Source organism: Rhea pennata, chromosome 7 (genome assembly GCF_028389875.1).
Source record: "Rhea pennata isolate bPtePen1 chromosome 7, bPtePen1.pri, whole genome shotgun sequence".
In the NCBI taxonomy this organism is placed as follows: domain Eukaryota; kingdom Metazoa; phylum Chordata; class Aves; order Rheiformes; family Rheidae; genus Rhea; species Rhea pennata.
Window position 1 is genome coordinate 17607489 of NC_084669.1, and position 144179 is coordinate 17751667.

A 144179-nucleotide genomic window follows, 5' to 3' on the forward strand; every position below is an offset into this window, starting at 1 on the left:
AAGTTTGGCCCTGTCCCCTTGTCACCCTCCCTTCAGGTACTTAGACACATTGATAAGATCCCCCCTCAGTCTTCTCTTCCCCAGGCTGAAGAGGCCCAGCTCTCGCAGCCGTTCCTCATAGGGCAGGTGCTGCAGCCCTCTGATCATCCTTGTAGCCCTACAATGGACTCTCTCCAGTAGCTCCATGTCTCTCTTGTACTGGGCAGCCCAGAACTGGACACAGTACTCGAGATGAGGGCTCATGAGGCAGGATCACTTCCCTCGACCTGCTGGCAGCAGTCTTCCCTAGATTGTGAGCAGTTAGATTGCATTTGGCTGAAAAACAAAATAGCTTTATTGATACCTACATATTTCAGCACCCAAAGCACAGGCAGTAAAGGATCCTCTTCTCTCCCCCATCTCCCCTGCCAGGATGCTGAGTGATGATTACTTACATAAGCTAGCTGTCAAGTACCTTGAGGGAAAGGAGGTGACAGTGTGGTAATACTTAGGCTGTTAGAAAAACAACAGATCAAAGTAGGATGTACTTTGAAGAACTGTATAAATCTTCCATCCCCTCCTTTATTTTAGTTTATATTGTTTTTATCAAAATAGCACTTGAAAGCTCCAGTCAGCATAGAGAAGAGCAAGGCAACACACAAACCCTGCACAAAAAGACAGTTTTTCCCCAGTGAGCAGATAGTCTAAAGGGTGCAGTGAGAGTGACTGCTGAAGTAAGTTAAGAGGTGCCTGATCTGACTACCTCTTAAAAGCATTTTCTCTCCGTCAGTTCCTGTCACCTCAGTTCTACTAGTTGATCTACTCTTTTTAATCTTTTTTTTAAAACAGACTTTTTTTTAGAGTTGGACTGCATTCTATACTAATTAGATGAAGAGCTGAGCTGACAGACCTGAGACGGGTGGAACTGTGACAGAAGGGTAGGATTAAGTATCAAGAGAGCAGAAACCTCTTAGCCAGGGCCAGCAGCAAGCAGAGCCACAAAGCAGAAGATGATATAAGACAGCCCTGATCTCATGGGCCTGGAGGAGGGAAGCTTAATGCAGTCAGAAATTATTTCTCAGTGGTGTAAGTGCCAAGCTGTGATGCAGAGCACCTGCAAAGACAGTCACTGGTGGAATTACTTTGGTCTTTAATTTCTTTGGTTTAAACACAAAAGGAACCCCCACCAAAATGGATTTAATTGACAGTGTGACTGGTAATAATGGAAAGGCTCATTTAAATACAGCACATAAAGTTTGTTTCACCCCACTTCTGGGTACAAGGAGCTTTTAACATAGGAAGTGTCCCTAATTCGTCTATAGATGGAACACTAAAGTTGTAGTGTGTATGTTTTCACTCAGGTTTGTGGCTGCCAAAATATACTCTGTAATCATTATAGTAAATATTTATATCATGGGAGTGGCCCAGATTTAGATAGTCTGTTGGTACCATGGTTAGTATGGATGGTTTTAATTACTCTTCTAGTTCACTAACATGCATTCCTAGTAATTGAAATTATTTGAGGAAAAATTACCAGGTCATTAGAGCTCCTAATCCTTAAGGATTGTTCGTTATTCACTTGCCTACAGTGCGTATAGATAGAGGCAAGACCTAATAAATCCATTAAGTTAGGAGCATCTATATTAAGTTGTTAGATATGTGGTGCCAGCTGGAGAACTTGGAACCTGCACAGTGTCAAGGACAGTTCATACTTGGCAGTGTGACTTTGCTAGAACTAGCCAACAGGAAGTGCTGTAGACAGCAGTGCATCTGAGATCGTGCCCTTCTTTAGCATGTGAGAATGTCACTTGGAATTCATGCTTCTGGGACCCTTTAGTCATCTACTTTCTTCTTTTTTTTTTTTTTTTTGCCTATGTCTTTCTTCCTAAACAAGTTGATAGAACTAAAACTTTTTGATATATTATGAAGTGGAGGGTGAAGCTTCTGGCTTGGTGCTATGAAGCAGAAGTATGCAGTGCAAGCCTACAAGAGCACTTGCTGTCTGGATTTTGTGCTGTATACTGACCTGCTCAGCTTTGCCAAGACAGGGGCCATTCTGGGCCACTGCAGAGGTAGGGAACTTAAGTCAGCTGCACAGTTCAGACAGCTTCAAGGTTATGCAGCAGCTGAGCTGCAGTTTTCAGGAAGAGTTGGACTTCAATATTTAGTTCCATTCTTTTTTATTTTTTTAATCTGGCTCTACAGTGAAATATGATTAACATAGTACTAAAGGTTTTCCACACCAATAGTTTTGCCTTCAAAAGTTTGCAGCAGTGACCTCAGAGACTGTCTGTTTCTCTTATTTCTCTCATTTCTCTCATATTGACAGAAGGAGGAATTCACATTCACTGTTCATAAAAATGATCATGTCAGACAAACTTCTGACTCTGTCTGCAGACTCTCTGCCACTAACCTTGAATTTTACCTACCCACTTGATTTGAAGAAGGGCAAATACTAGATTTTTTTCACTGCAGTGAACTGCTGAAGTAATGACTCTCTCTTCTAAGGGCCACAAATGGAAGTGAAGGGCTAATTCCCTGTGCCTTGCTGCACAGCCCTGAATTATGTAGCAGACACTCTGATTCATGAGGTATTCTTAGAAACCATTTGAATGGGGTGTCACTACATCAGCCAGGAACAAATCCAGATGAAAGGATTTAGCTGTCTCAGCAGATAATAAGCCAGATGAAATCTCTTCTCTCTGAGGTTCGTATCCTCATTCCAGAGTTAGGTTTGCAATCTAGTTGTCCCAGGTCTCATGAGAGTGTGCTCTGGAAGCGTGGACGCAGTAACCTGAAAGGAATAGTGGCCAGCTCCTTTTTCTACAGGATATGTCTGGTTCAGATACACTGCAAAGACAGGATACCTGCAGGCTCTGTGTTCACTGCCAAGACAAGTAGGCAATTGTCTAGTTTAATGGCTGCCACTAGCTCCTTCACAGACTTTTGGTGAAGGCTTCAGTTACCCATTAACAGTGCAGACACTTGTTCAGGTTCAACAGCAGAAACGTTGCTACGTACTAGGTTAGGGAGTATTTCAGCTCAGCTATGTCAGACTTGTTGGCCCAAATTTGGCAGTTACTTCAGTGTGTATATAATTTTAAGCACCTAAGTAGTTCCAGACAATCAGGCTTATGTTTAAATGCATTGCTGACTGGGGGATTTCTGGCTCCTATAACTGTTCACAGTTTGGGTCCCAGGGGTCTTCCTCCAGATTTAACCACATTTTCTACTTTATTTTCTTATGGTAGAAAGATGGTAGCCTGCTTTGTTCTCCCTTACCTCAGCTGTACAGTCCTGCAGTTAAGGACTAAGTTAAGTCTTGTTCACCCTTAGCAGTCAAGGTCACCTGAAGAGGGAAGTATGTAAGAGTCTAGAGCATGGATAGGGCTGTGCTCATCGGGAGAGGTGGAACTTGCAGGTGATATCAGTCACCTTCTGATGCCTCAGAAGATACATTAATCTCTTCAGATCCAGAGAGAAGCAACGTCTTCACAGATTGCCTTGTCCCGCTGACAGGAAGTGAATGGCTTGGTAATAGGAGGAGTTGTAAAAGGGCCTCAGGAGTCTAAGCAGGTGGTACAGCTGGTGATGACAGCCTCAGACTTCAGGAACAGTATGTGTGCTGGGGATAGCCTGGGAGAACTCGTTTTAGTAAGAGCTGGGCAGATTCACAGTCACATGTGCTCAGGCTCAGATATACAGCCTGAGTGCTGGGAAGCAAGGGAACAAACTTTCCAGAACTTGCAGATTGCAGCTGATTCTACAGCTCACTGACTGCCTTTCATGGGGCCAGCTAGGTTCGCACAACCTTGTTTCTGTAAGAATCGCCAAACCAGTGACAAAAAAACAAAACAATTTCTAATTTGGCAGTGTGTTTGGGATTGGCTCAGCAACTGGGCAGAGATTCAGTTTAAACATGTGATACGAAGTGCTCATTTCTAGCTAATGCTATTTCTGTTGCATCCCTGCCTCTGAGCATGATTTAAGAGGACTCAGTGATAGAAAGGCACTGCCATTTGCTGACTCTGCATTAGCTCTTGCAACATTATGAGTGCTGCTTAATTCTCCTGTGAAAAGAACTGACACAACCAATCCCTGTGAACTCTTCACACTTGACGGGAGCACAAGTGGAGAGGTTGATCCATAATAATTAGGAAACTGGGATCAAAAGCAGAGAGGCTTAGCCCAAACTGTTTTTGTTCAGAGACAGTAACTGCAGTGTATAATCCAGCTTAATTACTGGAGAATATAATTTCAGTAAGTGAAGGCAGTTCCCAAAGTGGAAAAGCTTGTGTAAATGAACTTATAAATTCTACTTAAATTCGGTTAGGAGAGCATGGGTTTGAATAGCATTTAGAAGAACAAAAGGAGACTACAATATATTGTTTTTCTATTTATGGTATCACTCTTGTTCTCAGTGGAAAGGCCATTGTCACCAATCTGGCCTCATGTGCCATTCAGAAACAAGAAATCGAGAGCAAGACATAATGATCTTTCTTAAAATTCTCTTCTTAACAGGAATTACTGTCCTTTAGAGGAGGCAACTTCTTTTCAGGGTTATAGGTGCTCTGTCAAAAGCACACTACTGAATTATGTTTCCTATAAACTCCTTCTTGATGACTCAGGTAGTTAATGTCAACAAGCGGCTTAACTGCAGGAGAAATTCATCCTCCCTTCGACTTTACTACTTTCCCTCTTACTCTGTTCTGTACATTGGAGACCTGACTCATGGGATGAATGTGAATTTGATGGGTTTTTTTCCTATCCTATCTGAATAGTCTGACAAATGAAGAGGATTGTATTTGTTTTCCCTTTTCTTTCTTGTCTTATGTGACATTTAGCATCATCGGGGATTAGCTATCAAGAGCCATTATTAACACAACAATAAGTTAGAAACAGTTATTGAGTTACATAATGGTGTAAAATTGTGCAGATTCAGCAAGTCATATCTCCTCACAATTCCTTTTTGACCTTCTGGCTACAGAGACTATATTAAACTTTTTTCAGGGTGGTGAGTGAAGTAGTATCATTGAAGAATTTTTAGCACTGAATTTTCCTGGTGCCTTAGGGATTTTTCCAGATCAAAACATTTCCTCCTTTCTGGCTGGTCATTGAGAAAGTGTGTCCTAGAATCACAACTGTGGCCTTTTACTTTGTTTTAATTAAAAAGAGCCTATTAAAATTTTGTCATCTTTATATCCATGGTTGTGGGACAGTGCTTTCATTATGTAGCCATAAAGCAATGAAAATACTCTGCCTTTAACTCTCTTGACTGAAAAGTGCTTGAATGTTCTAGCTCTGGATTTGCTTTTTTGGGCTTCATAGGGGTGTATTTGTGTGTGTGTGGTTTGCAATCACTTGTTTCGTATTTTACCTCCTAGTATACAGTTTATTTACTTTGAGGCCTCGGTGTCGTTTTCCCTTGTGCAATAGCTCTTTATTGAGTGCTTATTGGAGTTTATTATTTTTGCTGTGGTCAGGTGTCAGTACTTACTTAGCATCTTTGAATAAAGCAACGTGAGGACTTGAATATAAGAGTTGTAACAGATAAGCAAATCCACTCAAATGAGAGGAGGAAAAAAGGGTCAGGGTCACAAAATCCACAAAGTTATGTAGGTCTTGTGAAGTGGAGCATCACTAGGTCTTGTTGCTTAGTGCATGACGGCCAAAGCTTAGGCCGTATCCTGAGTTAGGCACCCACACACTAAATGTGGTGCAGAGATACCCAAGGTGGTAGAGGCAAACTAGATGCTTTAGCATTAAGTTCTACATTGGCTAATTCAGTTGCTTCTTGTTGTAAATTACCACACACAGTTTCATGCTCTTGACTGTGGAGTTAGGTTGTGTGATGCTGCTTGAGGCTGGGGGAGAGTCTCACTGTTTCATGTTCCATGTAACTTAAAACAATTAAAGACTCACTACGCTAAGAGGGTGAGAGCAAGGAATGCGAGCAAAGAAATTATTTCCTAATAGAAAGGTTTGGACACTCACTTGGGATGGAGGGGCTCTTGGTTCTGGTTTCAACCCTAACACTGTCCTGAGATATACCTTATATCTGTTTATGTTACGACGTGTATCATCAAATACTCCTGCTTGTTCTGCCAGAGTGACTGAAATTGTTCTAGTTAAGATATTAATTAAAACGGAGGTAAAATGGACTATTCAACCTTTCTCCACCCCTCCCCTTCCCTTTGCTAGTGTACGCTTGCAAGTCTTCAGATGCAAATGAGTAAGTTTATCAGTGACTGGAAAGTAATGGTTTGAGCAGTTCCTAGAGCTGGACCATGTCATAAGTAACCAAAGTAATACTAACATTTTGAATAAAGCTAGTGTAGAAGGAAATTGGTGAAAGTTTGGACATTTCTTTTGTGAAACGGTGCCCCACTGAAGTCTGAGACTTCCATCTTTGAATTAATGAGAACAATATCCTATCTTTTCTCTCTTACGCACTGTTTTTGGCTTTGATATTGCATACTGTTTTGACTAGCACATAATTTCGTATCCATGTGTTCAGTATATAAGGAGGCTTTCATTGATCGGTGACGTGTTGGTTGGATACGGTCTAAAGTAATTTGCATTTTATAACATGCCTAGCAAGTTATTTTGGCGTAAGATACTTTTGCTTATGTTCATTCATGTTTGGGATTTCCTTTCTGTCATTGCAAGCAGCAAAATGAACAGGTGCAAATGTACGTGTTCAATCGTAAAAATGTCCAGCCCTGAGCTGTGACAAGTTGTAGAACAGGTAGTGATCATGGAAAAAAAAAGTTAAGAAATATATTCCATTTTAGCTGTGAGTTTTAAATAGAAATGGTTACCTTCAAGAGTGAGTTACATCTACACTGAATTTTCCCCTTAGAAATATTACGGTTTAGTTAGATTCTCCCACTATGCAACATTAACTGACATTCCAGTATTACTTTGGTGCTGCAGGACAGGTTAAACCTGGTGGAAATGGAACAAAGAAATGTTACCACTGCTTGTCATCCATTCATAAATTTGAGACCATTTATGAAGTTGGAGGAAAGCCCAAACTGTAACTGAGAGCACACACGGAAATAGAAAGGTGGAGGCAGAAAGCTTAGCAAGGTCTTTTTGGCACATGTGCATGCTGGGATTCTGTGGTGCGGCCTCTGATTGCAGCAATATGCAAGGCAGAGTTGGAGGAGTTAGTTACGTTCTGAACAAGCTTTTGCCCTTCCGTTAGAATTTCCTGTGTGTTTTTGGTTCAACTCAAGTCATGCATGTGTCGCACTTTAATCTGATAGGATCAGATTACAGCCTTTCTGTAACTCTGAAACACAAAGATCTTGGAGGAAAGATGAGATCATGAGTTGTAGCTATCTATCTAAGACATGATTTTCTGGGCAGCATTTGGCTGAGTTATTTTGCATGTGAAATTTTAAGTTCTATCTCTTTTTCAAATATTTATTTCAATGGGACTGCAGTAGATCTTGGAGCTGGCAGGCAAGTCAACAAAGTAGGCTAGAGGGTACGATCTTGTTAGACACAACTTTATGAACAACATTTTTTGATTATTTTGCATTTACCTTAGCAATCATCAGAGAGCATTTTTCTTCATTTGGCAGAGACAAAAGTATGTGTCACACAATAGTCAGAGCAGTTGCTATAACTGCAACCAGTAAGGGTTAGTCCTTGTGCCTAGTGCAGGGGATTTGAAAACAGCTCCCTCCCCCCCAATCGCACCCCAAATGTCTTAACCACTCAGACTGTTGGTTAGAGCAGGAAAAATACACCTGTGATCTTGTTTCTGTGAAGCTTGGTCCAATAACTATGTTTGCAAGTACTTTCTGTGTTTAGGCCTGTGGTAAAAAAAGACAGGGAGCGTTTCTAAATAGATCTTGAATTACTGAGCAACTCAGAAGCATTTAGACACAAGTAGTTTTACACTTTCCTGTTTGCAAAAACATAAGCACAAGTGGTGCTAGGTGGTAGCTCAGTGGGGATTTTAGGAAGTTAGTTAATAGAGGAAAAAAAGGGGTCATTCACAAGCATCTAAAAGTAGCAAATGGATACCTGTTTTTACTGATTTAGGGCTTGAGATTTTAAACCGAAGCCGTGTAGGTAATGGTGGGTAGGGCCATGCTGGTAAGCTGCCGTGCTGTCAGTCAGGCTGTGTCAGTTCTGCCCTTAGTATTGCCAAGGGCCTGCAGTATGACTTTGTGCTCACTGATACTGTATTTCTTCTTTGCAGACAGAAAAAGGAGGAGAGGGGGAGATTAATAGGCTCTTACCATACTTACTTACTTCTCAAATTGTTAAACATACAGTTTATCATCCAAATAAACTAAGTTTCATTAACTTGAAAATACTGTGGAAATAGCTATAAACAGTTTCTTTTAATGTCACTGCCATGAAGACATTCAGCATTTGGAATGTCATGTTCTCATGAGCACCTTTTCTTCCATTGGAGTTTACATTTATTTCTTTGATTTATGTCTTGGAAGAGTATGGCTTCACTAAAAAGTAACTACCAGTTCATTAAAGGATAGCTACAGCACTAGGAAAAGATAACTAGACAAAACAGTCCGGTTTTTTTGCTTGTTTGTTTGAGTTGGGATTTTCTTTCCTTTTTTTTTTTATTTTTTTTTATTTTTTTTTTTTTAACAGCTTAGCCAATCATAATGTTTGGAATTTGCAAAAGCCCCTTAGCACTCGGGAGAAAAAAGTGTTCCTACAAGTTGAGAGAATTTGTTTGAACAGCCATCTGGTATATGCAATTTTGTCTTGAATTCATAGTAGAATTGAATGGTATAAGTTTTATAAGGAGATGGTAACATTTACGTAAACAAGTTGGTTATTTACTGTAAACCACATTCTCCTGTGACTTCCACATCAGTTCTTCCTATGTAACAATGTTTAGCTTTTGCATTTAAATCATGAGGAAAGCAGATCATAGTTTTTAAAGATCTAAGCGTTGGCCTTTCTGCAGGTCTGTACAAAGGGTGACATGTTGCTTGGGCTTGACTACAAAAAGTTTTACTGGTTTAGCTTAGAGGTTTGCCTAAACAGGTTTAATGCACAACCTGCAGTAGTCATAAAGGTATTTATTTTGTGTTTGTTAAGTTTAAGCCTAGTGAAAATAACATACAAAGCAGAAGGGGTCATGCAGCCTTTTGTACTGGTTTAAGTGCGTTGATTTAAATTGCTGAAGTCAACTGCTACCAGCAGCTGAAGGAGGACACTTGCCAGCACTGTTACCCTGCAGGTGGTGTGGCTTGCTTCATCTGCTGCAGAAATGCAGGAGCTGGGGATTGGAAGCTGCAGAAAGGCTGCGCTTCCTCCCAGAATTGTTGTCGGTAATAGAAGACTGGGGTAAACCCAGTTGTGGCCAGCTGGACTTAGGATGCAGAGCTGATGCAGAAATATTGTAGGGTTAGAGGGTACAAGAAGCAGTTTAACAGTGTTAACTGGAAGAGATTTAGGAGGACTCCCTTCTCAGATTGCACTGTGTAGGACCCAGAAGCCTAAAAGTTCCCATACATTTATTTACTACTAGAATTTCTGTTACAAATCACACTGTCTCCTAAAACCACTTCTTCTGGTATTCCTGAGAGACCAGTCAGTAGACCATTCTCCTGAGAATCATCATGGTTATTTACTACCTGTTTCAAACAAGTTCTTATCTGAGTATTCTGTCTGTTTTCTGGCAGCCAAAAAAGAGCTTTTTCCTTTCTTGTTTAAAAACTATTGCATACAGCTATGTTAGGATAAAACGGCATAACCCAAGCCACAAGGCTCCAGTACAGTAAGGGAGCACGCACAGTAGTTGGTGCACATAGCATTGGGGTTTTTTTAACTGATAGTCCGATCCGTAACCTGCAGTCATTGTAAAACTGCCAACAAAAAAAAGTGCAGTATAAATTAGCCAGCAACTTTTAAATTCAAAGCAATTCAAAGTTCATTCTTTTTCAAGGCACTTGCTACTGTATTTGGTGGAAAAAAACTACATTTTCAGAAATATTTTCATAGTATACATTTTGGTATTTACCTTCAGTTTATATGTAAGAAACAAATTACCTTTCCACTTTAAAGAGAGCACGAATGGACTGTACGCTTATAAAATGACTAGCAAAGATAGTTTGTGTGCATGTGAGTAGGTGTATATTTGTTTAACCTTAATTCGTGCAAACAGTTTTCCTGTTACAAAATTTGGGCGGAGGGGGTTTGCAGCTAGTTTACATTCCTGCAGTGCATGTCCCAAGATTTCCTTAGCACGTGCAAAGGATGACAAATATCAGTACTTCATACAACTATATTTAATAAGTTATTACAGAAAAAAATAAAGTCCAAACTACAAAGTTTAAGCAGTTGTAAGCAATAGCAGCATTGAGCTCCATGTTTAGTCACAGTACTGCAGTTCCATACAAGCATTAGTCCAAGCCAAAAAGGAAGAAGCTTTGTTAGAATTACTAGCAAAAACAATCTAAGAGAACATGTAATAAAAGATACAGTACATTTAAAATTAGTTGAAAAACAAGTACAGAGATCTTAGCTGTGAATGCTCTAAAAGTTATGTCCATTATTTTGACAGTAAAATTACAAATATCTAATACTTTATACCCCAACAGAACTACATCCAGAAAAAAAATAGCCGAAATAACCTCTTATTAGCACCCTAGTTTTCTACTTACTGCTGAACTTTTTCTCATGTAAATTTGAGTGTGCCAGAATTATGTGACCAAAGTAATTTTCTGACCAGCTACCCATTTGGGGTATAGAGTAGTCACTAACATGAATATAAAATACTCTGTGGTATGATAGAACACTATAGCAGCAGAGATTAAGAAGAAAGTTTGTCTGGTTTAGAAAAAAAGAAAAGGAAAGGAAAAGAAAGAGGGATTTAGCTGACATCATACAAACCAGCATAAAAAGCAACTACATACAAGCCAGATTAAACAAAAGAGACATTTCTACAAATCTGTGACTAATCTTTCACTCATACCTTGCAAGTAGAGATGTCACAATACTGAAATATTAACATGGGAGCTTTTCCCAGTTAGGCGCCATTTTCTTTTTTTTCTTTTCTTTTTTTTTTTTTTTTAACTACTCTAACAGATAGTGAAATCAGCAAAGTTATTTGCTAACTGCGTATTTGCAATACAATTTGTTTTAGCCCATGCCTTGCTAGCAGGCTATAAAATACAAGCATGTAGGCAGAAATATAAGCATAAACTTTGTACCACTTAGCAGGAATTTTTTTATTCCCTCTTCATTCCTTAATCATCATCTCCTTTGTTTGCAATTTGTGTACATTCCAACCAGTAGTACCTAATTTGAGTCTAAATTGTACTTCACTATTTGATCTAGTCTATACATTACTTACAGAACTGAACACACAGAGGATACACAATAGGCCAACTCTGGACACATTTCTTTCTACAAGTTATAGATGAGCCACCCTACCACTCTAGCGTAAGTTCGTCTAAAAGGTCATCAATAACTTGCTGAAATAACTTTTATCTAGAGAAAGTCATTGTATGCCCTGTTTACGCAACACCAGTTTTAGTCTGGATTGTTTTAGGTGCCAGAGCAGAGGAGTCCCTGGCTTCAGGAAGGGGGTTCTGGCTGCATGGGGAAACCAAGTTGATGCAAGTGGAGGTGAAGTGAAAGATGTTTGATACTGGCAGTTGATATTAACAATAGAAAAGAAAAAAAAACAAAAGGATAAAGACACAAGAGAGGCAGAGAAGAAAGGAGAAAGACAAAGAAGCTGAACAAATGTTCAGACCTGGTGGCAATACGCATTACTGCATTGCTACCAGAAAATGGACGTACATTACTTTTGCATTAATTAGGCAGCTACCACCCTGTGTGGTAATTTCATTAGAAAATGACGTGGAAACCTATATAGTCTGGTCCATGCCGCCACTGAAAAATGTATGCAAGAAGGAAGTTGTGCAGGAAAGGGTCAGTTTAATTAATTTAATTAAATATACAACATGGTGGCAAAATACAATGAAAAAATATATTAAGAGGTTCAATCTAGGACTATTGAAAAGAGAGTTTATATAAGTTCATGACAAGAAAAAGTAATGGAGCATTATGCTGAATGGGCAGGGTCATAAACCCATTGTTTCAATAGATTTAGTTCATTATAAAGGCAATAGTAGTTAATCAACACTGGTGGTGTATAAATCTAGACAGCGAACTGGTACTGTGACATCCCTATTATCTCCCTAAATCTTTTTGATAAAGGAAAAGGCTTTTCAAAATATCACATTTTTTTCTGCTTCATTCTGTCATTTTATTGCCCAATTCTTTGTTACAATTTTCCAATCACTTTACATAACCAACCATTTTCATCATTGCCACACTATTGTAAACCACATCAGCAAGTTAATACATAAAGCTTTGCATTTCAAAAAACTAGACACTTTAGTAACAATATTACAAAGATTTTAGCTTCAAAAATAACTGAAAATGAAAAAAATAAACTTTTAAAGAATTAGCATCATAAAATTAATTTATTCCAAGTAAAAATACAAAATAATATTAATGACATTGACCAGATATGAAAGTCTCTCCCAGAAACAACTATATTAATGGTTGAGAAAGCACTCCTTAAAGAAAATACGAAATAAAAATGAAAAATATGTAAATATGTTTAATTTTTTTCTTAGCAAAAAATCTTTCTAAAAATAACAATGAAAATTTGTCTCAGTACAAAGGCTACATTACTATTGAAAAAATACCAGCATGAAGAAAAGGTACATATTTGACAGTAGAAAAATGATTTTAGTGAATCACAATGTCTAAAGTCTGCAATGAAAATAAATCTGCAATAAAGATTTATGCCTTTTTTCTTTTCATTTTTCTTTTTTTTTTTTTATACAAACAGTACAAACAGTATTGCACATAACAACAAATAGTCGAGGTTAGGTTAGCCTTCAAAAAAATCGACTAGTTCAAGTCTCACATCAGAAAAGGCCACAATAGGACCTGTTGTACCCAGGGGCTTCTTAAGTCAAGTTGCAGTTCAGAACTCCATATTTTAAAAAATAACATTTTTTGAAGGACCCTCTTTTAATATAACATATTAACAACTCAGGGGCACATTCATTTACAAAACAAAAGGGAGCATGTTATAATTTAATAAACTAAAAAAAGTTCTCTTTAAAAAAATACAAACAGAAGAACTCTCACAATTCTGGTCAGTCGTGCATAATCACACTGATTATAAATATACAAATTAAGGGAAAATATTTTTTCACCTTCTATTCACAACTTTCAGCACCAAATGGAGTTTATGTTTACAACTGTTCTTTATGATAACTTTGTTTTAGTTTTAATCCAACACTATGCTATATTGTACATTTTCCAGCTTCTCTCTCTCTCTCTTTCTCTCTTTTCTGTCTCTCTCGCTCGCTCGCTCTCTTTCTCTCTGGGGGTATGTTTCTACATGAAAGAGGGGGTTTTCTTCAAAAAGGTTTACTTCTTTCACATAATTAGGTAGGTTTCTGTAGGTTAGCTATGATCTTTAATATTACAGTTATAAAGCTCTAACTTCTTCATTTTCAAAAAAACTCAAATAAGCATGAAAAAAATAAAGTTACCCATCTGTTAAATCATTTTTCTTGCAGAATTAAATTAATATATATTTTTCTGAATAAACTTACTTAGAAAATATCATTTTCTTTCCTATATTTCAAAATTGAGGTATTGCAAAAGATCATGTCAGTCAGAAAGCATGCCTTTTTCTTTAAAAAAAATCATCAGCCGACTGTTGAAAACTGTCTAGATACAAAAAGTAGTGCATAACAAAATGTCTTGTACAGATGAAAAAAAAACAGAAAAGACACCTGGGCTGGGAAAAGCAATATCACAAAAATGCCCAGAAGTAACCTTGAAAGGGATAATTATAATAAGCATTTTAAACCAGTAAAAAACTATTTTTTCTTCTTTTTTTTTTCAAAAACAGAAAAGTTCCTTTCAAAGCCAATACTCGCAACTAAACACTGGGAAAAACAACTTACTAAATTAGACACAAACAAGGACATCACAACAAATAAAACCTAGACATTTAAATTTACTATGCGGTGTCATATCCAGTCAGATTGTCCCCAGAACTGCAAAAATCAAAGGAGGAAAAAGAAAAAAAAATAGTGTACACATTCTCACAATCATTAGTATATACCAAGTGTGTTTATAATTATAAGCTATTTGCAGCCCCATAGTTCATGCTAAAAAAATGTCCACTGTGTTAGCAGGTCTTAATTGTATTCAAGCTTCACAGGATACATCCAGGGATTAGAGAGATAACGCCACATCCACAGAGCAGACATCTCATGTTAACTTTTATATGCAGACATTTCTTTAGCACCCCTTTTTTCCTAACTTTCTTAAAATGTGCCTAGTTTCTTAGTTTGACAGACTATCTAATTGGTAGTGTATGTTCGCTAGTATGAGCTCTTTGGTTTTCTGGACAAGGTCTGCAGCTACGTAAAGGATGCAAGCATTAGGAGAGAGATTGTAACTAAGAGCTCATTCCTGTTTATGTACCTGTTATGAACTGTCAAAAATGTGTTAATGTTGGATATAGAGGCTTTAACAGTTAAGTTTGATCACAGTACTAGACATAATCACTTTACTATATAAAATAAATTGCACGATATATAACAGAGCACCGCAAAGTACTTCATCTACCATCCACAAATTTGTTTTAAGAATATCCTACAGCTAGTTTTTAATATTTGTTGTAATATAGGTCATTCTGTAATGGGCTGATCCTAATTTCAAAAGCATTACATTTACTGAGGCATGCCTTCCTCCAGTCAGTAATCATTTTTTTTTGTTACTGAATGTTTTTTAGCCTACATAGATTCATAATTTGTGCATTGTGGGCAGGTTTTATATTAGACATATATAAAATTTATTGCATGCAGCAACCTGATTAAGTAAACATGCAGTCAAAATATTGACCTTCCTTGGAAGCTTTTCTGTATGCTATACTGATCTCCCTTCAGCAGCCATCACTATTTTAATCACATATTCATTTTTTAATTGATACCCTAGCCTGAATAGAGTATTATGGTATTAGTAATACCATTTTAATAGCAGCAAAAGCTATTGCAGCATACATTTACATAACACTAAAAGACCTAACAAAAAAAAAAAAAAAAAAAAAAAAAACCTCAGCAAAACAAAAGAAAAAAGTCTGATCCAGCTTATGAGGTATCATCCTTACAAGTCAAAATGGAGAGCAACTAAAGGCTTATTTTCTTTAAGGGTTATTACTACTCTAAATGACCCAAACTAATGATTGCTGAATATCTGTTTAAGTAAGTTTTTGCTACATCTGCCACCTACTTGTGAATATTACCTTTGGTAAGTCATCTGCTAGGGGCAAGTCTAAATTTCTGAAAATAAGTGCATGCTCCAGTTTAAAAATAAAAATAATTATAATAAAAAATCTTCATCACATACACATCAACCCAGTGAAGGTTGATGAGAATGGCAGTCTACATAATGTCACTAGTGACAAGTCTTGTGTAGGAAATTAAGGTACCAAGCAGATGTTTGTGTGAATCAAAGTGCAAAATCAGTACAGTTACACTCTGCCGGTTTGTATTATACTGGACACTGAGTTCAGTAATGTGACTGTAAATAATAATAATAGTAATAAAAAGACCCATATCTTCATTAAAGTCGAGGACGAATGCACAGATTTCCAGAACACTAAGCCCTGAGGCAGCGCTCTCTTTTCCCTCGATTTTATCTACTCCAGTACGTGTTGCTGGGTTAGGCCTGGGGTTCAGCTCCAGCGGAACGGGACGTGGCGGGGCCGGTCGCCTCCCTCCTTTACCAGTGGTTTGTGGAACTCTCGCCCAGCACGAGAGTGTATGCTTGCCCAGCAGTATTCACAATAATACTGCAAACAGGTAACATTGGCACAAAAGAATGGAGCAAATTTTCCACCACAGCGAGTGCCCTGGCATTCATCACACATCTGATCATCCAGCACATATGGCTTCACTTCCACCTGCACCAGGAAGGAGAGAGAGAACTGTAAGAAGATGACAGATTTGCTAAGCGTGAGTAGAAGGAACAGTAAGGTAATTCACCACAGCAGCGAAGGTTTGCAGCTGATGCTGGAGTAACCCGAAGCGGTGGCAGCTAAAGGTGCACTTTGGTAACTAGCCAGGGTTTCTTGGAGAAATTAGGTGTGTGAAAGAACCAAGAGGGAAGTACTATAAAACTAGTGTCTCAAAGACACTATTTTTCTGCTCTCAAAGCACCTTCCAGAACTGTGAATATGGTTGTTACGGTGGTGGGGGGAGAGAGATTAGCTTTGACAGATAAAGAACAAACCTGTGTTTTTAAACCTCGGAGCTCTGGTTGGTTTCAGAGCCTGTTTTTTTGTTTTGTTTTTTGTTTTGTTTTTTGCGAACTGCAGAATGCATGACAAGACAAACAGTGAACAGAAGATTCAAATTAAACAGGATTAAATGCAGTTTGTGTTAAATACTCTGCATTATGTTGGCAAAAAACATTATCTAAAAATTTCTAACTCTAGAATTGGAGTAAGATGCTCCAGAAGCAACTATGGGGTTGCCATCAAATACAAATAGCCTGGAGAACAGCTTATTTATTCATTCTGGGGAAAACAGTAGTTTATACACATATCATTCTTATGTCTCTATGATGTCATGTATAAAGTGCCCTAGGTACAGCTAAAAAAGTTGAAATATATTGTTATGCACAAGTGTTAATATCTAGAAAAATAGTGCAAGGAAAACTTTACTCCAGCAAGTAGCTTAAACACATACAGTATTAAGGAAACACTGTATGAAATACTGTGTTGAAAAACAATGAAGGTATTTATTATACAAGAAACCTTCATGGTGAATTTTACTCCTGCCTATCCTGGTTGCATTTTAACAAATATTACTCATTTGAAATAAAGCTGATAGAGTGAATTATGTTTCTTGTCTATGAAACTGCTGGAACTGCTGAAATAAAAATTTTTTAAATTACACCGTACTAGTAGTATTATGTGGAACAAAGTCTGAATAACTGCCATTCTGCATATCAGATACCCTACCACTAGATTTAAAAACATCACGTAAATAAAATAGCACTGTCTCAAATGAAATTGGAAGAAAGCAGATCTAAAGTCTAGCACATCTCTAAATACCTGCCTACTCACATTTCCAAAGCATGAATTGTGAAGGTTTGACAGATTCCCCTTTTCTTGTTTGGATTACTATTGAAAATAATTTTAAGAATGTATGCTGTGCAATTCAGGAATTTTAATAACCACCATTAGGTTTAAAAGCTAAAGTTTAAGGGCAAAATTAGAATTTGTACTTCAAACTCACAGATAAAACTACCTTAAAAACCTTGAAAACAGACGAAAGATGACTAAGTAAGTTAGATTCTCAATCAGCCATCTGGGAAAAGCACTGGCTGATGGAAACAACTAACAGCTAGCATAATTTGGTGGTATATTTTAACACTTAAAAGAAAACAAGGTTTTAATCATGGATGATATTAGATAAATCTCAGAGGGTTCAACAGTCTGATTAAGAATCCAAAATTAGCATTGTTATTCTTACCAGAAGAGTTTCTCAGGAAAAATTTTCCGAATTCCTTAGACAAGAAGTATTTAGAACAGCCTCTCTTAGTTAAATCATAAGGTATACAGCACCACAGAAAAACTGTTTGAGGGCTAACTTCGTACCCTCATCTGATTTGAGAAAAAGTGCAGTTGAGACTTTCAACAGAAAAGGGAAAAAGCTTAGACTCTGCAGGTTTGTGTTTTTAAATATGTACTGCACATACAGACATTCCCAATACCTGTCAAGCTGCTTCTTCAATAAATAATCTATATAAGATTAAACAGAAGAGCAGCCATCCTTATTTTAATAATATGTAAGGACAGTGCACACACTGATTTCTTTTAAATAATTCTAAATGCTGAGTTCTCAAAAAACAAAGGTGTTACTTGCACATGCAATTAGAGGCAAAGTCAGAGGGTCCAAAGGAAAAAAAAAACTCTCGGAAAATAAATAATAGTTTCTTTTAATGGCTTCAGTTCAGATTTCATGAAATATATTAGTTTCACTCTGTGCTTGGGAAAACTGTTAGAACCCAGGATTTTGTATGGACTGAAAAACAACTTGTTCTTCTACGTTTTGGCCTGTGAAGCACCTGCCAGCATCTGTTCTGAGTTAATTTGCAAGACCTTCAAGGTCAGCATTACCTATTATAATGATGACCCCATGATTTAGGAACCTCAGCCTAGAGACGTATTGCAGAGGGAGAATGTTGCCTAATAACAGCATAAATGCCACAAGCTGTACAGCGGGCACTAAAAGCTGTTCATGCGCAATGACCAAACATCTAGAGGAGAAGGAAGCTGCAAAACTGTACAAGTGACCTTCAGAATTCAAAACAAAAACTACAGCTTACAGCCAACTTTTCTGGTTTTAGTGCTACACAATTATTTAAGATGTTTAAGGTCCATCTTTTCTCTGCTTTGGCCTCTTAAATAAGCTCTTAAATAATTAACAAATGTCATCTGAAGAACAGAGGTTACAGTGTCCTCTCACATGGCATTAATATAAGGATTTTTCTGCATAGCTGTACAGTTTTGTCGGTAGCTATCATCCCATTCCGTGCTCTTTTACTCACCCGTTTATCAATGTCATTGTGTTGGAGCTGGACAAAGCGAGCACTGATAGCAGCAATATAGCTCTGCTGATTGGAGAAAGCCACTCGGCCAGCACCTTTCGGATACTTCAGCTCCGGGTCTGTGTCAATGCCCGCATAGCAGACACCTCCATATAAACGGTCCATAATCATTGCCAATTCAACTGCAAGAATGCAATTGTTAAATATTATGTATTCCACATAAATAATACTTTTCTGTTTGTGTAGAACAAAGCTCTATTTGTTTTAGGGTACTTATCTTCAGAAGTCTAAGAGCAAAATAAAATAGCAAACCTAAATGTTGGTTTAAACAGCAGACAGAATCATTCCCCAGCAGAATTACAGAATTACACTAAAATCTAAAGGGGGAAAAAAAAAAAAAAAAAAAAAAAAGATCTGGTACAAGAAACTTTGATGGAAGTGTGAAAATACTAGATTGTTAATGTATATATGAGGTCAATATCAAGTGAAGAATTTATCATATTGGTGAGTAAAAACTGATATTCAGGATCAGGTATTCAGGGTCTCCCCAACCCCCCAAAAACTTGATAATTCCAGCTAACCTAGGCCACTTACAGGCATTCCTGCATTTAGTCTGATATTTTAGCCTACATACAAGGAGGCTGAAAACACAGTAGGGAAGTATTCTACATTTAAAACAAAACTTGGTGAAACTTTCATACTTCAGGAAGTCTAAATATGGGGCCCAGTATTTTTGTATATCATTAACTGGATTAAAATTTAATTAACTCTTAAAATGTCACACAAACAGCTTTTAAAGCAATTTTAAGTATTCATAAAATACAACAGGTTGAGTGGCTGAGGAAGAATACCGGAAGATTAAGAGAAAGAAGGAAAAGGAACAGTTTACATACTCTCTCTCTCTCTCTCTCTCTCTATATATATATATATGTATTCTTTTATAAACATATTTCGTATGTATGTAGAAATATATGCACACACACACTCGTGCGTGAATGCATAGAACATGTAAGTGGTGCAAGGATTTAGGGTCACTGAGCATTCAAATCTTAAGTTCTCTGTAGAGCTTGATAGACAAATTTGTTAGCTAGGTGAAGGACAAAACAAGACATGGAGACCTCGACAGGCCCTTGCCAAGTCAAGCATTTTTGTTCTGTTAATGTATCGAAACACTTTCAGTAGAGCAAGTCTAAATTCAGCTATCCAAGATGAAGTGGAAAAGTATATTGAATTTTTAAATCCTTGTAGTTATGATCAAATTACTTCATTATTCATAAAACATACTATTATTATAAAACTACGTATGCATGTGTATATAAATAAAATGTCTGTGTCACATTAGGGGAAGACCATATGGTAATTTGTCCATTTGTAATGAGCAAATAAAAGTCTGACTCATTCTACCAAGCTAGATATAATTCTTGCTCCAAACAGATAGTAAGGGAAATCGATCACTGTAGTGACTAGAAGATTTTCTTTCTAATGATTTATGATCATCACTTAGGTAGTGATCCCAGAAAGCCACAGTATAGGCTGAATATCAAGAACATTTAAAGTAGTAATTGCAATAAGATATTCACACCAAGGGACAAAGAACATACGTGGTTTGCACGGGCAAAACCGCACTGATCAAACTCTTAGACTAAACTCCCGTTTCATGTTTTGAAAGCTGCAAACAAGAAAAACTGGAAATTCCCCTTGTCTACCTGGAAAAAGTTCACTGTGTAAAGGCATCGATTTTCAAATATAAGGCATAAACAAGCTAAAAAAGACCAAATGACAAACTTCTTTTTTTTAATGCTGTATTTAGAGATGAGCTAATGTTTAATTGTAACTATTTACTTAATGGCCCTCTCTTACAGTTTTGCCTTATTTAAGATGGGAAGAAATAAAGGGCTGTCAAGAAACCTGGGCTGTGAAACATCTTTCCCTGAGCAATGGCTGGCCTTCTCTACAGCTCTCCAAGAAAATTAGGGTTAAGAGTAGGGTTGGAAAAAGGAGGAGGAAGCTGCAGAGCTGCAGCTGGAGGTAGCTGCAAGGGGGCTCGGAGAAGTCTGCACTCTGGACAAAAGGTAGGGGAACTCACCTAGAAAATCAGGGTTAGGGTTAAAATAGTATGAAAAAAAGAGACAAGTTGTAGGACATTACTCGAGCTTCAGGAAGACTGTTTCTAGTGAATATACCAATCAGTAATCCATTCAAAAGACTGAAAATTTATTACACATTCTGTATTTTGTAGACAGAGGAAGCAGGCCTCCTGGGAGAGGTAGGATATTTGGAAAAGCAAGATATATTTTCTGCTCTGTTTACATATATATTTTCTCACAATTTCTGCTTAACCCTGAACCCTGCATTTCACGTCCTGCATTTTTATTCTGCTCACCAGCTCGGAGGGGCCGCGGAACTCCTCCAACAAAGATAGTTTTTCTCGGGTCCAAAGGCTGAGAGCCATCCATCACAAAGTCACTGTCACTTAGGTTCCATGGTCGAATTTGCACCTAAAAAGAGCAATAAAATTTGTTTTTAATAGAGGAACTTAACAGTTCAATAAGAAGTAATAACTGCCTAATATTTCTATAATTGAAATTATATTAAAAGCAAAAGCAGTAAATTGATGGTACAACCACCAAAACAACTCAAGAACATAGCTTGTCTAAGTGTTTGAAAGAAGGTGGACAATTCATGTATCACCTCTAGAGGCCAGGCTTGAGTTAAATTTCATCATGGCAAACTCTCCTACCTTATTAATTGCCTCCCTCTAACTGCCACTATAATACGAAATCTGTGAAAGGACTTTGAGAACATTTTACCAGCTGTGTGCTATCACAGGTGCCGTTTGGGCTTCTGGCTTTCCTGTAATCACATACACTGATCCACAAATTTTAAAGCACTGATACAAATACGGAGAGAAGATACAATTAATTTCTGTGCTTGAATACAAAAGGAGTTTTTAAAAAGTGTGCCTGCGTGCTTCTGTTCAGCAGCAAGCAACACAGCTGAGAAGATACCTTCAGACTGTACAGAACAAAAATTGCTCAAGAGTACTTTTGGATAAAGCTGTTGGCCCTCCCATTTACTGATCCCAGAAAGTATGTAAGCATACTCTGTAATATTGTAATATATACAGCACATGCTGTAATATTGTGTGTTCCGTTATCTATGCCAGCTCTTTAATAGTGTGTTTTAAAAAGGCAGCACAGATTAATGTTTCTTTAAAAGGATCGTATATAAAGTAGGATGTAATCATTACAATTAGATAAATGAAAATCTAGGATATCTGAAGTTATCCAGGTCCATTAAACTTTGTTTTTTCATTTTTCATTTTTGTTATGTTTTAATTTGCGCATTTATTGTGTCAGATTTTCAGTTCCTTTAAATAATATAGAAGGAAAAATCTTAATACGATTTTCTTTTACAGCTGACATTGTAAAAGGACACATACTGTTACAAGATTACCAGAAATACCAAATATAAGAGTTAATTGAACATAGCAGTTATCAGAAAGAAGCAAATGTTAAAACTATGTTAAGCTGATACAAAAAGTCAGTGAAACAAAGTTCAGCAAGAGGAAATGGATGAGCCAATTAACTAAGTAATTTTATATTTATTCATTAACTGAAAAGAGTAACAGCACGTGGGTTAGTGGCCAGCATAAGTATCATGGCATAAGCTACTTACTGGTTTGTCCTTAATTGTGGGACTTGACACACACAGGTAGAGTTTCCCATCTTCTTCCAGACAGGCATCTATCAGGGCTTGCACAGAGCTTTCCTCCTGGAACAGCAAGAAGGCATAACCTTGGAAAGAACAAAAGCACAAAAAGAAAAAAGAATAATTAGTTTTTAAAACATTTTTTCAATAAAGATAACAACCTCAAAAGGTTAATAAAATCTGAAAAATTACAAAAAACTGTAAAGTTTTTGTTTTCGTAAAATAAATACGCCCAGTATATCATGCCATCACTTTTTAGTTAGTTAGTGCATGCGGTATTGATTTTGTAATGGAAAAGAGAATGCTTTCTGGGTGTGAATGTTTTTATCTCATTAACGATTTTAAGCACTGAGAATATAGGCTGGTAAATAAGGATTTCTTATTATCCAACAACTATATCTGAGCTATTTTTCTGCTGGTGTCAGTGACTACAATCTTACAGTGAGGCACTGATGTCCAAAAGAAGTGGACAGGTAGACAGACGAATAGATTGTTGACACAGGAGAAAAATAATAGTTATTTAGTCATTCTATATCCTTATTTTGTCAGTACATTTTATTTTTATACAAAATCTCAAGTACATATTACTAGGTTAAAATTTTAGATCAATCACATATAACAAGTTTTTACATTTTCATAGGTGGTTTTAAAATTCTGAAATCTTTTCCACCTAAGAATATTCACAGGATTACGCACATTCCCCCTTCTGCTGCAAACAAAGCAATTCCAAACAAAGGTTATCGTCCAGTGAGACACTAGTGATTTAGAAACCTATAACCTTACAAGTTACAACATGTTGTTAAGAAGACACTGTCATACATTATAAATCAATGCTTTTGCTGAGTACACCAAGGAATAAGACAAACTTTGTATGATTTAAAATAAACCTTAAAATAGCTATTAGCTTAAATTTACAAAAAAAGAGAATGTTTCCGTATTCATGTACTTATAATTTTTTTCTGTATGGAAAAAACGCTTACCTAAAATTAGTAAGTGTGAGCAAAAAAAAATGCTATTTGTTGTGTTTTATTATGAATCAAAAACCTTCTGTTATTTATATTTAAATGCAGCAGTTCAAAACAAATGATCCAATAAAAATTCCTCCAAGCAAGTCAGATTTCTAGAACTTTAATTTAGCCAGTAAAACTAAGTGTATGTAGGATCCAGGTGCTCTTCTGAATGCAGCTGACATTTTCTTCAGCTTTACTTAATATTGTTATGTTTGACTACAGATTTGACCTGAGAGATCCCTGCTTTTGCCACCTCAGAAGTGACCTAATGTAGCACATGCTCCATTAGGAAAACTCGCTGAAGACTGGTTGCTAGTCTAGAATGCAGCTGCCCATTTAGGAGGATTTTCTATAGAGCATGCATTACTCTCTTGCTCCATGATCAGTACAACTTACTTTTCTCACTGAATGTGAATCTACTGGGGCTTTGACCTTTATAGTTTCGCCCGTGCGTGTCTTACAGGTTACCTCTTTTCAGAGCATGCAGCAATTAGAGGCAGCTGGAGTTTAAACAGGGATGCTGGACTTCCTCTACCTAAAACTCGTAGCACATACCCGCTGCCTACTTATTCCATGGTATACCATACTCAAAGCGTGATAACCTTTGGGATAACTTTACACAGTGTGCCTGCTGTTAAAATAGTTAATCTGTCCCTTTTGAATATACTTGATAATACGAGCAAAAACTATTATTTTATTTATTTGTTTGGCTGTTTTTTTCAGTCTTATAAAATACCCCAATCAGACAACTAGATACTTGGAAAAGACCACCCTGATACTCCACCTCTAAAACCAGTTGATCACCTTTTGTAGTTCTGGCCAATCCTTATTATATATTTTATTATAAACATCTTGTGAGGCAAACTCACAGAAGATGCAATACAGACCTTTAAAGTATTACTGACCCCAAATAATAAGAATACATTTATATTTATGCATACTGTAAAAGAACAATTCTTGCAATGTATTTAAAGATTTAGGATTTATCTTCTGAACAGGCCCAGGATGTGAATTCTAGAATACAAAAGTTTGTCCACTTCAGACTTTTTTAATTTTAAAACAGCAATATATTTGAAATTCCTTTAGCATAAAATTGAAGTTGAGAGATCTTTATTGAGCCAAACTCTTTAGTAAAAATCAACAGCTTGTAATGCCTCTTTCTCCTATGAACCCAAGACAAGTCTTTTAGGTCACAGTAAAAGCGAACATCAGCGAACCTTTCTTATCCAACCATACAGTGTTAAATTTTGAGAGCTCAAAGGATGCCCTGTGATAAAGAGCCAACACATTTGAACCTCCAGAAGGGAAAAAGCAAGGTACATGATAATGCCTGGGCGTCCTGTGTACACAGAGAAAGGCTTCTTGGCACAGCAGAAGCAATCCAGCTCCTTCGGGCTGTTGATGTAACACAACACCCTGGTGCTTAACGTAAGCGCTGCACTTCACAATCCACTAGAAGACGACTACATTCTTTGCTGCAGAAAAAGTCGCTATAACTTTTAAAGGGCTACACTAGCAGGAGGAGGAAGAGACCACTCGTTTCCCTACGTTCTCAAGCACAGCCTAGCAGCTCTTCATCCATGAGTTCAAGGCTCATTGGTTATTTTATGGAAAGCAGTATAAGAGCTGAGCCCCTTTGTACGTATGCCATTCTGACATCTTAACAGCGGCACAGTTTCCATGTGAAAGGGTATTTTGTCCAGGTGGTCTAATCTCTCTTACCCTTGCCATGAACAAATGGGAAAATCTGGCACATAAACTTGTGTCCCACAAGCTTCAAACAAGGTTGTTACCTGGAAGGCAAGAGATGCTTGGATACCACCTGATGTTGCTACTGCCTGTAAGTCCTATTGGAGATGTATTTTTGCTGTGCTGGAAAGTCAGAATGATCTCTGTTTCACTTAACGTCATCCAAGGCATCTCGTCTCTAATGATGGGAACCTTTCCACATTACAGATAGCATGTTTTCTGATAAGACTCCGGTGAGCTCTTCAAAACAATATGCTAAACAGAACTGTTAAGTTTTTTCTCCTGCTTTCTCATAATGGCAGAATCTTAATATTTATACTTCTATGATAAAAAAGGTATGTTAGTACAAATTACAGGGCACCACATTAGAATTATAGCCCAAAAATGCATCATGTTCTGTCTGTACTTCCTCAATTTAATCAAAGTGAAAAGAACTTCTGTTGAACCTTTATTATGGTAAAATGTGTATTAAGTATATCAGCAAGGGAGAAAAAAAACTTACAGGCTTTTAGACACTGTTCAACTTGGCAAGCCTTAGTTGGCAGAGTTTTATCAGAGAAGACTATCACCTTGTCTGGACCAGAATATTTGTCAAAGTTAGAAGTGGTCCACTTCATGCCTTTCAGGCTCACAGGAAAAAGATTTTGACTGCATTTCAGAACATACAAGAACAAACAAGTTTAAAACATTAGCTTGTTTGTTTGCTTTTTTTCTTTTTTTTCTTTTGAACTTGCTAACACCTTCCCTGTAGGGCTGAATCATTAGGCACAGAGTTTGGTAGAGCAAAATGATATCATTGACTGTGTTTCATAACCCATGGGAGAAGGTAGAAAGGAAGCTTGGTGTAATAAAATTTGTATACGCCTTTAAGTCATTAATTGCTAAGGTTGTGTGAACAGACTCTAGTTATTAATGATAAAGGACTATTTCAGAAAGATATCAACAAAGAAGCTTTGCAGTCTCACGCTTAAATGATCTTAAGATTTAATTCAGTCAGAAAATTTTCAGAGATTTCAATTAATTGTGAATTAGTTCCATCTCTGTATTATCAGAAGTTCACCATTTTACGCTTAGCTTCTAGACACTGTAAGTAATTCATAAGTGCTTTAAATCTTTGCATTTGAGAGAATATATAGATTGCTTTTCAAATACGTCACCCATGTGCTGTGTCTTTTGATATAAAGCCAGCATTTTAGGATTCAATGTTATATAACCAACAAGGAAAGATTAACCTATTTCTGGCTTTTAGAATCAGGGTTACTTTTTAAATATAGAAAAAAAATGTAATGAAGAATTATATATAAAATCAAAGACCATATTTGAATATCCATGTCAGTGGTCTGTATATCATCTGTTGATTTCCTACATTGACCTCAGGTACATACTGTACCAAAATTTGGCCCACTTTACAAAATGAGATATAGAAATCATATTCCAAGGGGCCTGTGTGATAACTGTTACCAGTTCCATGACAGTGCTGTTGAGCTGCACAACTAAGGCACAGAAGATTAGGACTTTCTCGCTCAATCCCTTTGGAGAGTCTTTGAATAGTCATGTATATTTAATCTCATTTACAAAATGGAAAGACGACTTAAACTTGAAAATAGTTCAATTACCTTTGAAGAACTTTTTTTTTCATTTTGTCTTCTGAAAGTAGTTTAGACAGCATCTCTTCTAGTGTTTTATGAGCCCCGACTTAGTTCCCAGATTGTAATAACTCTGCCATCTACTTAAGACATGGTATATATAACATTTCAGTATATTTCTAAATTATATTATGTAAAAAATACAATGGAAGTTAACCTGACAAAGAAAATAAATGCTGTTGTCCCATGTGGGCCAATGGCTACCTCAGAAAGTAGATTTAAATGGATTCAATTTCTTGAATTATAAATAACACTTTCTTCACTCCATTTTTTCCTGGACTTTAAAAAATATTTAATAGAACTTTAGGAATAAATTTGTTTTAAGAGCCCAAAATAAAGAAACAGTTTGAACCAAATTTCTAAATCAGTTAATGTGATGACAAAGGGTCCTTGCTCAAAATCACCCTCAGTAATCTTATTAGAAAATGCTTTGAACGTGAATAAAACGCATTTCTAAATCCAAAGATGAAATGACTATTAAAAATGAAACTGATGTTTGAAAAATAAAAATCCAAGGTATTAAAAAAATGCAGACTTTCTTTTTAACATTGGAGTGACATGACTGGATTTTCAAGAGACATCAAAGGCTTTAAATGCTTAAGAAACCTCAAAATAGAAAGGACTGTAATCTCACTTAGCTACTGCAGAAGAAGAGTGAAATTATGTATTAGTCAGGGCATGCAAAGATGAATTTCTTTAGTCAGACTAATTTTAAATGGCAGTGTATGACACTGTTAGCTGGTTTCTTTCTCTAAAAAAAGGATGCATAAGAAATGTAAATAGTTTAACATTTTACAAATAGACTCCCGTTCATTTTACATGTTTTTCATGAGTACTAGACTTTAAGTCTGAGTAATCTGATACCTAAGAAATTCCCTGTATGCCACATTAAAACAGGTTTTAGGGTAGGTTTTGTTTGTTTGTTTTTAATTAATGGTATGTAGTTCGTATCCTCAGTTCCATAATTGTGAAAAATAATTATGATCCTGAATCCATATGGCAACTAAATGAAACTTAGTTAAATGAAAGACAAGGCATATCAAGAAAAGTCATTAAGCAAGTATATTGCATAGAAGAGCAGAATGAAAACTTGAGGTTCTGGCTCAGTAGCCTCTGTGAAATAAATTGCGTGGTTATATCATAGTCTCAGTTTTACTATTAAATAATCCACATCACTGAAATTGCAACAGAATGGAAACTGAGTTTTGTTTTGTTTTTTTAATGGGAAAAGGAAAGTAGCAGCTTGCTTTTTTTGTTATAAACGTTATCAAGATGATTTTTTTTCTTCTGCACCTCCAGTTTAAATAGACAGATAAAAACAAAGTCTGTGGCTCTACAACAAACATTATTTCTGACTGAGAGCTGCCCCAACATTTCCCTTCCTTTCAGTGCTGAAAGGAGAGGACAGCATTTCAGTAGTGCTGTAGTGAATATATAGAGCTAAAGATTTTACAAAGTCCTTTCAATTCTAAAACATGCCAAGGAATCAAAAGGATTAACTAGACATCACTACCTGAAGACTTTCACTGCTTATGGAAGAACAGTATACATATGCAATCTCAATTTGCTCAGTAGTAGAACTATTCTTCCTCAACTGTATTGAAGAAAATATTAAAATGCAGAGGTTTTTTATTTTCTTTTGCTTTTAATAAAAGGAGAAAATTCTGCAAAGGGAACTAAAGCCTGCCTTTTTAGTTATCTGACATTTTACTTCTACACTAGTTTAAAATACTGCAACAGCAAATTTATAGGGTTGTCTCTTCTTTCAAAGGTCACAGCCATTTTAAAACTTCAGACTGCAACATGATCCATAGCAGGTATAAATCAGAATTAAAGGGTATAAACAAATAAAAGAAAGGCTATAACATACAGTTTGGTTTATGATAGTTATAGAGTAGTTGCATGAATTAATCATATGACGAAGGTTAAATTTTTGATGAGGCAACAGCTATTTTTGTGAAGCTTACTGGGTCAGCAGCATGAAATAACATGCATTTACCTTCATAAGCAAAAGAAAAGCATAGTCAAATTCAACGCTGAATTTGATGATTTCAGTTATAAAGTGCAATATAAATGGCAACTGCTCTGGGCAAAGAGGTTCATTTTCCTCATATGTGGGTCAGGTCTGCTGCTACTGCTTTAACTCTGAGCAGATGGTTGATAAAAGATCATTTTCAGGTTTGAAGAAATTAAATATTTTTCTTCTTTGCTAAATAAGCCGATTTCTAATTCTGCTCCAAGCAAAATTAATATAGAAGAACTCTCGATAAATATTAATCAATAGTTTATTTGATTTCAGCTTCCCTAGTATCCCTGGGGAACCCCTATTTGAGTTCAGCTTCAGTGTCAAGCATGATTTAAAAGCCCCCCCCCCCCCCCAAAAAAAAAAAAAAAAAATCCAAAACCAAAATGGTGATCTTTAGAGGAGGAAGACAAAGATCAAAAGAAAGAAATCCAAGCTGCTTTTTAGCTGAAGATTTAAGAAAATCTGTCATTTGGTTTCATGATCTCTCCCCTCTTTAGTGATGTGTTGTTGTTTTCTTTTTTTTTTTTCTTTTTTTTTTTTTTTTTTTTTTTTAAGAGTTTTATTTTTTAAAGAACAAAGGAAACGGACCTTAATACAGGTAGGTAGGGGTACACGCAGCATGCAGAGGAGAGAGAGGCTTCATTTAAAAAAAAAAAAAAAAAAAAACTTACAAAGGAAAGAAGACACCTAACATCATCTACACCCAACATCATCAACTAAGAGATCTGTGGGACATTTCCTGATTTCCTGTGATTCTAACTCTTCTATGAGCAGATAATCTGTACTTCACAGGGAGTTTAAGACTGTTCCTAGAGAGGAACTGAGGTTGCAAAACATTTCAGGCAGAATGCAGATGCTTGGCATGATAATTCTGAGGGGAAAAAGAACAGGAAAAGCACATTTTGTTCCTGAAGTTGTTGAAACAGGCCATGTTCTACATCCTTTACCTTACAGGCTTATCTTCAAACAAGGGTGTTGCTTAGAAAGCCAAAACCTTAGAGAAGACTAGGACTTTGATTATAAGGTAACTCAGCATTACTCATTCTAATTCCTCCATAACAGCACCCTGAATTTTATCTATTGTTCATCTAGGGGCCAAAAACCTAGCAGAAACTAGTTTGTTTTATCTTTGCTAAGAACCTTCGTAAGCAACTTTCCAGCACTGGAAGCATCAATTTCCCATATCCACGAACAGTCCCTCCTGCATCTTTTTGCACAAACACAAGGCTGGCGCTATAGTTTATACACCAGGATAAATTACTAGGGAAATAAAAATACCTGCTAAATAGAGTTGTCTTAATAAAAAGAAATATTACGTTTGAGCATTTGATAGGTTAAAAGCTTCATGAATGGAAATTACTGCTTGAATTCTCCCCTAGTCTGATAATCATTCAGTTTTAGCTGTCGTTTACAAATACTCATAGACAGCTACAGATCCAGGGAAACAGCATATATCCACACAAATGAAACTATACCTACAATATGTCAAACACATTCAGAGCAAGTAATCTATGGAAAATATTCAAAGTTTGGGAAAGTTTAACTTCAGAGGTTGTTACAGAAAAAGATGTGATTTTCAATTTCGTATCTCTGCATTATATTTTACCTAAACTTAGTGTTAATTAAGGACACTGGGCAGATTAATTCAGGACTTGAAAAGAATGAAAAACAGCTAAAAGAAAATTTTTGTTCTTTTCTGTCACACTGATAACCAAAGAGGAATACGTCTAACTTGGGATTAGAGAAGACAGTGGAAATAATCCAGCACTTTAGGCTTAGAGTAAGGGACACTTGCATTTCTCTTGAAAGCATTCAGAACAGATTTTGTATGTTGGCATTTTCACCAATCTAATCTTATCATGTTGAAGAACTTTGAAATAAATGCCTGGGGAGGGTTTTTTGGTTTTGTTTTTACAATTTAGCTAAAGTAAAATAACTCTAAATTGCAATTACTTGTTTCTATAATAGATAAGCTGTCAGCAGTTTCTCTTAACAGAAAGTTCTGTTAACTGCTGACAACACAGCTTCAGTTCTGGGCTTTGACTTTGTCTTTTAATCAAATAGTCAATATGTCAGCTTCTGCTTCAGTGAGTTCCTGGCCAGCAGTAGGCTTGGAGGGTCACTCACATGTGAGTTGTTTTCATGTCCTAGTTGCTCAGGTCGCTTGTCTTTTCTAGCTAGATAGAAAAGATGCAGCTTGAAAACGTTAATGACAGAAGATTTTTCCAAAACTCACTCATTGCTGCATAACACGCATTTTTCTCTCGCAGGGAGAAAAAAAAAAAAAAAAAAAAAAAAAAAAAAAAAAGCTTCTTTTTACTAAGAGCATGCCTCTTTCCTGGGAGATCATAAGGGCATAAGGGTACATTTTACAAAAACCTGTTGGATTTATCAAGCTCTCTAGGACATTAGGATTTTCACATTATTAAATGGAAACTGCACAAGAATTCTCATCCTTCTCATCTCCCTCCCTGCCTCAATCTTTCCCTTCAACTTATTTCAGTAATTTGAAAGAAGAATTTGGTGCTACGTAAATCATTAGCAAAAACAAAACACTGCATAAACTATTAGCAAAGTGCAAAATATTATTATGAAGTCCTCACAAGACCACTATTCAAAGGATAATTTTTAATCTTGGGGCCCGAAATACTTAAAGATCAGCTCCTATATTCACATTTTAAAACAACAGAAAGGCAATATTTCATGAGAACAGAATTTAGACTTGATGGGGAAACAAAGCTTACAAAAAGAAAAGCAGACTGTCAGTAAAATTTACTCAGTTTTAGAAGCAGTTAATGAGAATCAGGCTGAACTATTCACTGCTTTTATATGGCAAAAGTGGTCAGGTTATTTCCTACAAGTACGTGACTGAAATTACCCTTTTCTGTACTTCGAACCTCTCTCCAAATTTCTATGTATTTCTGCAGCCTTAAACCTTTTTTAGTCTGCTGGTCATTAGTAGCTTTCAAATAATAACTAGAGACCCTGAATTACAAACAATCATTAGATTTTATTCTCCCATAATGAACTAAAAGTCTGTTGATCTAAAACAATTTCCATAAAACCTATTTTGGCAACAAGCATCTCTGAGCTAAAGTAGGATCAATAGTTATTTCTGGGAGACTTCAATTAAGAAGGGCTTTACTGACCTTTCCTGAAGATAAAAATAAAGATTGTGTGTCAATGTCAGATGTCTCTCCTTTCCCAACGTTCAGCTCTCTGTATCCCTTATTACATCACTAATACGCTAAGAGAGGCTGAGAGCTGGAGTTCGGCACATATATTGACATGCTATTGATAGAGCAACAACATTTACACGAGCAAATATTTGAAAAATAGTGATTTTACACACAGTGTTACAAGTGCACGTTTTCTGCTTTGAAAAATAAGCAAGAAAGGGAAATACTGTGGAGCTTTTGGAGGAATAAGGTAGCAAATTGCAGACTATGTTGGTAAGTTTTAAGTAGCTAGCAAAAAATTTAGCATAGTGCTGAGCAACCTCATGCTTATGCACTAAAGAATAAACATTTACATTACAAAAAAATTCCATACTTTTCTTTCTATTTTTCACAACCTATTTTCCACAATATATGGGAGTTTCAGTGATCTGTCTTCTTGAACAGTGATTCCCTTTGCAGTTGCATACTGAATATTTAGTATAAATACTTGAGTTTTGTCACTGTATTGTGAAAGCAATGTGCATCTAGAGTAGCTACACAATATAACAGAATCACTCTGATGCACTGTTTCTTTCTAAGCATTTGAAGGAGGAAATGTAAGTAATGTACATTGCTATTTAAATATTAGTAGGCCTTTTATATTGATTTTGTTTAATAAAGGTACCACAGGAAAAAGTTCAAGGTTCATAGCGACTAAAGAAAACACAGCTTTATCTCAAATATTTATCATTTTTGTCCATGCATGCATACATGTACATCACCAATGTATTCACTATTTCCTCACAACGGAGTTTACACAGCTTTAATCTCTTCTGCATTCTTCTTTCCAAATTACTTTTTTCACTCCAAGATACTTCATTAGTTTTCCTGCATAGTCCAAAGTTTTAGGTTGGGAACAATGTTATTTGACTACTGCTGCTGCCAGAACCTGCCACAGACTACCAAAAATGAAGAAACTCATTTGAAAGAGAATTTAGCTAGATATTATCAACAGGCAGTCATTACAATCAGAATCAGCAGGAATTTTTTTTTTCATTTGTGTACTATAAAGTGATTACAGTCAAAGAGAAATGTATTTTTCAGTCTAAAGGTCTTTCAGCCATTAGCCTAGGAAAAATTACAATACAAAAAGCTACATTGAATTATTTAATATATCTCATTTTAGCTACAATATCCATTCATTAGCTACAATATCCTTTCATTATTTTAATAGATTATCAATAAGAGACTTTCCCATCAGAATTCATACTTTCTTCCCTCTTCTTTTCCATTCCCCATACAGATACTATATAATAGTTAGAAATGCCATGAGATGTCCCCCACCTGACTGGGTGTTTACTGCCAGAGGAGGCCATGTGTGATGTGTAAGCTATTCAGTGACTCATTCTGATATAAACAGTGTAATTGGTACACTGTTGGTATATTATATTAAACATAGTATGCCATATAACCACCTAATATATTTATGTACCATTCACAAAATTAGAGAAGCATATCCCCCAAAAAAGCATTAGATTCAGTGCTCCTTTATAGGAAATGTGGTAGAGTTGGTCACCAAGTATATGTACTTCTGTTTCACTAAATACAAAGCTTTCTTCTAAAGATCTTCATCTGCCAGAGTAAGAGCAAAAACAGTTAAAATTCTGAACTTAAATTTGTCCCTGATTTTGGTAGCTGATTTGTAGATTCATCTTTGATTACTAGAAGTTAAATTCATAGGGTTTCTTCCTTTCTTTCGTATCATCTTTACGAACAGTAAGATTTAGAACCAGTGATTAGCTCTAAGTGTAGCTTTATCAACATGAATTGCTGAATAAATCAAAAAATTAAACTACTTAACTGGCATATTAGTCAGTGTCAGTTACTCACATACAACAGAATACTGAGCGCTCAAGATATACCGTGAAAAAATCTAAGGGTATATTAAATATTCATAACAAAAAACAAAAAGAACACATTTGTTAATACAGAATATCTTCAGGATTGAGGGATTTCCTATTTCTGTACAAGAGGGACATCAGTAAACTTCTCTGAAATATATTTTTTGGCCAATATCCGTTCTTCAGATTACTGTATCGCTTAAACACTTGTCTGTTTCCTATTTAAGTCTGCAATATGTTCAAATAAGACAGAACTTTAAGAAGTTTTACTGCAGGTAACAACTTCACAACAATAGAGTAAAATATATGGGAACTGTATATAGAGAAGTCTTGCTGAAAATTCCTAGTCAATTCTTACTTGATTCTCTTATTTGAACATCTGTCCAAACAAACTTACTGCAACAGTTAGTTTATCTTCCCAGCAAGTGGATGTTTGGAATCCCTATTTAAACAGAACCTCCTGATTCAAAGCTTATGATCACTAACAGTTATTAGCAAATGCATGAACCAAACTACAACCAGCTACTCTTTGGATTTTGGAAACAGCAGTCTCCTTGAGCCAAGTCTTATACTAAGAAACCCTATTGCAATCTTAACCTATCCAGGCAGTAAGTAAGAGAAAACAACTTAGATGCCTCTGAGGCATCTTAGGCATATGGCCAGCATAAAAGAGTCTAGATAATTTGTGCAAGATCTTGTTCTGGAAAAAGAAAGTGATTCAGCTGCAACACGTGACCTTTAGTTTTCCCCAAGGAGTCATAAGGCTTATGAAAAAAGCTATCAGTAGCTGCAGCTGTGATGCATATGAGCTTCAGTACCGGCTTTGCTAGAACCAATATCGGTGGCCTAAGTCTCTCTCCTCGTAAAGCATATTACATATCAGATCAGTCAAAGCAAAACTGAGATAAAACACATTTTAATAGAAAAGCAATACAGACTACAGCATGGGCTTCAAAAATGTGCCTCCTTTAATCACTACAAACACGTCAATTAGGTCTCTTAGAAACCTGAAGTTTTTCTGTGGGAAATTCAAGGCCTTTTGATGATACTGGCCAAAAGAATGCTGAGTTACCAGAATTACCTGTCATCTTTAATCAAATAGTCCAATAGAGGGAGCCTGGAATTAAGTGTGACTTTTAATACAGCAGAACAACCTTCCAAATTGACATCTATGTTTTACTAAAAGTATTTTTTTTCTATACCAAAAACTCTGAATGGCCTCTGAACAGTGATGACCATAAAACTTTTCTAGCAATTTATTGCCAATACTGTAAAATGTAGCTGTGTCATGGTTAAGTGCATGCAGCCCCTTGACCATATAAAGCACTTTCCAATAGGCTCAGATACGAAGGAGGCTGGTTGACAGATGCACACCCTAGGCTGGAATCACAGACATTGCACGGGATTTGCTTTGGCAGTTCTTTCTGGAAACTCTGGGGACTAACACAGCAGTGAAGAGTATAAAAACAAGTTGTTTCTTCACTGAATTAGAACTGCAGCCATGAGAAACTGTAGACTTCTATCACCTTCAGATACCAAGTACTAAAATTTTCATCGTCATGTGCATAGCAAAAAAGTTTACCAATTAAATATCATTTTAACAACACACACTGAAAAAGCTACTGAGCAGTATCACAGTCCTTGAACTCCCACTTACTATGGATATTAGAGAACTTTTCCTGCTTAAATATCTGCTTGAGCAATGAATAGGAACCTAGATGATGTAAAACTACCAAATGTATTTCCTATACGACTCACTAGCCCTAAATGCATATTTCTTTAGAAAACCAGAAAAGTTAATCCTTTATTTGTCTGTTTGCACAGTACACAGACAAATTATGATTTGACTGTTGATCCTAAAAAATTATTCATCTGAACAGATGAACTGCTGAAAATGCCAGGACACTGGTGAGTAACCAAGAATCTGTTCAGGACATATTCCAGCTTATCAGAGACATCTTAACACCCTTGAAAAAAATCAGTCTCCACAGTGTTCTGTCCTGTAGACTAAAAGTCAACCACAATTTCTTGAGAACCAGACAAGGAGGGAAGAAAAAAAGGACAAATTTATTGATAGACCAGAGATCTGAATTTGGACAACAGCCATCTTTTGGGTGGTAGTCAGAAAATAATGGGCTTTGGTCCCATTACCTAAAAATCTCACAGGAGTCATTTTCCTAAGTGGAGTAGTCAAGAGTCTTGTCAAGCATATGGGGTTACAAGATAATTTCTTATAGAAGAATGGACACTGCAGAAACCAGAGGAATGAAAAACCCTAAAGCACCATTTCTGAGAGCTACTATCAGTAATTACAGCCCCATCCTGCCTCTCCCACTTCGTCCCTCACCCCAGAAAAGTGCTGAAAAGGAATCAATGACGTAACTGCGGACATCAAATTTGTGATCTCTTGATTGGAAAAAGCTTTCTGATGCCACATAAAGAAAGAAGCAAAGCAAGCAGAAAGGGAAAATGTTTTTGGAAAAGTAAGATTTCTCTCTAGTAAGAATATTTGCTTTACACTAATGAAGATGGAAGTTGCTACAATTTGGATTTACTGTTTTGTGACTTGAGCCCAGAAATTGAATTTTCATTCCTGAATTCTACAGCACTCATTCCTTCTAAACTTGCACAATTCTGGTTCTCAAGACAGGGTTTTCGGTAGCAACGTGAACTACCTGAGGAACATTTAGCTACAGTCATGATGATGTTCTCATAATAAACAGTCTTAGTCACTTACTTGGTTACTACAGTCATAAGCAACCAGTAAAACTGAGAAAACTGTCTTTACTACAGACTCGTGTGGAGACTGAGTGCTAAAACCCGTCTGAAGAGATATGGTTATTCCTTCCTCAGGCATCAGAAGATGCTAACAAAAGAAGGCACAATAAATGCTTGCTGAAAAATTGTGGTTTCTTCGGGGTTAAAAAAAAAAAAGAGAGAGAGAGAAAGAGATTTTGCAATCTATCAGTTCTGAAAGAAACAGCATTTGTTGAAAGAAACATGAAAGCTGGGAAAGAGCAATTCTGGAAAGCTACCTCAGAATCAGATTTGTTCTGTCTAGGCTTGATTTCTCAGACATTTTAAAATCATCATTATCAGTTCACTATGAAGGCCTACTACTTCAATCATTTAACAAAAGACAGAAAACTGGAAGGTCTAAGGCAAAGGAAGGCTTAAAGAAAAACTGTGAAAGCCTAATAGAAAATTCTATACTTAAAAAAAAAAAAAAAAAGAAAAAAAAAGAAACCACTCAAATTACTCAGTTATGGGAAAGCAAATCAGTATGTACTGCTATTTTCTACCACACATTCTGTGAGTTGTGTTGCTTTGAGTTTATGCTGCCCTGCTGTGAGAAGACACAGGGCCTACAAATTAGGTACACAGCTTCAGACAGCAGTGGGTAAAAGACTGATCTCATACACCCGTGTGCAGTGGAACATATACAGGTAAGCAAAGTTTAAAGAAGATTTTGCATTGCTATTTACCATGCAATGTATTTCAGGATAAAGAATTTCAAGTTTCCGTTATAGCAGTGCAGTGGTTATTGCATCTGCTTTACATGCTGAAGGTATGGGGTTCAAGCCCCAGTGGAACCAGCACCAGGAAATCCTTGGGAGGTTGGACTAGATGATCTCCAGAGGTCCCTTCCAACCTTACTGATTCTGTGATTCTGTGAAATACTATAAACAGTGACTTCAGTTTTAAAAATATGAAAAAAAAATAGGCTAGGCATTTAGTGCTGCATTTTTATGGGATGTTATTTGATCATTTAGGCCAAAATAGTTAGCTTCAGTACAACAGTTTACTCTGTTAGGACAAATCACATATCATCTCTGAGTCCAACTGATAAAATTGTAACACTGTATTTTCTCCTTACAACTGTTCACTACTGCTCCTCTGGCAGAAGCCAGAAGCTACCACTCCACTAAGAAAACAGAATGACCTGAGCAAATGAGCCTCACCCATGAAATCAAGATCAGTTGGAAGACTACCAGCGACGGTGGTCTCATCTAACATTACCTTAGAGAATATCAGGAATGCTTATACTGTCTGTCCCATCATTTGTTCTAAATTAAAGCATGACAATAACTTCACAATGCTATTCTGTGTGATTTTACATATGATATTTTCTTCTTCGTGAGATTTTTATCATTGATTTTTCACCCTTAGTGTCCTCTTGGGAGCAGTATGGACAAATGTGTTTATTTTTGTCAAATAACAGAGTAACTAACTGAAGAACAGGGTAAATATGAGAGGATCAGACTATCTGTTGTACCTCACACCTAAATCAGCTGTAGTATCAAATCATTCCACCCTTTTCAAACCCACCATATCTCTAAGCTCCACTGTGCTTCATTTTCTCACTCTGCATCTCATTTTTATCCAAACATCAGTCCTTCTAAATGAAAAGGAGCAGAGGGAGACTCCTGTGTAGTTTTGTTGTTTTAAAATGAGTCATGCAGTTCTTAATAATTTCTGGAAAAATAATAGTTACTGCAAAGAAAAAAAAAAGTAAAGATAAAAACCAGACGTTCTTAAGCTTGCAATCTGTTTTTTAAAAAAGAATGTTTTTGAAACAGTTGGCAGCATCTTTTTATTAAAAAGAAAGAAAAAAATAACTGTAGCTAGCACAAATATTGCTCAGCACAGTAGATCAGTAAATGGTCAAAAACATCAATGTATATTTTAATTAAATAAGAATTATCTGGAAATAATGAGTGAAATGAATAATCAGTGAAATGAGATGTCTAAACTAAGACGACTGTTACGGTAATGTGTAACTGCATTTAATAATGCTCATTAGACCCTATTTCATTATTTCTTGACATTTCATAGGTACTCAGAAAAAAATACTTAACCACAAACCACATTTAATTCCCAAAACTCTGTGGTGAAAGCCAAGTAAACACATTATAAACTGGGCATCTGCTTGCCCAAGACCAGCACATGACATTTATAATTTTGCCAGTTCCGTTACTAACATATCCAAACAGATGTCAAAGTAAGTCATCTGAAGACTCTTCAAGGCAACCATAATAAATTGGCCTTATTCAGAAGCAAGCGTTAAAATCGCTTCATGGATTACACCAATATAAAAACATGATGCTAAGCTTTTCAGTGCATAAGCAGAGGGTAAAGTGAAATGATAAGGCAATAATACAGATGCCCAGAACTAGAAATAGCAACCTCTTATACACATTGTCAGCTGTTAACAACTTCTCTTGCCCAAGTGCATAATCTGCATGTTTAGTGACAAAACAGCTGGGAGTCACCAGTACCACCTTCTCTCAGCAATTCAAATAGTCAACTCACTGGCAGCCAGTTGCATCCCAGAAGGGCTGTTCCCTGCAGTGCAACTACAGGGAATTCATATATTGCACCACCATTGTAAACATTTCACAAATTCAGTAAGTTATGCCAATAAGGCACGACATTTTTTCTTGAAAAACCTATATAGATACTACAAGTCTCTATTAATACACTCAGGCCTGTAAAGGATGACATCACTTGGATGTAACTATGAAGACAGAAACCCAGTGCAAAACTCAACCGACTATGCTACCTTCTGGCATAAACTACTGATTCTATCCGCTCCAAACCTGGAGCTGAATGCTTATCAAAGCAAATAAAAATCAAATGTTGCTGTCCACTGGCTTGACCCCACAGAAATAAAGCAGTAATGAAAAAGGCTATCCATCAAATGGGCACTAAGTCTGGCTGGAGGTGAGAACAAATTTTCAGAAGACAGCATAGTTCAATTTTACTGCCAGTAGGGCAGGCTCAAATAAGTGGGAGAAACTTCAGAGATCAGACTTTATTAAAGGGTAAACAAAGATTAGCCTCCACATCCTCCCACTGCATTCCCACAATCCAGTTTTTTGTTTTCCTTTGGGATTGCTACAGCAGAAAAGATAACTCTTTCTTTCCTATATAATTTAATGCATGTCTTCTTTTCTGGACTGATTTTCAGATTTGCCATTTGAAAGAATCATATTCAAAACATCAGAGAATTTACACATTAGCGATGTGACATGGAAGAGAAGATACCAGAGAAAAAGAAGGAAGAGAACATTTTAGCTGAAAAGTATTTAACTTCTAAGTAAATTGTCTCACTGAATTTTGTGCCCACGGATAATTTCAAATATCCCCTTCATTTTACTGTATTTTAGAGAAATGACTGATAATAAATCAGAACAGCTTAAAATAAAAAAAGTTTTTTAAAAGTCTGTTTTAGTTCTAAAGGAGTTTCTAATCAAAGACAGAAATGGAGGTATTTTATTGTAGTGCTTCTGTCAGTAATTCCATAATAATTTTAGAAAAAAGTATTCTTCATATATATATATAACAGATCAAAGAGAAGAAAATATTTATAAGCTCAGACTTCACCCATTGACTCCAAGTAATAACATTTCTATCTTCTATGCAGATATTATCTACATGGGATCACAATCAAGCGTATTTGACCTACCATGCTGAACATGACTGTAAGCGAATCTCAAAGACAGGAATGCAGGATGTATGATGCTGAAGCCCTGATTGATAACTCAGAAGTCAGTTATAAATAAATCTGGAACAGTTGGGATTGACTGTTGTTTAGCACTTTCAAACAGACAGTCAGGGCAACTGGCAGGGGCTTTGAAAGCTGTTTCCTATATTAGAATCATGACAAAAATAGAAGAGAGACTGCATTCCCTTGTCTTCTGCTAAAATAGCTCTTACTCAAAAACATTTCTACAGGTTTGGCAAGGCTTAACTAGTCCACTGTCAGATGCAGAACAACTTCAGTTCTAAATAGAAGTCCCATGCTGATCTGCCATTAATATATAGTTACTTACTAAATTAACAAGAACAAAGAAATAAACTGGATAGGACTAGGAGATATTAGGGACATGAAGAAGCTGGTTTTATTGTGCAACCACAATTTCCTAGCCAGAAAGACCCTAAAGACTATAAAAACAAAAAAGGAAAACTCTATTTTACCAACTATGCTTAGAAATACATGTTAATGTTTTATTTATTCAAGAACAGATGTTGCATAGTAACTATGGACAGGAAGGCTGGGTTTTGAGAGAGGAACACAGAAAGAAGAGGCACGTACTTTCAAGTAAAGTGCCCTAAATAGTGTTTACTGGGGAAGCAGTTGTTACAAGGCTACCTTGCCTCAAGCACTTAGGCTTCCAGATAAATGCAGTGGGGGTTTGTTGTTGGTGTTTTTTTATGGTCAAAATACATCCATAAAAATGTTGTAAGATTTGCTAGTTCATTGGCTGAACACTCCATCGTTCTGCCAAATTAAACAGTGACCTTAAGGAGCAATTAAGAGTGAGAGTAGAAAAATATCAACATACAGATCAGAAATTCTGTGTCTAATTTTATGCTACTGTTTCAGATCATAAGTGAACTCTCAAACAATATACAAGATGCAATCTTGATTGAGAACAGAATGTGTATTGTACAGTATTTACAAATTCATAGAAGAGGCCAGGACATAACAAAATCAACTGGCATTAACCAAGCAACTCTCCCAAACACTTTCCCCAAACCTGTTTATTCCTCACCCAAAACACATCTGCATAGTATTTTGCTGACAGATATGCAATTGCTCCACCTGCACTTTAGGTCACCCTGAAACAAGTAACTCCAAACTAGAAACGCAGTCATCACAGAGCATAACACTAATCCTTGGTGATTCTGCTTTCTCTTAGCAGAACTCGTTGCTGTGGTTCAGCATCCAGTTAACCACTGATGCACAGATTTTGGTTCTGAGCAGGATCACAGCTTCTTAGATTAGCGGACTCATGTTTCCTGATGAAATACCAGGTACCCAATCCACTAGCATGCTTCAGGCCATGAAAAAATCTTGTTTACACTATTATTCCTATAGTTTCCACAAAAAACACACTAAACAGAGTCAGCATTAGGAAATGTTTGTAACTTTTCATCTAAAGCAAGCCTAGTATAAATTAAGGCCTGGTTCATAGATTCTAGGCTCAACTCTTCTCACTGCTGAAAAAGTACATACACAAGACTACATCTTGTTCATTGAATTGTGTTTCTCCCATCATGACAACACCTAAAAATACACTTATTGAAAGAGACAGAATTCCTCAAATCCTTTCTTTGTTATGGATCACCACATTGCAGGAGTAGTTTCCTTTTACCAGAACAGTCTGCATAAATTTATTTTAAGCTAATTACCTTTAGGTGGAAAATATGACTTGCTTTCAGCTTTGTGAGGCCAATCCACCACAAGAGGTCCAAACCTACGAAAGCTGGCAGTGATCTCATCTACAAAAAACAAATGAGGCACCTTAAGGAGAATCTGAAGACTGATAGTGGCAAAATAAACATTCTAACTTAAAAAAAAATTACAGATGGTTTTCCATATCTTTTAAGAACAGGGAAAACTGAAATAATATATATAAACATCTACATATTCTTTGACCCCCATGCTATACTTTGCTGCTTGAAAATGGTTTTGCCTTCCACTAATGAAGGTTTGCAGCAGGATTAAATGCAAACATGATCTATCAAAAGCAAATATACTTCAGCTGTGGTCTATTTCTAATAATAGCCACAAAGCTGAGTCAGATGTAGCCACATGGGACAGATGGAAGAGCTACATGTCAGCATGGCCACTCCTTGTTGCATGACCTAGAACGCAGGCTGTATCGCCTTCCTCAGTCCTCTCTGAGAATCTGCCTTGAAGTAAAATTATTTCTTTGCTTTTGAAATATCATTTTAAAATAACACCAAGAAAAACATCTCTCAAACTATTCTACAGGACAAATTTGGTTTACATGCAAATGTTTCAGGAAAAAGCATTATCAGTTCTGTTAAAATAATCTTTTTTCTAAATACATTTGTTGATGAATTTTAAAGAAAGAATCAGTTGAAAATTGTGTCTAATGTGATGTTAGATAAATCTGGGCAACAAATCATCAGGAAAAAAGTTTGAGGAGAAAGAAAGTGGTTTCCCAGCTTTTTGATTACAGTTTGAAATGTGGCCAATTTATCTGACCCCACAAGCTGCACATCAGATGGCTAGAGCCACAAAATGCCTACTGCATGACTCAGGAGCTGAAGGAAAAAGGTGTTACTGGAGAAGATCTCTCCTGGAAGCAGGTAATAACTTTCCAGTGGCCATGTTACTTCCTCGTAGGATAAAGCTGAGTGTGTATTTTGGTTTTGAGTGATCCAGCAATGTTCACATCAGTGGTACCTGTTGGCCTTTTTTTCCTACAGCTGGGGATTGAAATTACCAGCAGCAGTCCCTGTTTCAGCAGCCCTACAACTCATTACGTGACATGGGAACTGCATTCAAGCTGTTTGTGACCCACAGGCTGGCCAACCCATACTGCTTCTTTATTGAAATTGTGTATGGGTTTAGGTTTAGAAAGGCTAAATCATGTGTGTCATGGCTAGTAAGGCTATTTCTTTATTACAGCTGTACATGGTTTAAGCTTTTAGATTTAGCAGAAAATCAGATTCAGAGATGCCTTTAGATATGCTCATATTCCCTACATACATCAACTTAAGACAGACAGTAGTGGATTCCTGCTATAACATGAAAAAAATATAGCGGAATGATCATGATTTTAGTTTGAGGCTGGGGGGATGTTGGCACATACAAGTAAAGCAGATATGGATTGAAAAAAAACACCCAAAACCTGACTATCCTTGCTAAGCTAGTTACTATTTTGTAGCAATGTTCAATGGCCTGTATATATGCTGGATATGAGAGCTGATTAATTAAAGCCCAATTTATCATTATGGTGAGGACTGCATTAATGAGGTCCTTAGTGTACCCACAACTTTTTAAAAGAAAAGGGATAGACTGCAGAAGAATTACAGCACACACTAAGTTCCCTTCTTCAGTTTTCCCACTTCACATATACAGACACATATGCTACTTGTGCAGATTAGAAGACCTGCTATGCAGGCAGTTCTATCTTTGTCTCTTCTAATCTACAGTACAAAAGAATGTCAAGTAAATTTTCAGGGGCTTGGGGCTGGGGGGGGCGGGCGTCTTTTAAATAATGCTACAACCTCTATAAGTGACATATCTGGGAAAATACACTTGTTTTATAAAAATCTGACTTTTCCTGAGTAATTATATGCATTCCAATTCCCACCACCACCACAACTTATTCACAGTACCTTCATCAATGTCAGGAGGAAGACCTCCAACAAACACCTTTCTAGAATAGCGTTCCACTCTTTCACCATTCTGACAGCGTGTTGGAGAGCTGAGACCCGATGATAAAGACTGATCACCATGACTGTCGTCTAGGAAGCCATCTTCAAAAGGAAAGAGTGAAGACCGACCTGTAACAGATTTTGTAGTATCTATAGTTAAAGCTATTTTCTAGAGAAATAAATCTTTCTATAAAAGCTTAAGTGTTATAATTTCCTTTTCTAAAGTTTTGTTTTGCTTTAACAGAATTTTCATTAAAGGGTTTAATTAAGTGGCTCAGTTATCCAAATGATGTTCATTTGCTTACATTTTCTCAAGTATAACTGTATTATCCTTAGCAGACAACCTAATTTAACTTTAAAATAGAATTTCCTGTGAATGGCTAAAAATAAAAACCAGCAAGTTATGTGATTAGACTGTGTCACAGCCACAGAGAAAACTTTTGTGAGATTTTGTATTTCAAACCAATTCTGAAAGATTTAAATCTTCAATAACAGATCTTAAATGAATGATCTTAAAGAGCAGATCACTCAAGCAACTGCAGCACACAGCAGGACAGTCTCCTTCGGAGTGCTTTCTGGGTCCTAGCTACAAGGGTTGCCTCGTTTCCTCCTCCCAGGAGCAGAGAGGCTGACAGCAAAATAAGCTTTGTATAATTGATACTATGCACACAGGTGAAACAAGCAGCTTAGCTATAGGATACAATCTTTAAAAGACTTAATAAATAAACTACAAAAAGCTTACATTCTACCTGAAGAAAAAGGTTGTTAATCAGGACAACCTGTTAAGCTGCTACTCAGTGTTAAAATATACTTTCAATAAGGAACAAACACAAAGCAACATAAATGACTGCTATTCACTTGATTGATGAAAAGTAAATAATTCATTTGTTATCATCTGATGCAATTAACTTCTTGTTGTTATTGCCCAAGTATGCACACATTACCTTAAGAACAGACTCATTAATTCAGAAGACAGGAAGAGTAAAGAAGTATTCAAAGGCTTTATTTAAGGAGTACTGTAGAACATGCCAACTTTAGAATTTAACTCCCTATACCTGAGCTGAAAAATAGACCCTGTAATAGAGAGGCATACAAATTAAAATCCCATCTCAACTCTGAAAAGGCTAATTGTCCTCTCATATCATGGAGGATTGCTTCCAGGGATGGAATTATAATTGAACGATACAGATAGTTTATAGTGGATTTAATTCAAAATATAAATAGCAGGGTACATGATTAAATTCAAAGATAATAGATCACAGGAAAGCAAAAAGCGACTTCCAGCAAGAGCTAAGGAAGAGTTAAGCTATATATTGGTATTAATAACATACGGAAGTACAGGAAAGAAATAATGGGAGCAAGGAGGAAAAAAAAAACAAAAATCAAGAGATGCCGCGGCACACTATAGTTAAAAAGAATACATACATTCAGAGTATCAGTAGTAGAGTCTTAAATAGTAAAGGGCAGATTACAAAAAGCAGCAGCAATCCTATCTATGGAGAATGAATGAACAAACCAAAACCAGGAAAGATGTTCTGACGGACAATGAACACCAGCTGGAATTTTTAGGAAGATCAGGTACAAGAAAAGGATTAGAATATACTGAGTGCACAATGTTGACAAATATTACAGATGCAAGATCTACCAAAGCACTACATTACCGTGCTTTTAAGCAACCAAATAAAAAACAAGGCAAACAGCACAACTGAAAAAAGAATTTGAGATGCTACTTTGCAAAGTCTAGAACAACTAGTTGTCAGAAATGGTGGTTTTATCACATAAAACATGAAAGACTATTCTTGATGAATTATTCAGTTACACAGGTATATCATGCACATATATGCACATACACATTTCAGTGTAAGAGCACATGCATGAGAGAAGTAATTAGGAAGGCTAAAATTGGGTAAGAATATCAGCTCAGAAAACCACTTGAAAGTAGGTGATTTGAGATATCCATAAAAGAATGCCATTGTTAAGAAGCTAAATAACCTGTTCTAATTTATTTTCCTCACAAACTTACCTTCCAAAAAAAAAAAAAAAAAATCTATTAATGGAAGTTGACACAGCAAAAGAATACATATGAGAACAAGTCGTTCAACTAAAACACAGATCCACTGAGGAAGCTGAGTATGTGCTGAGTTCTGAACTCAAAAACCAAAACAAAACAAAACAAACATGTTAACAAAAACAGGATATCACCTCTTATGCAAGATGCTTGCCAGTTTGCAAGCACTATACTTCTCTTAACTAAATACAAGAGGTGACCTAAAACTTTATAATTAAATAAAGTATACAGGTATTTAAAGTAATAAAAGGCATACAGAAAAGGGAATAAGGAATGATTGTTCACTATCTCTTCCAATACGGGGAAACTAAAATACATCAAATCCGATCAGTAAATGACAAGGCTCAAAGCAAAAACACATAAATCAAACCGTGGAACCCCTTGCCACAGGCTTTTTAGGATGCTAAGAAGTTTACAGAGGTTCAGAAAATGGAATGAGCATGAACAGAAGAAAATTGCATCCTAGCGCAAATATTGTGACACCAGCTCAAAAAATCCCCAGAGACAAATATCTGGGGGAGTATTATGGGAAGGCATCACTAAACGCCCTCTTTTTATATGCTGCCTCCTTTCCACTGACACATACGAGCTGTCAGTATAGGAGAGAAGACACTGGGCTGTTTTTCCATGGCTGTGCTTACAACTCTGTACCTGATAAACTAGTTGAAAACATTAAAAACAAGATACCTAGAAGAGCATGATTCAGCAGCTTTAAGCAGCAAATCTACAAAGAAAAGGCTCACCTCTTTACTCAAAGAAAACAGAGGATCAAGTAGAGAACCAGTAGGTTATTGCAAACCACAAGAAACTTCTAACAAAGCCTCTTCTTACTGAAGAGGCTTAGTCACAGTGATAAAAACCAAACACTAACTAATATTCTGAATGATAATAAACACTAGAATGAGTCCCTGCTCAGATTTGCTTCCAAGTACTCTGAGTATTACCAGAACGCAAATGGTAAAAACAAAAATAAAGAGGGAAACATGAAACCATTTGACAAACAAATCTTTTAAAACAGACTATGGTAGAATTTCACACCTAAGGTAAGAACACTCAAAGCAACATTATAAAATTCAAGGTAATGAAAAAAGCATAAATACCACAAACTTAAACATTATACGACTAGAGCAAGTCACAAAATCCCTAACACAGATGACAAAACACAAAAAAGAAAGAAATTTAGTTGTTACTACAGTGAAGAACTTCACACAGAAAAAAATTATTATGCAGTGAAACATGCTTTTTGGCAGAGTAAAAAAACACCGAAAGTCCCAACACATTCAGAACTTGCTTGCGCTGTTTTGTCATCACTACAATTTGTATAAGATACTCATTTTACAGCCTACCTTGTATTCATCACAATTATTGCCACATTACTGTATTTCACTTCTACAAGTAAAGATGAGTTGCAAGAAGTTAATCATGCCCAACTGAGTCCCAAATTCTCTCCCACTTTGGTGCTATTTGTTCAATCTAGAAATGTTTGCCACAATCTTAAAATGAAATTAACTGGTGTTTCCATTCATAAAGACAATACAGTATTTTATACTCTACAATCTTTCCAATTTGTTTAAGTACCACGGAAGCATTGAAGAAGTAGAAGCACTGGGATGCTTTCAACATCATAACAACAGCCTGTTCTCTGAAAAGATGGGCAACGGAGGGGGGCCACAAAAAAAACTTTATTTTAAAAATACTAGAAGACTTTTTTTAAAAATATATATATATATATTTTTGCTATTGAGGAAGCACTACATATATTTTGCTTTAACCAGTAGTTCAAATGCTATATTAAAAACTGTATCAGTACAGCCTGTTCATCCTACTACATCTCAAGCCATATATATATGTGCAAACTACAAGCTGCTTCTAGGCTATCAATTTGCTTGAATGGCTAATTTTGTCTCTAAGCTTTCTCACAAATTTGATGCAAACTCTAGACTGTAATGAGGAAAAAAGTCCTTCAAAGTGATATAAATCATATGCTTAGCTGATACAAAAAACCCATATTTTTCACTCATTTCTTTCATAACTGAAAAAGAAGATGCAATGAAATTTAAAGTACCCAAGTGTTTGGTACTGCTAAATACTAAGTACTAAAAAACTGCAGTGCTCACTGTTGTTTTCTCAATAAAAACTGTGTAAGCTGCAGCACAGTACATAAAAGTGAGGTATCTTAGTAGTTTTTTTTGGTGTTTAAGTAAGCTCATTAAGCTTACTATTGCCCATGGTCATTAATCTCTCAAAATAAACATACATGCAGCACTGGACTATATTTGTAAAATATTTTCAATCTGTTTTTATTTTTAAGGGTTGCCTAAATGATAAAATATAGTTAAAATGTGCTCAGTCAAATGTTATGTCTTTTCTTTTTTGATTATCAATATTCAGTACTGAGGACAATTATTATTATTGGCATTCAAAGTGTCGCACCAAAAGCAATCCAATATAATATCTGAGCGCAATATTCAGTGGAAAAAAAAAAAGATCTAAGAAAAAGTATTTTTGAAGTGTTCAATGAACTAGTTAAACATCACACTTTAACCAAAAAAAAGTCTGAAAACAATCCTTTTCAGAACACTACACATTTAAACTCATAAATATGTAATGAATCCTTACATTCACTCATCTGTCAATTCACTAGCAATAGTAAAACATTGAAGTTACTCGTTCAAAGTTATCATTGTTTTAAGCTGCTATTAAATTAAGATATTTTGCAAATAAAGAATATCAGATTGATAAGAAGCAATTGATCAACCAAATAATATTAAAATTGGCAACATCATAAGAGAACTAAATATTTATTTCTCCCGCTATTCAGCAAATAAAACATTTAGTAAATACTTTTACCTCTTCTCCGCCCATAGCTCCTGGCTGCATGTAAACACAGAAGAAAATTGTCGGTATAGCTGTCATTAGATTTAGCTCCAAAAGCAAAGAAAATGTAGCTTCTACTTCTTCTCTTTTTCCCTCCCACCATAAAGAAGGAAAATACATTTTTAAAAGTTCAAGATGAATTTCAAACAACCCAGGATAAGAGAAAAAGGTTGAAGATGACACAGCCAGGGGGGAGGTGGGAATCTGCTGTGCAAGTTTTCTATATATCAAAGTAATTAAAAAAGAAATCAGGCATACCACTTATAATACTATAAAAGAATTTAGGATTATGGTTTTAAGAGGCAGTAAACATCATCATCCTAATTAAAACAATTCATTTCTCATTTTATTAATCAGTTTGTGGATAACATATTTTCCAATTATTTTTCAAGTTAAATAATTAGCCATCTGTAACTGCTAAAATTCTATCAAAATCATAAAATCAATATCCAACACATATAGACTAATAAAAACAGATTGACTTTTTTTTTTTAATATGTATCAGGATTAATATACCATTTCAATATGACATTCATCAATGGCAAAATCCACAACATTGTGCAAGTGCAGAGGTAAGCCACAGAGTAATAAAATATTTGATGATATAAACAGAAATGCAAAAAGCAGCACTTTTTATTTTGAAGTTTTAGAATACAAGCAAATAATCTGGAAAATAGCATCTTTATACCACTCTGGGACCTCAATATTACAAAAAATATCTGTGGCCTTCCCAGGTATTCAAATGCCTGGCTAAGAGTCACGATGAGTTTTTCATCAAAAAACAAGCCGAGACAATAACTAGCAGAGCCTGGTTTTTCTCCTCTCTCTGCTGCAATATCCTTTGTGTTCCTGCCCCTTCCCAAATCCATCTCCTCTTTCCACACCCAACACAACGCCTTCAGCACCTGCCGAGACATGTCTAGGTGCTCATTAGGATTCCTGCAGTTCCCCCTATATTCCCTCAACCTACTTCATCTAATTTCCCCTCTCTTCTAAACACCAAGTGCCCCTACTGCAAAACCTTCCATCTTTCCCATATCTCAATTTTCTTTCTTCAACCACATGTCCCGAGATGTCCTGCCATGCCCTTGGTTTTTCCCTCCCTACCTTTATCGGGCCTGCAATTGCATAGCAGCTCGGCTGCAGCTATGACAGACCTGCCCGTCTGCAGCCTGGCGCGCGTGACCGTCACCGCTGGGCGGCCAGGAGGGCCACCTCGAGCAAGGCTAGGTCTCCCAGTACTCACTAGTAACCTCTTTTCTATTCACATAGCTTCCTCTACAAGACCTGAAGAAATACAGTCTCTGACACCACATACTATGTCTTTTTTTTTTCCGCCTCACCCTCCATCAGTGAGGCCACAAAAGAGCAACTACACAAGTGTTTCTTTACCAAGACCAAAAAAAAAAAAAAAAAAAAAAAAAATCCTCAAGGCCTATAACAAAGAACTGCTTTAAAATTTTTGTTTGAATAAGGACATTGGAAGGAGTTTACCTGTGCGAACAACCATTTAGCCACAGCAAGGAAGTTGGTAAGCTCTGAAACAGATTCTACTGCTTGCACAAGTGATACAGAGAATTAATAGTTGGCTTTGCAGCAAGAATAAAAATGAATCTTCCTCCATTCCAGTTATTGCTAAAGCTGTATTTCATTACTTATTACAATGGCAAGATCTCATATAGCAAGTCATCTTCCTAAATGCCCATACACCAAAAAATAAGTATATGTCAAGGTCTAAGTGTCATACCTTTCAAGAGCAATTTATTTGAGAGAGGTTTCTGAAACAGAATGCTATCAATCTACAGATTAGAAGTATTAATTCAGTGTAAGATGAAAAAGAGTTCTGTATTTCTACTAAGAAGAAAAGAAAGTTTCATGTGTTTAATGGAAATGTTTAGGCTCTGAACAAGATTAGACTACATGATGGTAGAAATCTACCAAAGATTTCCGTAAATTTTAGAATAACCCATTACTTTTAACTTACACATGCACTAACACAGACTTTTATGTCTAGAAAACTTTATAACTGAAAGTATATTTACAATTATCTGTAAATTCTAGGGGAAAAATACAGGAATCCACTTAAACAGGAAGGCAGCTTAGTCAGCTTTTGCTTATTTAAAACATTGCATCACATTTAAACACTACTATTTAAACACTACTCAGTTTTATCCAGTGATTACATTAAAATATTATTTTTTCTAAAATGCTAAAAGATATGTAACAAGGCAATTTGGGAATGTCAACATGCACCTTCTTCTGTCATTTACATAAAATGCACAAAAAGAACACGTAATTTGAGACAAATTAATCAAGAATACCATCATAAGACAACAGACATAATAGAAGGAATGGTTCGTCAGATAAATTTCATATCACCTCCAGTGTGAGAAAACGTCTTGGAAAATAAACATTTTGGACATTATTCTTAAATGAAGACAGCTGGGAACCAAGAAATTGATTGTACTATTGCAACTAGTGAGATTACAAGTGTTGCATATCTGAATAGTTGCTTTCTCAAATGCCACTCTAACACAACACAAAAGAAAAAAGACTGGGAGCTCCCAAAACCATAGCCACCACTGATGACAACCCATCTCATACACTGCTTTTCGTGCAGCCAGGAACATCTGTTTGCACTGAAAACCATCTCCTGAATGGTTTTAAAATTCAGCACAAAGTAATTCCTTCCTAGGTACCTTACCAAACATCAGAGCATTGATGAAAACGTAGCTACTTTAAGTAGCAACGAATGTATTTATGAAGAATTTCTCATTTAAAATGTCAGACAGTTGCAAGCAGACCCCTATGAGCTGTGCCACTCTAAATCTCACTGAACAACCATGAGTGCATTAGTATTTCTCTACCCCTCTGCAAGTTTTCTTTAATGCCAGTGGGTAGAATAAAGCTACATAACCCCTATGTTCTAAATTGCATGCACACAAATAGAAAGGAACAATACATCATTTTTATCTTCTGATAATCCTGGAACTCTCAAAAGTCTGCAAATAAGATTACCCATTGTTTCAATAAAACAAAATACACTAAACTGAAATTCTGCAATGTTAACTGCATCTCAAGAAAAACTATATGAAACTGATGAAGAAGAAGAACTTCAAAAGCTTGAATTTTGCAAAGTCATATCTGGCAATCAAGGAAGGGAGGGGATCTATTTCTGGCATAAAAATGCATTTGCAAAATTGTAAGTTCTACCTCAAAAGGGTTTTGAGATGATATGGTTTATGAGACGAGCACAGTAGCACAACACAGGACATCTACTGAAGTACACATCTACACAAGATAACCTTCAAGTATTCAGAAGGAAAGAGTGACCTAACAACCCCTGGCCACTGGCCCTGGAAAGTCAGACCACCAGCACATTATCCATGTGACAATGTTGACAAGAAAAAAGTTATGTAGATGAAAGAAGTTACTCTGTTGTTTAAAGTTACTCTTGCCCAGTATACATACATACATACTGAAAACCAAGAACAACTCAAACAGTTGTGCATTTCACATCATGTATCAACCACAAAACCACCTTTACTCCAACTCACTACAAAAACTGAGAACAATTTTGATTATTTCCATTTTAAGTTGGAGGGTTCCAACACAGAAGTGGACATCAATATAATAAAAGTAAAACATGCAAATAAATACTAGAACTACACAATTTTCCACAATTATTATTAGCAAGGAAGGTTTTTGCAATTTAAAGGAGATGAAACCAAGAAAATAGCTGTAGAAAAGAAAGGACTTTGACTAAAACATCTTCTCATAGACTAGCCATTACCTATTATATGTATATGTGCCTACTGCATGCATACATATACCAACAATATGTAGACATGAACCATATAGCTCAGCTAGAACACCTGTAAGAAATACAGAAGCACTTTGTTTTGTGGGTTTTAAATGAATCTGCTAGAAGTGTCATCACACATATCTCAACTCTGGTGCTGTGGACTGCGCTGAACAGCAGTTCTACCTTTCCCTCACCACTCACCTTTCTGATTTTGTAAGGCTCCATCACAACTACCCTCAGCCATCTCCTCCCCAGACTAAAGGGTCTCACAGCTTCTTTAATCCCCTAGTACATGGCTTGTGGCATACATTTTTCACAAGAGATTTCATTTATAAGGTAACAGAAAACAAAAATCAGTGACACTTGGCAAAAATAAACAGCAGTGGCAACCACATGGAAATTCAACCTAGAATTGTGCTTGACACTTGACATGGCTCAATTAAATGCTGTCATAGTACATCAAGAAGGCATAATAATACTTTACAGCTCAATATCCTTATGAACCAAGCCTTTTAAGTTAAGAAGCACTTGTAAAAATGTAAAACACCTTACTAGATCTCTTCGAGACAAAAGATGTTAGGCATGTGAAGCAACGAGTATCCACTCTTTTTTTTTTTTTTTTTTTTTTTTTTTTTTCTCCAAATTAACTCTGGTTAAGAGCTTAATTTTTATGGATTAGAAACTATGGGGAAGAGCTTCCCTGGGAAAGCAACTAGCTACATATGGGAGAAAGTTGGTAAAACAATTAAGAAGTTTCACCAAAACACAAGCACATTCTTAAAATAATTTTTAGTAAAGCCAATTACATGGAGTTGGTATTTATTCAACACGCTAAAACCACTATCATTAAGAAAATTATCTCTATAGAAACTTGAGTATTTGTGACCTATGTTAAATGGATCAAAAGCTTTCAGCAGCTTCATTAAGGTCATATTAATAACTTATGACAGACAACCTTCTAGAGAAGGTTTTTCAAATGCATCAGACCTTACTAAAAATCTGATCTTAAATCTATAGACAAGCCAATGTACTTCCAAGGGTGTTCATACAGGAGATAATATTGCCAAATTAATTTTGTTGATCTTTTAATCAGATTCTAACAGCAACTAGATCTAAATTATTTCCATAACAAAGCTAAAAGTTAATCCAATCTGGAAAATTCAAATGCAGACATAAGGAATATCATTTTATTTATATTATCACATTTTACAGAAGACTCAACAGAAAGTATTTTGACAACGTTAAAAACATTTTTCTTCACTGTTGATACTAAGCCTTACCTTCTTCATATAATGATATGTCCACAATATCAAAGACACATTTCCCAAAAATCTTAGATTGACTTTTTGAAATGTTATATTTTTTTTCTTAGAGATGATATTATTTCATTAATATTTAAGATTAGAAATTTGGGGTTAGAAGAGTTAAAAAAAAAAAAAAAAAAAAAGCTTATTTGACAAGACTGTGAACTCCTTGATTTATAGACTCTAGTATCTTATTTCTAACTTGGAAAACTCATTTGACTTGAAGCGGTCAGCAGTTCAGAACAGTAATTGCTTTAGGACAGCATGAGTTATGCAATAACATTCTAAATTTGGAAAGGAAAATATGTCAGGCCTTTTGTTTTGAATAGTTAGTCTCTGAAGTTCTTTAGAGATCTGGAAGTTTACAAGCGAAATACAATTCCAGAGAAAAAATGAATTAATGATCTCAGAGAAGGTGATAAAATCAAGCGTAATTATGTAATGTATCTCTGCTATAACAACATCTCTGCAGCACACAACTTGAACTCAGTGAAGAACTCTTTTTGCTAAACTAACATTGAGGAGCATAAAGCAATTTAGGAACTCTTCTTTTACAGATGCTAAATAAAAACAGCATAAATGTACTGCAAATAAAATACTGTTCTTTGGCTAACAATTTCTGGATTTTAACTAGTGAAAAAACAAGCTGATAAAGGAATGTAGCATGATAAAACTGAGCAGGTCAAATGTGCAAACGTGGAAAAATAAGAACTAAATTTGGAGAAATAAAGAATTAAACATGGTTCAGAATATTAACTTCTGTGTTTCTTGCATTGGTATGCTTGTACTGAGCACGATGTGCATAGAAATCTATTTGCTTCCAAATAAAGTTTTCTATATATTCTTTTGTCATTTGTACAGCATCCTCCCCATGTTGTTCGGGATAGTATTTAAAATTAATTTTACTTCAGCAAACTTCAATATTGAAGATTTGAAGGGCTATTTTCAGTGAGGAGCAATGTAACAGAACAGCTTGTTTAAGAAAATATTGCTCTTTCCCTTTTTGTATGGCTAGAAAAGCTGCCTCAGAGAATAACTTCACAAAGAACAAGACTTCTATCCTCCCCCTCTTTTAAGAGGTTTTTGAAAGAAAGAATTAAACTAAGTAATTGGGATTTGGGGATTGGGATGAATTGTTGTTCATCTATGAGTGGTTCAAAAATGGTTCTGAATCTCCACTGATAGATAGGCAGAACAAACAGATGAGTGTAGGGATAATTTGGTGATATCAGCCTCAACAGCCCTTTCTGATTCACCTCCTTTCAATGCTAGTAATGCAAACTTTCCAACAATCTCCCTGGCAATATACATTGGCATTCCACCAGTTATACCAGTAGAATCCCAGCATTGGTAAAAACACAATCTACTTGCAAGCTGTATGTAGTTTAAGGCCCACACAGTGGACCTCAAATATTCCATGAAGCCACGTGAATTGCAAAACATCTCTTTATTCTGACATTTGACACTCAAAACTATATATTTTTCCCCAGTAGTTTGGGCCTCTGTTCTTCATGCACATTCAGTGGTCAAGCATCTGTGTGGAAGAGAAGGCTTATCTATTCTCTTCATGTTTTCGTTTTAAAAGTAGACTAATGATAAAACTCACAACTCTTAACAATCAGGTTGATGGGAACTTCCTTCATATTGCTTCCAATCTACTGAATCTAATCCTTGACTGCAAGTCCCCTCACTACACATCATGCATAAGGGTTATGGAAAAGCTTGACAAGTCCTGGACATAAATGCTGCAGAAACAGATGGCAATCACTCACAACAGAGAGGATCACACAAATGAAAAGAATGCACATTGCTGAGGTTGTGATGCAGGAAGAGTAGTGGAAAAACAAATAAGGGAGCAAAGAGCTAGGAAGTGGGATTAGAAGGAAGAAAAGTTGAGAAATTTTCCTCTCCTAGAAAAAGCAGTTTTAGCAGTCACCAGTAAGAGATACTGCTCTCAGCAATAGCAAAATCAGACCTCAGAAAATGCAGATACTATTATAAAAACTTGATGGGGAGAAAGAAAAGGATGTCTAAATGCAGCCCCTTCACACTTCTTTTTTTTTATGCTTTATTAAACACATACAGAAGGGACTTTGAGATATCAACTAGCCCATTTTACTCCCCCAAGGCAGGATCAGTGCTAACTCTATCACACCTAAGAAAGGTTTGTATGGCCAGCTCTGAAAACTGCAACAAGGCTATGCATAAAGTCACAGTTCAGACACTTTGGGAGTCTTATGAACCCTTTACTATTCCATCATCCCTCCAATGAAATAAACTGATCTCTTCACAATTAAACCTAGGCAACCTTGCTTGAGCAAGGGGGTTGGACTAGATGATCTCCAGAGGTCCCTTCCACCTTCAACCCTTCTGTGATTCTGTGAAACTAGATTTGCATATCTTACTAGATTTCTCAGCACCTTTATACCTTTCTACTATTCTCTATCTGAAAACAAATCAGCAACAGATTAGTAACCTAACTTAATAACTGAGCTAAAGACCTCAGTGAATTTCAATAGGAAGGTGTCAGTCTTCTCTGGCTTTATTTTTTTCTCTCCACAAAAATGCACCTACAAGTCCTTACTCAGTCATATTAAGTGGACATCCTGTACGGAAGAACTCTGTAAAACGCATTCCCAATTTCACCTTACTTCATGCCAGGCTCTGAAGATGATGAAATTTAGCCATTTGTCCTATTGATGGTTTAAATTTTAGAATTGAGCTACATTACCGGAAATCAAGTATCAAGTCCAGTCGGTAATTTCACAGAGATGAAGGGCTAAACTCATTCCAGATAGCCTTCAACCAAAACTTTATAACAAATTCAGGCATCAGCTTTTGGACCTCTATCCAGTAAAACCTTTAATAGCTTAAATTCTACTCAGGAAAAAAAAAAGAAAAAAAAAAAAAATCAGAGCGAAAACTATTAGAGGAGATAAATGCCTCTGGCAATTTAGCTGCACGTCTACCTGGGATAGTATCACTACAAAAGCATGCTTTTGTCAACTACTAAACTGCCAACTAAAAATTTTGCAAAACAAATAATTCAATAAACTTTCTATTAATAGCTGCTCATTTCAAGGAATATCAATGACATTGGCAAAAGATTTGAACATAAGATTATATTTCAGGAACTTTTTTATATCCAAACATTATATGTTTGAAAACAATACATCAGAAGATACGAAGAGCCAAGTACAAGAGATCTCAGGGAGACAAACCAATTTTAAATGCCATAGAAGGAAATACAAAATTAAATTGTTTCCCTGACACTACATTTTCTGTTGAACACTTCCTTGTATTACTATTATTTATATTAACAAAACCAAAATCTCTACAGAACCATGCAAAATGTGCCAGAAAAATATTACCTTAATGTATTTCTCAATCTATTTTATTCAGAACAAACAATTAAGTGAAACTTTTATGAAAAAAGAAAAGACAGTCAGATGGAGAGCAAACAGTACCAGGCCTCACAGATGATACATTTTCAAATGAGATAAGAATTAACAGTGGAAACAGATGGAACATTTGAAGCCCAATAGCCGTGCAAAGTCACTGCATACAGGAACTTCAGGAAAAACAAAATTCTGGCAGTTCACAAGTTTTTTTTTTTTCTTTTTTTTTCTACCTCCTTTTAGTGTAAACTCATTTTATAAGAGCTAATATGAGAGCCCAGCACCACAGTCCTGTGCTTCCCTGGGGAAGATCACACCCACTAGTTTATTCCCCTTCTCCCTTTTCACCCCATACAGCACCCTCCCACTAATGTTTGCTGTTGGTTTTCTGGAGTTCACAAGAAGCACAAGAGATAGCCCACCAACTAGCATGCAGTTGATTAGGTGTTCATGCTAATCATGTAGTCCTAATATATCTAATAAAGCAGTATGTATTAACTCAAAAGAAAACCCAGTATCCCATGACAAAAACAACAGCTGCAGAAACGTTTGTTTGCAAATGGGAGCAAATGCTAGCAAGGGAAGGGGACAGAGGAAACCACAGAATTCATTTAGGCAAAGCAAATTATTTTCCATTTTAATTAGTATTGTAAACATTAACTAAAAGTGCCCTAGTCAATGCTTGGTTTCTTCGAGTTCATAACAAATTAACACAAATAAAATCAATAATCACATTTATGCCACATTTCTCCTAGAATTTACAGTAACATCACATTTGTTTAATAAGCTGCTGTACCTGAAAGTTCTTTCTAAAAAATTGTTCTCTCTTTCATCTCAAGACCAATGATATACTAATTGAAAGCATGTTTTTAATCAAGTAGTGACATTATTTGTTATTTTTTCTTTTAAGAGAGAGTAGGGGTTTTTTAAAGATTAAAAGTAGTTATCTACTACTAAACACAGACTTCTTGTGTAAGTAGTAGTCAAGGACAAAGTACTGTATGTATATTTACAAAAATTAAATTTGATTTGGTATCAGCAAATTCTTCAAGAATTAATATATTCAAAAACATTAGCTTTCTCCCTATTTGTCTCAGTGTTTCCAAATCTGAGTATTTTGATTTTGCTTTTGTTTATAAACTCTTCAGGATTAGGCTCAGGTCTCCCTGAATATTTTCTGCAGCACATTCCTCAATAAAAGCCTAATTCTCATTTCGAGCTTCAAGCACCACTACTCTATAAACATGATTAACTTGTGTGTGTTTATACACACAAGCATAACACCATTAACAACAAAAATAGCATTCATAATAATCTATACATTTAGAAGTACTTTTCTATTCCACTGATTTTATTATTTCAGGAACTCCATGCTTTGAGATGATGATGACTTAGAGCTTCATATTTGATGAACAAAACGGTGGCAGTATGCTCTGCACTAAGCCCTGCTACTAAGCCTTCAAGATTTTAAGGTCAGTTAAACAGCAAGTAATGCCTGCCCTCAAACTCCAACCCCAACAATTCTAGCCAGTAACTCAAGATAGCCAGCTAGGAAAATCCCTTGTTTCAAAAGGCTGTAATCAATAAATAAGAATAGCAGCTAAAGCACAGTTGGAAGTGCTGCCATGAAGGATAAAAAGGAATTAAAGAGAAGACAACCACGCAAGAAAACTGTCCTTTTGCCCAACATGTTAAGTTTTGTATTGCTGTAGGCATGAACCTAGATTGTCATGTAATTTCAGAAAGATTGTGTACACCATTAGTGATAAAATGAGCTTTGAATGAGTGTTGGGGATTATTAACTGTTTCTTAGAAGGAAAAGAGAAAAATACTGAGGCAGTGATTATAAAAGAGAATGTGAAGTTGGGATTTGTGGATTCAGCAGACAGCGTTTGGTTGCATCGAAATTATAAATCATGATAATGCTTGCAATATCTATATAAGTTACATAAATTCTCCAATTTCTTCCAAAAATTACTGGGCTGAAATCTTTTGGGAGATTTTCTTTATCCAAACTGTAGCCATTCTGGCAGAAGGAAGAATATTTCTTCTTGGACTACCTTTTATGTGTGTGTTCCACCATGGCAAAGAACATGGGTTACAAGAGAGTTACACAGTTCTAAATTTGTCAGTTTTAGCTACATTTGAAAAGATTTACATGATAAACTACAAATATTTTCTAAGCCTATGTACTTGCTTTTGATCTTTAATCTTCATGAACCAAACATCAAAGACTTAAGACCGAAAAGCAATGGTTTCACAGTACAATAAATTTAGCTTCTGGGCTCTTAGTAATGGCCAAAAACGGTTTGACCTCATCTCACAAAACATGGGAGGCAGAAGAGATGCAGGAGAGCAGAAATCCAAAGATAATTATTTAGCACTTTGTGCTGAATTCTACTCAAAATAACAAGTGCTACTATTTTGCATAAATTGTTTATTTATGATTCTAAGTCTGTAAACGGATAATATTTAAACAATTTAATAATATTTAGCATCCTAGAAATGTGTAAACATGTTTTGTTTAGGATCATCAGTTATTTATACTGTTCTTTTAGCCCTATACCAGGTCTACAGTGAGAAATGATCTTTATTTTTTATAACCAAGAAAATTACAGAGCTGCCTGTAAAATATCAAAGGGATTAGATGGGGAGTAAGAAATTCAATTTTCTTTTTTTTTTTTTTTTTCCATTATAAAGGCAGCTTCTTCTAAAATTTATCTATCAATGAAAGAAGTCAGAATAGAATACATTCATCCACTTAGGAATGAAAAACTAATACAAAAAGCTACCATACTATATAAAATCGGAGATGTTTAGTTTTTGAGACAACTCACTTTTACCCCACCTTCCAAAAATCCCTACTCTGTAAGAAATATTGCTACATCTTCTTTAACAGACATCAATTGTTTTCAAAATTCACATTCAAACAAAATCTCCCATCCTCACAATTCTATTACTATTGAAATCAGCTTATTGAAATGTGCACAAAAAAAAACCAAAAAAAATTCTTAGACCAGAATCATGTCAAAGTACAGCAGACTATACTGTGTAGAACTTATTTACACCTCCACACACTTGACCACTTTTCTTGTTCAATAATATTTTTAATTAGATGGAGCATTTCTTCCAATTCATTACCTAATTTCAAGTAACTCTGTGCACCCTATAACAAAGTGTAGCGTATGTGATACCTATGACAACAGAAACTGCAAAAATTTCATGTCATTAACTATGCAAAGCTAAGGAAAAGAGCACTAACAGTAAGTTTATACGTTCTAAGAACTGGCATTAAATGCCTAAAGCTTAAAGGCTAGACCTTGCTCAATTACTTACTTCCTTGAAAATTTCTACAAAATTAATTTTTAGTACTTAATTTAGTAAAATTTAGTACTACACAAAATCTAATTATCGGAATCTAAAAATTTGAAATTTTCAACAATATACAGCATGACTCATACAAACAGTGCACAAGTAAAAGAAATTATAAACAATGAAAAAAAACTAAATTACGAAGAAGTTAGTAAACTAATGCTAATACATCTCACTAATACAATGTTCTAAGTAAATACTTAGATTTAAAATAAGTAAAAAAATTTCTGTGGAGATGTAAATTCACTGCAGATTAAAAAACCTCAAAAAGTTTTCTGAACATTTCCATAAACAGCTATCTTTTCTTCAGATTACAGATAAGTGACAATGACAATTTCGTCAAAAAATCAAGGGAAACCAAGAAACTAAATGTCATCAGTCAATGTAATTTTATGCAAAGGTTTTAACATATATCCCAACAAAAAGCAGCATGTCTGGAAAGATATCAAAAATTAAAGTTACAGATGCAACATGTGTGTGCACACACATGTGCACACAAAAAGAAGGAAGAGAAACTTGTGCAATAATATCCAGAGCAGGTGTTATGAAGGCTCCATTGGAACATATACAGCTACACAAAGTATTCAGTCACTAGTTCTACTATAAAAATCCGAGATCACTTATGAAAGTTATTTTAAGATCGTGTACATAAACTTCAATTCAACTATTTATACAGATTATTTTGATAGTACAACTACATACACATATATACGTGAGGAAAAAATATTTAATATGACAATATTAGTCATTAGATATTAACTACTTACTATTAAGAGCCATAATATTATCTGTTCCTGGATGATGGAAGTTTATTCCCATACGCCCTGGAATGTAAACAAAAGTTGTTTTTAATATTTTTATTTCATTAAATTCATGAGATAAAGATTGCCAAAAGAGATGAACAGTCAGGATTGCTGAAACGTCCATCTATAAAAGATAACATCCCACGAGCACACATTTAAGATACTTAACACTGTAGTAGCTTTTATATTATGTAAAGTACTGATAAAACCCACAAAATATACAATAAAATAAATATTTTTAGTACATCTTTTTAATTTGTACTAGGAAAATAGTATGGATACCCTCTCAAAATAAGGCTTTATAGCTCAACATTCTGCTTGCTGCTGTTTTGCTATTTATTTTAAGCTTCAAATAAAGAATATAGCATTAAAGAGTACACATAATTGTAACGGTAACAATAAATCTCTATTTTCTATACTGCCTCTGACACCGGAAGCCCTTGAGTTATAGATCACTGGAGATAAAGAGTGCTTACCCCATTTTTATATTTATCCTTAAGAAGCTGCTATCACAATTTGAGACAAGGTATTGGGCTGGAGGGAGTTTGGCCTGATTGAGTACAGACACTTACATGTACTTTGAAAAAGTACACATGGGTCTAGGAATATTTATTCCTGACCCCTAACATGAGACTATAATATAAAAAAGGTTCTCCATGAAATTGAAATAAGTTCTGTGGGTCTGACATCTGTTTCCCAGGATCTAGAGAGATGCCAAAAATAGCGCCAGTTTTCTCAGGTGAGATTTAACTGTTGAAAAGTTGGCTGAGAAGCACTCTGGTGACTTCAGGAACTGGAAATGGGAAGAAATTCACACACAGTTACTTTGTTTGAAAGGAGACTTAGCCCACAAAAATCAGCTCACTTTCAAAGCAAGAAGCTAGCTAATTCTACAACTGTTCAGATTAGTCTTAGTTTCTTAGATACTGAAGCTGAAGAAACATACCCTGAGGAAACTAGGAATTTCTTATTTAAGCTCCCCACACACATACACAAATTGAAAGTTGTAATTAATGTTAGTCCTTGCTTGGAAAAGGATTAAAAAGTGATCATTATGGCCACTTAAAAATTATTTCCTTTATTTATTTAAGCTACTTCCAAGTGTAGTAGTCCATTTCATATACTGTTTCTATTATTAGATTTGCTGTTGAGTTTGGGTGCTAAGGAAGCAGAAGGCTTGCTTTTTTTAATACATGGGCACTCCAACCTGGAAGCTCAAGATCCACTGGCTCTACTAAAGAAACAATATAACCAGTAAGTTTCTCCAGTGCAAATTCCCTTCCCTACATCTACCAAACCAAGTATTAACAAATATGCTTTCACAGAATGGAACTGAGGCCAATCTTCTAGTTTCTTCTCCTCCAGTATTTTTAGTTCCTACCAAGAAATTAAAGCCTTCTACTTGAAGAAGGCCTCTGACTTGAAGTCACAGAGACTGTTGTGCTGTAATTAATACTCTTTCTGAGCAGATGTAACAGGTAGTTTCAGGACACTTCTGAAACAAAGTCACAAGCAGCTTTAAAAAGCTAACGTATTTTCTTTATATGATAAATTTCTCATTCCTTTAGAAAAAAGTGCCCCTATAGTAAGAGTGCAATGAAGGAAAGAGCACCTCCAGAAAACAGGGCAAGGGGAGAAGAAAAGCAAATAAAATTTCCATTTTAGTTTCCAACTCCTTAGACAAAACTTCTTAGATCATCTTCATTAAGTATTTCAAAATTCCCAGTTACAGACATAATTGCCTATAGATCACAATATATTTTCACATTAATCTGACACTGTCGAACCATTAAAACTGCAGTTATTTCAGTTAGCATATGCCTGTGCTAAACATCCCAGAAGTCTTGTCAGATTGACAGCAGTTCCCCTTGTTTAACAGTATATTAGTGAGCATGAGGTTACCAGTACTTTTAGAGACTGAGCATATATAATAACCTATACTTATAAAGTAATACTTGTAATAGAAAAGATTGCTATGAAAAAATAGAGTAAAATATGAATATGAATGCCTCTTCTCTCTTTCTTTGCTGAAGCTGAAATTCTGCTGTTTGACCAGCTACAGAAATAGAACCGTATCTGTGGCATCTGGGCTTGGGTTTTTTCTCCCTCCAGGCAGTCACTGAGCCAGGTGCTGCTTGCATGACATTTTATCACCTGCCCTTGGCCTGCTATTTTTAAACTGTTCTTGTCAGCTATCTTTTAAGAGGAACAGAAAATACAGAGCAGCACAAGCAGGACATGTTTCTTATGAGCTAAGCAATAGTGCAGGATAATTCTGTGTGTCTTCAGAGAACCTTCAATTCCATTGCAACAAACTAACGAAATACTATCAAAACATACTTGTATTAAAAGCATTCAAACAGGCTGGTGATGCACCAATCATAAGAGATTTAGTTACCTTTTTATATGGCCTTTCATATTAAACACATCATTTGAATACTTTACAAATTAGTCAATTGAAAAAACAAGCCATATGCAGATGACAGAAATGCCTAATTATCTAAAGGAGCAAGTAGAGAGCATGAAATTAAAATTAATTTATATAAAGGTGCAGCATAAAACTTTAAAATGCAGTTAGAAGCATGTGCTTTGAAAAAAGTATTTGGGTTAAACACAGACATGACCATTGTAAAACAATCATTCTAAGGGAAAAGCACATATATATGACCTAGACATATTTCCAGTTATAGCTTTAATATGAAATCTCTGGATAAAATTTCTGCTCTTCAAGAACCTTAAGCACAATAAGCAAAAAGGCATATAAGTTAAAGCAGAGAAGTTACAGACCTCAGCAGTTCACTGAAGTCATAAATAGGAATCCTTCCAATAACAATGTCCCTAGTATTTGTATTCAGTGTACATCTGCCATTTTCAGTTTGCTTGTCTTGGTTTCATAACTGTCTACAAAACATATTTTCAATTATATATTTTTATAACACACTTATTACTGTACTTATGTTAAAGATTAAGAGTTTTTGTTGCAGCTTAAGTCTTTTCAACTGCTAGTTCAAAAAGAAGAAAAAAAATTGAACCTAGTTGCATACTTCTCCTCTTTAAGCATTTCAGACAAGGGTTCAATCATTTTTCTATAACCCAGACTGCTCTCTGCATGATTCTTAGGTCATCACATTCCTTGAATTCTCTCTCCTAGGGGCATAGGATAGATTTTGCTAGGTGCTACACGCCCAATACCATGCTTGCCATGGCAGACACTCTAATTTCGTTCTTAGAAGATATCTCAGGTGCTCTAAGCACATAGAGTTGTAAACGTGTTTTTTCTGAATTCTGTCAGAAGTAACAGGATATCAATTTAGAAGAATGAAATGAATTTATAGCTACTATTTTCCTAATGCATTAGTTTTCAAAGTCATTTCAGAGCTCTGTTTATAATTTTGGTCAATTTACAGTTGTCACTTAAGACAGGTGGAAACGCTTTCAACAGAAAATAAATTTAATTCTCAGTGAGTAAATACAGTTAAGATAGTGAACACATTTTTTGCCTTCCCAAATCAGATAAGTTACTCTTCTAGATATTTTACATGAGTTGCATGATAAGTCACTTGCATTTTACCTTCCTTTGTCTACTCAAGCTTCAAGTATTTGAAGCAAGGAGTTTTAGGTTCCTTAGTTGATTTGTTCCCTCTGTTCTATGCAGTAGCTCAGCATTTGTTTGCATACGGGTTGAAAAAGTGCTGTGTTACCAGAACAAACTAAACCTAACCTATCTAACCACAAGGTACTCCTGTCATACAAGTTTTCCTTGCTCCTAACAAAATATCAATAACAATGATAAATAGAAAAGACTGTGTGTCCTTATTCGGTTCCACTTTGATAAATCATAAACTATAGATTAGGCCCGAACACAATACACCTTGATTCCAGACTTAATCATATACTTTACTGACACACAAGTAACATTGAGAGACATGAAAGAATAATTGTCTGTATTGTCTTGGCCTACGAGTTTTACAGTGAATATTCCTATTTTTTTTTCCTATTTTCAAAGTCAAGACAACACATGTGCCACGTTAAAACACATCTTTCTTTAGCTTTGCCACATGCATTTCTTTTACACTGTTCCAAATATCTCTAAAGAAAGTTTATTGAGCAGGCATACCTCTGTGACTGATGCTTGTTATTGTGTGTATAAGAATTGCAATTTGAACTCATCCCTTTCTTTGTAGAAAAGTGCCATGATTCTGAAATAATTTTTAAATTTTTCCAGCAACTTGAGGAAGTTTATTTTCCCCACATTTGAACATTGTTATTAAATCTTTGACAAATAAGTAATTTTTTAAAAAAAGTCTGGATAAAATTATTTACACAATAAGTAGTTAGTTACACAAATATTGTTCAGAAAGAATGTAGTTCCAAAAACGACAGTCCTGGATATCACGCACAAGTTTGCCACTATCGTGGTTTTTGACAGTGTTCAGTGCCATGCTTGCCTACAGCAGTCCTGTTAATCTCGACTTTAAGATCCTCTCTTTTTAGTGTCCTGTTTTCAACTGTCTGTAAAACTGATCTTTGATTTTATCATTGTATTTTTGTGCTGGTATTACTATTATTTTTCCTTGTGAAATGCAACTTGGAAACACTAATCATCGATCAGTTCCAGATCTGTAAGAAACACTTCTGCTTTAAGAGACTTCTGAACAGTACCCATCTTGTCTTCTTAAGTGCATTATGTGTGGAGTTCCCCCCCCCCCCCCCTTTTTGTCTATTTTGTTTAACTTGTGAAATCCTAAGCTGGACATCAACACTCATTCAGTCAAGGTTTTTTAAGCTTATAGCTAACTATTTGCATCATTTTGATGCCAGTATTCCATTTATATTAACACAGCAACTGGTATTTGGCATAACTTTTGCCAGAAAAGAGCAAAGCTAGTTTCTGCTGTTGACCTGTCTGAACTTACTGGAACAAGAATTTCCTCTCACGCAGTTCTTGAGATCATTGTTGATACCAGTTAAAGGTTAAGACTAGAGATTCCAACAGCAAGGTCAGATGAAACTGGCAACAGGACTAGGTCAACTACACGTCCTTTCCTTATCTGCATAATAAGTATTTTACAATTCTTATCGTATGATAGAAGAGATTTCAAAGTTGGTGCCAACAAAAGTCATTACAAAACTGCCATAGTTACTTGGAGAACAGGAAGTGAGTGTGTTATAGAATGAAGTTTAGACATGCAAAGTGCAAAAAATCAAAGTATGGGCACCCTTCCCTTAAACATCCCTCAGATATCTGAAACAGAGTCTCCAGTTTACAGCCCAGTAAACGTTATTTGCTCAACAATGAGTCTCTGCTCTACGGCTCGCAAATGGCCAAAAAGCAGGTGAAGTATAACAGTTTAAATCGTTTTTACCCAAGCAGACCACAAATAATTCCCTCTCTTTTCTTTCCCCAAAAATAAAAATAGACACGTCGCACTGATGCCACACTCCTTCAATGTACAGGCCCAAAACAATTTCAACAAATCATAAGTAAGAGTCTGTTAGTATTTCCGTAATGAATGATTGGAGATTTATAAAAAAAGTAATAATTCTATGAAGAAGTTTTAGTGTTTAAGGTGTACAAACACTAGTTTGAAGTCCATGTCTTTTACAAATTAACACACTCAGCAGAACAAAAATACTATTGTATTTGTCAGAAGGAAGCAACTGACATCTATTGTGCTTACATAGTATATATTTTAACTGTGCAAATACATATTGTTGCAATGTGAACAGAAGTGTCTAATCATCAGTTATGAAAATCAGTAATAAAGCTTGCTGATACTAACTTCTTCCTATCATTGAGTAAACAAATGTCATCAATCAGTAGAGAAATCAATCTATAAAATGATATATATACAATAATATATACATTACCATGAAATGTATTCTTCATAAGCAAATTATGTTGCTCCAATAAAACACAAAGGTCTTATATATCTTTAAGTAACATTTCTTTTAGCTTGAAAACAGTTACCTTTTCAAAATACTAGTATTTTAACAGCAAGACTTGTTGAATATAAAAGGAAATCTAGCTCTACTTAAAAAGTACTTGGAAGAGGAATCTAAAGGAGGGGGACCCAAAAAAAAAATCAACCAATATGAAAACAACCATTTCTACCGGCAGTTTACATTAAAACATTCAAAACTCCCAAAACTGGGAGGAAAGAGAGGGGAGAGAGAAGGGACAAACAGAAGAAAAGCGCTTTAGGTATATGTGAGGCCAGCCTTCATCAGCATAATGAAATAACAGAAATAGAGAAGGAAAAATTGGTATCTGCATCACTAGCTCCACAAACAAACAAAGATCCTCCTGAAAACAGATTCAGCAGGTCAAAGACAAGGACTTGTTTGATGTAAGCAGCAGAATTAAGGAGTATGCTTATAGTACAGGTTCACTGAAGTAAACATTTTTAATTTAAGGCGAAAAAATGAATCCTTTAATAGTCATATTCTGTCCTGAAACAAAGACTAAGGGAGGATTTTCTTGTGCAAGCAGTGATTAAAATGCAAAGGAAATAGAGTATGTTTCCTTTAAAAGGATTAGCTCAGGCGGCCTAATTTTACCCATAAATAGATGCACAAAAACATCTGTCTACTCACTCTGTTTTTCATGTGAATTTATGGAAAGGAGTCTGATGAGCATCAAGATTTTAAGAACTGCTGTTACAGTGCACTTTTTCTAATAAAAGTGCTTCAAAGAGTTGTGTCTCGGTGGCACGTTTCTAGCGCTGAGATGACATTAGTTCTGTTTGCATGCCCTTTGTGTTCAGCTGCTGGTTGGGAACACAGCTATGGTCATTTACCTCCACCTTCCTCAGGTCACACAGCAAGCTTACACCTTTGCTTAAAAAAACAAAATGACACCCCCCCCCCAAACATATGAACAACTAGAGCAGAACAAAACCATGCACTAGAGGTGCAAATATTTCAGTGCATGTGACCAAAACCATGCACATGAAGATCAAGATGGAAAAATAAACACCTATTTTAGATGTATTCCTATATTCTCTCACATACAATCTTCAAACACTGTGCTCAAACCTCCTAAAATACAGCTTAGTTGCTTTTAAAAAACAAATCTTAGATTTTACATAGTAGCATTCATAGTAAGTACTGAAAAACAAAATCAAAATTTTCCCTGTAAACAGTATTTTTTTTCTCTGAATGGTTGTACACTTGTATTCAAAGTCTCAATCTTGAATCAACAAATGCTTAGTCAGCAAGTGTGTACTCTCCACTCAAATAGCATCCCGTAATTAGCACAAATTCATTACGTATCACTTCTAGAGTTTGACATCCAGTAAAATTAATTTTAATAAAACCTACTATTGAAACTCTCCTTGTACATGTGTTGCCTCCAAATGCTCATACATATTGGTACATCATAAAAACTCAGAATTTCTGCTTGATTGGGGATTCACACATTATGAAGTTCATTTTCACTCTGACTTCAAAGGAAAAACAAATATTATAGAGTTATCTACTATAATAGTACTTTAAAAAGTATTTCAAATGGTTATGTCCCACCTCAACTGTACTTTTTTTAAAGTTTCATGACCAGTCAGTAACACATGTGTATAGCACATGATCTAGCACAGCTGAAATACTCTATTTAATTACTTTAAAATAGAACAAAAGCAGCTGCTAGTTACTACTAATCAAAATATTTTATATAATCAAATGCCTCTGTGTTGTAATGCAATAGTGTGACACTGATGAACATATTGCAACACTGACATATTACATCATACACAGGAGACACTTTGATGTAGGAAAGAAAAAAAATGCTTTAGTCAGTAATAAATAGTATATACCCATAGTTATTTTCATAATTCAGTGTTTCCCAGCAGCATTTGGTAGAAGCAGTGCATAGTAAGTACCAACAGGTCATAAAATATTGCAAGTATGTCCTTTCCCTGCTCAAGGAAAAGTCTCTCCAATATTTTTCTAATGTATGATACATTTTATTGGCAACATAGAGAATAAGACAGGCAGTTCAGGGAAACCATCTTAGAAATTTTTTTACACTTCTGCAATGTAGGCCTGGTTATGAATGACACACAAATCAATCAGATGCTCATGGCCATATGCAGTAATTCATCTTTAACAGGAAGAATCTTTAATCAGTCCCTTTATTGTACATTTTCTCTTTTTTTTTCCTCCTCTTTGAGAGAGGAAAGATTTACGAGTATTGACTGAACAAGGGAAAAAAATGTTAAATGATGTTTATAGCAGAGAAAAGGGGTAAGGAAGTTAGCTGTTTTAGGAGAGCAAGAAGAGATTTTAAAAAATTATTATTAAGCAAATAATTTGCAGTCTTTATTGGTCAAAATTTGAAAAAGTAAAATAATTTGTAAAGCTACACAATCCCCAGACTATAAAGACAGAAAGAGAGGAACCTACAGCAAGATATGTACCTTCTCCCAAGACTGGTCTCAAGATAAATTACGGCACAGAAGGGTTAAGTTGTTAATTTATCTAAGTCCAGAAGCCTCAGAGTTCAGGTATCAATTCTCTCTTACAGCTAGAAACACCCAAAAAGAACTAAATGATCCCAGGTGGAGAGGACCAAGCAAGCCCGCCAATCAGACTGAGTTAGCACTATATCAATACAAGTAATTCAATATTGTGAGACTGAAGATCATTTCATTTCTGCTGCACTAACAACAATCCTCCAGGCTCTCTTGTTCCACATTGGAAAGCAACACCAAAAAAAAAAAAAAAAAGCTCCACTAAATCACATGCCCTCCCAAAGCCAAGCAGAGAATTAAAAACTGACCCGCTTCAGTGACCTTGAATCAAACTGTCAACTTCAATGGCCCACAGGACAGAAAATCTGATCACACATCAGCTTCATAGCAGCTATGAAGCTTCAACTACTACAAACAAGATGACAGACTCTTCCTTTCATACCCCCATACCTCTTCTGGGGGGTTGGACTAGATGATCTCCAGAGGTCCCTTCCAACCTCAACCATTCTGTGATTTCCCTATCCTGCAGAACAAAGCCAAGCACAAGCCACTTATCTACCCTCAAATGAACAGAAAATTTCCAAGAACCATCTCAATCTTTAAAGTTCACCCTTCCATTCACATTCTAATCAAGAGCTATTGTCCTACAACTACAATTCTTGTTTTTTTGTTTCAGGTATCCGTTGAGATGTGAAGGTGCACATGCGACACTAAGGCTATGCTCCAAGCGAAGCTGCTAAGTTCAGACACACTACAGGCAATATTTCACTAATGAATAAATACACAGAAAGTACTTCTAAAAATATGCATTTGCTGAAAACTTTGTTGCCCAGTGGCAGGTTGGCATTATCCTGAAATAGCTGCACTGCCTTTGTACCATGCATTGCATGGTACAAATACATGCATAGCTTTTGCTAGAATTAATTTTTTTCATCTATTTTCAAAAACGGAGTCCATTGCTACTCATCTGTTCGTCTCCTCTCTTTAAAAACTTATAGTATATTAAGTATTAAAACTAATAAGGCCAATTGACATGTAAGCATTCCTAGCAAAAACTGTTTCAGAAAACAAGGCTCATTTGCCAAAAGGTGAATGATTAAAAAGATAAGTAATTTGAGAGAAAGCCATCTCATTACTTCTTTTGTTTGCTCTGTTTAACTATTTGGGGGTTTTGTGGTAGTTCTACCTACTATTTATATAAGAAAAAGCTGCAAAAAACTAAAAGAGGACATAGTCACAGGTGACAGAAGAAAGCAAGATTTCAAGAAAAAATAAAACATAGCTGACTATAAAAGGAAAACAAAGATGAATTACTAGCTCTGAAATTAGGTTAAGTTACTGTATTTCAGAAAGAGCAGGTTCAACAAGAAGCATTCAGACTGGAATGTGTATCTGAACATCAAATTTCTGAAGTATATAAACAGTTTATTCAAAAAGCCTGCAGGAGAAAATAAATGAAGAAGTGACAATGGCTGGACAAAGCAAAACCAAGCGGAGTCGATCACACATTTTCTCAAGGTTTTTATAGACTAAAACATGCTGATAAAGTACGGGGGAAGGCCAGCGGAGAGCGGGATAAATAAGAAAGTGAGACTATAGTACAAGATGAAGTGAAATCTGAGGAAGGTACAGAGAAGGGCAGCAGATGAAAACCTTCTCCATCTGTGATAGGGGAAAAGGATAAAGTTATACCTATTAAGGGAAGAGTCAAGGTATCACTTTTCTCTGAAAAGACAACAGAGAAAACTCAACTGCAGAATGATTTCAGTGGATCAAAGATGGCAGAGAAATAGTTTTTTTGAAAAGGATTAAGTTAAAATAATAAGGTAGATCTGTCTAACACACAGGAAGATGACACTTCTTGGAGGAGAGACGGAATCTGTCCTGAAACAGCCACCTGGCAAATACTGCCCGTCACTCTGCATGGTGCAAACGCAGGAGGAGGGGAAAGTGTGCTAGGTCAGGCCAGGGCTGGAGGTTAACAAAGTCAGCCCTGCAGTTGAAGGGAGGAGGCAAAAAAAAGCAAGGGAGGGAATTAACTCTATCGGTGGAAAAACAACAGCTGGGCAGAGATCGAGAGAGAGAAATAATAGCAGCCAAGAATTCTCTAACAGTTACTGGACAGAAAGCTGGAGCGAGCTAGCTAACAAAGCAGAAAGGACAAAACTGATGGCAGCACTGAATGAGACAATCTCATAGTTGGAAAGACGACATTCAGCAAGTGACAGAAACCTTTGGTAGAGAAAAAATTAAGCTAACGGTCCTACTGGCAAATGGAAAAGACTAACTCAATTTTTAGAATTAATACTCAATTCTTTGCTTTTCCTCTTTGAGCAGAAGAACAGCTACTACTGCTTTCAAGTATCTCTTTAGACTAGTAAGTCTCCTACATAAGTTAATAACCTAGAAGAAATGAAAATATTAAGATTTTTTGGAAAAAGATTCTTGAAAAGCATTAATTTTATCAAAACTAAGAACTCCATTTTTACCACAGGCATTGAGATACCAACAAAATTTCAATATAAAATGGTGTTATGACACACTGAGCTGCAGCTCTGGTATATGCCACTTACAACACGTGAAATAAAAATAGCTTAGCTGACTATTGGAAATTATTGATAGGATAAGCTAACACCACTAAAGAATGAAATCTATTACAATTTTGTGTGTCTCTAAGATTCTGATCTGAAACGTTAAAAAACGGTTAAGAGACGATGATAAAAGTATAAGCAAAATGGCTCTGGCATGATTTTAAAAGTCTTTTTCTGGAGTAACACATCTTCTAATCTTGTTTTCCTCTTTTTTTATTACTCAAGTTCACACGAAAAATCAGCTTTTAAAAAATAAGTCTCAATTTGTATATTTAAATATATTTAGCTAGATTATAATAAAGTTAATGGGACATAGTGAATGCTTAAATCTCTAACAGCAATTTGGATTTTTTTTAATTGGACAGACAGATGAAAATTATCAGCCATATAAAATGTGTATCAAGTAGAAACCTCAATTTTGTAGAGCCTGATTTTTCTGAACTTCTGGGTAACACTTTTGTTGGAGGACTATGGTCAGACTTTCCATTTTAGTCAGGATCAACTTGCCATTTTAGACAGCTGAGTAACGCTTAAAGACTTGAATGTGTGAAGGCTGTAACATAGGAAATCTCAGGATAATAGTGAAAAAGCACAGGTTAAAAAAGCTGAAAGTACAGAATCCAGTTTGGAATGGCATTAAAAACTCCATACCCAGAAAGATGGTAAAAAAGGCACAGGAACCAGAAGAAATGTTCTTTCATATATAATATATACATGAGGATGGAGAGAGATGAGGCAATTCTCTTATCAGAAGAGTATGTGTGATGTATATGCATAAGTGCATACAAAAGCACATTTCTTCTCTATTGGGTCTAGTGTCCTGATTTGTTAGAGTTTGGGAATAACATGTAGTTCAATACTTGCTTCATAGATGGTTTATTATTAACTTCAGTCCTTACAAGAAAATACTTAGCAACTCTGTGAGCAAGACTGTGTACCTGTTTTGAAATTTAACCAATGAAAGATTAACACAGATGAGTGTGTAGATCAATTAGGAATAATTATTAATTGAATAGCTGCCCCAGTTCTTCATTATTCAGTGTTAGGTAAGTACTAGAAATAGTTTCACCTGCAATGTTGCAACTAATGGAACAGATACAGTCCAGTAGCATAAGAAGTCAAAATTTCCCAGCACTTAACACAATCTAACACTTACTGGCTCTCCTCTAGCTATGTGAAATTCAAATCCATACATATTTATAAAAACAAATATGAAATAAGTGTACAGAGTTAGCATGATAAAAGTGGTTGTTTTACAACCCCATAAATTAGCTGACAATCCAAAAACAAATATTAATCTTGAACAAGAAGTCGAACAGAATGATTGGACTCTAGTTTCACTGTACGTTTTCCAAAGTGGACGACTGCAGCAGGAGACCCAACTGAGCAATTTGCTAACACACAACATGAAAGGAAGTTTCAGAAATGCCAGTCACTAGACTATGCACTTAAAATAAACATATAGACACTTCAACCTACTCTCCTAGAGAAGAGAACATTATCTTAAGATGGGAAAAAAGTTTTATATAACTTTTAACTCATTCATTAGCAAAAATGTTATAGCAATACTGAAAAGCTGATTTTTGTTTAAACACCAAGCAAGCATGGACATATGAATATTCCTAACCTGTAAAATGATTCCTCCACATTATATCAGCGAAACTCATTGGTGGGCCACTGGGAGGGTAGTGTTTACCTTTCAGAGGCTCATGATCAGTCCTTATCATATCCATTAAGGAATTTTCCAAAGAGTGCAAGTTAAAAGTGTCATAGGGCCTATTCCGGTCCTAAAAGAAAAAAACAAAAGGAAGGAAAGAAAAATTGTTATAGAGTAATCATTTTCTAACGCAGGCTTATTTCTTATTTTGTAAAACTCCAGCATGAAGTTCAATATGTCAAAAGTGCTATGAACAAGAAAAGAAATTAGCAAATACACATCTACAATTGCTAAAATGACGGTCTTTACTTTGCAGACACTGCTTTCACCAACACAGCTATGCAGAGAGGCTTTTCAGTATCTCTAAAAAAATATGTACAATCAGTACTTAATTCTCACCACTTAAATAAAAACTTTGAAACAAAACAATATTAAAAGTTTATGCTGGAGAAAAGAAGTTGTTTAGGATTTCAGAGATTTTTGTTTTACAGCTTTTTCATCCATCTTCCAACGCAGTACTACCTTAACATAGAGCAGAAGCAAGCAATGCTAAAGAAGTCAAACACATTTGTCCTAGAAGGTACTGACTGATTCCTCAAATGTCCAACATGAGGCTCACAGGTTTAAGGAAAGTATATTAGAAGGAAGACAAAAGCAAGATAGGACTTGCAGCACTTTCAGACTAAGGCACTCAAAAATGTGAGTAAGTGTTTATTTAGGTCGAATTACTGGTTTTTAATTTGCTGCAGTTCCGATGTTTTTTATTGTTTTTAAAACTTGTTAACAAGTCTCCTATTGAAATAATAATTTCAAAGTTCAGCTTTATTCTTAAGGACCTAAATATATTTATATTTTATAAGGTAAAAACAGATATAACCAATTTACATTGACAAATAACCTGAGAAAGCAGAAGTGTTAACAATATTAGTAGACAATTCTACTCAGAAGAGAATGTGCGAAATATTTAGTCTATTACTTTTTAATATTTTACCCAGTTCAGAGAAGACTAAGAGATCAAAGGACAACAATAAAACTGAGGAAGCTTTACCAGGAAGATTTTAATCTCCTCTTCCCTTCATTTCCTCCAGCATGCAAGGTTAATAGATAAATTGCATGTATATGACTTGCCTGATGGGGACTAATAGATAAGGAACTACAGCAGTAAATTATCCAAATCTTTTTCAATTCATTTTTATTAAACTAAGTAAGTGTACTTAACAGAATGAAAGTAAGCAAAGGAATATTAAGATTGACGTTAGGGAAAGTTTCAGCAACACAATGAATTACAATATAGAAAAACATCTAAAATAAAAGCTAGAAATCCTCTTCCAGCAGTATTCAAACTTCAGATAAACAGAGCTCTTGATAATATTATGTAGGGAGCAATGCCATCCAGACCAGGGAATTTACTAATCTCTAATATCTAGAGTAATATATGTGCTAAGGCAGTATAATATAATGATCCCCTTGTTCTAGTCAGGTAGTTAAAAAAATAAAAACATTTTTCTTATTCTCATCACTATCAATAAAATGTAAAGAACAAGTAGATAAAAGATGAGTTTCCATTTCTTCTTCATATGCTGTGTTATGCTACAGTTAATAAATTCCACTGGGCAAGCTAAAACCTTTAATGTCGCATTTATATCCAGAAAATTCCTGGGAGAATCTTCTCCACCAACTGGTTACTTCAAGATAATCTTCCGGCTTGCAAGAATTAAATTTAAAATCCTTAGACAAAGAGTAGCAACATCAATAGAAAAAGCAACTCAAGTTTTGTCTTAATACACTCGCCTTTTCTTTCATGAACACTCTTTTTCTTATGCTATGTTAAAAAAACATAAGGAGAATATGATTTCACTGGTATAATTAAGATTTCTTTTAATATTACTATTCAAGAATCCAAATAAAAGATAAAATAATAACAAAATCATTAAAAATTTACGTTTACAAGAACTTCTCTAAATTACAGATCTTCTTACTCCCAAAGATCTCCTGTTCCCACAGTCTACTATAAACTGAAAATCTAACTTTTCTTCTATAATATGCTAATTTTATGTTTTCTAAAAGTGGAGTAGCACTATTCTCTTCATGCATTTATTTCATCTACTGAGCATTTTATGGCAGTCAAACATTATGTACAAAGAATTATTTTTTCTGTTATAAATCAAGCTGGTAGAAGCTTTATTAAACATTGAAATTCATGTGAACTCACTGATTTTTACCCTTTACCTCAGTTTTTTTTTTTTTTTTTTTTTAATTTTTACACTTTCTGGTAAAAACATGGTAAAAATGTCAGCATTTGTATATGGTATAAAAATGACCAATTTATATAGATCAAGAAGGACAATACGTATGTCTTGTTTATACATACATATAAATATATAATATGAAAGAAAATTTATGTCAAGTAATCTAAAATAGATATTGCCAAAAAAAAGAAAAAGCTGAGTTATTTTTTTTTCTAGTATATCGAACAGAAAAAAAAAATCAGTTAAAGCAACTCGCTGCTTAGCAGTATGCAGTACAGTGGAAGAATTGCTTTTATTTGACATTCACTTTCTTAAAACTAATACAAGGCTAAATTGAAAAGAAAAAAGCGTAAGTTGAATGAAAAGATATCCATTCTTGTGATACATCAATAACTCAAACAGTACCTACACTATTGCCTCAAAGCAAGAATTTTAGTTGTCTTTTTCTGTTTGTTTCTTTTAAAATACTTATCTAAAAGATTGTGTTGTGAGTAACTCAAGTTTTATAGTACTGGGCTGCAACACGGTTTAGAAGAGAAAATATGAAAGTTAACATACAGCTGGCATCCCAAAATAGGAAGTCAGCACTAAGGAAGTATTTTTCAGTCAGATCAGTCCCCTGACCTGGTTTACTATCCAGCTGTACCAAAAAGCTGAGCTGGCAACCTGTCAGGAGCAGGAGAGCAAAAGGCCAGGATTGCCTTTGGCAAGAACAAAACAGAACAGAATGGTGAAGCAGACCAAAGAACTTGGAAAAGCAATTTGAAAATCCAGTAACTCTGGAAAATCAGCCTGGGGCCCAGAGGAGACAAACATCCTTAGACCTACTAAATTATAGATAAAAGAGAAATCTCCAGCTATAAGGCAAGCCTTTGGCTACACAGCAATCATCAAGCTAGCAGAAGATTCAGTCCAGCCTGTCAATGTTGGATCATACTTTTGCACTGCCCAAACAGCAGCTACTTTCTTGTTAGTTGCTAGCATATATGGCAGCATATTTCAGTTCTTACAATATTCTGGTCTTGAACAAAAGAAAAACAGCCAAGAGAAGATCAAACAGCCAAGAGAAGATCAGAGAAGATACGGGTCCCAAAACTTTTAACTCCAGTGCTGACCTATTCACACTCTGAGCTACGTTTTCATGCACGGTGTAGTCTTTTTCAAAGATGTATACGCTAAGCATAAGGAAAAATTACAAATGTATTGGCAGGATCAGATTTTTTGAAGGATCATAAAGTAAGACTGGATGTCCAGATGAAGTTAGGTATCAAGTTTTTTCCTTTAAGTATCTTTCCTGTAAGGCTGATTAAAAATGTCACAAGATATATAGCATCTATAATGTCTCTGTTAATTAAATAAAAAAAGGTAACTACCAAACAATAACTGCAGCATCAAGACATTTAAAGAAAATAAGAAAATACAATAATTTGCATTTTGCCTAAATTACACTTTTGTGCATATGTATTATGCTAGTCTTTAATTACATAAACATAACTTTTGAAAAGTCTCCAGTTTCCATCCAATGCACATAATGACCCTGCTCCAGTAATGAATCAAAACTGTGCTTTGAAGGAGTCTGTTTATCCCTGGAACAGATGCCTGTGTTGCTTATTCCAGGAGATGGCTGAGGTGTAATCAACGTGTCAGCAAATTCCAGGAAGGGAAAAAATGTTCTTAAGGTTTGGTTACAATACCTTAATTATGGAATAAAGATTACTTAGCAGTAACTGGAGCTCTCTTAAATATATGATCATCATGTATGTACATCCCATCATTTGAAATCAAAAGAACTTTTCCCTTTGTCATACCCTGTAATATGGAATGCTTTATCCTGTACCTGTCAGACTCAGAGCATAGGCATGTAAGGAAAAGCATATCCAGCACTACTTTAGTCCTTCTCAGTAGATACACAAACCAGTGTTGAGGAGGTAAAGGATGAGAAAAGAGCATACAACTACATGGAGTATGAGTACCTGCATGATAATTATTCATAATAATTTTTAAGTGACAGCCCATATACATGTACTTACACTACAGATGTTTCCAAGAAATTTTGCCCTGTCTTAATTTATGCAGAGGACAGTCTTGGAATTCTTCAAACAGTAACAGTGGCCACTGTTCTACCAAACACCTTACAATTGGGGCCCTTCAGGGAGAGAGATGGCATAGCATCTGGCAAGTGGAGGGATGGAGTTCCTCAGAGCTGGAAACCATAGATTGAGACAAGAACTTCTCACAATGCTACTGGAGTTAGCTTAGGCTCTGACAGACTGCATCATGATCACAATGAAAGGTTCCACCTTATAAGCCTTAAAAAAAAATTCAACAAAAAATGATAATAAATTGCATCAAGGCAACGTTCTTTGAAAAAAGGCCAGACCTCTGCTTCATTCAGAGATGGATATGAACTGCCTAGATCTCCAAAAGGTTTAATAATAATAATAATAATCTAAAGATAAAACCCTTGAGAGAACGCAGAGTAACAGACTCCATCTTGGGAGTATGAGCTAAAAAGTGAAGTTCATCTCCTGAATAAAGTAAAACCCAGACATCAGTAGAAGTAGTGTTGCATGTGTTTTTAAAAACACTATCTTTGAAAAAAAATCCACCTTCATGGAAGGGCAAAGAACTGAGTGGGTTCAAAGAGGGAAACCCATAAGAATATGTAAAGTTAGGTTAAGTCTATATAGTATGCTAGATCCCTAACACAAAGACATTTTAATTATTCCTTTGAGAGCTCTGAAAATTACGATGACATAAAAAATGACCAGACCGACAGATAAGGCCATAATAGAAGCTAAGTGGACCTTAATGCAGCCTGGCTTTTTCACCAACTCTTCCACCTTGAGCAGGTAGCCCAAAGTAATTGGAACTGATGAAAAGGAAATGACCAATACATCCCATGCCAGACATATGGAAAACATGCACTTTGCTCTAATACTGAAATTATTTCTGCTTCCCATGCCTCTGCAGTGGGTTATGGCAGTGGAACCACTTTAGAACTACAGGCACAAAGGAAAAGTTGACCCTGGGAAAGCATGGCAGGAATGTAATAATCCGTAGAATAAAGAGGAAAGTTGTTGCTTTCACAACAGCAATACCTTCCTAGTATCAGCACTGTTCTCACCAGGAGTGATACTCACTTCAGTCAAACAGTTCAGCCTGGCCAGTGGTATCTCTTAGCAGTCATAGGCTCTAAAAGTAGATATGGTTTTAACGGCCCTCTCAGACAGAAAATTCTACCATTTAAACCTTCTGCCACTGCCACTCCCTCCACTTTAAAGAGAATGACAGACTGAGAATGTATCAGGAAATTTTTCTTTATCTACAGTAGATGGATATAAAGACAAAGATATCTTGGCGTGTGTGCTGAAGGACAGAATTAAACCCTTACATTTGCACAAAGATGAAAAATACCTCTAGGAAGAATCAGAGACAGAAAAAAAGGGGGGAAAATAGCTGGCTACATAACAGAAAAACCTCATCACAGCAGAATATCCCTTAACAGATTTTCTACAAACCGAAATGGTATCCAATATACCACTTTATTTTATCCCTGATTTCAGCAAAAGGGAGGGCAGAAAAACATCTTTCCTCTTAAAGGTGCTGCAAAGAGATTGTTGAGACTACAGTCTTGAATGAAGGGATAGTAGACACCTTAATACAGGAGGGTTTAAAAGAGAGAGAGAGAGAGAGAGAGAAGAGACTTAGCTACATCCAGTTCTTGGATCTATAATGTTGGGCATGCTGTCCAAGTGAAGCTACCATCCATACTCAAAAATCTTTAAATATTTATGTATGCATGTGCTGAATCCACGTTGCCATGGTCATCTGCATCTGCAACATAAAATACATGCTGAGGTGAGAGATACACTCAGTCTGCCCATTTTGCAGTATGCAAACTGCATACATACATATGCTACTACATATGTAATAGCAAAACTTCAAGCACCTAGACTATTCCAATGACATAGTCCAAAAATTCCTTATGTCTATATATTTCAGTCCACCTACTGACTTCCTACTAGGCTTCCTATATTCTGAACAATATCTCAGTTCCATGTAATTTCATGGTGTTCTACATTTTCATGCTGCTGGCACCAGTTTCTGCACAGTGCAGCCTGACTGCCAAGCAGCAGAATAGTCTCCACTCACTGAACTATTACCTGCTTATACGACTACATCAAAAGTCCAGCTAGGCCCACAGAAGCCTGAACATTTTCTATCCACTGGATTATGGACATTACACCTACTGTTTAGATCAGAAGAAAGAGAAGAGATTCCAGAGAATGGTTAAAATGTGTGGTTTAAACAACTTTCCTATCAAGACAAACTTCTTCACCATGGTCACTTCATTTCATTTTTCTGTGCCTGATATAAATCTGGATTTGGCTGCACAGGATTGCTAAGCAATGCCAACTAAAGCTGAAGCTAATGGAAGCAGAACTCTGAATAAACACAGTGTAAAATGCCAGCATTGCTTTAAACAGAGCTCAGTCTCCTGCACGCGTGCTTGCTCTCGTTCTCTCTCTGTTCTAGCACCTGCAAGAGGAGTTACTACTAACAGCACAAGGAAAACAAGTTGATCTCACTCCAGCATCCCAATCCAAAGCGAGAATAACGATCACGTACACACAAAAAATTACTATGGAAGTTTGGCATGGGACATCAATCTGCCACAATGGTGCATATAACGATCACATACAGTAAACGCCTTATAATCCCTGAGCCTTTCGTCCAGATCCTAGTAGGTTTCAGCTGTTAAGTTCTCTTAAACCTGTACAGCAACAATTCTGCTTGCACTTGCACCCTCAGTAAAGTTGAAAGCAATCATTTAAAAGGTAGGAAATCTGGGGAACATGGTCACACAGTAAAATAAAATGAAATAAAAAAAATCTAAAAAACTTCAAAATAGCAAGTGTTACTTCCTTGGCAGCTTGGCACTGGAATGCTGCCAATCACAACATGAATGACAGCACAGATGCAGGCAGAACTAGAATAACCATAAATTTCAGCTTTTTTCCCTCCCATTTAATGGATTTTTTTTAAATATAAAATACAAAGAGATAAAATGTACATAAGAAGGAAACACACGGTAAATTTTTCTAAACCCATGGTAAAGAATATTACAGTATAGGAACTGGTACTAAGTCCTAGTGGAAGTTACTTTAATTCCTCTTTCTTTTTAATCTTTTCAGTTAATTTTGGATAGTATTAAATAAAGTAGGATTCATTAGGTATCTTCTTGGGAACAAAAAAGGGATTGTTCTCTTGTGTTATTCTTGTTCTTGAAATGTCCATGAAAAAGACATTGACTTTTCATATATTTGTTTTATCTCTTGCTATAAATTGTAGCACTTTTTATTTTAGCAAGTGTTCAGAAGTTTACTAGGCCAAAGGTGATTTTTCCCCCCTGTAGCTCGTTGAAAAAGCTTAGAAGAAAAAGAAAATATAACACAAATATAAAACAATATCTAATTGTACACAGACTACAGAAGTAGTTCCATATTATTTGAACAATATTTCAGAATTCTAGTTGATAATATTATATTCTTCAGTTTAAAACTCATTCTACTTTGCAATTAGAATTTCCTTTTCACACAGACTTAATAGCTACTTAAAATACATATTAAAATGTTCACGTTTTATAGGCTTAAGACTTGACATTATAACCACTTAAATAGAATATCCTGACCAGTTACTGAATATTCAATATCTGCTTGCAAACTGTGGAGAAGAGATAAATGGCATTTACCCTGCTTTTTCCTAAATGGAGATAGTAGCTACAGCCTAGACCAAAAGAAATATATTAATTGTTCCCATGGTTTAGATTATTTCTGTTTCAGAGTTCCAGGGAACAAGCTACAGTATGGCTCTGCTGGATATAAATGAAATATATTCATCTCTGTATTATAATGTTCACTTCTTTCATCTACTCGTTGGAGCTTTTTTAAGCAAGAAGCTGCTTACTGAGTAATTTGAATCATCCTTAATTGTTCTTTCAATAAATACATACTTTTATAATATGCCAAGCTTACTGTTTATATCAATCTAATGTTATCTCTCCATCTCAAATTCAAGACAGTAAACCACCTAGTTAAATGCTTAAAAAAACCCTAGTCTAATGTTCTGACAGGAATCCTGATAGTTATTTTTACACCCATTACTCTACTAAGGGAATTATCTGTAGACATTACAATTGACTGAGCACTCACTGACAACATTTATGGGTAATTATATTTTGTTAACATCATGTTTTAGATAAAAATCTGCCCATCAGTCCAGTTGCTAAATGCATCTAAAAAAGCTGATGCATCCACTTTCTATTCTAGTTACTGATTCCAGGAACAAATGGTTCTAACACTTGTAAAACATAGGATTAAGTAGCTACACCCAAGATGATCATCAATTCACAAAAACAAGCAAGTGGAAAAAAAGATGTCAGCAATAGGATTTACAAGGCCATTCATTATATGCTTGAGCTATTAAAATGACCTAATTTAACTGGCTCATTGGCCTGCTGTGTAAGAGCCCAACATTGACAAGTTACCTTTAGGCTTCTATGTCCTGTGTTCACAGCAGAAAGGTGCTGTGTCCCACAGCAAAGGAAGGCTGACATTGACCTAAGAACTCACTCAGCTAGCTAGATCAGCATGTGAGGGAAGTGCTAACTTCAAATCACCTGATTAAAGACCTACAAAGAGGCAAAGACTGCAAACAGATGAAGACAGGAAAGCTACTGCATAAATGGATCGGAGGATCCAAGCTTTGCAGTCTGGACCCCATAAAGTACAAGACAGTAAAAACAAACCATTTAAAGAAGCCATTGTCTTAAAAAAAAAAAAAAAAAAGAGCAAGTCTATCTCATAATATTATGGGAGAATGAGATAAAGCGGAGGTAGAAAATAATACAAGTAATAACTGTCATAAACAGAAGTCTGGGTACCGTTGCCCAGCATCTCCATTTACTGTGGCCACAACAGCCAAGAAATCTAAAGGATTTCTCTGAAACAGAAACAGTGATTTTGTGTATGTTCACTAATAATTACTGACATAGAATATACTGCTAAAGTAAAAACACTGCCACTGAAATTAAGCCTTGTAGCAAACAAAATATTGTCTCTCATCCAAACTCATTGCGCTTTTTAAAACAATGAGACTAAAATAATATCCAATTGGCATATATCAAGCCAGACTCTTGCTCCAGTTTTGTGGTGAGGAAATATGGCCTAAGTGAAGCAACTTGTAGGTGCCAGAACTACAGATAAATAATTCAGTCGAAAAGAGGTGAAACATTTAATCTGTTCATACAGGACAAAATCTTTACCTACTGTTTGAATAACTACCGTTAGAGGACAGTATTTTTTCCATTTCAATGCCAAATAGTTCTTTACTTCTAAAATGAAACCAAAAAAATAAGTACAGTGAAAATAATTGTTCAATAAGAAGAAAAAAAGGCCAGGTAATTTACTGATAGTACTTTACACCCACAGAATTACCAAAAGTAGTGCCTCAAATGCTCTCAGTAAACAACAGCGTAGGACCTGGCTTTACATTCTTACAGCATGATTAATATGCATGACAAATAGTGACACAAGAATAGTTAATAAAAAAACTAAAGGGATACACACATAAAAATCCATTCTGCCATCTTCTTCCTAAAGAAGATTTGAAAATGATCAGGCAGCAGCAAATATTCTCCAATCTGGGGCTTTATCCAGGGCACAGTCTGTCACAAAACCTGAAGCTATCTCAGCCACCTTTTCATAAGGGAGAGAGATAGAACTGGAAAGGAGACAGAAAAGAGATAAGGCTACTCTCAAGTCAAGCACTTACAGTCTAAACATGAGTTGAAGACTGCTGGGTAACCACTGAGATACAAGACAATCATTTGCTAACTGTGGCACTAGTCAGAAAATTTAATTTAAGAATATTTGTTATTAACTAGTTGATCAGCTTCAAGGTTAGGGAAGGCTGTATACGTGCAACTGAACTTGTGGGAAACAGCAACTGAACTTGTGGGAAACAGCAAACAGCAGCAATCCAAAGCCCATCCATAGCAACTAGCTTCACTTGGAAGAAGGAAGGGGAAGAAAGGAAGGGAAAAAGCCCACAGGCTAAAATTATGTTATAATTACAAGCAACTCTAAAAATCAACTATATGCAATTCCATGTCAGATCAAATTTTGTAAGTAGACAGAATTTTCTCTGTTGGAAGTACTGAATTATCTCATGTATGGTAAAGCTCACTGTACTAGTGAATCTTAAATTAATGCACAAGTGAAAAAAATATGCACTGTATCACACTTTGCATACTCATATATGTTATTATCTAAGAGGCTCAGAGACAAACAAAAAAAGAGCAACTATCTCATACACCAGGTGCCTGAGATTGCAATCCTGTAAAAAAGACAGAAGAGATACGATTTCTTCCTCTTAGAAGAGGGGATGCCATAGGCATTTGCATACTGTCAGAATTATGGATTATGCATTACAGTTATTGCTGCACATTTGGATTTAAGTAGAATAGTTCAGAAATCATACATAAGATATACAAGTACATACACAGTTGGAAAATTAAGTAAAAAGAAAGCTTTTTCTTGTTAACTCCTAACAGATTTTGGAAAGGATACTTACATGAGCAAGAAAAACATTTTCCTTTTATATTATGACAGCTGAAATTGATTCAGTACAGAGTGAATTTAGTAAAGATTGCTCCAAACAGGGAAAAGATAGTGAGAAAAAAGCCTATGGGATTTGCTAGATAATTCTCCTTTTCTGTAATAAAGATTGACAGGTACCTTAAGAAATGTTACTATAAGGAAGGAGCTAGAATGTTCAGCCACTGAAACATTCAAGAAAACTAACATGTTTTACAAGAGTACCTTGGACAACAAATGTCTAGGAAAGTCTAACAAGGCTGATAAAAGAATTAAATGAAAAATACCAGGAAAAAATAGGAGAAATTAATGTAGCCTCCATAATCAGTCGTCATATACAAAGGGGAAAAATTAGGTAAACACGGGTACAATCAGAGACAAAGAAACATCAGATAATCAAATACCAGACAGCAATGGGAATGTACCAATATCAGGAGGCAGCAGATAAAAGGGGAAATAAGTGATAGTAGTAAACAGAGAAATCAGCTGAAGAAAGGTTACTAATGGAGTTCCAAAAGGACCAGTCTGGACACCAAATTCATCAGGAATATTGAAGCTGGAACACACTAATAATATTTGCAAGACATCATCAATACACAGGAGATTAAATCACTGTATAGGAAGAACGGGATGAATTTGAAGAAATGTAGCAATGAACTATGATATTTAATAGCACAAACTACAAGATCATAACATCAGGGACTCAGTCTTCATTATAAACTGGGACCTCATACACCAGAAAGAAGGACACAGGAAGGAGAAAGACAGAGCTTATTAGTTAAGTTCAGGATAATTGTAAAGCACAACTATAAACATATGTGTGAAAGGGCAAACACAATTTCCAGGCTGTATGAAACATGGTCTTTCCAGTTAGGGCTGTTTTTTGCATCCATCTCACATTTATATTCATAAAAAGATACTCTCCTTATATCTGTTCTTTCAAATTATTCCCCTTCCTCTATACTTCCCACTGAGGTATATTTTGAAACATTTAGTTATATCAGTAAAAGTTATAGGGCTACTATGCAACTGAAATGTCAGGAAAGCTTCCAAATCTCTCTAAAAATTGATTTTTTTCATACAAATTGTATCATTTACAATATTCTGCTTTAAACTTGTTTTAAATGGTGCACAGGAGGTCACTTCTCCCTTGTCTAAAAAGAAAAAAAAAACAGGTTTTATTTTTGCTTTGTGAAACCATGTCAGAAGAGAGTGTTCCTCTTTAAACAAAGGAGGTAAGACTGTTTGCAGGAGCTTCAATAAGCTCTGCTGATAATTCAGGTCAATTCTATTACCTGGATGTCACAGGTATAGCTTCATTTACTAGCATTCAAAAGTAGCAGGAGCCACCAACCTGGGACCCTTATTACTGAAATGCAGAATCCAGCCTGAAGTTCTGCCAATAAAATCTTGAAGACTTTAAGATTTTATTGGCAGAACTGTTCTTCCACGGAAAGTTAGTGGGTATCCTATCATCTTGGATTACCATTCATGAACACACCATACCTTCACTTTTGTTTTCAATGTTAAAAATCCTACTTTTTCTCACCTTGACCTGTTTCCTTCACCTTCTTGTCCTGCTTTGGTCCACGAGGGCATAGCTATCTGCTACTAGGGGCTTTGCGAGTTTTAAGAAAAGCCCTTTCTGTTACTCTGAGTGGTTTCACTATTTTGATTTTTTTTTCTTTTAAATTACACAAAGAAGTAATATAAGCCTACACAGAATACACAAATAATTGAATCATTTGAAAAGACAAAATATTAGGTCAGATTGTTACACTTATAATACTTTAAAACATGTATTTATAAATAGTTTAAAGAAAATTCCAAAGTCATAGCATATGTTACAGACATTCAACAGACTCAAATATTATGCATCTGAAATGGTTACTAGGCACATCAGGTAGATGGTATTATATTTGGTTATAAGCCATCCTTTAACAGGCTGGACCCCAACAATCATTTAATACAGTAATCATTTATTAACCATTTACAAATGTGCAATTAGTGGCAAGGTCACATAGTAAATAGTAGTAACACTAGTGAGCCACATGTTAGTTCATTAATATATCTAATAAATCTTCCTCACAAAGTAAAATACTGTATTAGAGTCTCTGCATAAGAAAAGCTCTGAATATTATTCAACAGATAACGTTTCTTTAAGAGACGACAAAGAACACAGTAGTTTAATATATTAGACTTAAGGTTTCTGAAGCATCTTCTGTTGACAGCTGTAAAGTCAATAAAACATCTCACAACTATCTATGAGATGGCTTATCATATGCTGCTCTATATCATGTTCTATCAGTGCTTAACATATTAGAAACATTTGGGGGGGAAAAAAGCAACAAGGGACACACTCATTCAAATAACAATGTTTATGCATAGGAGTTTTCTTTACTCTTAAAAGGATGCTAATAATTATGACTCATCATATAGCAACAGAGCATCTGGATATTTAAAGTTCTTTTTTTGAGCTCTCTTCCTTTAAACACTGTTTCAAATCACCTTCAAACAACTGTTGTTGCAATCATTAATGGTAATAACAGCTCCTTGCACTCAGGGAGAAAGGCTATTAATTACAATTCCTTTCTGGAGAACTGCTTCCTTCAGCATAAGCAAACTTTTTATTAAGGTAGAAAACAGTTCTACGCCTTTGACCCCAATCAACACACTACAAACTTGCAGTTCAAGAAGTTGATATACTTGCCTATGAGATAGAAGATGTTACTGAACATGAGAAAAACATGTTACTGGAACTGAAACACAAGTACATGCTTGTAAATCAGTTAAATTTTTCAGATAAAAATTTTCAAATCAACACTGCTTTTCTAATACTTAATTGAATGCTAAATAAAGGGTGAATTTCTAGCTTAATACAAAAGAAATAGAAAAAATGTGAAAGAACTAAATAGAAAAAGATCAAAAGAAAAGAGAAAAGATCATAGTCATGTCAGTAGAAGAAAGTCACGGAATACTGAGATGACCTAACGTTCAGTAGATCCAGAGAGTAGAAGCTTGCATATTTATGCATTGTTCTTAGATATTTGTAATTTAATGGTGCAGTTCTGTAAGCCAAACTAAACATACCTAAGTTAAAAAAAATATATTTTAAATATCATCTGAAAATAAATTTATTCAATTAAGTTACAAAAATCAAAAATTCTGTCAAAGAACACCATCCCAAGTGAGAATAAAAACATATGTACAAAGCATAACTGAGCTGAGAATTTGAGCTCCACTGACACTTGACACAGGCATCAAAATTAGCATTTATTTGTTTCATGCCATTTTTGCTTAATGGTCTAAATGCTTTGAAAGTAAGAATTGTTATTTACACAAGTTGTATAACATGCAAATAAAATAAATGATAATTCACAGTCAGACGCCAGTAAGAATGTCATAGTGAAGCACGATGATTACTTATTTTACAAGCTAAGTAAAATCTAAATTAAAAAAAAGAAATCAAGTCTCTTAAAATTGTTTTATAGGAACAGAGTCAGAGTAAATTAGGAGTTACTAGAAGAGATGAGCATTAGTTTAAGATTAAAGGAACACTCAGGAGACCCTTTAGAATGTTAAGAATGACTTTGTAAAAAGGGAAAAACCTACAATTCATACTTCATAACACTGTATTAGGCATTTAGAACATATACATAAATACATAAAAGTTTATTTCTTTTTGTGGACAAATAAAAATAAGCATTAGCACAAAAAACGTTTAGAGTTAAAGAAAAAGCTGAAAAATAACTAGATTAAAAAAAATAGGTTAGAGATTCCAGGTTCCAGATCCCATTCCTAGATTTAGTTATTCTACATATATACTGTAGATTTAGTAGTGACAACGTAGCAGTAGTCATGACGCAGCGAAGATTTAAACATCATCCCTAAGAATCAAGGCAAAAATCACTGGCTTGTTGTTTTGAATTCCTATCATGCAGGAATTACATAATCATTCAAGGAAATATGGCAACTCCTTCCTTGTGGGTTTTTTCTTTTTCTTTTCTTTCGTCTTCTTCTTCTTTTTTTTTTTTTTTTTTTTTTTTTTGAGTCTGCTGATAGCTAACAAACAGCAGCAATAAAAGCATAAAGCCACCATTGTTTCAAGTAGAATGAGGTTGCAATTCCAGATAAGAATTAAGAATTTTAATTTAATCTAAAATAATACTTTACAATTCATGTATTTTAAGATAAAAATAAAATATAAAAGGTAATAAACACTTTAGTAACTTTTGTAAGTAGTCATAATTCCAGGCTGCCTTTAGGCAAAAAAAAAAGCCTTTACTACTCTGAGCGCACAGATAAGAAAAGCTTCAGTGGACAATTGTCTTGAAGAACAGTTCTTTTTTAGAACAGAGTAATTCAGAAACATGTTAAATTATAGATAGTGTCACTTTCTAAAGTTGCCTGACATTTCCCATTAAAAGGTCAGCTCTAAGTTGCTTACAATGTTGCCAAAAATAACCTTTTTGGATGACTGTTTAGATGGCACCTCTCTCAATAATTCTTCCCCGTAGAAAAGGTTAATTTCACCAGAACATCCACTTAGAGATTAAGCCATAAAAGCCAACTGTATAAATAAACAATCGCTATGTTAAAAACATAATGCTTTTCTTATTTTGCAGAAACACTGTTTTAATGTCGGAAGTGTTCTTCTGTCAGTTTGTGTGAAAATCTATCCCAAGTCACACTTTTAGGAAGTCAGGTGTGGGGAAGAAAAGAAAAGAAAATCAGTTCAGCATGTTTAGACTAATTGCACATTTCTAAAATTCACAACTTTTAACTATTTTTACTTACTTTACTATATTTTAACTATTAACATTTCTGAAGACCCCGTTTTCCCTGAATTTGTTCAAATCCTCTTAAAACTCCTTGTGCTAGTGAGTTTGCATAGGAGTCATTCCCAATAGAGCAAGTGAACATGATTCAGCTTATGATTACAGGGGTTTATTGGGACTTCCCTTGTAACTTTAAGCTTTGACATACAAAATGGAATAGGGAAGATAACTCACATGAGAAGCCTAAGTAAAAAGGAGATCAAAAAGCAGGAACAGAAAGAAGTAGAGCCGAGGTGAACAGTTCAAGGCTAAACAAAACAGGAAAAGGGGATTATGCCCACAAACTCAGGCTTCACCCAAAATCTTGCCAGGAATCCCAAACCCCCAACACCTCTGAAACCCATTGACAGTGGGTGCTCTGTACACGCTACTTTCACTAACTTTGTTACTTCAAGAAAAATTTGCAAATTTGATCAAAAGATTCCAACTTGGCTGATGAATCACATGAATGTCATCACAATGTGCAATAGAATTTGTGGTTTTGTGTAAGCATTTTACTTAAGCTCTAGGAAATTCAAAAGAACTCTAAATTTTGCAAAACCAAACACTAAAAAAGCAGGAAGTGGATAAGTAAGACTGCTGTGAAATACAACCCCCTTGCATGAATAAAACATAGCAGTCTAACTATTTGATCAAAAACATTTTCCCCTCCCACAACTAGTGCTCAGAAAACCTTTTCACTGACACTTCTGAGTAATTATTTGTCTATAGAGTCTCTACATTATTTCTCACAGAATTTGGAAGATGTAGAAAAAGACATAGAGGGTTAAATGAAAAGAGGTTCTCACAACTAAGGAAAACAATTTTTTCCCTTCTGTTCTCTTCTTTAATGAAGAATTCTTAACTCCTAAATAGTAAATGGCACATAACTTCAAACTTTTCATGTGACAGTATTTTCTTCATTTTTCATGACTAATTTGAGATTCACAGAAGCATTAAACTAAGAGACAATCAATGGAGGCGCCGCTTTGAATATAGAGTTATATATGCTAAACATAAGTGAACATTTCATCTCCAGGATGAGTCTGAAAAGCATGCAATAAAAAGACAAAAAGTATGCAAATAAAAAAAAGAGGGAAAAGAAGGTATCAATTAGCTGTATTTTAAAAATGATACTGGGAACTTACAAGAAAAGACAGAATCATATAATTGAAGTTTATGAAAATGCAAACAAAAGATGTGACCAAGCTTAAAGATGCACAGATAAAAATTCTTCCCAATATTTCTCCATTCAATTTTTCTTAATTCTAAAAGTTATAAATAATAATAAAAAAGGCAACAGAAGTGAAAACTTATTTCTACAAACAAAATAGTATATTCATCTGACAACTTTATCGTGGGACACTGTTTATTATCATTATGTGCAGTATTCCAATATCAACTGCTTAAAAGTGATGCTTTTGCACATCTCTATTCAACTTCTACCAAATGAAACAAATAATTTTTAAATAAGTAATGAAACAAAACATGGAAACATAAATCTAGTTAGAAAATGTATAAAACGCTACAATAGCCTAAAAACTGAAGAGTCTAAACATTACTCAGGCCTATTTGTTAGAAAACAAGAATGGAAAACTATCATATTTCAACTTGCATAGTTGCTGGAAAAAGACATGTACCTTAAATACACAAGAAATACAAATTATTCTAATACTAGAAATCATATTTTGTCACTGTTGCGCTAAAGCAGATGTTATTGAGCATTATTAAAAATGTTTTCTGGAAAAAATTAACTGTTTATACATATACAGATATAGATTTTATATATGTGTGTGTGCATGTATATTACACCTATATTTACATCTAAAAACACTGCTTTTCCAATGAATGGGAGATTTGCCTAAACCTTTGCAAAATACAGTGGTAAATTCTCTCATGCTACATGTTCCACTTATTGTTGCTGCCCGGGGGGGCGTGGTGTGGTAGAGAGGAAGGGAGTGGGGAGAATCTCTAACCATATGTAGACATTCAGGAAGTTTCCTTATAGAAGGGAAGTTACTAGTCTAAATAGCACGAGAGAAAGTGCAAAGGGACATTTAGCTGACCTTATGCTGAGTAAACAGGAATTAGAAAGCTCTGTTTCCTGTCCTTCCTGAAATTTTATTTCCACTCCACCTTAGTGAACAAGTAAGTTGGGAAGAGAATTGGTGAAAACTACTTAGGGCTGCATTTTGTGAAACCAAGTACTTAACTGTGCTTGCAACACAGTAGAAAGGCACAACAATCTCAGCCCACCCGGCAGAGGGCAGCAACTCTTCTACCTACTTCTATCATTCCTCCAACTTGAAGATCATACAGAATTTATCTAGCTTGTGGTATCTTCTGGCAATAAAAATATGATGTTTTGAAGAGAGGGAATATGAGCAAACAACCCTCTTTCATGCTTATAGAATATGGTGCTCCCTTTTCAGTAGGTAAATGCAATCAACAGTTATACAAGAAAAACTTACTAATATCAAATTCTGGGAGGTGAGACAGATGAGAAGAAATAGCGAAGATGAAGAGAAAAGAGCTTCCTTCAGTATCTAAAATTCACAAACTGACATTATTGTAATGGACTGGATCAGATCTTTCTCCTTAAATAACATTATATATTACTATGACAAAAGTAAAATCAAAGAAGCGTGTTTACTTTGGAACAAAACAGCAAAGCTTGTAAAGGCCTTTATTTCCTGTGTTTGTGCAAGTTTGAAATAATGTTTTGATTAAATTTCTAGAACAAGTATCTTGCACTTGTGCATAGTATTTTCAAATTTGTAACACTACCTCAAGTAATCAGTAGGAAAAAGAAAAATAAAGGCCAGAAAGACTTAGATTCTCTCTGAAAGCTAATCACTGGATAGTTTTGTCATGATGTTTTCCCTCCAGTCTACTTAGAATGTTTTCGAAAACACAGTGGTCTACCCAGTCCAAACAAAATTCAGGTGCGAATAACACTTTGTAACTTCAAACTAAACAGGACTACTCCCATTTGGCATGCTGCACACAGAAAGTACTCTGGAGTGATCTTAAGGACAGAAGAGCTATTTTATCAGACCTAAGAAACAGAAATGATCATCATCCAAACTGCAATCTCATTTTCTCCTTGAAAATCACTTTGAACAGGAAAACATTAATTTTCCAGTTCTCTTTTTCTCCTACATTCAATTCACAAGAGCAGCCTCTAGGCAAAAAGCTACACCAGGGAAGATGATCAAAGTAGGGAAATCGCAAAAAGAAATTGTCATGCCCTTCACCTTGCCTTCTGCCTTACCTTCCAAAGCAAAGACAGATAACCCCTTTACCAAATCTTCATGACAAAATTATTTATTCATTATTTACATTGCAACTTTTAATATTTTAAAGGAAGTCATGTCAATTTAGTTTGTTCAAAATACCAGATGTATACTGAACTTACACCTTTGCTTCACCTTCACTAACGTTAGTCAAGAGCTTGTTTATGATTCAACTGGTTACTTAAAATCAAGACAATAATAAACTAGTATTCAAATCATCACACTTTAAACATGAAACAGTAATGGGCTTATCTGTCTATATCATGTTCATGTGTTTAAATTAATTTGAAAATTAAGACATTTAGAACTCAAATTAAACACCTCAAACAAAAACTGTAAAATCATTTACAATTACTAAAGCTAGCAAATAGTATACTGGTTGTACCTGATAAACTAAAGACTACTAGGATACCATGATACACATTCTCACATTTTAACAGTCATAAGCAGACTGCTTGATCACATTAATAGCAAATGACATCAGAACTACATTAAAAAAGTGGGGGGAGAGGAGAAAAGTTGACTAAGTTAGTTCTACAACACCTAGATATGTTTATTTCAGAAAGTCACAGTCTCTCAGCATTTGTGTCATCACATAAGAAAAATTAGTATTACTCAGCACTTTAAGAAATAATTTACAAAATATCAGTAATCCTATTGATACTATGTATAGTTATTTACTAAACTGTCAAGAAGCTGCAGCTCAGAATGTCAAATTTAGAATGAAGACATATTTTAAAATTAGTTTCAAAATAGATTTATTGCATCCAACTATCTTCGGATGCACCAAAATCTAGATTTAAAACAAATTATTTAAAAGAAGTCACCTAAGTCTCTCAGCCAGGAAAGCTCCTTTACTCATACGTGAATATGCAACTTTTTTATTTGTTACTCCTGAATGTTTCAATATTTGAACTCATTTTGATTCATTCAACACTTTATAAATACAATATCCTATTATGCAGTTGAAGTTATTGTAGTGTTAAGTAAGAAACAGAATTATGACAAGTAAACCCTAGCTAGGTCATAGTTCTTTAAAGAAGCCAGCACAAATGTTTCAGAATTCAAGAGAAAAATTATTCTGTACATTAGTCCAGTGCATGTGCATGCATATGTGTGAGTACACACATAATTTGTTTTGAATATCAGTTGTATTGTAATGGAGAAAGCTAACTATGGGCCAATATCCCTGGACTTTAAACATTTAAAGAAAATAGCTTCTTCAGCAACTTTTTATTACTCAACCGTAATTTTCAGTTGAACTATAAACATTATACAGTAGCCACTTCCTTGCCCTCCATTTCACTTAGTAAACAGCTTAGTAAACAGCTGTTTAGTGCAACAGATGACAAAGTACTTGTGCCTGCTAATATGTTACTTACGAATATCTACCTACCTATCTATATATAAGCATGTATTTATGTATATATACACATGTTTATAAACAAATTGGCCTGGTGTGTGGATTTGTATTTTTTATCTGTATAAAATATCAAAGATAAATATCATTCATAAAATTAGCATATAATGCTATCTGGACTCAGACTAACTCCCAAAGCAAAAGCTTTCTCAACCTAATAGTCACCAATTCTTGGTAATTAACAGCCACGCTCAAAAGACAGCATGTTAAAACTATCTTTATTCAGAACATATACCCTACTCTTCTTACTTCTGATATATTTATCGGTAAAGCTGGTAAGAATGACTTGATCTATGCCAGAAACTTCAGAGTACCAAATTGCTATGCATTTTTTAAATGTACAACTTGCAATTATGTATTTTGAATTGTTTCTAAAGAACATTAGGAAAACAGCGTACCTAACAAAACCTGAACAATTTCTGGGAAATCTTTCACGTTGTTTGTTACAGTGATATTATTAAATACTTACAATGTAGACTTCCTTAATTAACATTCTGGTCTCCAAACATTAAATTGCTTCTCTATCTTCTCCACAATAAAGAGAATTTCTAATCCATGCTTCCAATGATCTATTTCAGGCACAATCAATCCTCCTAACCCTACAAGATGCATCCCAATATCATCATATGGCCAAAAGCCAAAGAAATAAACTATTTACATGACGGAACTGAGAGAAAAAAATAATTCCGGGAGGAACTCAGAAGTAGATGACAATCGCTCTCCCTTAAGCCCCATCGTTCTGCTGTACAAAAGGACTGAACAGTGCTTCTGGTCCCAGGGACAATCAGTAACGACAGCCTCAAATGCACTTAGTGGCTCCTTCATTTTACAGCCAGAAATGAGGATAACCTGGTCTAATGGCACAGCACTACTGCTGTCACATGATAACCATAACAGAGGAACTTTGCCTGAACCACTCACTAGCTGAACAATGTTGAGCAGAACAAATTGGTCATCTTCCTATGTTTCCTATCTGGCCTTGTTCCACATCTATTTCTGTCACCTCCAACTCTTATTTAATACATTATATTTTGTTCCATATCAATTGCTCTCTGTGTTTTCCATTCCAAATATCAGCTTTGTACCTTTAGATTTTTTTTAAAGTGCTCTCAACATTTCTCAGTAACTATACTAACGTCTTCTGCTACAAGCATTTTTCGTTGTCTTTCAATGTCATTCAAATACCAACAAAATTCTTACTAACTGATATTTTAAACACTGCTAGAATTCAACATATTTCCTTGGGACAGATGTCTTAGTGGTTTTGACGAACAAGGTGCCCTGACGTATCACTTGAATTACTAAGGGGAAGAAGATATTTAGTATATTATTTTATATGAGTGTCTTTTAGAGAAGTATTTCAAAATTCTATCAGCTTTTTCTAGAACCAGGTGTATCAGAAATCTATCTACAAATATTATAGATTTAGAATACAATCCTTAATTATAGACATTTCTGCTTAAAATTTGATTACCATAAAAACCTGAATTAAAAAATATCATTGACATTAATTCAAATAGTCTATTGATACTTTTGTTACTCAGAACATCTTTAGCTTCGTATCTCAGTATTTAAGTAATTAAATGCTATTCATAAATACAAAAAGGGTCTTATAATTTTAACAAAAGAGAAAAGAACTGGTTAGTACAAACAAATTGCTAATGTGCATTAACATATTGATAACAAGTTTACTGGAAGACACTTCCGAAACAAAATCAAAAACCTGCAGTTATGAAAGGTAGCAGATGCACATGGATAAACCTGCCAAAATTACTTGATAGTGCTGACAAGCAGAACTTACTGTGTCAACATATTGCCCAACTTTTAGAAGAGAGAGAAGAAAAAAAACAACATCCCATGAGCCAGGCAACAAATATTAAGCTCTTATATGAATTTGTTTCTATCAACATAAATGTGAATAGAATAGTTGTCTGCAATCAGTAGCATGGTTTTAGGACTCCTTTGGCAATTTGTGAGGAAGGGCAACCAGCATTAACCCAGACAACAATCTTGCAGGCAAAATTGGTCATTTTGTGCTAGTAAGAGCCTACTAAGAAAAAGAGTGTACAAGTATCACAAGTCTCTGAAATTAGAGCCTTATTCCAGCTAGTAATGTGAGTAGTCTAAGCATTTGCTTTCAGTTTAACAGGAAAATAGCAGGTTAAATTCACAGAGAAGAAAACAAGTTTCCAAATTTACATATCAGCTCACACTTTGATTTTAAAATTAAGATTCTGAAAATCTAAATGAACTTTTCTTTAACAATATTATCTTTTTTTCTGAGAATGACTAAGTCTCTGTCAGCTTAATTTATGACAATTTACAGCCACTTTTGCTGCTAGATAATTCTAGCATAATAATGCTCTGATCTGTGAAAATTAAAAAACATATAAGGTAAAGTTGGGTATTCACTAAAGCTATACCAAACCACAAATAAAAGACCATTTACTGATATTTTTCCTACAAATACAAATTATTTACCTGAATTCATGAAGCCTTACATTTAGAGAACTTCAGTAAAGAAATAATCAAACTGAAGCACATTTTCCACTCTTAAAAACAACTGGGAACTATATATAGTATTTTTTGTTCTGCTATGTTCTATGCAATGTAATAGTTTCACCAGGCATATCATGTCCTAAGAACAGCCCTTCTCCAGACTTCAGTGCTAGAGAGACATTGACCAGCAGTTTACCAGAACCCACTCCGCCTTCATTTAGGGTAGCCAATAAAAAATTAGCAACTCTCCCTTTAAACAGAATGAAGCAGCAAAATGAAATTTCAGGGCTGAGTATAAGATATCCTCTTTGAATGGGACTACAAAGTGCATAGGAATGCATATATCTTACTCCAACAGTCTCTTAAGGTGATCTTTTTTTCTCCCCCCCGCCTTTTTTTTTACTTTGTTTCTAATACTAAGTGTCAATCTGGATGGCATTCTTACAGTACTAATAGGTTAAAAATGTTTGACAGTTCATGCTTTGTTGAAAAAAGATATTACTGAAAGAGAAAGCATATATATGATTTCACTGTATTCTAAAACTAGAAAATTTCAATTTGTCTGAGACTACAAAAGCTAACCTCAAAAACATTTGAGATTCACTTCACCTTCTATAGATCTGACCGCAAGTGCATGCTCTCCTTTCTTCAATCTAAAAATTGAATTAATGCTATGACAGGTTTCATTCTGCATTAAAATTGCAAATCTTCTATTTGTCCTAGTTTCAGCTGCAATTGATCTGCTTTGTCGTCATAGTTAAAAAAAAAAAAAAGCAGTGAAGGACACTGCAGCTTTAAATATTTCAGAGCTATGTAGCTAGTAAATAGACTCCATTGCAATATGGCTCTGAAGGTCGTGTCCTATTGTCTCTTTTCCCTGCAAATATTTTGAACAGCATAAAATGGTTTATCTTATACAATAGCTCCCTGCCATTTCTAAATCACATCGGTTGTATTAGGCATTTCCTTACTGGAAAGCACAGATACGCCACTCTTTCCATACACACCCACGCTGCTTCTAAATGTATTCAAATGTACACCATCAATATAACACCAAGGCTATACAGATCAGACAAATACTGTGTTTCATAAATATACCTTATGCCAACAAGTCCCCCTTAAACCCAACACAACGACAGTTAGTTATTTCAGTGATGATAAAATAATTTACTAGATTTCTAGTCAAGAAGCATCTTTAGTTAAAATTAACATGCTCTTAGAAAATTGAAACCAGCAATTTTAATGTCTCCTGTTTCTCACATATGACAGGACACGGAAAAAAACAATTATACTAATAGAGCACCCCTAGAAGAAAGTCTGCCAGACCTGTTTTCCATGAAGGTTACTACCTTTCTAATGCTAAAAATAGTAATTATGAAGGAAAAACCCTGGTTATATGGAATAAATTTAAGAAAAATAAGATTCCAAAACCTTAAACCAAAATTTGGGATTTTTGCATATGCACTCTCTAGCATTACCTCTAGTAATTTCATATGAGGTGACTATTTAGTGCAGATACAAGTTATGGAGATGCCTCTCAGGTAGAGCAGTAATGTGAAATAACCCCCTGCAGTAAATTTAACTCTGTGACAGCTGTCACCATGCAGAAGGTGCATGTAGTCATTTACCTGAAAAGGCAACAGATTGTTGCCATTATCCGTCCTGAAAGCGTTGTCTTCCATCCAGGATTTGGGAGTTAAGGGTGCAGCCCGTGGGAACTTCGGAGGGGCAATGACATTGCTGGAGAATGGTTTCTTAAGGGGTGAAATGGGATTGAGGGGGGAGGGTACGCCGACCCCCACTCCCACTCCAACCCCCACTCCAACTGCCCTTCGAGGGTCCCTACCAGCCTGCAGACCACCCCAAGGGTTGGAAGGTGTACTCCAAGCCGCATTTTGATGATTATTCCAGCTGGAGGAGGAGGAAGAAGAGGCAGAGGAGGAAGACGGCTTGCTGGTCATGATGGGCTGATGGCTGTAAGCAGCATTTCTCTGGGCAAAAGGTGCCTGGTTAGGGCTCACAGGTGACCTCCGCTGCTGCTGCTGCTGAGCTTGCTGCTGTTGCTGCTGATGTTGGTGGTGTTGAGTCTGAGCTAGGCCAATTTGAGGCGAGAAAGTGCCACCAAACACAGGGTTGACGTGGTGCGGAAAATTCTGGAAAAGCATTGTCCCATTGACTGGAGTAATCCCTTGGAAAAAGCTATCATCCACCGTGTTTGTGGTCCCTGTAGACCAGGTGCTGCCGAAGGAGGGAGACAAGGAGGTGCCGGCTGCAGGTTCTTGTTGAGGCTGGTGAAAGCTTAAGCCAGGCAAAATGGGGGACTCCATCTGCATCTTCTCCTTGCTATTTTGAGCAGGAGCTGATGTGCCGATACTAGTCACTGGGCTGCTGTCTTCTGGTTTGGGTGTCTCTGAAGAGATGGGTGTAGAGGGGGCTTCTGCTGAGTTTGGATCTTGCTGCTGCTGCTGCCGCTGCTGCTGGGGCTGGGCTTTGCTTTTGTCCATCAGTAAATCATCCTGCATGGTTTGCGCAGCTGAAACAGTAGGGGAAAAAACCACAAAGACAGATTATTAACATTGTCATTCATACTACAAACCAGGCTGTTTTAATCATTTGCCTGCCAAAAATCTCATCCTAGTGCCAGTGCTATGCTACAGTAAGTTGCAAGGCAAACCCGTAATCTCCCCCTCCCCCATTTAGGAATATGTAACGCTTGATCGTGCCAGATTGCCTTTAAAATATTTTTCAAGATGCTTCACCCTTTTTGATGCCTTGTTTCCCTTCAGTCTAAATGAGAGATGTGCTTATAGGGCAGAGATATACAGCAATTTCGCCACGTCTCTTTTCTCTTACACCGGAACTCAGAGCTCTCACCCTGCAATGAGAAACTGATTCTGGTTCCTGTTTTTCCAAGCACCCTCCTCCTCCTCCTCCTCCTCCTCCTCCTCCTCCTTCTCCACCTCCTCCTCCACCTCCCCCTGGTTATTTGCATACGTCAATAAATACTGCTGCGTCCTTCAGCAAGGTTAAAAAGACACCAGTCTTCACTCTTCTCCACCCCTTTTCTATTAGGAGACCTTTAAAGGAGCCGCATGCCTATTTTCCTTAATCAACAAACAAGCTTTCAATTATTTAAATTCAACAGAGAGAAAGTACACACAAAATCCTGCGCTGATTGATTATGGAAGTAGCTCTTAGCTGCACAATCATTTTCTGGCTTTTTTTTTGCCAGACAGCGTGCTGTTTGCTTAAGATGCATGGGAAGCAATCACAACGACAAGGTGGGGGGATAAAAGACGTAGAGCCACTTCATGCACACCGATGTACAGTTAGATTTGCATTTAGTGACCTTACAACCTTTCTGTTTAAAACAGTATTTTACATCAAAGTAGTCCCTTGCTTAAGTGTATTTCTGCTCACTACATTCCTATATTTGAGCTATCATGAGGAGAGTAATTTTTAATAGAAAAAAATAAGGTCAAAATGAGCAAATCTGGGAGATAGTATTAGACTCTGAAGTTTCTGATACTTTCACAATAAAAAATAAAAACAGGATACTTTAAACATAGACATGCCACATTTCAAAAGTCATCTTTATATACATAAAATAAAGATTAGCAATGCAAATTATTTGTTAAATCAATACATAAGCAAAAATTTAAACTTAAAGAATTAAATGCAGGTAGTATGATTCAGTCTTACATCTGCTAGAAAAGGTACTTCTTATAGAATAGGTCAGATAATATAATTTGAATATTATTTTAAAACACTACCACTAATGCATATACAGATGTCAAGGAACAGCAACTGCATGAAACTAGAACAGGCACCTCCACATTTTGCAGACTTTTAGTCAATTAAAGAGACTATTACGATCTGAAAGTATTTTAATTGGGCAAAAATCACATACTTAATTGAGTAACCATGTCAAATATAGTCATTGCTAGATACCTAATCATATTTCTAGCAAGCTAATTATATGACGTTGTTTAATGAAACAAAGTAAACTTAAGCCAAATCTATAAGTTGATTAAGAAGGGTGTCAAAAAGTGAAGTCAATGACCTCTGCTTTCTGACATCAACTGTTTTCAGATGATCCATGTCTACCTTTAAGATGTTTTTTTTTAAAAAAAAAAATCTCTTCCATAGCAACACACATTTGTTAATTAAAACTGAATGTCAGGACAAGTTTCTGCTGTCAGTTACATTATTGCTCATGCTCTCTATTATTTCGCTGTTTAATACGTAAGCCTAACCATACAGGTTTGTGAACAGACTATGTAGTGAGACAGCATTACAGCAAGTGCCTAAAGCCTAAAAAGAAGAGAGCAAACTCTTGCAACTGAAAAGGGCAGCACGGCTGCTGCTGGGGGTGCAGAATGTATTGAGAACCAGTTTAAAGTAATACTGCAGTAAGCCATAATATTCCAAGCTCTGTGTAGCTTTCCATCAGCCGCCCTTCTATCAAAATCACCATTAGTCCTAAGGCTGCATAAAATTGTTGATGAGACAATCATCAACCAGAGAGAAAAAGGCAATGTTTATCCCTCCCTAGGTTCTGACACATCAGTTTAAAAATATTAGTGAGAAAAACATAGCAGCTAAAACATTAAAATTCTGTTGTCAATGAAGTATATTTAAATCAGTTAGTCAGCAAGTTATCTATAGTTGCTACAGCAGCATTTGTTTCCAATATGTATCTTGACCTAGCTATTTGTTTTTGAACTTTATCCTGAGGACTATAATCCACATTCGTTTTCATATTATTTCTTAAAGGTAAAATTTCTGCATAATTCAACCCTCTTGTCAAGGTCAAGACCTACCTTTAATGAATGAAGCCAGTCTGAATGGAAAAACACTGCATAATAAATGACTTTGAAAGACAGGCCAGCCAATGTCTAATGTTAGACTAATACGCAGTACCTCTTGATTATTTGCTGGTGTAAGTACTTGTGCAAATTTACAATCCAGTACAGGAAATCTATATCCCCATAGCAATACCAGCTCCGTTTCATGCAGAAACCCACGCAGTCAATGCAGAAATTCTAAGGAACAGTTACCTTTGGATTTTCTGTATTTAAAGATCAAAAAAAAAAAAAAAAAAAAAAAGGAGTGTGTTTATTTCCTTCTTTCGGTTTGGTATATGACAAATAGGCGACCACTCTGGCAAGAGCACTTTGACAACTGGGAGGACACGGCGCATGCTCCGCCACGGAATTATGGGGTTTGAAGTCTTCTCTACGCACGGCTTCTCCCTGCGGCCCGTGCGGAGAGCAAGCGTCAGGAGAGGAGGGGGCTCGGGAAGAGGAAAACACACACACACACACGCATACTCCAGCTTGCTCGCTCGCTCTCGGGAAGAGCGTTGCAGTCTGAATCACTAGCTCTCAGGAAAATAAATATCTGTCAAACAGAGCTGGAAGTCAATAATAAAATAAGAGCTTCTAACAGTTTAATTAATTTACAAACCCAGATCAAATAGCTACCTAGTTAGAACAGTAATCACTAGCCAAACTATTCTAGCACAAGAAATTAATTTTAAGCTTGTACCACCTATAAAAAGATTACAGCTATTACAGATGAGATTGTCATGATTCTTAGCTTAAGAAAATATTAATCTGTTATAGTATCATTTTTAAAAATACGTTCCAAATCTCATATTTAAGTAGGGCATGTAAGTTTTTAAAACAAACAAAAATCAGCACATAGGCATTAAGTGATGCTATATGAATAGTTTCAGATTTCCAAATTATCATTTTTCAATACCAAATCACTGTTAATACCCTGGCAATCCAACCAAGGTAAAAAAATAGAACTTTTACTGCTTAACATTCCTTCTGTGCCGTACTCTGCAGTTCCTCATTTCAGCTGCCTCCCTTCCACCACCCTCAGTCCGCATATCTCCAACCTCCACTTCAGTACGCGGCCTGAAAGGAATTCCTCTCACCATGCGGTCACATTTTGATGATTAATATAGGTCAGGTGTGGCTTTCAGAAGTTAGTTTACAGACACTTGTGCTTGCTGTCTAATGTACGAATAGCCAAGTTTCTGGTTATTCTGGACCAAGTGCTAATGTTTGTGTGGAAGTTATAGAACTGAAATCAGCAGTGTGAAAACATTAATGTTTTATAAAATTGTATGCTGACTGTTCAAAGGATGAAATATACTTTGCTCTATGGATGAAAGAGATGACTAAAGCTGAGAAAAACAGATTAGGGGAGCTGAAAATGGGTTGCTGAAAAACATCTCTTTGCCTTCTACATTCTGTTTATGTTGGACTGTATGGTCTCTGTCTGCCTGAAATCAATGTTGTAATTAAGAGTTTCTCAACACTTGCTCTGACTTGTTTGTGCTACTCTGAATCATTAAGGGCCAGTAAAACTGCTTTCTTACAGCAGCTGAGAATTCCTCATTTATTCAAATATCCTAGCTAGTACAGGGCTGGCTCTATTTGCTGAATACCACTCCTTTATGTCCCTTTTTATTTCTAGATTATTGCTTTTCAGATGATTTGAGGATGCATGTAGAAGGGACCACAGCCTTGCTGACAGTTCTGGGCAGGGGACAGCTTCACTCTGTAGATCAATCATTAAGATAAGCAGAGTGCTAACTATACATCCAGAAAAGGAAAAGCACTTTCTAACCAAGAAAATCAAGGTATAAAGGCAGTTTTTTTATATTAGTAGCCACTACAAGAAAAACATTTTTTATTTCTACCAGTTAACTCCTCAGTAACTGAAAGTTAAAAAGATAATAAGAACAGCTGTATCAGAACACAAGAGCTTCATTCAATCTGATATCTGAATTACTTGACCTGGGCAAGTTCCAAAGAAACAAATGTAAGAAAGGCTCAAATGAGCCAAGCTAACTCAATGTATTTTTACTTTCTGAAATACATTCAATGTATTCTTATTTCCTGAAATTCATCATTACGTAATTTAAGCCTACTATGGGTAACAACTTATGCTAATCTTTTTACCAGAAAGTGAATGTTCTGACTGGCTTGATGGTTAAAAGGAAGCATTATGCTATTGAAAAAATGAGTTTTATTGCATAAGTGTTTTTCTCAGATTTGTTTCATTTTAGTTTCATTGAGGGCTCCTTGTCTTTTCACACTAGAAATAATGTAAAATGCTTAACTGATCTTGTCATTTATTTTACACATTGCTATCATAGCAGTTAAAATGCAGTATCGACTAAAGAGAATTAATACTTTCGTATTGCCTGGTTAATTCACTTTGCAGAAAACTGAATAATTCCAGCACTCTCAGTGTTGTCACATGAAAAGATTTGTATCAAGGAACTGTTACTTCATTATTCAGCATCTTGCTCAGGCCTTGCTGAAATGATCAGGTAAACATTTAATATTATTTCCATATATATTCTTATATATTAATTATATATAAATATTGATATATATATATAGATTTCTCATCAACTTATTAAACTTAAATCCAAGTTTGTTACCAAACAATTTAGTATTTTAAAAGATGACCTGTCAACTTATAAATCCGACAGCCAAATTTAGGGCTAAGTTTACTAAACACTAATAGCTTATATTATTTTTGATGTTTTTCATCAAGTACTGTACTTGCCTTCTAATAGAAAGTTTTATTTAATTCAAAATAGTTGCTATCTCCTGTTAGTGTCTGTGAGGCTGCGCTCAGTCTAATCTCAGTCAGTGGCAATCATTTTTCTTCACTTACATTGGCAAAAAGGGAGTCTGTTCCCAGGATAGCTGTATCTAATTAGGTTGAAAAGCAGCTACTGCCAGGGGATGACAAGAAAGGACAGAGTGAGACAATGCAACGAACATCTCCGAGACAGAAAGAAGAAAGAGGAATCTATTAGGGAATAATATAGGAAGCAATAATTTAAAAAATGCACAAGTAGCAAGAGACAACCTGAGCTTTACAGTGGAAATTGGCTATGCAAAGCAGGAAGCATAAAGAATAAAAAAGTGTAAGGAAAGGGAAGAGAAAAAGGGAAGGGGAATGAATTGAAGGAGAAGATTGTTGGGGAGAATAAAGCAAGCATTTGAGTAGAGCAGCTGCATATCTGATCTTGGTAGGGGAAAGAGATGAGGATGGAATGACAACTCCTGCTCTGTCAGGCAATGAGGAGACTTCTCTCAAAATGTAGAAACAGTTGCTTATGTATATATTCTTACATCACACTAATTTTGCAATGAGCAAAAAAATCGAGAATGCATACCCTCAGCTGTGCAACAAACCCTGGAGCAATATGGAAGCATAAATCACCTTTTAGATTTCAAGATTTTAAAGCTATTTATGGGATGCTTTGAGGTCCGATTTTTTAATACCTGATGTTTGCAAAAAATACAATGTACAAGCCTGCCACGTGTTTACCGTTTGACCTGATGTTCAAGTTTTGTCCAGTCTTGTCAGTCAGTGGTCAGTACTAAAGCAAAGGAGCCTTCTTTCTCACAGATGATTCTTCAGCCTTATATAGTAGCCAAGAAATCCTGGGTTCTGGTTACATTTCCTTGGGTAAGTATTGTTCACTGCCATTATTACTGATCATGACCTCATAGCTTTATCCTAAATGGCAGGCAACTAATGCATCCTTCCCACCTCCAAACAGAAATATGGAAATTACACAAATCATATAACCCTAGTAATAAAACCAGCTTCCCTGGTTTATGTCTAGTTTGTAACATTTGAAGATATATATATAAACCCTACATATTTGGCTAATTTGTCTGATCAGTGCTCTGGTCAACAGCCAATGCACTTATTCCAGACCAAGATTAGAAACCAGGAACTCTGATAGCTAATATCCCTCTTCTATTTCATAAACAGCTGTATGACTAATTCGCAAAGTGTGTACTGGGTTCTCTTCCGTGTAGTCATCCATGTATGGTGTACCAGGCCACTGCAGCCCAATACTTCTCAGCAGTGCAAGCAAAATCGAATTTCACTGTCACCAAAAAAAAATACCAAATACATTTTCTAGTACGTCAGTTGACGCCATCTTCCTTCCTCCTTCTATATGTACTTCCCAAAAAAATACATTGAGATCTGTGAAATTACTCCAGCATTCCTATCTATGATACCTAGCAATTAAAAACCAAAAAACAATGCCTCCCACACCCACTCTACAGATACAGCACAGCTTAAAAGTCCAAATCAGGGTGTGAAAAGAGAAATGGAAAATAAGATATGGAAAAGATAAGGTCAGACACAGAATAACGGTAGCGGCTTAAAATAATGTATATAAACCCATGTCTAATGCATTCTTAGTTGAGGGACTCCAACTGTGTAACCAACTTTTACATTTACATTATTCCATAATATGACAATGTTGCAATACTTTGCTTTTTTAACATCTGTTTTTACAACACTTCTCTCTCCCCACAGACTCTCAGTGATTTTAACACCTATTTTACAATAATACCTCTCTCCCACAGACTCTCATAGTGATTTTAATGGTCGTTTTTACACCACCTTCCTCTCCCCACAGACTCCGAGAGTGATTTTTTCATAGCTAAGGCATCTGTGTTGGAGAATTCAGGATATTCATAAAAATCACCTTCCTATTTTACCTTACCTATACAGCCATGTATACCTACCAAGCAAATGCTACTCGTCTCAACCAAGAACAGACAGATGTTGATGCAGTTACCTGTTCGGGGGGGTGGGTCGGAAAAATAACCACCTTGCACACTAATTACAGTATAACCAGGTTATAACTCTCAAAAAATATCAGAGACTCATTACGTGTAACAAAACTCATTACAAAACCTAGTTATTAAAAAAAATATGCATACAAGTAATATAACCTGAAAAGGAAAGGCCACAGTCAATCTTTACTAACTAAGCTTCCCAAGAATTTGGAATGTCTTAACTGTCCGTGGAAAGTCTGACATCACCCTTTGCTTGGGGAACATGACATAATGCAGAACCTTTACATACAAGCAAATCAGTTAAACTTGGACCAAGAAGAGTGGAAGAGAGACATTGTGTGCCCATAGTGGAGATGGAGGAACAAAACTTTTCTCCAGGCACCATCTGCCTCTTTGCTTGCTAAATGCTTTTCAGATTCGAAGTCTCCAGTTTCTTAGACTGTGATGTGGTATATCAACTTCAGACCCTGTGACAGATTTTAAAGCACTTTAGAAGTTTTGTCTCCCCCCTGCTCCTTCCCTCCCCATCATGAAGCCCCCATACAAACTAAAATAACGAGTTACGGCTACCACTATCCTGCACCTCACCCCGCTTGCTCCCAGAGGGGCTCCAGCCTTCCCCAGGTGCCGAGGGCCACGTACAGGGGGGTGTTTTACCTCGCCACTGCCAACAAACCCGCAGAAACGGGTTCGTTTCCCTCCCACTGCGCCAACCACCGCCCTCCTCGGCAGCGAGCCGGGGGCACCCGGCACCTGCAGGAATCCCTCGGCCCCCGGGGCTGCTCCGAGGAGCCGCCGCCGCCTGCACCTGCCCGAGTGGCCGGGGAGCGGCGGGGCGGCTCCCGCCCCGCGGGAGGCGGGCGGCGAGCGGCCCTACCCCGGCCACCGCCTCCTCCCTCCGCGCGCGAGGAGGGGCGAGCGGCCGTTGCGCGGCCGCCCCTCACGCGCGGGGGGTGGGGCCGCGCAGGGCAACGGTCGCGCCGCGAGGAGGCGGGCGGAGGCGCGCGGGGCGCTTCCCTCGCCGCCGCGGGAGCGGAGCCAGGGCGACCGTCCCCTTTCCTTTCCCTTCCCGTACCTGCCTCGCGCGCGCGGCGCCGGCAGCGACTACTCAGTGGCGGCAGCGAGGAGACGCATAGGGAGGGCCGGGGGCCGCGATAGCAGGCGAGGAAAAAGGGGGCGGGGGGCGCGCCCCGGGGGACCTTTAAGTCTCCCGGAGGCGCCAGGACTACATTTCCCAGCGTGCTGCGGGCGCCGCGGCGTGTGCCTGGCGCAGGCGCACGGGGCGGGCTGCGAGGCGGCGCGGCCGCCGCTTGGCTTTTACCTCACAGAGGAGTCACCGCCTCCCCTCGCGGCGGCGGCGGCGGCGGCCCCGGCGAGAGCGGCTGCGCGCAGCGCCGTCGCCTTCCCTCTCGTCCCGTCCCGTCCCGTCCCGTCCCGTCCGGGCGGCCGCCGCCCCGCACGCCTCGTCCCCGCCTGCCGAGGGAGGGGCGGCCGCGCTGCCCTGCCCCCGCTCCCTCGGCGCCGCCCCCCCCCCATCCCCCTCGCCCGCCCGCCCTTGCCGTCGCCAGGCTCCGGCCCGCGGCGAGGCCCGCTCCTCCCCGCCGCCGCGGAAGCGCGGCCTGGCGGTAGCCATGTCCGAGGAGACGGGCCTGGCCCTGCCGCAGACCATGGACAGGTACGGGGCCGGGCCGGGCCCAGCGGGGACGGAGCTCCGGCGGGGGTGTGCTTCGAGGCGCCGCCGCCTCGGGCCGCGGCCGTTGGCGGGCGCCCGAGGCGCGGTGGCGGCGGGGAGGGGTCTGGGCCGGGATGCGGGGGTTGGTTTCACTTTTCCTAGGAGGCTGTGTGCTCCCGGCGAGATCCTGCGGGCGCGGGTGTGAAAGCCAGCGCAACGGAAAGCGGGCAGCGGTGCCCCGTCGCCGGTGGTGGCGCGGGTGGGAGGTGCTCGGGAGGGAGGGGGCGTGTGCGGCCTGAAGGACGGGGGAGGTCCGCAGAAGGCTGCGCAGCTCCTGCGGGTGCGCGAGGTGGTGTAGGTATGGACAGCATTGAGAAGCGCGTAGGGTAAGGCAGCAACAGAGGAGGTAAGATTACCTGGTCTTGTGTGTCCTGCTGTTGGCTTTATAGTCTTCGAGGAAAGCCTAAAAGTGTGCAGCTTAAAAAGAAAAAAAAAGGCGTAAATTCTAAGATAAACTAGTATGACTTAAATTTAGGTGAGGACTGATGTTTAGTTGATCTTAAAATATGTTTATTACACTTATTCAAACAAAGGCCTGAAGAGTGTGTGGCTCTTTCACTCTGCTCTGCTGAGGGTTGAGGATACAACCAGTGTACACTTTTATTCAGCAGTTATCCAGGAAGCCCTTAAAACCCAACCGTATAAAGAGCAGATAAGAGTTGATGGCATGTTATTGCAGGAGGTATGATATGGTATTTCAGAAGGTGCAGTCCCAACAGGAAACAAACATATGTTGATGAACTTGTCAGGTTTTCATCATAAGGAAGCAAAAACCCCGGTGTTTTTCTTCTTTCCAGGTCACCTCTAAGGAAAGAGGAATTAGTGAAATACAGACTATCATCAGGCAAGTAATGAAGATGTAAGCTATGTGAGGCAGGGGCAGAGCTGTATACAGCCTTGAAGGTGAGGATGAGAAGTCTCAGTTTGATGTAGTTGGAGGATGGAAGTGAGTTGGGGAGGAAGGAAGGAGAGAAAGTGGATTGTCTACATTTTAGAAAAAGTGGAGTAGCATGAGGATTTAGATTATAATCTGGATTGATGCCTGTCAAGGAGGACAGCATTCAGCAGACTATAAATGTCTTTGCAAGAAGTAACAAGAAAGAGGTGGATTTTGGTGATACTATCAGGGAAGTATTCAGTTTGGCATATATCTTGTGAATGTAGGGAATAAAGGGAGTAGAAGGGAATAAAGTGAGAGAAGGATGGTAGTGTTGTTTTGTAGGAAGTAATAAAAATAATAATAATAAAAAAAAGATAAAAAAAAATCCTGAAAAAGATCAGGAAGAGTGCTGCAGAATGAACTTCTCTGCAACTAAAATTTTCATCTTTCTTCTGAAGTTTGTATTCTTGGTGATACACATTTTCTGTTTTCAAGAGGCCTGGGAAATCGTGATGTTCTGAGTGGATGTCCCACTGTTCATGACTGTGGAATGATATCATGAAGTCATAGTTTAGCCTGTTGGAAACTACCTGTGAGGTAGTATGCTTAATGTATTGTAAACTGCAAATTGATGCAATTTGGTTGATGCTATTTGATAGAATAGAAGCCTTTTTCTGGTGCTTACTGTGGTTTATGCTTACATGGGACTGTGACATGCAGAAGGCTGCAAAAACCTAAAACTTGCTATGATATTTTTGAAACTTTTTGACTTTACACTTAAAAGTGTCTCTTTTTTGCTTTTTTCCTATCATTGGAGAGGTTCTAGAGCATTGCCTATACTAGAAAAAGTATTGTTATTGACCATGTTGCAACAAGTTGTATTAAAAATTATTAAAACTAAGTGGTGTGTGGGAAGTAGTTAAAAAAACAATGTCATGAAAGACTTAGAATGAATAGTTAGTAAAAAAGGGAAACTACTTAAAGAGGCCAAACCAGTTTACTGTTCTTAGACTTAATGGATGTGTGATTAGTATTAATCCTTTCTTTAAGTTCTGTAAAACTGCAGGTGCATATACCTGCAGTTCAAAGATATTTTTTAGTAAACTTAGAATAACAGTGTTGATAATGTGCAACAGTTGGAAATCATGCCTGACTTCCTGGGCAATAAGAACAGCCGGGGCAGGGGGCGGGGCGAGAGAGAGTGTTAAGTAAGAGTTTTAAGCATGAAGGAAGGTATGAAAGCTGTAGTCTTTCTTTTCATATAACAACTCATTGAGCTAAGTTTAAGAGACTTTAGCAGCAGTAGTGTGGGAAGCAGTAAACAGACTGATAAGAAGAAGCCAACTATTAAGGATTTGAATTTAATTCAAAATGCGGTACAATGCCAGTAGAAGGATTTTAGAGAACTGAGAACTCTAAAAGTAGTCAGTGCAAATTTTTTTTTCCTGTTACCTTTTTGGGTTTATTGGAGAGGAATTACATTAGAAGAAAGCAATTTTCATTCATTTGGTATTTCGGAAGATCACACATAACTGCTTTCAGGATGTGCTTAGTGATCATCAAGATAAACCTTTAGTATTTTCCATTAAAGGACATAGCCTATGGATGGATCCTCTGTAGGGCTACTGAGAGGTTTGTAGTGCCTCTGTCTCCATCCTGTTACCTTTATTGCTAATGAAAGGTAGCGTTTTTCAGTAGGAAAAAATACACAGAAGTTTTTACTGGTAAATCAGATTCAGATCTCTCAGTGAAGGATGCACAAAACAGCTTTTCAGTGAGTAAGAAGACTTTTTTCTTTCCTTTTTTTTCCTTTTTTTTTTAAAAAAAACAAGAGTTAAGTCATTAGAGGGAAAAAATAAGATTTCATTTCCTTTTCCAGTACCGAGGTGGTAACGTTGGATGGTGATACACTGTTGTATCAAGAGCAAGGTTTTGCTGCAGATTTGAATGTAGGCAGAGTTTTGTATGCAAGAGTTGGAGCTCTTGTAGCAAATTCTTTATTTATTTGTGGGAGAGAACATCTGGCTGCTTTTATTGACTCTTAGATTGTACGTGTGTGTTATTTTTTAAAAAATAAAGTAAATTGCTTTCAATTTGGATTTCTTTAGTGTAAGGAGTATCTTGATAGCATTTCAAAATTGTTGCCTAGGATTCATCTTTGTTTCACATGACTTGTGCTCCCTCTTCCTTTATTTTTACTGCACAATTTCAGTCTGGAAGTAAACAACACCTTATTAATAAAAGGGTAAAAAGCTGATAAGGTGGGCCTGTCAAAAGAACTGAGTTTTTATTGCTTGAAAGATCTAGCTAATAATTTTATAGTTATCTGAAAGATTGGCTACAGGATAAATACCAGAGCCATGAGAAATAGACATGACCATCAAGTTGCACCACTTTCTGGAGTTCTTTTTTCGCAGTATTTGATTATCATCATTCTTTCTGGCTTCAAAACTGATTTCCATCCCTCTATTACTTTCTCTTCTAGCTCATATTTTAAATAATGGGCTAAGATAATACCCTTAAAACACTGGACTATTCTGCATGTAAAATTCTTTGGCAAAAGACTGTATTCCTGAATAGTGCATGCACTTGAAGGCAGTGTTTTTTGGTCTGTATAAAAAGTGAGCTCTTAGTATTTTATTTCTTTTATTCCTAGGGGTTTAATACATAAATTACAGAATGACAGAAATTTCCATTAATACTTTATATTATTTGGCAAAATGTTTTTGTATATTGTTAATCAGTATAAACATGACTTTTGTCACTTACTTGTCAAATGCAATTTGACTTTCCTATTTTCATAGTCATATTTTGAGCAGAAATAATGCTTACATTCGGGATTTTGGGCTATGTCTTATCAGTTCGTTGGTTTTTTTTTTTTTTTTTTTTTTTTTTTTTTTTTTTAACGGCTACATTTTATCATTTTGGTATTTTATAGTTCTCTGTAATTGCCTGCAGGTTATTGCCAGGGCATCAGTTGGCTATGATCCTGTACCACTAAACCTTCTTACAGAACACTTGAGTTGGGAATTGCCAGAGCTGCTGTTTGTTTTTGTTTTCCATATTTGTTTTGATAACCATTAATCTTTATGATGCTCTGCAGACTTTTTTTGTGTTTTGGTTGAGCTGTTGCTTTTTGAAGTGACAGCATTTGAAAAGTTCATGTCTAATAATGTTCTTAAGACAGTGTCAAGACCATTCTGTCAACCTTCAGTTGCATTTAACTGTGAATGCTACATATTGATATAAAACCTAGTCAATGTAAATTTTTGATTAATACAATAATATCTTGGAATTTTTTTTTAAAGATCATTACATTTATGACATATGTCATCTGATTGTCTCTTATTTATTTTTGTGGTGGAAATGGTCAATTTGCTGTCTTCCAGAAATGAAAACATAACCACATACCAGCTTTTCCCTTTTCATTGGCTATTTCTGCCTTAATTTGGTCTGAACAGAAACACTAAAATGTACTCATATTTTTAAGCTTTAGTTTCTTGACTTCAGTGGGATTATTTGTGGTTTGCCCTTGCAATTTGTATTCACATCCACAGAGGATGGACTGTGCTGAGTTTATTTCTGCTAGAAAGGAAATGAGCTTCCACTGCAACTGACAGGAGATTGAAACTGATACAGGGAGGAAACAAGCAAGATTATCCCCATTTTGGACAAGATTTCTTTTGGGGCAGGCAAATTATTGCTAATGTATGTTCTTGGTACTCTCCATTCTTGCTGCTGTTTCAACTTCTCTACCAGTTGATTTGTATCTTACTTAGAGAAATCTCATATACAAAATACATTGTGATATTGATTATTTAATAATAAAAAGTCATATTTGATGAAACTATCCATATATGTCTTAAAAAGCGAGGACACAACTGGTTATATGCTTTACATAGACCAGCCTTGAAGTGATACTGAGGTTTTTATTTGTTTGTTTATTTTGTGAAATTGACACAAACCCTTTTATAGTCTTATTTTCAAGTTTTTATCTGCAACATATCACAGAATGGATTTGAGGAATGAAAATTCCAAAAAATCATTGCTGTATTAAGAGGTTGACTCTTTCATTATTGCTTCAACCCATGTATGTCCCTTGTTATTCAAATTCTCTTTACACCAAAAGTTCTGGATAGATCTGAGCTCTTCATGTGGCTTATTGGTAAAGATGATTGATAAAGACTGCTAGGAGACCTGGAGAATGCCTGTTGCCCATCTGTTGTATAAAATTATTGGTATGATATTTTTAAAATGTCTTAACTTTTTGACTGTCATATGCATTATATGCATAATGTAATATACATTATATTTCTCTTTGACATCAGCTCTGATATGCTTGGGAACAAACTTACATGCTTTAAATTTAATTGCTGCTTAACTGTTAACTTCCAGCTGTAGACAGTGGACAGTTGGCCCTCTGTGTAAGTGTGAGGAAGCTCCTGAGAGACTATCTTTAATGTTTTACGTATGTCAGCAAGGTATTCAAGTATTATTCAAGTACTGTATATGCTTTACATAAAAACACCATACTGTTTATTGAAAATTTCTTTATAAAAGTGCTCAGACTTCTGTATTAGTGCTCAGCTGTGATTGTTTCCTTTGGCATGGTATCTCACAGTGCTTGCCAAAGGTCAGATTTTTGACAATTAATGTAAATGTCTTTAATAATCTGAAAATTACATATCATAATTTACAAGAAAAGATCCGTTACAAGGTTTGAGGGTTAATTTTGGAAGAGACGAGTGAATTTAGTTTTTTTTCTTCTATATAAATGAGATTAAAGTAGTGAATATGCCATCTTAAGACTTGTTTCCTTGGTGCTTCTGACATCTTAACATACTTGAAATCTTACTCTGCTGCAGGCTATGTGGGAAGTTCCTTGTTGTATGCAAGTGATATAACTTTTCCAGCAGCAGAACTAGGTGAATACAATTTTATCATAGATAAAACTGTCTTTTAGCAATTAAGAAACAAACTATTTTAAAACTAATTATTATTTCTTCATCAGCTTTCTGGAAAAAAAGATTAGACCCTTTGTTTTAAAGCTGTAATGCATCTTACATAGCTTTCTGACCACTCGCTTTTATATTTCTCCTGTTATAAGTGGGTTCTCCTGGGATTTGAATACTTTCTTTGGAAGTGGATATTTTGTATTGGACTAAAATGTCCCAACATAAGTCAGCCTTCTGTGAAGGATATAATTTCAGAAAGCCATGTGCTGAATGCTTGTGATTGTTCTACTGGTGAATCATGCAGAATCCCTTCTACTGAGTGCAGAGGAGAGTTACTTAATGCTATAATCAGACATCTTCGGGTTCTGTTCACATTTGTATGGACTGCAGCCTTCCTAACTTTCATTGCTTTCTGAATGTGGGTGGTTGTTTTTGTTGCTCTTTAGCTATTAATGGCCTAACATTATCTTTTCTTGGCATTTAAAAAAAGCTTTAAAAATTGAAACTTCTTACATTATGTATTTTGATATATCTCAGATTGTTTGGTTCTTAGTTAAGAAAATACCAGGATAGAAGATGACTGGCTTCTGTAGAGCTTTTTTTTTGTTTTGTTTTGTTTTGCTCTCTCCTACTTTTGTAATAAAAATTTTGTAATAAAAATAATGATTACAAACTGAGAATGGAAGATAGTTGAATACTTGAAGAATACTTCAAGCGTACTTGAAAAATAGTATCTATTCAAAGCAATTTACTTCCTGCCAGTTCCTACAGCTTTAGGACTGCTCTTCCTATTTTTCTCCTCTTCCTTGGAAGAACATAACAGACAAGTTACCCTGTATGGTCAGTTTAACCATAAAACTCAGTAGGTATATGTACAAAAAAAATAAACTCTTGTTTCATGGTCCTTACCCAAGTGCTAAGAATGGAATGTAAAGTAGTAGCCTTAAGTTTGGTTTCTAAGCTGGTTAAGTCAATGTTAATATATTTACTTTTAAATTTATCATGCCTAAAGATTAATTTGTGATTTTACATTACTTGTGTGATACTGAATTTGAGTTCATGTAGTGCACACTCTGTGAATGGAATTCACCTTTGCATTTCTTGGCTTTTATCTTCTGCTTGTCATAGGAGCGATTTAATGTCAAGATGGTTACAGTTTTAGATACACACAGAATAGAGCAATTTTGAGGTATGCTGCTTCTGATGTTTGTAACATCTGTCAGATACTTTGTAACATATACCACAAATACCAGTATTGGTATTTTTCTGATGCAACTCTCTTCCCTTTTCTTCCCTTCTCTTCCCTCTCAAATGCAAACTAGAATATTTTATAGTAGTTTAATGCTTGTTCAGTGGAAATTATTATTTTTTCTTTAAGATCAGCAGTTGTATTTAACAATCTAGTTTGAAGCAGCAGATTAAAAATATTTTGATACTGATCTCTGAAAACGTAAGTGTGGTTAGTGCTTGATTAAGGAAGCTAGTAAGTAAATGCTAACCTTCTGTTATCGAAAAGTAAATCCTCCGCAGGAGATACGAAGTACTTTAATGTTTGTTATCCATTGGCTTAGAATTTGAAGGAATAAAGGTTATAGTTAAATTCTTTTAAGTGAACCTAACACTTGTTTTGATTTAGGGATCATCATCCTGGTTAGCAGAGGGAGGAAATGGATATAGTTACTGATAATCAAATGACAAAGCTAATAACAGAATTCTTACGCAGCGATGAAGCAGCTGTGCCTTGGTCCTTGAGCAGCATTATGAGGGAAGCTATATGCTGTAAGCAGCATTGTTTTGGTGTCGTGGTTAGCCTTAATGCTGATTATTTTCAAATTCTGTAATTTGGAAAGCTGTTTTTGTGACACATGGTCTCCGGAACCTCTTCTGTGTATAATGAAGTTATAGCAGTATCTTAGCAGAGCATCTTAGCATCCTTTGAATCTGTTTTTACTAAGAAACAACCTCTAGTATTGTAGAGCTTCAGATCAAATTTTTCTATTGTATGCATTGATATTTTTCACGTAAACCTGCCTCTGCCCTCTATTCAACTGTCTTCATTTAGAATTATAGGAAGCGCAGCTGAGGAAGTAATTTTCTGGGCATTGTTTTTGATTGCTTTTTTTGCTAGCAACTTTTTCTGTGCACTGATGTTATAGTGTCATGTCTAACTGGAGAGGGTATTTACTGAGCTACTAAAAACAATGCTAAAAAAACAATGATTCCTGGGATCTGGGATCAGATAACACTTCTGTTATCTGGCAAGTATACTTGTGTTGGAAACCACAGAAACCATGAAGAAGCAAAGCTTAACACATGGTGAAGTGTGTGTGTGTGTGTGTCTATATATATATATATATATATATATATATATATATATATGTATGTATGTATATATAAAATATATTCCTACAGAATGATGACTAATTTAAGAATTTAGGTAATACTCTCCTTTTTATTAAATCTGGCAGTATTGGTAGAGCTAAGAATTATTATTTTAGCCTCAAGTAATAATCTCCATTCTTTAAATATCTCTTATTTGTTTGTAAATCAGGAACTCCAGCCAGCCAGAGGTGGAATGCTCTGCCTTATTAGTAGGTCATGGTATCTGTGATCGAGAGCTGCTTGTAGCCTTCTTGCCATCTGGAGTTCTTGAAGTACCTTGAACACATTAGGTGCTTTTCTTTCTTCAGCTAGGATAAGTATCTGGATATGAATTCCAGCTGATCTAGCCTCACACTTCTTTTATGTCTTGACACTATGCCACTCTGCAATTAGACATTGAGAGAAGCCAAGACTTAAAGGAATTTCTTGTTTCTCATTTTCCTCATCATTGGAGCTTTCAGACATACTTGTATACAACATTGTGAATATTACAGGCACTTTATTACTGAAACATAATTAAGATGTTTAAGAGAACATCCAAGAAAGTAATTTTAAACGCTCTCTAAAATGTAATTTGCTAGTTGTCTTATGTCCTCTGTTGCTTTCTAAATTCATGACTAGTTTTGGTCAAACACTGCTAAGGAAAAACATGCTATCTGCATTATTTTTTTTAAAAAATGAATGTTTAAGCAATTGACTTATTGCTATGGGAATTCTTCAGTCTTTGTTATGTATAGATATTATTTGTTCAGCCTTCCCTTTCAAATAAGTTCAAGCCATGTTTCAGTTTTGGAAGTAATTTGTATATGTGGGTGGGTGATGGTTTTTATTGGTTATTAGTCACATAGGTTTTGTCCTGAATCTGACTGTAAGAATCAAGTGTTGCTGCCCCCTAACTGACTCTTAGTATCTTAAATAATTTGAGTTGTATTCCAGGCTGCTAATTATCTATTAAAGATAATTAATAAAATATGTAATGTTTTAGTAATAAGGTGTTTATCGTGTATGAGCAGGAGTTTCACCTAATTTACCCTTTAAATGTTTTAGAACAGCTCTATTTTTTTCCCCCTTTAAGAAATAAACCAAATGCGTGTGACAACAAAATTCTTACATTTAAAGGCCACTACCAAGGCCCCTGAGCCTTAGTGATTTCTCAGATTTTCCTTTTGGAAAACTGAGAGAGTATGGTAATATTAAAATAAACAGTCTTTCAGAAAACTGAATTTTGAGGCCTTTACAAAAGGCCTGTGCCTGAATAACTGCTTACGACACCTTTCATTCTGAAAAAAATAAACTAACATTTGTGGGTTTACTGGTGTTTTGGAATTTTTTTGTTTTTCTTCCCCTCTTTCTCCCTTCTCCCCCCCCCACATCTGGCTTGTCTTTGACAAACTAGGAACTAAAATCCAATGAGAATTTGAAAGTGCTTGAATATATCAAATCTCAGTCTGTGAGGAATTTCTTATATGAAGAGGGGCAGAAGTAAAGGCTCCTTTTCAGAAACTCAGCAGCCATCTGGCATTACATTGGTTTTGCTAATTTGTTTTGCTTTGACAGCCCAGGGCTCTATGGGTGTGTGTGCTGAAACAAAAGTTTGTGTATGATTGAAGTGTTGGGCAATCAGGCAGATAAAGGCTGGGAAAGCTCACGGCTTTCTGGTAAATCACTATGGTTTTGTTAATGTTTTAATTTCAGATTATTGGTGCTATTAAACAGATGGGGATAGACTAGTTAGTATACTAGTATTTTACAACAAAATGGAAAAATCCTGAAACTTTTTCTTTTAACTCATAGAAAATAAAAACATGTTTTTTTCACTGATATCTCCAGCTACTTCTAATTAGCTCGTATATTTCTGTGTAACCTTAACTGAAGATTGAACAGCTTTCCCAAGTCAGCGTATGTCAGTGGAGGATGAATCACGATGACAGTTTAGAAAGGCAGACAGAGGATGTGGGTGTGCTTAGAAAAATCATCTTGAGAATAATTATTCCAGCATAAAAAGTATTATAAATCATCAGTGTTAATGATGTCATCTGTTGCAAGAGAAAATAGTAACCCAAATGCAAGTGTCTTGAAATACTATGTATTGCTATCTTTCACTTTTTGGAATATTTAATTTATCTTAAAGTACTACATCAAATTTGTAAAGTTTTTTTTTTTTTTGAGAGAGAGAGCGAGCAGATGAAAAAATTAGTGTAGTGCTTGTTCTCCACTGTTGAAGTTAGAAGGTAAATTAGGTTGTCTTTTTTCAGTGGGTACTAAAGAAGAATACTGCAGCCACATTAAAACACCTGAGAGTACTTGAAAGAACAAAATAGTTTTCGTTTGGCCAGGACATTGTTTTAATATTTCTAGTTAACAATGTGACATCTTTAATGGCCAGAATCTTTATAGGCTTTAAAAAAAAAAAAAAAAAAAAAAAGACCCAAAGCAGACTGTGTCACATTATGTCTGAACAGATTATGGATACAAAAACAGTTGGCTAATGAAAGCTGTAATTTAAACTATATATAAAATCTACTTTGTTTGGATTTTTATTTGAAATATTATTTCTAAAATCATTTTTCTAATGTCATGCTAATAGCAAGTTTAAGTCATAATACCACTTTTGAGATAGCTAAACATACAGCTAAAATCTAGCAGCAGGAACTGTGTAATCTGATTCAACTGTAGTTGTTTCTAATAATCTGTTTATCTTAAAGTGTGAGGCAAACAGAAATGCGTAATAGAATAAGCATTAAGGAAGAACTTAAATATGGAAAAATTCAAATGTTCAGAAACTTCATGCTGCTTGAGAAAAGTTAGTAGTTAGTTCACGTGACTTGCTAAACTGATCATGGCAAAAGAAGAATTAAAATGCAAGAATCTTTGTGCCAGTAACTGTGAAATTGCTACCACAATTTCACAATCCTTTTTAAGTTTGTAATAGGTTATACTACAGTGGTTTAACAAGTTAAGTGGTTGCTTTCTGTAGTATGGAAATAGAGCTTTATTCTTTAAGGTGGCTCATCTTGATAACTGGTCACAGTTATGAAATTTAACTTGAAATTTGGTGCAACAGATGAGTAGCTATATCGCAAAGCCATACAGTGGAAGAGAAGTTGAATAGAAAGACATTTAGGCTTTGTGTTAAGAATCATCTGTACAGAATTTGATGATTTGGCTTTTTTATAGCCCTAAAAATATTAATGGTGATTGTTCATTAGAACTGTGAAAATAATTATTTTAAATTTCTACTATGAATTCATTTTAACAGAACAGTAGCAGATCTAGCTTAGACATGCATGGTTCAGGACAATTATATGATACAAATATAAGAAAGCAATCTCATAAAACTTCCAAACTAGAATAGTGCTTTAAAAAGTCAGTATTAATTTGGAACAGATAACATGCATTATTGTCATACTGTTTAATTTTTCTATATCTCTGAGCAGATTAATTGCTGTAGACAGATACATCCTATTTTATTTACTTTTTAAAAAGAAATCTAAAATGTCAACTTCTTAATTAGGAACAGAATTGGACAGCTGCAGCTTCTCTAACAGAGTTCTAGCATTAGCAAGGAGGGGTATAGTAGTACATTTCTTTGGTTTTATATTTTTATTTTAAGAAGGAGTTTAAAGGAAGATCAACGTTAGTTTTTATATGCAGCCAGGAGTCTTAGATCAGCAGCTAATTTGTGTCTGATCATGCAAGATTGTGTGTGTGTGTGTACGTAGGTACCTATGCTGAACATAGCACTGCAGCCTATGAAGCTTTGTGGTGGTACAATTCAGCATAACAGATAGTGGCTGTCGATTTAATTTTATCGACAAGCTAGAAAGTTGCCGCCAGAATTCTGTGAACTGTCCTTTACCCACCTCTGCCTTTATATAGTGCAGTCAGCTCAAGTTCAAAATATTTCTCCTTAATTGGAGCTAAAGTTGAGTGTATATATCAGCATATTTTAGTTCAACTTTCAGTAACCACCAGATCTTTCTGGTACACTTTCTGTTTTTCCATGTTTTGTTTTTGTGTTTGATGACTATCTGCTGCTGCCTTTTAGTCATTCATGGACTGTTATCAACAGCTTTTTTAAAAAAAAATCTAGTTTAAAGAGTGCTATCCTGTGGTTGGAGGAAGTCGGAGTCCTTATATGGATAAGTTGTGTGGCCATATGCTCACCCCAATATTAGTCTTCCCTATTTAACCTTTTCCTCGTGTTTCTGATGAGAGCACTGCCTGTATAGTCAAGTCTATTTAATGTTGTTTCCAGATTCTTATCAACTTATTTACTTGGAATTACATTATTGGTGACTGGGCAGAGCAGAATTTGGTATTGAGTCAGAAGAGCTTCAGAAAGTTCCCTTTTATGACCCTGTTTCAAGGAGACAGCACCTTCTTTTTTTTTTTTTTTTTTTTTTTTTTTTTTTTTTAGTTTAATGATCCAGGTATTCCCCAATTCATACCCTTTATCAGGAACATTAAGGCTACGCTTGCAGTCTGTTCTGACCAGAAACTGGTCCTCCAGCATAAGAAACTTTCTCCTGCAAAAATCATTCAAACTCTGGAAGAGGAAGTACTTAGCAATAGCATTTGCATTGCAGCATTTCTCTTCTTTTTGTGGGGAAAGTTTGCTCTTTTCCTATACATAAAATCCTGACCAGTTCCAAAGCAGCCAACCAAAGTTGTTATCTGCTAGATAACTCTCCTGATCTTCTGACACCCCAGTCTTTCCACTTGCACATGCTTTTATAGTGTTTAGACTATAGTTGGCAGATTTAATGGAAATTTATCATTGTATTTCATCAATATTTTATCTGTTAGCATAGACTGTGCATAAAATAATCACAGAAGCTCGTGAAGCCTTGTCCTCTTGCAAACAGTGGATTTTATGAGTTGTTCTTTTGAATAGTACTTTTTAATGGCCAGGTATTGGAATTGTTTTCAGTTCATTTCTTCCAAGATGTGCTTTCATGCTTCACTGCATTGGCTTGCCGTGCTATCATTGATATCAGTTGTACTTCCCCCCCCCCCCCCCCTTTTTCCTTCTTTTCAAATATGAAATTCAATTGCAATAAGCCAGGAAGTCAGTTACTAGTTAGTAAAATAAGGATGCTTTACTCAGATATCATCAAACTCCTGCTGCTTTGAGGGAATGCAGTGTTTATTATGTGAGTGAAATGCAGAAAAGTTTGCTTAAAACGGTATTTCTTGTATCTTACAAAGCATCTGTAATTGGAGCAAAAATGCTTCTTGGCTCATGCATGTTGAGATTTGCAGTGCTTGTGGTTATGAAGTGTTAGGTACTGCAGAAAGCAATTTTCTTCTCAGAGGGGAAATTCTCTATTTTTACTTGCAGTACATACATATGTGCCACTAAGCACTGGAAAAAAAAATCCAAGACCTTTTGCCTCATCTCTTGCAGTCCTTCAAAATAGCAGTGCTGTGCCAGTCCCATAAGTCATCTTCCCTTAAGTGTTGTGGACACAGTTTATAGAACATTAATGATTTCTGAAAACTATTTTCTAATAATAATGCATAACTAACATACTGCTTTTAAGTCGTGTTTTTTGTATTACTTACATAGTCATTTGTGTCAGCTTAAAAAACAAGCTGTGTCACGACTAATTCAGCCTCCACAAACTGGAGCAGATTTGGTTTAAATAGCATGGGTTAGATCCCGTTCCATCTCTTATCTGAGACTGTTTTGGGGAAAAAAAGTAACCTTGAGAAAAAGTTCAAGTGAATGAAAAGGAAAGCAGTTTGCCTCTAGGTGTGCCTGTTGGTACTGGAGTAGCTTACTGGGGTTTAAGAGCTATAGCTCCAAGCAGGCTTAAGAGTGTGTGGCTTCCTTAGTGATGAAGATCTTGTAATTTGGAGAAATCTGTTTTTAGGCAAGCCTTGGCTTGATACAGAGACAATTTTTTTTTTGATTAGTCATATAACATTTGGAGTATAGGATCTTTAGCATTAATACACTTCTCCATATACTTTGCTCTTAACACATGCAATCTTCTGAAAAGAGTTTATCTTTGGTAGAGAATGAAACATGCAATAAATGAGTTATTCTCAGAGCGTGAATAGAATTTTTGAGACTGGAGAGCTTTAGATGCTAGGGAGCTGAATTTAGAAGGCATTTATAATAATAAGTTCAAGGCTGGAGTAATGATATTTCCTTTTTTTTTTGTCTTTGCCAAGAAAGTGTGGAAAAATACATTATTGATTTGGCTCTGTAGAAAGTCATCAAGGAAAAAGGGTTGAGTTTCTATCAGAAACAATGCTTTGTTCTACCTTGTCAGCCTTTTCTATTTCAGGTTATCTGAGTAGCAACCCGATTCAGTAGTAGAATCAAGGTCATATTTTATTCAGTACAAGAAAATGGAAAATCTGGCAAGAGCCAAGATACTTGTTTTGAAATGGTTTTATTTAGCTCTTTCTGCTACAGCTGCTGTCAATAGAAAGAGAGAAAGCTGATGACAGAATACAAGGAATTAGCTGTTCATTATTCATGACTTGCTAAAGTACAAGTCTGTAAAGGATTTTGTTATTCTTTTCATGGATCTTTCTGGTTTTCAAATATAGTTTCCTGGCAAGAAACTGGATGGATCAATTAAAGAAAAGATGCATACTTTCTTGACTTTTTAACCTTAACCAAAAATTTGAACAGAATTTAGCCTACAGAGTATTCGTGGCCTAATTCACTAGTTAAAATTGTAATGTATCATGATTATGTTCATGCCTAAATCCCTCACTATTTGAATAGACTCTAGACTTCTTTGGGTGGCATCTGGCCTTATTGCAGCCTACAGACCTAACTAACTCTACTGTGAAGCCCTTAGGTTTTTTTTTTAAGCTAAAATTTAGAGATGTTGCAGATCTAAATAACATATGGTGCAAATGAGTGAAAGTTTACCTTTGAAGGTAACCAAAAACAAAACTGTGAATAATGAAGCACGGTAGCATTAGACTATTTGTTCTTACAGTAACTGTTTTTTTTTTCCAACATAACAAAATTTGTTAATTTTCTGTTTAGAACTTCAGTTCCTTAAGAAGTCTTTGGTCTACTGTAAGGAATGAAAGTCTGCCCTGCTTTGTAGTAATTTTACATTTTCGTGGTGGTCTTGCCATTTTCATCTGGATTCTTGCCAAACTGTCTTTTCTCCTCCTGCTTTGGAGGGTTAATGTGTCCTTTCACTTAAGACTGCAGTAAGTGCATCCAGGCAGCATGAAGGTGAAAAGAGTGCCTAACACTAGAATTCTGATTTTTTTTTTTTTTTTTTTTTTTTTTAAAGGGGGGGAGGCAGGGACAGAAAGAGCCATAGTCAGGCTTCACTTACATGTTTGTATAAAGATAAGTGGAACAAATTGCAGTTTTGATTCCAGATGTCAGTCTTCAAACTGAACAGTCATTCTGAATGCAGCTGATGCAGTTCCTGTTTCAGAGCACAAATGCTAGAAAATTTAAGTTTGTATCTACTGTCATGTACTCTGTTCTTACAACTGTGAATACAGATGTGACATTTGCTATGTCTGTTTTCTGTTCAATTCTGTTTCTCTTCCTTGAGTCTTCTCTGGAGTTTGCATCTCAAATTGTCCTTTACTTCCTAAGTATGCCATTAATAAGTTACTAAAGGCAATATTCTGCTTCTAACTTACTTTCATTAGGTTTCCACAACTTCAAATTGTAAAATTGAGTCAGTTCTTTGAAACAGTCTCGTGCAAATATTTTGTAGGCACAGTTATTCCTATAAACAAAACATTGTTAGTCTTTTTTTTCTGTAGAAACAATATTTTAGTTAACAAATCAAATGCTACCTAAAATAGTGAGATTTTAATGGGAAACTGTTAGTCAACCATGTCTTTTCATTACTCAAATTTTGTCAGGCTCAATACTGAAGCTTCCAGTTATGTATTCTTCCCTTCTCCTCCCCCCACCCCCTGCCCTGAGTTTTAGCTTAAAAAAAGAAAAGAAAAATAATCAGAACACCCCCCCAGCTGTTCACAAGTGAAATGCTGGGGGGAACATAGCAAAGTTTTAAAGGAATTATTGTAACTCTTGCTTTGGAAGTGTCTCTGGTCTGAGATTGGTTTTTTGCACTTAATTTCCTTCTAAGTTTTGCCTAGTTGCAATTTTTTATTTATTTTTAGAGGGGATGGAGGGGGAGAGGAAAGAGCTCTAGTACATACACATTTGAGTATGAATTTGTCAAGTAAGTTTTGTGACACCGTCTTCAATGAGTATGCTTGTATTTAGTTGCAGCTAAATTTCTCGCAAGAGGTAGTATATGGCAAACTGGCAGATGGGGGTTGAAGAGGACTTCTAAGCTGTAATTTCTCCTCCCAGATGATGGCAAAGATTAGAAGTGGGATGCCAAAGGGGCAGACAGAAACAGCAGATATGGAGAAGAAAGGGAGTAAGAGTGAGGAGGAGTTGAGAAACTGGAACGAGGATAAAATTTGGTTGTAGAGGAGGGCTTAAGGCATAGGAGGAAGGTTAACTGACAACAAATGCTAGAGAAGAGAGAGGAGAAGCATCATTAACCACCATAACACATTTCTACGTATAAACTACAATTGTGATCACTGATCTTGAATCTTAACATTCTTTTGTTTAGTAGAAAACTGAGAAATGCTCTGGCACTATCTGAATTACCATCTGTTAGTGGTTACACATAAGAAGCCTTTTACATATTAATAACATTGCTCAAGTTGTGAGAACAAAACTTCAGCATTAAAATAGTTCTGCAAAGCTTCATTCACTAGATGATCTCTAGAGCATATCTTGGCAGATTAGAGAGGTGTTGTTGGAATATGCTTTCATAAAGGTTTAACTATGAAATTTTTCATAAAAACATTTTAAATATACTGAAGTAGGTTAGAATTGCAAGATGATCATCATTCATTAGATTCTAGTTTAATCTGCATCACAATCTTCACAATTCAGTATGGAATCACTAATTTATTTCACTGTAAATTTAAATAATTCTTGGGCCAACATATTTGTTATTTTGCTAGTTTTGATCCATGTTTCACTTTATTTTGTAAGAAGCAAAGTCTCCAATGATCTGACCTAATCATCAGAGCAGATATCTGGGAATTCTTAGCATTTGCTCTCTTCATGCCAGATCCCATAGCCTCTGATGTTTGTATTTTCACCTTTTCTAAGGGATAATTGGGTATATAAAATTCAAACACTTTAATTTTATATCCAGATAATACTTTAGAGAGCAGAACTTACTTTCTGTAGTGTAGAACAGTAATATTCTTGAAGTACTTTGATTTAATTTTATTTATTTTAATATCAATTTCTCTAAATGAAATACTTTGAACAGAGAGGGAATGAATTAAATATCATTATTAATAATTTCAAATCAGTTTGTTCCACTGTATCATTTGTATTAACTTCTGTCATGTGAGTGGATTGGAGTTTGTTTCCCAAACAAACTCCGATGTCCTACTGGATTTTTTTTTAATTAAAAAACTTAGCAAAATACCTAGTGTAAAAGGAGATTCTGATAACACATTTAAAACTTTGTGAATTTTTCATAAGGTCAGTTATTCAGAGACTGAATGCTGTGACCTCAATGTTATTTAAATCACAAAGTTAAATTAGTAATTCAAAATATATTAAAAGCTGTTGTTTACCTGTCTATAGAATTATATTAACACAAAAACAAGATTGTAGTACAAAATACTTCTGTTTACTGTGGTTGAGAACGAATCAACAAGTATAATTCCATCTAGGTGCAGTTTTTCTAAATGTCTTCATTCGTGAAAGTTTATTTTAAATGCTTAGAAGTAGCAGCGAATATATGACTTTTTTTTTTCTTGTAATTACAGAAGCTGCTGGGTTTGTTTTGCTACTGATGAGGATGATCGGACAGCAGAGTGGGTGAGACCTTGCAGGTGCAGGGGCTCTACGAAATGGGTTCATCAGACTTGTCTACAGCGATGGGTGGATGAAAAGCAAAGAGGAAACAGTACTGCTAGAGTTGCTTGTCCTCAGTGCAATGCAGAATATTTAATAGTATTTCCAAAGCTAGGTAAGAAATGTACCACTTAAATTTTAAACAAAATATAATGAAATGTTTCTTTATATGGTTCCTACCATTTTCTCTGCTTTCTTATTGTTGAAAACGTCTCCATTCTGTTTTCCAAACAAAGAAATTTGTTTTGCGTGCATCTTGTTGCCTTGATTAGTTATATCCTAAAAATTGTTTCACTTCTTAGGTGTATTAGTAAGTCTTAAATGACTGACCTATATTTAAATTTGTGTTTAATGTGAATCTTTTTTCCTTGTTAAGCAGAGGGGGACTTTTGGCAATTGGCACATTAAAACATCTCAGAATTTTTCTGAGCCTGCAGAGAAAGAGTTATCAAAGAAAATTCAGAGGAGGGAACCTTGCTGAGCAAGGTGTTGCATTACCTTACCTGAAACCATATTTTTATTTTGCTTAGGAAGTATTCACAAGTGAATACTGTTCTATATTCAAGAGGTAAGAATATTTATATTTGGTTGTTAGGCAGTGCTCTAGCTCTGTTTGTTAAGGTGGAAAAAAAAGTTGGAGATACTCTTCCAGAATCTACTTACATGAGAAACTGAAGAGGACACTGCACAGCCCATTGCAAATATTTAAAATGGAAATGGCTGTCATTTTTCCAGTGGGGCCCCAATCCATCCATATTTTCTACAGTATGTATTGATTAGATCAAGAAAATTAAATGTTGCTGTGATTGATTGATTCTCCCTTCTTGCATATAAGATGAAATTACTACCATTCTAAGTCCTGGATAATCTTAACTATGAATTAAGCAGAAAATATCGTAAGGATGAATGGGTCAGTTTTCATTCAATACTGATGTTGTTCCTGACTCATCTTTGTATCAGTTCTATATTTTGCTCATGCTGTGAAGTTCTTACCGTAACACAACTGGAGACTTAAATTTTCATTAAAACTAAAATAGCACTTACAGTACTGTATAGCAAGTGATTACATTTTTAGGGAATTTCAAAGACTACTTCTTACAGCATGTAATTTTCTGTAATATAATGATTGAAAATACTTTGCACTGTCAGTTCTTTGGGATAGGGCTTTTGTTACTATAAGGGCTGACACAGGTGAGAGGAAATTTTATGTGGCTGCTGATGCATATTAACAGGATGGAGCACTGAGTAATGGTAAAGAAAATATGGAACAGTCAATTGGTAATACTTAAGAAAATATAAAACAGCGTGTTAACGTACTACGAAGATATTTATATAGCAATCCACAAGTCTGTTTTGTTGTAAGGATAAACTAGAGAGGAATCTTTATTTTAGATGTAAAGAAGGCTCAGGTGACAGCATTTAGTTTGCCTTTGGATAAAATTTGGTTTGATACTTGGACACATCACAATTTGAAGCTGTTTACAATTTTTACTTTTGTCTTAGGTGAAGTTATGCATTTTATTTTGGCAAAGGGCAAAAGGGGAATCAACAACCATAGTTTGGAGAAGATACATGCGAATAGATAACAACAGGCATTTTTCATTTGAGCTTGTAATTTGTGTCTTATTTTATTTTAGAGATAAAACTCCCAAATGCTAATATTCCTAGCTTCTGAGAAAGCCTAGCATTCTCGCACAGGACTCTTCAGCTTTTGTGTGCAGGCATCTCTGAATCTTTCGGTGTATTTTTCCCTTGTAACGCCTTCTGTCTCCATTTTACAGATGAGAGGAGCATAAAAATTACCAAACTTGTGCAAGTGTACTCAGGATATCTGTAAAAGAACAGGGGAATGAATTCATATCTGTCAAACCTCAATCATGAGTTCATGTCCCTTAAGGAAGTGAGACAGCCTTGTCTCTTTTGTGGTAGTTTTTAGTAACCCCAAACTGTCATATCGCAACTTGACTACAAGTTAGTCAAGGTCACATCAGGCAGAATTAGAACAATAAAATGTTTTCAAGCAATCTTGCCAATACTGTCTCTTCATGCTGCAGCAGGTGTACTTTGAAGACAGTATTAGTTGTGCCATTAAAGAAATTGAGTGCTTAAGTAGGGAGGATGAAGCAACTAACCAAGTTTCCAAGTGGTATCATGGTTCAGAAACTTATTTATATTAAGGCATTTGTACTGTATTGCTGGAACCATTTTTCTAAAAGTAGCTTCTGTGAAGGAGCACTCCCTAACACAGCTTTATTTATGATTATAGTTTTAAAGTAGTATTAACCTGACGAAATACTAACAAATGTGTTTTTAAGTAGTAATGGATTTCTTATTTAACAATTTAAGACAGCCCCTCTAGTGAAGCATGTTATCCTTTTAAAGTTACAATTCCATTTTGAATTTGATAGTGCATATTAATTTTAAGAAACTAGTAGTAACTGTGTTCTAAGTAGGTTTTCTTCTGCTCTGAGAACTTCTCTTTATTGCATAACAATATTACTGCCATTTTAAAAATAACTGTTTAAAACCTAAGGATCATTATACTTAAGAAAGGAAAGGAAGCTAAGCTTGGCAGAAAAAACTGTTTTCAAGGGCTTACCATATGAAGAATATTTTACATTTCCTTCTTTATCATGTATGTTAATTAGTGATGTTTAATTTCCTGCCTTTTCTTTAGTGCCACTTTAAAAGATAAGGCCATATTTGCTCTCCTTTCTTGTTGCTTTCTCTCTAAAAGGTAATTTAAATTTTGGTGTTGGACCTTTCTTTTTTCTATCTTCTTTCAAAATTATATGCATAATTCTGCAGCTTGCTTGCTTTAATGATTAATATTTGTAGGTGCAGTTTTTTTAGTGTTAGACTTTTTTAGTGTGTTTAGACTTCTGCTGTTGCCATATCACTTTACCAAGATGTAAAAAGCAAGCTTCAGTATTCTGAGGCCATTCAGGACACACTGAATAGTATGTGTTTTTTCTGAATCTTTCTTCACCCTCTTCAAAAGAATCTGCTAGGTTTTTCCAAAGAGTACAACTAAACAACAACTTTTTCAGTGACTGTGAGAACCCTTCAGGATGTGCAAACTACTGTGCACTTAGTACTTGCAGTTATGACCTTGGTGCTACTTTCCACTTATTGATAGATATCTCAGCTCTTTAAGTCTGGAAAGTTAAACAACTGTTACTACAGTTGAACAGCCTGTTCAAGATTTATTTATTTATTTTTATTTTATTTATTTATTTTTTTTTTGGTTAAAGTGTTCCCTCTTTGGGAACTTCTTATTTTTCATGTTTATTCAACAACAGAATGCTCAAGAATAAGTTATCTGTCTAATTAAGCTTTGTTAGTTAGTTAAACTTGCGTTGACTGGCATATTGGAAGCCAAGTGCTGGTGAGGTGTTTACCGTTTTACAAGCCACAAAGGAAGATGTTTTCGGTCCTTAAAACCAGAGCTTTTAGTGAAACAAAGAATGCATATAATACCACAAGATTGTTACCACAAAGGTAACAAATTTAAAAGACATGAATAGTAGGGTAAAAACTGGAAGTTCCAACAGGGTTGAAATAGAGATTATGTTGAACGCTATTCTGTCCAAGTTGTTTAGGGCTGCTCAGCGCAGTCTGATATATAACTTAGCCATGTTTACAACTACTTCTGTCAAGATCACATATAACTTTTTATAGATGTGTTTAAATTGTACTCCCTTCAGTTAAGGTGTTAGCAGAAATACCAATAAAAAAGCTGCAATCCTTATATAAGGTCTCTGGATGTTACCACTGTTCACACAAAATGTAAAATCTTACACTTTCCTTTTAAAAAACATTAAACAAGATTGGGGAGTACTTTGCAAGAACACTAATACTGATGAAATGCGGCAGTGAACATTAGCTGTTCTTGTTTGTTTTCACTGGCTGTCTTGAACTGACCAGAATTGGCTGTTTTGAAAGTATTCCCCCCAGAGCTGGTTTCTTGAAAGGGGAGAGTCAACTAAATCATGAAATGGGAGTTGCAATTTGGTCAGCTTGGCTGACAGAGTTAAATTTTCTGAAGACTTTGTGAATTTCAAAGCTTGATAATTGTATGCTAAATGCATAGATACTGATTCGTTTGGTCTAAATGTGATAGTTCAAATAGACAATTAATAATCTGGGGACCAGGGTGCTAAGTACATACTAGGTATTCAAGGTAGGAATTAAACTGCAGGTGATTTTTGTGTATCTGAAAAATGCCAAAAACAAGTACCTACGTTTTCAGAAAGTTAAAAGACAAAATCCTTGGAACTTAATCTTTTCAGTTCTTGGGCAAGGTCAGAACAAATTTTGAAGGATAGATTAATTGGAGGGTGGGGGAAGTGCGATACAACTCAGGATATTCTTACAAAACAGGTCATAGTACACTAATCTGGTGACTGAAATTCATATAGTGTAATTCTTGTGTGTCTGGTATATTGGAACTTTAAGTCATTTAATAATTTAATACAATCTTTTTTTTTCCCCTCCCCCTTCCTTCCTCCAGGGAAGATTAGGGAGTAGTATATACAAATTCTCACCTGGAGTGGGTAAACTGTGAGAAACCTGGAGGATTAATTACTTAAAGAAGGCTTTAGCCTGCTTTTGAGAAGAGTTTTCATTAATATTTTCATTAATGATTTTGGCAGAAAAAAAGTAGGGGAGAGCTAAGAATAACTATAAATATAAATGTATGAGTTTAAAGACAGTCTTTATGTAGTCTTTATGTATGCTTGTCTGCAGCACAATGGCAACACAAATACACCAGGAGTAGTTATCAACTGTATTTGTTTATTTTCTGACAGTGCGTGTAATAGTTTGTCCTAAGGTATTTGTTGTAAAACATTAAACAAAACTACTTCTTTTTCTGCTGATTTTTAGAAGGGTTTTGTTTGTTATTTTTTGACAAACCTGAAAGTAACAAGAACTGTGATTGTGGTAGCTTGCTTGTTCACTTTGATACATACCTTTCCAACTCTTGGACTGCTGGCTTTTGCTTTGCTAGTGCTTTGCTGTCTCTTTTAAACAAAAGATAGGATGCATGAATACCCTTGCTTGCATCTCCTCAAAGCTGGTCAATGTGTCTTAATTTGTGCAAGTCCAGGAGTTGCAGCTCTGGAAAGTGCTACTGACCATAAACAAAACAATGAAACTCTCTCACAGAAGGCTGTCAAAGGCACTAAATAATGTCAAGTTATGTTGCTTTGTTTTTGTTTTTACCCCCTCCTACAATATTTGAGAGATCGTCCTCTTAAAAATACTGAATGCAGCCTTTTCCAGTGAAAGGAATCTTTCATTTAAATGGTACTTTTTTTTTTTTTTTTTTTTTTTTTTTTTGCTGTATAGCAGAATAAAGTTCTAGGGAAAGAATTCTCTCAGATGAAAAAGCTGCTGAAGATCAGCATAATCTACATAATCTTAAACAAAAAAGCAACTAAACTTGATTTTTTTTTTTTTCTAGAACAAGGAATTACTAGAGTTAGCCTGATTAGGCCCCTTCTGGTTGCACACATACAAAAGGAAGCCAACTTCAGTGGTATGAATTAGCCAGTGCTGTAACCAGTATATTTATCTTTCAGAAAGATGTTAAAATGAATGAAACAATAGGTAAAAGTAAGTTAAGAATTTAGGCCATTAGCTTCATTAGGCCATTAGTACATTCTCACTTAAACAGCATATGTCAGACTTACGTTTTGCCAAGTTCATGCTTTCTTAACAGAGATACATACTGAGAGCTTTCTTCAGTATGTTTATATTTACCTCTTGAAACTTTACTTCTCCTTTATCATAGGTCCAGTTGTTTACGTTTTGGATCTTGCAGATCGACTGATCTCAAAGGCATGTCCATTTGCTGCAGCTGGAATAATGGTGGGCTCTATCTACTGGACGGCTGTTACATATGGAGCTGTGACAGTGATGCAGGTACACTTATATTCCCTCCTTTTCTAGATCTCTCTCACTACTTCTGAAAATGAGATTTTTTTTATTTAAAAGTCTATTAGTAACCTTCTTTCTTTTTAAAGGAATATTTTAATATTTAATATTCTCCTAGTTAAAATATGCTTTAGCTGCTTTCAGCATTTTTAGTATAGTTGACAAAAGAATTTGGCAGATGGGTAGAGAAAGCCTTTTACTTTTCACTGATCATACCATATCCGGCAAAGGTCTACAGCTAATGAAGTTCATCACTGCACATAGCACAGCTAGCAATAGTAATAAGCTGGTGAACTATTACCCTACTCTACTGTTAATGGCTAGCCTCTAACCAAGGGAGTATCTAATTGTTCAGAACAGACATAAAACCTCTCTTGTTTACCTAAGGAAAAAGGTTGCTGCTAACATTCAGAAGGTTGAGACATAATGAATTTTTCACAAGCCTACCATTTTTTTCTTATATAAAGAAAACGTGCATGCTCTGAATGGTGTAACTCGTGCAAAAAAAGCAAGTGCAAAATACTGCATATTAATGGTTAGTTTCTTTTAAGCACTTCATCCCATATGGTCAGTTGAAAGCAAAGAGAAAAAAATACTACTTCTGTTAATGTAAACTTGCCTTTTAAATATAAAAGTAATGTTGACAGGTGTTAGAGTGTTGTCTATGATGGGATTTGTTCATGGCTTTCTTACTTCAGCTACAAGACAACAGAGTTTTCATAGCTTGTACAGCTAGAAGGACCATACTTATGCCAATTCACTTGTAGATAGAATTAATAAATGCATCTGATTCCATTGCACAAATGTAAAATTTAAATATGCAACCTAGTGCTTATCTATGTAAGTCACTCGGAACTTTATATTCTTCTTCTCTTGAATTGTGCGGTCCATCCATTTACTACCAGCCACTTCATCTCAAGATTTTGTGCAATTTGATTCTGTTTATACATTTCCTCATAGTGAAAATACATATGATAACCAGTTAAACTGGAGCCCAGCTGAGCTGATTTCTGTCTCTGGTAATAACATGACTGTTGTCAACAGGTTGCATAAAAATCACAGATAATGACTTTTAAGGTCTCCTCCATTCAAATGGATGATTCTCTGAATCACATTCATGGGACTCTTCTTTTTCGTATGTTTTGTTCTTGTTGTGGCCGTTACAGTGACATCCTAGTAAATGCAGAATTTAGCGAAGCATAGCAGTCCTTGTCTTTATTTGCTTGCTCACTGCTATACTGAACCTCTATAGGAACCTTTATGACATTTCTGGCTTCCATAGAACTGCATAACCCAATGCAAACATAAGCACTCCCTTCTGTAGCTAATTTAGCTAATTTGCTTTGAAATGAGAATCTGACTTTGAGAAAGGGCAAGTTGTGGATCTGCTTGAACAACTGCATGGCTACAACTTCACATTTAGATTAGTTTAGACAGCTGATTAAATCTTAGATATGATGAGTTAGCTATTTTCCTCTGATTTAATATGGTTTTTGATCATATGAATGGTAGTCTGGGTAAGAGGATAATGTATTTGTGCTTACAAGAGGGGAGGTTAATTGAGGGAGGGAAAAGGGATGGAAGTAGAAGAGGAAGAGAGAAGGGAAACTTCCATTCCTTTCCCCCTCAGTTTGCTAGATTTATTATTTCTTCCTGATGCATTTCAGACTCCTTCAGTTGAAGGACCAGAGAGAAAAATAGCACAAAAGCTATTTTTGTAGGTTAAGCTTCAAACAGAGAAAAACAAAATATGAAATTGGCATTGTGTTGTGGCTTCAGTGGTAGGCTAAGCCAGTAACAAATTATACGGGAATGCTGACAGTGTCGAGAGAAATAGTGTTCAAAAGCAGAAAAGACAGGGCAGTCAGGGTGGTTGGGTTTTTTTGTTCTGTTTTGATGAAAGAGGTCTATGAGGAGGAAATGGATAGGACATGAGAATCTAGGGGAGAAGATGGTGAAGAAGCTGGAAGACAAATGCTGAATATTTGTCTCTGAAGGAATAATCTTTCGGCAACAATATCAGTTATTCACATTTTTAGAATGTGTGGTAAATAACATCTTCCCATTTTAGAAGAAAAGATGGAAGGTTTTTCATAACAAGGCTAAAATACAGGCTGAAGATACTGTGGTCTGCCACCCTATCTTCTTTCTCACAATCCCACCTATTTATTCCTGGTACCAAGTACTCTCTGTGTGTATGTGTCTTTGTTTTTGTTTTTCTGCTACTGGCGCATTTTCTTACCATCTATTCTAAGTTCTATGCTAGAGAAGACTTGATAGCTTTTTGCATATCTGGGTAAGCAGCAATAAAAGACAATCAAAACACATCAAGAAATCCAATGCCTGACAAATGGAATAATTACTATTTTAGTGGGTTTTGTCTTCATGGATTCTTATGGGAAAAGTCATGAAAGAACCTATTCTTTCCAGAAGTGCTTCAGGGACTGCTAGCATTTAGTGATTCTTACCTTGAGACAAAGCTGGAGGATATCTACCTTTTTTTATTATTATCAGCTTGTCAGATTTACTTTTGAGACCTCTTTTAACTATGTATCTAAATATGTGCTTGAATTCAACTTTAACTTACTTGGCCTTCTGAAGTATTAGAATTTTGCCCTCTGCAAGCCTGCCCTATTACTTAAATAGAGCCAAAGAGGATTTAGTCTAATGCTTGGTTTGGCTTCATACAAACCCACTGTGCTTGTTTAAAAAAATTTTTTTAAGTACTTTTTTAGTGAAAAAAAATGCACTGTTCTGAAGTAGTTAATATATGTGATTTATAAACTGCAAAGTCTGGGGTTATTTATTTATTTACTTATTTGTTTATCTGTAAAAAGCCAGTAAAAAGGTCTTGGACACATCAGTAATGACCTAGTCTAATCTTTCCTTTAAAACAGTAGCACTAGCCATGTTTGGAAATAAAGTGCAAGTAAAGACATGCTATTATTTCCACTAGAGTGGAAAAAAATGTATGTTATTTTCCATCATTTAGAGAACTAAGACATTTTAATAAAGTGATCTCTGCATCAGGTATTTCTAAATAACTAAATTGGTTTTGATTAAAATGTCCTGAGATAATTACTCTCAATTAATCCTTTAAGTAGTAACATCTAAGCATTTTTTTTTTTTTGATTGTAGAATTAATCATTCTGAAGTTGCAAGTTTTCCTAGGTGTTTTGGAAACCTTATTTTTATATTTCATATGTTTGAACTTATAAGTACAGGTGGCACAGAAGCACATGAGTATTTTCTTGATCATAGGGAATTGTATTACAACTACTGACTTGCAAATTAGGGTTGGTAACTCACCAACATTACGTTTGATAAGCAATAAAGAAGGCAGAAGAAAAACTGGGTGCACCACGTAAAACAGTATTTTTTATTTTATTTTATTTTATTTTAAGTTAAATGCATGGTCAGTCCCAATCAAACCATAAACTTTTAAAAGTGTTTTCTTTGTTTGGTAGTGATCTCTGCTGCATTTGTCAATTACCCAGTAAACTTCTTACGTATTTACCAGGTTGTGGGTCATAAAGAAGGTCTTGATGTCATGGAGAGAGCTGATCCTTTATTTCTTTTGATTGGACTTCCCACCATCCCAGTCATGCTAATACTGGGCAAGATGATTCGATGGGAAGACTACGTGCTCAGACTGTGGCGCAAATATTCTAATAAACTACAAATTTTGAACAGCATATTTCCAGGTAATGTGATTAAACTTAAAGGGAAGCATCAAGTTTGGGCTTGTGCCTTCAGGAGGTGGGTATAGACAAGTAGTTTTCACCGTTCTTAAGTAAGGGTGGTAATACCTTCTCTCTACTTAATAGTCAGTCTATTTCGATTGTGTTCCTAGCTGCAGGGAGGAGAGGCGGATAAATGTGGCTTCAGTTAAGGCTATCAGGCTTCTCCTCTCCTCCCTGCAGATAGGTAGCAATTAGCTGCTACAACATACTGTAGATCATGGCTTTGTGTTTGAAACTGAAAAGGAACACAGTCATTTAATGGAAATAGAATATTTGCTGAGGAGAGGGTTAGTTCTTAAAAAGTAATTAAATTGAGTAACTAAAACAGGCTATTCATATAGAGCAAAGGCTTTTTTTTTTTTTTTTTTTTTTTTTTTTTTTTTTTTTTAGTGCTTTCTATATTCCATTTGAGGTAGTGGCTCTGTAATCTTTTCTTCCCCCACCCTCATCCCTTTAGGCATTGGATGCCCTGTTCCTCGTATTCCAGCGGAGGCCAACCCTTTAGCAGATCATGTCTCTGCTACTCGTGTCCTATGTGGAGCTCTAGTTTTCCCCACTATCGCCACGATAGTTGGCAAGCTGATGTTCAGCAGTGTTAATTCAAATTTACAAAGGACAATCTTGGTAAGATTTGGTATTGTTTGTTTCATATGGGGCTATAATATTATAGGAATGTGAAGTCAAGTTTTGTGTGTGTTTGAAGGGAACAAAAGTGAAAAGGAGCATAAATTGAACTAGAATTTAGAGTGGCATTTGATTAATGGTAGGGTTTTTTTTTTTTTTAAAGTTCCTTATCTTGGCAGCAGACAAGCATCATGTGCATGTGTGAGACTGACCTTTTTTCCCTATGACAAAAACTGATCTCATTTCTAGACAAGGTCGGAACCTGCATTTGGTACTGAACTAGTCAGATCTTAACAGTAACTTAAGGGTGATAATGAAGATGAGAAACCAGTCTATTTTAAGAACAACTAGTGCAGGGGAAGACTTTCTTTATATCATTAGCCTTTTCATGTTAGCTTCCGATTACTAGATCTTTGAAAGAATCTACTTTTTATTTTAATAAGGAGGAGAAAAGAAACTCTCGAGAATTTGAATGGAGGGGCAAGAGCAAGGAGAGGAGAAAGTATCTCTTGCTTTGAACACCCACTTGGCTTGCATCCTTGCCAAAAGGAAGCAGCCTGAATTTGATATGGTGGTATCTCTGTTTGTCTTGCTGTCACTTCAGCTCCCTCTTTCAATAACACCATGTTTTTTACCCCCATCTTTTCCATATGGAACAAATAGTGATACTGCAGCCATTGATGCAGACTAATGGCCTCCTAGTATCTGTATTTTGAAGACTCTAGATAAACATAAAGGTGAAACTTTCTTAAAGAAAGCTTTCTAGTTTACAAAAACAGGTTTTATTTCACTCCACACTTGCCTTTGGCAAGTGGTCTTTTTCAGTTTGACTGTGTAATGATAATTAATATTCTTTATGCATTGTATAATACTTCCTCAGAGAAGGGGAGAAGAACAGATGCATATCTGCATTTTATTTCTGTTCTTCAAATAGGATAGATTTTGATTTGTAGAATATTTGTCAAACTCCTGAGCAAATAAAGCTTTCAAAAGGGTTTATAGACCCAGTATGTAATCCCTTTATGTAACATGAACCTCTTCAATACTGCATTGTGACAGAAAACGTTATGCCTGCGATACTCATTTGGAATTGTCCTAATTATCTTGGCTTCAAAAGAAATGCTATTTGATCAGAAAATAAACAGTCTTTTACCAGAAATTTTTAAGAAGATAATTTGCAATGATAAACTGAACTGTGCAGGTTTTCAAAATCTCTTTTTATTTCAGGGTGGAATTGCTTTTGTTGCTATAAAAGGAGCTTTTAAAGTTTACTTCAAACAGCAGCAATATTTGCGCCAAGCTCACCGCAAAATTCTAAATTATCCTGAGCAAGAAGGAGCATAAGGCTGTGATCTCCAGATGTACAGATTCACCTAACAGATTTCCTTGCTGTATTGATTCCATCATTATTGCACAGTAGTGGAGAATTATGATAAGTTGCTGCTCTTATTATTTTTTTTTCTTTAAATAAATTAAAGCACTATGTTGTGGCAGGGTAAATCCTTTCAGCAACCACTGAACCTAATGTGACTTGTTGGTTCACATTTGTGACAATGTGACTTGTTTCCATTATTTTGAAGTATTTCTGTTGGGCAACAGGCTTCTGAATTATTTTCTTTGAGCCAAAATGCTGAATGAAAAGAAAAAGCATCAACTATAGAGAACAAAAATATATTAAATTGTGTAGTTAATTGAAAATGTAGGCTATATTCAAATGCCTTTCCTATACTGTGTTTTCATACCCAGGCAATCCAGTTCATCACTTGATACAAGTGACGTTTTTGAAAGGAAACATGAGTCATTGCCAAGGATAAGTAATTGTGGGTTATCAGTCAATAAAGATTTCTTTTTTTTTTTTCCTCCTCCCTTGATGTGAAGAAGAGTGTAAAATATTCAAATGACAGGCCAGAGGGGCAGAAGATGGATCACTTTTTAGAGGACCCATGTATGTCAACTTCAGCCACATATGTACTAGGTTTTGAAATTAGCATGGCTTCTATCTAGGTGATTATTTTATTACTGTCCAGTTGTATGTTAAGCAGTGCCTAGTATTACTTTCTCCTGGCTCTTTGTTGTTTTGTAACTGGTACTGGATAGCATTTTTTCCCCCCCATTCACAGCAAAGTAATTACATGGGGCAGTGAATTTCAGCCACTCAGTTTGTAATTAGTTTGGTATTAGAGCAGATGTTTTGTAATTGCAATTATATTTGCTATTCCTTGTGATTATGTAAGTATTTGTACAAGTAAAAATAGCAGAAATTTAAGGAAACAACATCAGACACTAAAGCTGTATTTAAACTGACAGACTAGGGCATCCTTGTAAACTTCCAGACCTGGGTGCATTACTCAGCTCTGTATCAGAACTAGACTCTTCTCTGCCATGCCTGCAGCTCTACTGGAAGGAAATAAATCCAGGTACATTGGCTAGAGGGTGCTACACTACACTTTCAGGTCTCTGATTTGAGCATAGTTATTTCTGCAGGCTAGACAATTTAAAGACAACCTGGCTCCATTCTGTAAAGGACTAAAGGATAGATGTTAAATGTGTAATAACCTAAGTTAATTTATTTATACAGTAAGCTTTACTGTTACAATATGTGCAGAGTAACCTGCTGAGGGAGACATTAGCACTTCAGTTATTTGACATATTCATCAACTTCAACAGAAATAAACTACAAGAAGCTAAATTTTGACAAACATAATGTAGCTATTTAATAGTCATACCAGACTTAACCTAGTTTTAGTACTTGACGTTCTTGCTTTAATGACCACCTTGTTTGTTTTTTCCTCAAAGTTCTTTTTTTTTTTTTTTTTTTTCCCTTGTTCATGTTAGTATGTCAGATGCATGGAGAAAGGTAAAAATTATATCTTAGTGGAATTATTCATAAGTAAACATTGCTTTTCACCAGAAATGAAGTAAGTGCAGAGTGGACTTCATATTTGATTGCAATAATGTATGTTAGTGACATTGAAACTATGGTACCTTTTCTATGGTATGTTTATCTTAGCTACTGCGATGTAATATTTTAGAATTGTATAAAAATGTATATAATTGCCAACTAGTATTCAAAATTACAAATATTGAAAATTATACATTCATATCAAATACTTTGAGGTTCTTGCTATAATTGAAGAATTACTATAATCTTGTAAGTCTACTGATTATATTTGTCTTAGAGTGGGCTGACTTTTATATTAAATCTTTAAATAGAGAACAGCAACCTCTGAAAGTTGCTGCTTTCTGTAAGATAGTCTTGAAACAATGTAATTCTGTTTTTCTTACAGAATTCCTCATTTGGAGAACATCTTTTCAGTGGTCTTCACTGTATATATTTCCAACCAATTTATTACTGTTTTTTAAAGTCTCATGTAGAATTGAATGGTGCAAATTAGTGGGTTTGAAACTTGTTCATTGGGAAAGCTCATTGTCTTCTCTGAAAATTGAAGCTATTGTAAAATATAATTACAAAAATACTGTATGAATTATAAAACAATTTAAACTGAGTGAGAGAAGGTCATTACTATGTTGTAAATCTTGTTTTTAGTATTGCAAACTATAGTCATGTTGAATTAGGTTGAATAAATATTTTTTACATTCCTTAGTGTATTTTGTCAGTTGAGCAAAAGCAAAACTACAGAAAAAAATGCTTCATTTTAATACATATCTAAGGATTTATATAATCAATTCTGTGTTGATAGCCAAAATATTTGGGGGATAAAGGAGAAACTATTTTAAGTCTTTAAGCTCACACTTATACTTTTCCCCCTCTAGTGATCAATAAATGATGTAGGGAAATGCATTTCTCAAACACTGTCATTTAAAGCAAAACAACTGTTGTAATATGAAAGACTTCTGATAATACAAAGCTGGGATTGGGTGTTACTACATATCTCTGGGTTGGCTGATGTGCAGAATTTACTTGGAGACTACCTCGATCCCTTTTCATTGAGGACGATGATACTGGCTACAGGAAGTATTTGTTAATGGTTAATCCATGTCCCATTACTTCTAGAGCAAGGAATAGTAAACGTTCTCCAGCATTTCTCAGTATACATTTGTATAGGTAACTTGGTTTCTGGTAGCCTTCAGCAATTACATACAAACTCTCTGATTTCTACTTCTGTAATCAGATGGGATGCGCCTCCCCTCCTCCATCTTAAAACTCTTAAATTTAGATGGAACTCTTAAGTATTTTTTTTATGCTTTTTAAAACTAGTACTTCTTTACTTCCTCCAGTCTCTTTCCTGAAAAAAAACTCTTAACTGGAACTGGACTTGAGTTACTTGGTATGCATTATACAGATTCCCACCTCATCTGTAGTTATTTCTTAAAAGTTAGCTGTCTCTTGGTTATTGGGGAAGGATCAAACTATCTATTCAAGGCTTTAGTCGTGGAAGGCCATTGGAGCAGTTCTGTGCGCGTATTTAAAGATACACTTAGATCTCATTGACCTCGGTCAGAATTGCCTATCTTTGGGGACGCAGTTTTGACTAGACCTTCAGTTGCCTAATGCTTACGGTGGCTGCTGTGAGGTTTCCCTTTCCCTAAACACACGCTGTGGGACTTGGACAAGTGCTAGTTTGTGGAATAGGTGTTTGAAGCTCCAGATTCCTGGAGTAGCTTTTTATTAGCTTCTTTTTAAAAAAGACTTTTTATCCAAACAAATATCTTGTTTATATATAATGATTTTTACTGATGGAGATAACAACTGGGAGACATAAAAGTACAAAAGTCATTGATCTATTTACCGTTACACCAGTAATCTTGCTTGCGGAACCCTGCATTCAATGTTCAGCCTCTGTGCCACCATCTATTCGGGTTTTCTTTCTTGAATAACTAGGTCAAACTTGTTTAATGCATCACTGAGTATGTCCTGCTATCTGTCTTTATCAAAATGCAGTGCTACCACTTCGTACTTTCCATTTTAAAGTATAAGTGCCAGTTGCACTAACATGCCTGGTCTTGTAATTCTCTTCTAGTTTGCAGCTGCTGTTTTTAAAGCATGTTGGGGTGTGGGGGTTGCTGGAGAGAAGAAAAATGAGATCTGATCACAAGTCAAAGCTAAGAAAGTCTGAAAAATGATCTAGACAGTTTATTTCTCTTACTAATAACCCTTTTCCTCTGTATCCTTGCAGAGTAACTTCTCTGTTCTGCATATTGTGAAACCGAGCTTATTATTCAAACCCCCAGAAGCAGTTGAATATCAGTTTGTTCTTGTACTGTTTGAAGAAAATGATTTCTGTTTTTGAGTAGTGATTAAATTGGAAGTGATTCTGTTTTAGCACATAAGTGTCATTCATCACCTTCATTTTCCTCCTGTATTCTCAAAAGCAAGGGCCATGTGCAGCTACTTATTTCACTGGGATGGCAGCTGTTAAGACTGAAATAAGTTTCAAGGAGGGTAACAATTAACTAATGCCTGAGAAAACTGGGGAAAATAATTTTTTTTGAAAACTAGGCTTTGTCCTAAATTTTCAGAAGTTTTGATTTAATTTCTTTCTTTCTTTCTTTCTTTTCTTTTTTTATTTCTTTCTTTCTTTCTTTTTTTTTTTTTAAGGTACTAAAAGTCTTCCTGGCTATAGTTTGTGTGAATAGCAGTATGCTGGAAACTGGTTCTGGCTAGGACTGAGGTAATAATGTATGTATAATAATGTGTAATGTAATAATGTCCAAAGTATTCTGCTGTTTTGGACAGGATTGACTTTATCTATAGTATTGTCAACTGAATAGGATTTAATGCAGGCAGTATTTAAGATGAGCTAAAAAAATTAAGGCAATGTAATGTTAATTATCTGCTCCCCTCTTTGCTAATCTAAGTGGCTTCACTTCTCTTTCATTATAACATTTGAGAAATTCAACTGTTGCCATCTGGCTTACTTTTAGCTCTGTTTCCCTACACTGAGATCTTTGACTCTTCAGTTATTGTGACTTACTGGCAACCTACACTTACTGTTTCTACCTGGGTCTTCTGAAAAACTGAACAAGTTTTCAAATGCTTTAAGAAACCACATGTTCTCTCTGGTGTGATACATACTCCTCTCGTGCACTCAGGCTCCATCGCTGAGTCTGGCAGTGCATCATCTTTTTATTCTCTCAGAGCCACTCAGTAACTGAACTGTCTTGTCTCACCCTGTTGATTGAGAAGACCCATCTTCTCCCACTAGGATTGCGTTCAGTGTGATTTTGGAGGAAGATCCTTCTGATCCGTCTCCACAATTCGTAGCATAATTTGAGGAAATCTGAAGCTAACATCCCTTAATGAGTTGGTTTTCAATTCCTGCAGGCACTGATGCAGCATTTTGGCTACCTCCAGAGGCTGAGACATTTTCTGCATCACTGCTTAGTAGCTTGTTTTATTAGAATGGTCACTGTAGCCCAAAATTTGGTTGAAATCCTAGGCAACTTTGTTGCATTTAAATTCTTTCTGCTTTACAAATTTGCAGAAGTCCATGGTAGATTTTATTAATTCATTTCAAGGCTTTTTCAAGAGCTTGAGTACTGGAGCTCACATTCCAGGAAGGAAACGGTGACAGAATGTGTCCAAGGAGACTATTATTACAAGTAGAAAAAAAAATTTATATATTCTAAGGAATGTTCTGTAAATAGGGATGAACAATCTCTGCTAGATCCTTGCCCCTATAGCTCAAGAAAGTTAGAGGCCTCTTTGTCCATTCTGGCTAGTTATTTCTAGGCTCTGGATCTGTAATTGCTTTTGCACCTCTGAGTATTATGAGCAGAAAGGAGTTATTTCTGGTTGTACTATACTAAGTAGTTAAGTAGAAAAATTCCAGTCCAGAATCACTAAAAGCAAATAGGAGACATGACTTGAAACTGCCTCAACTAAACAGCTCAGCAGCACCTGTCAAAACATATCTTGCAGGCACCTCATTTAATGCTGGATGACTAAGCCATGGAAAAGCAATTGCTTAGGTAGTGGGCCTCCATAGAAAATACTATGCTTATTTTTTTAAATTTTATTATGGGACTTATTTCTAGTTTCAGACCACTATCACATGCAATATCTCAGATGTTTTTT

The 144179-nt window shown here is 35.8% G+C and overlaps 2 protein-coding genes across 8 annotated transcripts; one reads left to right on the forward strand and one right to left on the reverse strand.

The window, feature by feature from the left end:
- Positions 1 to 10244: 10244 nt before the first annotated feature.
- CPEB3 (cytoplasmic polyadenylation element binding protein 3) lies at positions 10245 to 102192 on the reverse strand. 6 transcript variants are annotated; one of them, XM_062580067.1, is made up of 10 exons: positions 102148 to 102192; positions 98953 to 99857; positions 74354 to 74513; positions 61632 to 61688; positions 44002 to 44169; positions 42040 to 42129; positions 22318 to 22436; positions 21023 to 21137; positions 18640 to 18821; positions 10245 to 15985 (listed from the first exon to the last, which is right to left on the reverse strand). In XM_062580067.1, exons 2-10 carry the CDS (start codon positions 99844 to 99846, stop codon positions 15758 to 15760), a joined length of 2013 nt encoding a protein of 670 aa, XP_062436051.1. In that variant the 5' UTR covers positions 99847 to 99857; positions 102148 to 102192; the 3' UTR covers positions 10245 to 15757. The 6 variants fall into 6 exon arrangements, with proteins under 6 accessions (XP_062436051.1, XP_062436054.1, XP_062436053.1 ...); XM_062580070.1 differs by lacking the exon at positions 102148 to 102192 and adding an exon at positions 100199 to 100219; XM_062580069.1 differs by lacking the exon at positions 102148 to 102192 and adding an exon at positions 100084 to 100185 and having other exon boundaries at positions 74423 to 74513.
- Positions 102193 to 108338: 6146 nt separating this feature from the next.
- MARCHF5 (membrane associated ring-CH-type finger 5) lies at positions 108339 to 140405 on the forward strand. 2 transcript variants are annotated; one of them, XM_062580591.1, is made up of 6 exons: positions 108339 to 108646; positions 126746 to 126948; positions 132661 to 132761; positions 136294 to 136477; positions 136974 to 137140; positions 138368 to 140405. In XM_062580591.1, the coding sequence occupies exons 1-6, from the start codon at positions 108603 to 108605 to the stop codon at positions 138482 to 138484; spliced, it is 816 nt and encodes a 271-aa protein (XP_062436575.1). In that variant the 5' UTR covers positions 108339 to 108602; the 3' UTR covers positions 138485 to 140405. The 2 variants fall into 2 exon arrangements, with proteins under 2 accessions (XP_062436575.1, XP_062436574.1); XM_062580590.1 differs by having other exon boundaries at positions 108341 to 108646; positions 132631 to 132761.
- Positions 140406 to 144179: the final 3774 nt, after the last annotated feature.

Excerpts from the sequence above, each read along its gene's own strand:
- CPEB3 (XM_062580067.1), bottom strand. The coding sequence starts at position 99,846 with ATGCAGGATGATTTACTGATGGACAAAAGCAAAGCCCAGCCCCAGCAG. Across the intron at positions 42,130-44,001 it reads TCCTCCTGACATTGATGAAG|ATGAGATCACTGCCAGCTTT; the intron begins GTACTGTGAATA and ends TGTTTTTTGTAG. Across the intron at positions 22,437-42,039 it reads GTCATATTTTCCACCTAAAG|GTTATGCCTTCTTGCTGTTC; the intron begins GTAATTAGCTTA and ends GTTCTTTCCAAG.
- MARCHF5 (XM_062580590.1), top strand. The coding sequence starts at position 108,603 with ATGTCCGAGGAGACGGGCCTGGCCCTGCCGCAGACCATGGACAG. Across the intron at positions 132,762-136,293 it reads GAGCTGTGACAGTGATGCAG|GTTGTGGGTCATAAAGAAGG; the intron begins GTACACTTATAT and ends CGTATTTACCAG. Across the intron at positions 136,478-136,973 it reads TTTGAACAGCATATTTCCAG|GCATTGGATGCCCTGTTCCT; the intron begins GTAATGTGATTA and ends TCATCCCTTTAG.